General features: G+C 36.5%; 2 protein-coding genes and 1 pseudogene across 9 annotated transcripts in view; 2 read left to right on the top strand and 1 right to left on the bottom strand.

The window, feature by feature from the left end:
• The window catches only part of LOC123279151 (cytochrome P450 2C9-like), a 47,304-nt gene extending 6,257 nt beyond the window's left edge, over positions 1 to 41,047 (top strand). For 2 of the 6 annotated variants that reach the window (XR_011494843.1, XR_011494840.1), the window contains exon 4: positions 40,735 to 41,047. Coding sequence is in view for 1 of the 6 variants with exons in the window: in XM_044753755.2 (XP_044609690.1) it covers positions 11,519 to 11,571 (53 nt within the window). In the remaining 5 variants the exon portion in view is untranslated. Of the gene's footprint in view, positions 1 to 11,518; positions 11,845 to 35,655; positions 36,729 to 40,734 lie in introns of those variants that run through there. The other 4 variants (XR_006517063.2, XM_044753755.2, XR_011494841.1 and 1 more) reach the window with 3 other exon arrangements.
• A 259-nt stretch (positions 41,048 to 41,306) lies between these two features.
• On the top strand, positions 41,307 to 43,301 carry LOC139046381 (SWI/SNF-related matrix-associated actin-dependent regulator of chromatin subfamily B member 1 pseudogene; annotated as a pseudogene).
• Positions 43,302 to 63,935: 20,634 nt separating this feature from the next.
• Positions 63,936 to 141,974, bottom strand: LOC106842117 (cytochrome P450 2C19-like). Of its 3 annotated transcripts, none has more exons than XM_044753719.2 (9): positions 141,819 to 141,974; positions 98,172 to 98,334; positions 97,850 to 97,999; positions 86,327 to 86,487; positions 85,079 to 85,255; positions 72,247 to 72,388; positions 69,434 to 69,621; positions 65,234 to 65,375; positions 63,936 to 64,502 (listed from the first exon to the last, which is right to left on the bottom strand). In XM_044753719.2, the coding sequence occupies exons 1-9, from the start codon at positions 141,930 to 141,932 to the stop codon at positions 64,321 to 64,323; spliced, it is 1,419 nt and encodes a 472-aa protein (XP_044609654.2). In that variant the 5' UTR covers positions 141,933 to 141,974; the 3' UTR covers positions 63,936 to 64,320. The 3 variants fall into 3 exon arrangements, with proteins under 3 accessions (XP_044609654.2, XP_014713929.1, XP_044609656.1); XM_014858443.3 differs by lacking the exon at positions 141,819 to 141,974 and adding an exon at positions 105,483 to 105,681; XM_044753721.2 differs by lacking the exons at positions 63,936 to 64,502; positions 65,234 to 65,375; positions 141,819 to 141,974 and adding exons at positions 65,724 to 67,689; positions 105,483 to 105,684.
• Positions 141,975 to 144,179: the final 2,205 nt, after the last annotated feature.

Below are 144,179 nucleotides of genomic sequence, written 5' to 3'. Positions count from 1 at the left end.
ATTTGAAGGGCAGAGGTCATTATTCTCCCTGCTATGGTGGAGTGTCCTTGATTTGGGTCAGGACAGATGTAGTAAGCAGAACTGTCTTAGGATCTGGAAAGAATTAGCCTTTCTCATTCTCTAAAAGTTACCACTTGGTATACCTTCCATGTGCAGATAAATAGATTTCTGTCAAAAGACATTTCTACTCAAATGCATTTTCCATGTAAAGATTTACTCCAAAATTTTACCATCTTTCTCTATCAAACAGATTCACTCTGTAAATAAAAAATGTTACAGGCATAACTAAGAGATATTGTGAATTCAGTTTCAGACCACTGCAAATAAGCAAATATCGCAATAAAGTGCATCACATGAATTTTTTGGTTTACCAGCGCATATGGAAATTATGTTTACAATATACTGTAGTCTATTAAGTTGAAATAGCCTTATGACTAAAAGAAAATACGTACCTCAATTAAAAAATACTTTATCGCTAAAAAATGCTAACCATCATCTGAGCCTTCAGTAGGTCATAATCTTTTTGCTGGTGGAGGGTCTTGTAAAACATGCAGTATCTGCAAAATACAATATAGTAAGCTACAATAAAAGGAGATATGCCGTATATACAAATAAAGAATTATTTTCAAACATAACCTTTTGGGCAAACAAATTTTTTTTCACAAACCTATTGCTCTTGAAAATGCAATCTTTCCATTTTTGCGTCTCATTTTTATTGAGTCCTCATCTAAGAGGGTATTTCCTTCACTACATCATGTTTTGTGCTTTGGTGAATGAACACACTTTCTACACAATTAAACCTCATAAGACTTATCTCCATGACCTCAGCACCAGATTTTTCTATTTTGTTGAAGGTGCTTCTTCCCTCCCATTATAAATAAGAGATGCTTTCCAAATGGTGCAATTTAGAAGCATAGCTTCAAAATTCCGTTGCTCGCACACACTGTGAAATATGATGGTGCTATGTTTCTTTCCCGTGAGACAAACACTTTCAGCCAAATAACTTCATATAAGAACTATGTTGATTATGATTATAAATAGTATATGACACTTTTCTACAAACTTTTAAATCTTGTATATATTGCAAAAGCCCTTCCTGGGACATATTTCCCCACACTTCCATTTTCATTTTCCATTTGGATTTTTTCTTGTATCACATCCATTTATATTTTCCTTTTCCTTTTTCTCATCTTTATCCCTTACTGTGCCATTCTCCCGAGTATTCTGATTTTGCAAGTAATTCCTAACCACTTTATATTATCACTTTCTTCTAAATAAAACTCTAGCCTCTCAACCTGAGAAGATGAAGTTTAAAACTTCTCTTAAATTCTTAGCCTTTTTAGGTACCAACCACAAAATTTTCACATGGTCCATTACAAAGTCACATTCTTCAGGTGGTAGATAAGTAACATTTGAGCAAAGTAGCAACACAGTCCTGGAGAAAATGGGTTATAGACACTAACAACAGTGGTTTCAGATTCTGATTCTACTAGTAAGTAGATTTATTACCTCAAATGCATGAGTTCCTCTCCTTCCCATTTTGTTGTTGTTGTTGTTAACAAGGAGCTCTCTTTCTCTTTTTTTTAGGTATTGTTTTTGGGGTGGAAGATTGGCCCTGAGCTAACAACTGTTGCCAATCTTCCCATTTTTGTCTTTTTCTCCTCTCAAAGCCACAATACATAGTTGTATATCCTAGTTGTAAGTCATTCTAGGTCTTCTATGTGGGCTGCCACCAAGCCTGGCCTGGTGAGCAGTGTGTTGGTCTGCGCCCAGGATCCAAACCAGCAAACCCTGGGCTACCTGAAGGAAAGCACGCTAACTTAACCAGTCCGCCCCGGGGCCAGCTCAACAGCTACCTCTCTTCATATCTGGCTCCTTCATCTGTTTAAAAGAGATAATGCTTTCTAATATTCATAAAATGTTTCTCTCACAGGAAAAAGTTAGTAAGCATTTATTTTGACTAATGAATAGTCCTACTTAAATTACACATTATTAATATGATATACTTTGCAACTATAGCACCTGAGTGTCCTTAAGAAATATGTTTACTTTTCAGGACCAGTTTCCTCATTTTTAAGATGCACAAAATAATGGTAAACACACGTAACTATTTTGAGAAATATAAAGTAATACATAGTGAAGCATACCTAACATATTTTGTATTCTAAATAAATGTTAACTTACATCTTGTTCCTGTCTGCTGAGTCAACTAAACATCTTATTCAATTGTACTATTTACTATGTATTTACTGCACTGAGTAGTTCTTACCCTCTTGGAATTTACATACTTAAAACAAAAACTGGCATGCACAAAGTGGATAAACTACATGTTCTATAATGAGCCTTCAAGATCTCAGAACCTTGAGTATACCAAAGTGCGCAAAATAGAGAATGAGATTTGAGAAATGAATTTCATGGTACAATTGTGTTTTATGTGTACATATATTTAAGTCTCTAATGAAATTCCAATTTTCCCAGGAACCTGAAATTCTGTTTCTTTTTTCTCCTTATGGAGGTAGCCATGTGTAGTTTTCCCTTCTCCCCATCTCTCACCACAATGTAACCATGATTAAGAAGATGAAATCAAGTCTTTTTCATTTCACATAAATTCTGACTCCTACCTTGCCAGCTAAAGTCCAGAAAGAGATTTACTGTGTGGTTGACAGACACCAGAGCCTCTGAATGCAGGACAGGATCCACATGCCCTATGGAGATGTTGTGGTACATGAGATCCAGAGATACAATGACCTTGTCCCCAACAACTTGCCCCATGCAGGACCTCAGAACATTAAATTTAGAGAATACCTTATTCTCAAGGTGAGAGATATTTCATCTATGCTTTTCCTTAGGAATCTTAAGTTATCAACTCTCACAGTAGTAGAGTTCCAGATTGCCTAAACTTCTACAGGTCTTGCACAATCATAACTCAGGCATCTAACTCTCTGCCCACGTGCTCCTTTCCCTTCTGTTTGTTGATACAATTTTATAATTATAATTATAATATATATTTATATATATAAATAGAATTATAAATATAATAGAACTTAAACTCCAAAAAGATTTCTTTACATTGATAGCTCCACATTCTGCTTTTCCATTAGCCCAATCTGCTGTCCACTTCCCTGCTTTCCGGTCTATGCTTTATTACTCTTACCATTAAGCAGTATCCTGTACTCCCACACCTCTCCAATTATCTGTTTCACTTACTCATCAAAAGTCCAATCCAACAGTCTCCCTTCTCCCTATCTGCCCTTGAGCTACTGATCCCTTCTGGAAAGGACCATACAGCTTAGCAGGTTGGTATTATTATCACCAACCTCAAACGTATCCTCGATTCTCCAAAAATCTTGCTTACAAGCTAGCTCAGCTTGCTCCACCATGCTCAACAATGACTCTTCCAGCCCTGAACTCTCCCCTTCCAATTCTCACCTGTGGTCTTTTTCTCAGGTAACCCCGCCTTCCACTTGACAGAAACTCAGAGCCATTGGAAGACAGCTGCCTCGATTTCCTTCTACTAGATTTAAAGTCCTGTTACATCCACATCCTTCAGTTTCTCTTTCATGTGTGTTGTTGTGGAGAAGGGCTCCCTTTTTATCTAAAGTAAATCTTTCTATCTGCAGCGTGGATCCTTTTCCTCTCACTTTTTCTGGGATCCTCTTCTCATAGTCATTTCTTCATTTTTTAATCTTTATTCTCTCCCTCCCTACTGGCTCCTTTCCATTAGCATTCAAACATATTCATTTCTGTTACATCTTAAACTCCCACCCCCAAATCCTGATGCTTCCCATTCGATCCTGATTTATCTATACTGGCAGATTCAAAATCCTGGAAGAAGTTGGTTATAATCATGTAAACATTTCCTAACCAATCAGTTATTCATCAACCCATTGAAAAATATCTTCCATTTCAGTGATACATTTTCATCAAAGCCATTGATGACCTCCAAAATATTATATCCAAGGAATGCTTTCCACGCCTAATTTTACTTGGCCTCGTGGCAGCATTTAATACTCCTAAGAATGTTCCATATAATCTGCTAGTTTTCCTCCTATCTTTCTGAGTATTTGTTCTCCGTATGCTATGCTCACTCTCCCTCCTTCCATGTAACTTAAATATTGATTTGCCTCAAGCTTCTATTGTTGTCCTCTAGTCTTTGCAGTTTTTATGCTTTCCTCCAGAATGATTTCTCCACTTTCAAGGCTAAAGTTTAGGCTGAGACATTAAGTTATCAGTTTGCTTTCTACACAATCTAGATCATGAAAGTCAGTGTTCTTGAACAACAACGTCTCTAATCGAGGTTTATCTCTGGCTAGACTGGAGAATTACAGGCCATCTCTCTTTCCTTTGGTATTTTATAGTTTTCAATGCACTTTCAAGTACCTATAACCCAGGTTACAATCCTCAGCTTCCAGTGCTTCTGCCTAACTGATACCCACTCAACTCAGTCTTCAGGGCAACTTTTCCCTCAAAAGGATCCCATCACATAAAAGTGTCTATGAGTAATGTGGCTTCACTAAAGAGTTTGGATTTTAGAAGTTTAATTATCACACTTAATGCAAAAACTTAAAAATCATGTACTAGACATTTCAAATGCCTAATAGATTTGTCCTTAGGTCTCTTTGTAGGTAAAATTCTGCCTCATGTTTGGCAAATTTGTTACTGAATGCATGCATTTTGTATTGTAATGTCTCTTTGACTATTTGATCCCTTTATCATTAATAATCTCTGGTAATATGTTTCATTCTGAAGTCTACTTTTCTGCCATTTGTGGAGCCACACTAGATTTTTTATGGTTAAAGCTTGCATGGTAAATCATTTTTCACCCTTTCAATTTCAAGTTGTAACTTTAAGCAACATATAGGTGCTTCTTCTCTTTTTATCAAGTCTTATAATCTTAAATTATGCATTTTTTTTTCTGGTGAGCAAGATTCGCCCTGAGCAAACATCTGTTGCCAATCTTCCTCTTTTTGCTTGAGGAAGATTCACCCTGAGCTAACACCTGTGCCAGTCTTCCTCTATTTTTTTATGCCACCAAAGCTTGGCTTGATGAGCACTGTGGATGTTCGCACCCAGTATCTGAACCCCTGTATACCGGGCCTCTGAAGCAGAGTGCGTAAATTTAACCATGACACCACTGGGCACGCTGCAAACATCTTTTCAAATGGGAAGTTTATTACATTTACTGAAAATTTCTATATATTTGTAACGAGTCTATTGTCTTCGCATTTGACTCTTATTTGTGATTTCTTCTTATATTTATCCTTTCCTGACTGGCTGAATCAAATATTTGGTATCATTTCATTTTGTCTCCTCTAAGGACTGTATATTTGTGTCTCTTGACATTTTAGTTATGCTTCTTTTCTCCTGTTTTTGTTTTTGGGATTTTTTGGTGATTGGTTTAGAGATTACAATATTTATCTTTAACTTGCCACAGTTTATGTTAAAATATTTTATTACTTCACAAAAAATTGAATTTTTCAGCCATATATTTCCAATCATACCCTCCCACTCTTTGTGTTCTTGTCGTCCTATATTTTAGTTCTAGATTCTATTTACTCTGAAAAGCCAGTAGTTTTAAGGAGACTTATATATGTATAAAAGTTAAGATAATTTTTAAAGATTTAAAAATACTATTTTGACCTACTAACGCATTCTGATGTTCTTCATTCCTTCTTGAACTTGTTATCTATTTGATTTCACTGCCCTTTATTTATAGCACTTTTAGGATTTGTTAATTCTAGGTTTGTTCGAGATAAAGGGTGTTAATTTCTGTCTGTCTAAATATGTCTTAATATTTACCTTACTGGCTTATAAATTTTCTTTTTTTGTAATGTCTTTTTCAGTGTTGGAATTATGCTGGCTTTAAAAATGCGTTCAGAAATGTTTTCCTCCTCTATATATTTTTTCTTTAAAAATTTTTCCCATCACCATTGAGATATAGTTGACATTTTATATTTTGTAAATTTAGGGCGTACAGTGTGATGATTTCATACACATATGTTATGAAATGATTAGCACAATAGAGTTAATTAAAACCTCCATCACCTCAATATAATTTTTTGTGTGGTGAAAATATTTAATATTTATTCTCTTAGCGACTTTCAAGTATATAATTACAGTACTGTTAATTATAGGCATCATGCTGTGTATTAGATCCCCAGAACTTATTCATCTTATAACAGGAAGTTTGTACCCCTTAGCCAACATCTCCTTATTTCCCTCCAAACCCAGAGCCTGACAATGACCATTCTACTGTTTACTTCTATGAGTTCAGCTTTTTAAAAATTCCACATATTTTTCTTTCTCTGTATGACTTATTTCACTTATCATACTGCTCTCAAGTTTCATCCATGATGTTGCAAATGGCAGGAGTTCTTTCTTTTTATGGCTGAAGAATATTAAATTGTATATGCATGCACCATATTTCTTTATCTATTCATCTGTCAATGGATGCTTAGGTTGTTTCCATGTCTTTGCTTTTGTGAATAATGCTGCAATAAGCATGCAAGTATGGATACCTGTTTGAAACACTGACTTTGTTCCCTTCGGGTACATGCCCAGAAGTAGAATTGCTGAATCATATAGTACTTCTACTTTTAATTTTTTGAGGAACCTCCATTATGTTTTCTACAGGAGCGTCACTAATTTACATTCTTACCAATGGTGCACAGGGTTCTCTTTTCTCCACATTTTTGCCAATACTTGTTATTTCTTGTCTTTTTGATAATAGCCAATCTAACAGGTGTGAGATGATATCTCAATGTGGTTTTAATTTGCATTTTCCTGATGACTAGTGATATTGAGCACCCTTTCATGTACTTGTTGGCGATCTGTATGTCTTCATTGGAGAAATGTCTTTTCAGATATTCTGCTTATTTTTTAATTGGATTTTTTTTCCTATTGAATTGTATGAGTTCTTTATATATTTTGGATACTAACCCCAAATCAGATATATGATTTGCATATATCTCCCCTACTTGGTAGGTTGCATTTTCAATTCGTTGCTATTTTCCTTTGCTGTGCAGAAGCTTTGTAGTTTGATGTAGTCGGACTTGTTTATTTTTGCTTTTTCATGTCTAATTCAAAAAATCATTACCAAGACCAATGTCAAGGAGCTTATCACCTATGTTTTCATCTAGGACTTTTATCATTTCTGGTCTATGTCCAAGTCTTTAATCCATTTTGAGTTAATATTTGTATGTGGTGTAAGATAGTGATCCAGTTTCATTCTTTTTCATGTGGCTGTACAGTTTTCCCAACATGATTTATTGAAGAAACAGTCTTTTTCCAATTGTATATCCTTGGCTCCTTTGGCATAAATTAATTGACCGCATATATGTGGCTTTATTTCTACGCTCTCTATTCTGTTCCATTGATCTATGTGTCAATTTTTACCCCAATACCATACTACTTTAATGACTATAACTTTGAATTATGGTTTGAATACAGGAAAGGTGACGCTTCTAAGTTTGTTCTTCTTTCTCAAGGTTGCTTTGGCTATTTCGAGGCTTTTATGGTCCCATACATATTTTAGGATTGCTTGTTCTCTTTCTGTGAAAAAATGTCATTTGAATCTTGATAGGGATTGCATTGAGTCGATAGATGGATTTTGGTGGTATGGACATTGTATTGATATTAATTTGTTTTTTTGAGGAAGATTAGCCCTGAGCTAACATCTGTCGCCAATCCTCCTCTTTCTGTTGAGGAAGACTGGCGCTGAGCTCACATCCATGCCCATGTTCCTCTACTTTATATGTGGGACACCTACCACAGCATGGCTTGCCAAGTGGTGCCATGTCCACACCTGGGATCCAAACCGGTGAACCCTGGGCTGCTGAAGACAAACATATGAACTTAACTGCTGTGCCACTGGGCTGGCCCCATAGTAAGTTTTTCTGTCCATGAGTACAGAATATATTTTCACTTATTTATATCTTCTTTCATTTGTTTCATCAATGAATTATAGTTTTCAGTGTACAAACCTTTCACCTCAGTTAAATTTATTCCTAGAAATTTTGTTCTTTTTGATGATATTGTAAATGGAATTGCTTTCTTAGTTTCTGCTTCTGATAGTTTGCTATTAGTGTGTAGATAAGCAGCAGATTTTAGTATATTGATTTTGGATCCTGCAACTTTGCTGAATTTGTTTATTAGTTCTAACTGTTTTGGTGGAATGGAATGTTCAGGATTTTCTACCTATATTATCATGTCTTATGCAAATAGTGACAGCTTTATTTCCTCCTCTCTTAATTGTATTCCTTTCATTTCTTTTTCTTGTCAAATTGCTATGGCTAGGACTTCCAATACTATGTTGAGTAAAAGTGATGAGAGTGGGCATCCTTGTCTTGTTCCTGAACTTAGATGAAAAGCTTTCAGCTTTTCACCCTTGAGTATGATGTTAGCTGTGGGCTTGTCATATATGGCCTTTATTACGTTAAGGTCCATTTCCTCTACACCCACTTTGTTGAGTTTTTATCATGAACGAATGTTGAATTTTGTCAAATTCTTTTTCCACATCTATTGAGATGATCATATCATATGATTTTTATCCTTCATTTTGTTAATGTGGTGTATCACACTGATTGACTTGTGGATATTGAACCATCCTTGCATCCTTGGTGTATGATTCTGTTAATGTATTCCTTGACTCAGTTTGTTAACGTTTTGTTGAAGATTTTGGCATCTGTGCTCATCAAGGATATTGGCCTGTAATTTTCTTTACTTGTGTCCTAGTCTGGTTTTGGTAGAAGGGTAATGCTGGCTTCATACAATGAGTTTGAAAGTGTTCCCTTCTCTTCTATTTTTTGGAAGAGTTTAAGGAGAGTTAGTATTAATTTTCTTTAAGTGTTTGGTAGAATTCACCACTGAAGCTATCTGATCCTGAACTTTTGTTTCTTGAGAGGTTTTTGACTACTGAGTCAGTCGGCTTAGTAATCAGTCTGTTCAGATTTTTGTTTTCTTCATGAGGCTTAGTAGGTTGTATGTTTCTAGGAATATACCCATTACTTCTAGATTGTCCAATTTGTTGTCTTCTGATCCTTTGTGTTTCTCTGATATCAGTTGTAATATCTCCTCTTTCATTTCTAATTTTACTTGAGTCCTCTCTCTTTTTTTCTTGGTGAGTCTAGCTAAAAGTTTGTCAATCTTGTTTTTCTCTTTAAAAAACAAGCTCTCAGTTTCATCAATGTCTTCTATTGTCTTTTAGTCTCTATTTCAGCTATGATTTTTGCTATTTCCTTACCTTCTGCCAGCTTTGGGCTTCTTTTGTTCTACTTTTTCCAGTTCCTTGAAGTATAAAGGTCAGCTCTTTATTTGAGGTCTTTCTTGTTTCTTGATTTACGCATTTGTTGCTTGAACTTCCCACTTAGAACTGCTTTTCTGCATCCCATAAGTTTTGGTATGTTGTGTTTCCATTTTCATACATCTCGAAGTATTTTTGATTTTTCTTTTGATTTCTTCTTTGACTCATTGGTTGCCCCATAGTTTTTTGTTTAATCTCCACATATTTTTGAATTTTTCCAATATTCTTCTTGTAACTGATGTCCAGATTCATACCATTGTGGTCAGAAAAGATGCTTGGTATTATTTCAATCTTTTTAAATTTAGTAATACTTCTTTGGTGCAGTAACGTATGATCTGTCTCAGAGAATGTTCCCTGTGTGCTTGAGAAAAGTTTGTACTCTGTTGCTTTTGGTGGAATGTTCTGTATATGTCTAAGTGCCTTCTTCTCTTTAAAATGGAATGTTTAGTTCATTATATTTTAATATAGTGGGTTAATTTCTACAATTCTACCATTTGTTTCTTATTCATCCACTCAGTTTATATTCTATTCTCCCTCATTTCCTGTCTTCTTCTGGAGTAACTGTATTTTTGAAGAATTATTTTCTGCCTGTCCCTCTGTCTTATATTCCTCTGTTTCTCTGTTCATAATTTCTTCTGGGAAACTAGAGTTTTCAGACTATAAATATCTATTGTCACCTCTCTCTCTATATATATTTTTAATGGCTCCTCTTGAGATTTACAGTATGCATCCTTAAATTTGTATAGTCTTCTTAAAATTAGTACTACAGAACTTTGTATAAAATTCAAAAACATTTGCAGTGTATACAAATATTGAATCATTTTTTGTACACTTGAAAGTAATATAATGTTATATGTCACTTACACCTCGATAAAAAATACAAGAACATTGCAACCATATACGGCTATTTAATCCTCTCCTCTACCTTTATGCTATAGTTATCACATATATAATATTTATGCATATTATAATCCTACCATCCATGTTATAATTTTTGCTTTAAATCAGGGTAGGTAAACCTTTCCATAAAGAGGTAGATAGTAAATGTTTAGACATGGGTGCCATATCGTCTCTGTTGTGCCTACTCACCTCTGCCATTGTAGCATGAAAATGACCATAGATAATACATAAACAAATTGGCATGAATGTGTGCCAATATAACTTTATTTACAAAAACAAGTAGGGATACAGAATACTATGTTGAAGGGTTAAATTTTATTTTTCTATTTAACATATTAAAATTTTAATTTTACTATTTTCTGATTTTCTTTGCTTCTGATAAAGCAGTTATTTAAATTACTATTCCCCTGTAGGTAATGTGCTATTTTTCTCTGACTGCTCTCAAGTTTTCTCTGTATCTTTGATTTATTTTTAACTACAAAATATTTGTGTGGTTTGTTTTTTATTTATTCTGCTTTTCTTCATCTAAATTTGAAGAATTTTTGTCTACTTTTTCCTCAAATATATTTTGCCCACTATCTTTTCTCTTTTTGACACCCCAGTCAACCTATGGTATTGCTACACAGGTTCTTAACATTCTTTATATATATTTAAATCTTCTATTCTTTAGACTGGAAAGTTTCTATTCATCTATCTTCAAATTCACCAAGTCTTTCTTTTGTTGTATTCTAACCACTGTAAAGCCATCTATCAATTAATTTCATCAATTATAAATTTAAGGTTTAGAATTTTCATTTGGTTCTTTTCATATATTCTATTTTGATTATAACATTAACATTTTAATTAATGTTCAGACTATTTTTATTTGCCTCCTTGATTATAGTTATGTTACAGCTTTCAAAATTCTTGTCTGTTTATTGTATTATTAGTGCTATTTTAGTGTTAGTGTTATTCTACAATTTCTCTTAAACATGGGTCACATTTTTCTGGTATGTCTGTGTGTCTAATAATTTTGAAATGTATCCTAGATATTTTGAATGATATATGGTAGGGACTCTTGATTCAGTTATGTTTCTTTCAAGAACATTGAGTTTTGCTTATCTGTTTGTTATCACAAACAGTTAACTGAACTGGACTCAAACTCAAAACTTTGAATTTTCAGTTTAGTTCTTTTCAATTGAAATGAGTTGTTTATACTTTAGTCCACACATGCCTAATTCAAGGGTTATCCAGGGATTTGGGTGATTTTATAGAGATAATTTAGAGTACCCCCTCTCTGGCTCTTTCTTTCCTGAGCTTTACCCCCTTCCTTTTCAGCTTCTGTGCAGGTGATGGAGCTTTATGATGTCACTGGTTTGAAGAATCAATGAGACTGCTGGCTTATAGCCAAGTTTTAGTCACCTAATATTCGCTGCCTGGAGGCTGTCCTCAACACAATATCATGAAAATGGAAAACTCACCCAGTACATTTTGCTTTTTTTTAAGTATCTTCTGCACTTCAGTACCTTCACGATTTTGGTCACCCTTCAGGATGTGTGTGTGGGTGTGTGTATGTATATGTGTATTTCAGAGAAAATAGGGGAAGGTCATTCCAGTCATAAGGAATAACATGAGACTAAACTTGAATTTACTGTTCTGTCTAAGTACATCCTTCCTCTTTTCTCATAGTGGGTAAACACAAACTCCTGCACTCACACAACAAATACATACTTGTACACAGATGCACAGACATATTAAGGCAAAGAAGAGGGGGAGATAATGTGTATGTATGGTTATAGTTGAACACACATATACAGAAATATATATGTGTTTTTATGTGTGTGTGTGTATATAAACATATATACACATATATGAAGATATTTACATGTAATATAAATATATTTTATATACCTACATATTATACATAATATGCTATGATTTAATGGTGACATTTATGCAATAACATATTTAGTTTTATAAGCAGTATAAATACATTTATCTTATAATACTGTGTTGCATGGCTATACAAATGTTCTAAATTATTTCCCTATTCAAGGATATTTCGATTATTTTTGAACTTTTGTTTATATAAAAATTTTACAATGTATATATATCTTGTATTATTTCTGTACTGCCTCCAGGAAACATTTCTCAGTGTTAAAGTCAAACATAAGCTCAGAGTGAAGGGATCGAAGATAATACTCCAAGAAAATGGCAAGCGAAAGAAAGTGGGTGTAGTCATACTTATATCAGATGAAACAGACTTCAAGATAAAAAAGATGAGAGACAAAAATGGCCATTATATAATGATATAGGGACATTCCACCAAAAAGGCACAACATTATTAATACATATGCACCTAACACAGGAGGATCAAAGTATATAAAGCAACTACTAACAGACCTAAAGGGAGAAATTGCCAGCAACATAATAATAGTATCTGACACTAACACCTAGGGACAAATCATCCAGACAGAAAGTCCACAAGGAAATGGTGACCTTAAGTGAAACACTAGACTAGATCAACTTACTAGATATATATAGAACATTCTTTCCCAAAATAGAAGAGCACACATTCTTCTCAAGTGCACATGAAACATTCTCAAAGATAGATCATACGTTGGAAAATAAGGCAAGGTTCTATAAATTTAAGAAGATTGAAATCATATTGAGCATCTTTTCCAACCACATGGTATGAAACTAGAAATCAGCTACAAGAAAAAGGTGCAACAGTCAGAAATACGTAGAGACTAAAATACTTGCCACTGAACAACTATTGGATCAATACAGAGATTTTTTTTTAAACCTAGAAAGAAAGTAAACTGAAACAACTCTTATGGGACACAGCAAAAGCAGTGCTAAGAGGGAAATTTCTAGCAACACAGTCATACTTCAACAAAGAGGAAAAATCTCAAGTAAACAATCTTAGTCTATACCTCAAAGAACTAGAAAAAGAAGAACAAACAAAGCCCAGTTCAGTAGAAGAAAGGAAATAACAAAAATTAGTCCAGAAATAAGTGAAATAGTGACAAAAAAAGAATAAAAAGGATAAATGAAAATAACAGCTGATTCTTTGAGAAGATAAACAAAATTGGCAAACCTTTAGCCAAACTAAGAAATAAGTAAAAGAAGACTCAAATAAAATCATAAAATGAAAGAGGAGATATTACAATGGACACCACATAAATACAAAGGATTAGGGGAATACTATGAAAAGCTATCTGCCAACAAACTGGATAACCTAGAAAAAAGGGATAAATTCTTAGAATCATACAACCCCCCAAAACTGAATCAATAAGAAGTAGAAAATCTGAATAGATCAATCACCAGCAAAGAGCTTGAAACAATAATCAAAAACTTCCCAAAAAACAAAAGCCCAGGACCAAATGGCTTCCCTGGTGAATTCTACTAAACATATGAAGAAGACAATATCTATGCCTCTCAAACTCTTCCAAAAAATTGAACTGGAAGGGAAGCTTCCTAACTCATTCTATGAGGCCACTATTGCCCTGACACCAAAACCAGAGAAAGATAACACACACACACACACACACACACACAAAAATTATAGGGCAATATCACTGATGAACATAGATGCTAAAATCCTAAACAAAATATTAGAAAATCGAATACAACAATAAATTAAAAGGATCATACACCAGGATCAAGTGGGATTCATTCCAGGGATCCAAGGATGGTTCAACAGCTGCAACTAAATCAATGTGATATACCCCATTAACAAAATGAAGAATAAAAATCACACGATCATCTCAACAGATGCAGAGCAAGCATTTTACAAGATCCAACATCCATTTATGATAAAAATTCCCAATAAAATAGGCCTAGAAGGAAAGAACCCCAACATAATAACGTCCATAATGACAAACCCACAGCCAGCATCATACTTAATCATGAAAAGCTGAAGTCTGTTCCTCTGAGAATATAGGAAGAAGACAAGGATGCCCACTCTTAATCAACAGAGTACTGGAAGTTGTAAACAGAGCAAATAGGCATAAAAAAAAATAAAAGTGATCCAAATTGGAAAGGAAGAAGAAACATTGTCACCATTTGCAGATGACATGATTCTATATATAGAAAACCCTAAAGAAGCCACCAACAAACTACTAGATATAATCAAATACGGTAAAGTTGCAGGATACAAAATAAACACACAAAAATCAGCTATGTTTCTATATGCTATTAATAAACGAGTAGAAAGTGAGTGAAGAACACAATTGCACTTACAATCATAACAAAAAGAATAAAATACCTAGGAATAACTTTAACAAAGGAGGTGAAAGACCTATACACTAAAAACTATAAAACATTATGGAAAGAAATGCAAGAAGGCAAAGAAATGGAAAGATATTCCATGCTCACGGATTGGAAGAATAAACATAGTTAACATGTCCGTGTTACCTAAAGCAATCTACAGATTCAATGCAATCCCAATCAGAATCCCAGTGAAAGTCTTCACAGAAATAGGACAAACAATGCTAAAATTTGTATGGAACAACAAGAGCCCCTGCAAAGCCAAAGTGATTCTGAGAAAAATGAACAAAGTTGGAGGTATCACATTCCCTGAATTCAAAATATACGACAAAGCTATAGTAATCAAAACAGCACGGTGCTGACAGAAAAACAGACATGTAGATAAGTGAAACAGAATTGACAGCCCAGAAATTAAACCACACATCTATGGACAGCTAATCTTCAACAAAGGAGCCAAGAACATAAAAATGGAGAAAGAAAAATATTTTCAATAGTGGTGCTCGGAAAACTGGACAGCCACATACAAAAGAATGAAGTAGACCACTGTCTTACACCATACAAAAAAAGTAACTTAAAACAGATTAAAGACTTGAATGTATGACCTGAAACCATAAAACTCTTAGAAGAAAATATAGACAGTACACTCCTTGAGGTCAATCTTAGCAATATCTTTTCAAATATCATGTCTACTAAGACAAGGGAAACAAAAGAAAAAAATACACAAATTGGACTACATCAGATTAAAAAGATTCTGCATGGCAAAGGAAACCATCAACAAAACAAAAAGACAACCCACCAACTGGGAAAAAGCATTTGCAAATCCTATATCTGACAAGTGGTTAATTTCCAACATATATAAAGAACTCATATAACTCAACAACAAAAAAATGAACAACTGGATCAAAATATGGGCAGAGGATATAAACAGACATTTTCCCAAAGAATGTATACAGATGGCCAGTGGGCACATGAAAAGATGTTCAACATCACTAATTATTATGGAAACGCAAAACAAAACTACAATGAGATATCACCTCATATCCATCAGAATGCATATAATTAACAAGAGAAGAAATAAGTGCTGGAGAGGATGTGAAGAAAAGGGAATCATCATACACTGCTTGTGGGAATGCAAACTAGTGCAGCCATTGTGTAATACAGCATAGAGATTTTTCAAAAAATTAAAAATATAAATACCATATGAACCAGCTATCACACTACTGGGTATGTATCCAGAGAAGATGAAAACACAAATGCATGAATATTTATAAATCCCTATGTTCAGCTCAGAATTATTCACAATAGCCAAGACCTGGAAGCCACCCAAGAGCCCATCAGTGGATGAGTGGATAAAGAAGATGTGGTGTATGTCTACAGTGGAATACTACTCAGCTGTAAAAAAGACAAAATTATCCCATTTGTGACTACATGGATGGAACTCGGGGGTATGATGTTAAGCGACATAAGCCAGAGAAAGACAAATACTGCATGATTTCACTCATTTGTGGAAGATAACCAAAACATGGATAAAGAGAACAGATTAGTAGTTACCAGAAGGGAAAGGGGTTGGAGGGTGGGCGAAAGGGATAAAGGAGCACACATGTATGGTGATGGATAAAAATTAGACTACTGGGAGAGAGCACAATGAAGTGTATGTGGAAATTGATAATAATGTCCACTCGGAATCACACAATGTTATAAACCATTATGATCTCAATAAAATTGCTTGAAAAGGGCCGGCTTGGTCATGCAGCAGTTAAGTCCACATGTTTCACTTCAGCGGCCCGGGGTTTGCTGGTTTGGATCCGGGTGTGGACATGGCACTGCTTGGCAAGCCATGATGTGGCAGGTGTCCCACATATAAAGTAGAGGAAGATGGGCATGGATGTTAGCTCAGGGCCAGTTTTCCTCAGCAAAAAAGAGGAGGATTGGCAGTAGATGTTAGCTCAGGGCTAATGTTCCTAAAAAAAATTGTTGAAAAAAAAGAAGCAAAATATCAATAATTCAATAATAAAAACAATTTATAAATAAGAATGTGGATTATAAATTATAAAATATAATTCCATTATATCTCATATGTAACCTCTACTAAAATATACACTTTATTTTCTTTTTGTGTTTGTGTGTGAGGAAGATTGTCCCTGAGCTAAAAAGTTGTCAATCTTCCTCCTTTTGCTTGAGGAAGATTGCTGCTGAGCTAACATCTGTGGCAATCTTCCTCTGTTTTGTATGTGGAACACTGCTGCAGCATGGTTTGATGAGTGGTGCATAGGTCTGTGCCCAGGATCCAAACCTGCTAACCCCAAGCTGCCAAAACAGAGCACATGAACGTAGCCACTATGCCACTGGGCCAGTCCCATCCACATCATTTTCTTTATCCATTTATGTGTCAACAGACAGGTTCTTTCCATATCTTGCCTATCGTACAATTGAATAATGTTAAAATGAATATGAGAGTGCAGCTATTTCTTTGAGACACTGATTTCGTTTTCTTCAGATATACACCCAGAAGTGGGATTGCTGGATGACATGGTAGTTCTATTTTTAATTTTTTGAGGAGCCTCCACACTATACTCCATCGTAACTGTAACAAGTTACACTCCCACTAGCAGTGTACAAGGGTTCCCTTCTCTCTGCTCTTTTGCCAGCATTTATCTTTTGTCTTTTTGATTACAGGCATCATAACATATGTGAGGGGATATCTCATTGTAACACATGCGAGCTGATTACAGCCATTATAACACATGAAAGGTGCATTTAGCTGATGATAGTGATGTTGAACACCTTTTCATGTACCTGTTGGCCATTTGGATGTATTTTTTGGAAAAAATGCCTATTCAGACCCTCTACCAATATTTTAATCAGATTGTTTGTTTTCTATTGAGTTGCATGAGTTCTTCATATATTTGGGGTATTAACCTCTTATGAGATACGTGACTGTAAATATTTTCTCCTATTCTGTAGTTTGTCTTTTCAGTTGTTGATGGTTTCTTTGGTGTACAGAAGCTTTTTAGTTTGATGTAGTCCCACTTGCGTATTTTTGCTTTTGTTGTCTTTTGTTTTAATGTCAAATCCAAAAAACTTATTCCTAAAACCAGTGTTAAGGAACATTGGTCATAGATTATTGACTGTATATGTGTGGATTTCTTGCTTGGCTTTCTATCTGTGTGTTTTTATGACAGTACCACATTATTTTGATTAAATAGCTTTGCAAGATAGCTTGAAATCAGGAGTGTGATGCCTCCAGCTCTGTTCTTCTTTCTCAACATTTCTTTGACTATTTGAAATCTTTTGTGGTTCCATACAAATATTAGTATTGCTTGTTCTATTTCTGTGAAAAATGCCACTGGAATTTTGATAGGGATTGCATTGAATGTACATTTCTTTGGGTAGTATGGACATTTTAACAGTATTAATTCTTCCCGTCTGTGAGCACAGAATATCTTTCCATTTATTTGCGTCTTCCTCAATTTCTTTCAATAATATCTTATGGCCTTCAGAATACAGGTCTTTTACCTCCTTGGTTAAATTTATTCCTAGATATTTTATCTTTTTCAATGTAATTGTAATTACTGATAATTCACTCAGAGTTTACAGAAAAGCAAGTTATTTTGTATACTGAATTTGTAACCTGCAACTTTACTGAATCACTTATTTGTTCTAACAGTTTTTTGGTGGGATTTTTAGGATGTTCTATATGTAATGTCATGTCGTCAGCAAATAGAGAATTTTATTCTTCCTTTCCTGTTTGGATACTGTTTATTTCTTTTTCTTGCCAAATTGTTGTGACTAAGACTTGCAGTGCTGTGTTGAATAAAAGTGCCTAAAATGGGCATTCTTGTCTTATTGACTATGATGTTAGTTGACGGTTTGTCATATATGGCCTTTATTATGTTGAGATACATTTCCTGCATACATACTTTGTCAAGAGTTTTCATCATGAATGAATGTTGAATTTTGTTAAATATTTTTTCTACATCTTTTGAGATCTTTTGATTTTTTTCATTATGTTAATGTGGTGTATCATATCAATTGATTTCCAGATGGTGAAACTTTCTTAGATCCTTAAAGCAAATCAGACTTGATCATGGTGTATGATCCCTCTAACATATTGTTGAATTCAGTTTGATAATATTTTGTTGAGGATTTTTTCATCTATGTTCATCAGGGGTATTACCCCGTAATTTTCTTTCCTTTTTATGTCCTTGTCTGATTTTAGTATCAGGGTAATTCCAGCCTTGTAAAATGAGTTTGGAAGTGTTCCCTCCTTTCCTCCTTTTTGGAAGAGTTTGAGAAGGATTGGTATTAATTCTTCATTAAATATTTGGTCTAATGTAGCAGTGAAGGCTTCTGGCCCAGGATTTCTGTTTGTCAGGAGGTTTTGTTGTTGTTTTTTTCCCTCTGTCTTAGAGACAGTCATCCTGTGAAACTACCTAAATTTAAAAATAAAAGAATTACTACAACTTTGGATAACTTTTTGACAATGGCTATGAATAGTATGTTTTCATTTTATGACTCAGCAATTCCACTCCTAGTTATATACTCAAGAGAATTTTATATGTGTATCTACTAATAGATATGTAGAGGAATGTTTACAGCAGTTTTATCCTCATTGTCCAGATTGAAACAACTCAATTGCCCAGCTATGGTTAGAATGGATACATAAATTGTAGTATATTCATACACTGATTATGTACCAACAAAAACAGCAATTGTTGCTACATGGAAATGTGGATGAAACTCATGGTCATAATGATGAACACAAGAAGCCAACACAAAGATTGCATCTTTTATAAGAAATTACAGGAGACAAAAGTAATATACAGTGATAGAAGTCAAAAACAGTGGTTTTCTATGGGAACTACTATGAATGGACACAATGGATTCTTTAAATACGTTGGGAATGATCTAGGAAGTGATTATACATCATATTGAGTTATACACTTGTGTCCTTCATGTTTTCTATACCTCACTTAAAAAAATAGAAATAGTAGAATGGGCTATCATGTGGAGCTGAGAATTTTTTGTTATTAAAGAAGTCTCTGTTCACATTAAAGAAAAATAAATTAAAAATTTACATATTTGGTTTAAGTTATTAGGAAAAGCATATATAAAAATATTTCAATATTGATTCTTATGTCTGTTATTGTTTTACAGATGTATACGTCTGTTGAGGTTAGCTTTAATCTTTGGGTAAATATGAGAAAACACATTGTAAAAAATGAATTTAAGTTCCATTAGCTGAAACAATACACAGGAAATAATGATCCTAGAGGAGGAGGTAAAAGAAAGAAAAAAATTAAAAACTGATAATTCATTGGATGAATTATTTGACCTTATATTTTCTGAAACTGTATAATCTTGACAGTGAGAACAGGATGTGAACACAAGGATATAGTTAGGATGTTGCACAGAAAAAAGATTTTACTAATTAACTCATTGAGTAATGTTTGCTTCAATTTGGTGGGGTCCTTAGTCTCAAGTGAAGTTCATTGTCTGTTAGTGAATACTCACTGTCTTGGAGATCCCAGGGAAGGTCAAAGACAACTTGCTAAAAAAAGGAGTTTCTGTGGCAAAGCTTTCCAGGTCCAAATGCTGTGCTTTTGTCTCAAGGGATCACCGGAGCAGCAAGTTCTGGTGCTCACGTGATTCTAGACACTTTATTGGACAGCACTACAGCAGATTTTGATCTTAATGTTTTCCCATGGAGATGGGAGGAGGCTGCTTATGTTCAGTTTTCTGAAACCCCTTTAGACTCTAACCTGTGTTAATGCAGAGTCTTCTCAAAGCTTATGTTATCTTGTACCTATTTTTATAAGATTCTTATAAAAGCCCACTACCAACTTTTTATGTGAGCTCCTTAATTTTATTTACTTCTTTACTTTTTATTTTTTTAATTGAAGTCTAATTGACATATAAGGTTATATTGGTTTCAGGTAAACAACATAATGATTCCATATTTGTGTATATTGCAAAACGATCACACAGTAAGTCTAGTTAACAACTGTCATCACACATGGTTACAACTTTTTTTCTTGTGGTGATAACTTTTAAGATCTGCTTTCTTAGCAACTTTCAAATATGCAATATAATATAATTAACTATAGTCACCATGCCGTATAGTGGGAGGTTTGTATACTGATTCAGTCTCCTTACTACTAGTAATCAGCATGTTGAGATTTTGTATTTCTTCATGATTCAGTCTGGTAGGTTGAATGTTTCTAGGAATTTATTCACTCCTTCTAGATTTTTCAATTTGTTAGTGTATAATCATTCCTAGTAGTCTCTTACGATCCTTTTTATTTCTGTGGTATCAGTTGAAACATTTCCTCTTTCATTTCTGTTTTTGTTTACTTGAGTCTTTTTTTTTTCTTGGGAGTCTAGCTAAAGATTTGTCTATTATGTTGATCTTTCCTAAAGAAACAGCTCTTAGTTTCATTAATCTTTTCTGCTGTCTTTTACTCTCTACTTTTTTCATTTTCACTCTGATCTGTGTTATCGCTTCTTCTAGTAAATTTAGACTTAAATTATTCTTCTTTTTCAAGTTCCTTGCTGTGTAAATTTACATTTTTTATTTGCAATGTTCTTGTTTCTTAAATTAGGCATTCATCACTATGAACTTCCCTTTTAGAACTGCTTTTTCTGCATCTCATATGTTTTGCACCACACACTCAGGGATACGTCCAAAACAACGACTGCAGCCTAAATTTCAAATACTAGAGACTGAAATCTTCAGGCTTACCTAAGAGAGCACCTTGATTTTTGAAACTTTATTGTGTTGTTTTTTACAGGGCATTCTCTCTACTAATTTGTTGTGGTTATACAATTCACAAAATAAAACAAAAAAAGGTTTCTTGTACTTCCAATTTCACTTGTCTTAAGATTGTTCTTTTCTAATGTGCTGTGTGATGTATTTCATTTTTATGAAGTTTAGCCATTGGCCAAACTGATGTAGGTTAATAGAAATTAAAACAGCAGCATTATGTGCTGAGGGTGGATGGCTATTAGCTAAAATTTTACAAAGGGGTATTGTCTATGTTAATGGATATGATTCATATATATTGACAGGGTTGTTGGATACTATAGGGAGTATAAAGTTTTTTGTGTGTGTGATATGAATATATAATTACCCATACACCAGACAAAAAACAAAGAACTATATTAAAATGACATTATTGATAAAATAACACAACTATGAATATTACTATAAAGATTTCATCAAACTTCATTTTCTCCAAAGTAACATAGCCATCTTAGGGAAAACAGCACGCTTGTTCTTATAAATGACTTCTTCCTCTTATTATACTCATTCGGTTTATTTCATGTGTCTGAATTAAGCCTGTATACTTTAGAATTAGACTTTTGCTTCTGGTCCTTTTAATGGTGTTATTTTTCTAATTTTATCAATGATTATGGATATACCTTGGGGCCTACAATATTGAGAATAGTCTAAGATAAACGAGTAATGAAAATGAACTTGAGGGGATGGCACAGCGGCTAAGTTCGCACGTTCCACTTCTCGGCGGCTGGGGGTTCACTGGTTCGGATCCCGGGTGCAGACACGGCACCGCTTGGCACACCATGCTGTGGTAGGCATCCCACATATAAAAGTAGAGGAAGACGAGCACAGATGTTAGCTCAGGGCCAGGCTTCCTCAGCAAAAAGAGGAGGACTGGCAGTAGTTAGCTGAGGGCTAATCTTCCTCAAAAAAAGAAAAAAAAAGGAAAATAAAAAGAAAATGAGCTTGATCTGCATTCAAGATTTTTTTTTTATTCTCTTTTAACTTCTTCTCTGGCCCATTGGTTGTTTAGTAGCATATTATTTAAGCTCCACATATTTTTGAATTTTCCAGTTTTGTTCTTATAATTGATTTCTAGTTTTATACCATTTGGCTTGATATAATTTCAATCCTCTTAAATACATGAGATTTGTTTTGTGGCCTAATATATGATCTATCCTGTAGAATGTTCCTTGTATGCCCAGGAAGAATATGTATTCTGCTGCTTTTGGTGGAAGGTTCTGTAAATGTCTGTTAAGTCCTCCTGGTCTAACATGTCTTTTAAGTCCAAAATTCTTTATTGATTTTCTGTCTGGATTATCTATCTGATACCGACCCTGATATCAGTTTCCCCACATTAAACCCAGAATATATGGGGTTAAAACCAAAACACTCATTCCCTGCTTGTTCTCTGGCTTCCTGGCTCCAGAATCCACTATCCTCCATGGAGACAGACACCGTCATAGACAAGCACATGGATTATCTCCTCCCCACGAAGAGATACAGGCTGGTAGGAAAGCTGCTGACAGCAAGGTCATGGGCTCCCTCCTCTCTGCAAGTGTCTCAAGGCCAAAGACAGGCTGGTGGGAAAGCTCCGACCAGCAAGGCCATATACTCCTCCTCCTCTATCTAAAACCCCAAATAAAAACCCGTCCTTTTAGCTTTTTGGGGAGTTTGGGATTTCAGCATTAGCTGCCCTCGCTCCTTGCTCAGCGCTGTGCAAAAATAAAATTCCTACTTTCTTCCACCACACCCAGTGTCAGAGACTGGCTTGCTGTGCAACAGGTGAGCAAACTCACTTCAGGTTCGGTAATACATCCATTGAGGAAAGTGGAATCTTGAAGTCCCTACTAATATTGTACTGCTGACTATTTCTCCCTTTAGATCTGTTAATATTTGCTTTATCTATTTAGGTGCTCCTATGATGGGTGTATCATTTTTTTCCCTTTTTATTCCTCTAACTGTCTAATTTCAAGTATCTCACCTTCAAGTTTGCTGATTTTTTCTTCCTGATCAAGTCTGCCTTGAAACTCCCCATTGCAGTTTTCATTTCAGTCGTTGTATTCTTCAATTCCAGGATTTCTGTTTGGTTCTTTTTGATGATTTCTATTTATTTATTAAATTTCCCGTTTGTTCATGTATTGTTTTCTTCATTTTGTTTAGTTGTCTGTGTGTGTTCTCTTGCATTTCATTGAGATTATTTAAAATGATTATTTTGAATTCTTTCAGACAATTCGTAGATCTCTATTTTGATTGGCTATCAGATCCTCATTAGTTTCCTTTGATGGTGTTATGTTTGCCTGATCCTTCATGATCTGCATACCCTTGTGCTTGTGTCTATGCATTTGGGTAACAAACATGCATTCTGATCTTCACATGTTGGTTTCAACAGGTAAAGATCCTCTTCTATTTGGTCCCTAGGCTGATGGGATTGCCTCTTGATCTCAGGTGAATGGGGTTGGAATTACTTATTGTGGTTACTGCTGGGTCTGCACTGGGGTCTGTGATTTGTTACCAGGTGCTTAGGGGAATGTGCATCCTGCTTGGTCCTTGGGCTTATGTGATTGCCTCCAAGAGCTTGGTTAGAGGGGCTGGTATTGGGACAAAGGTCTGCTTCAGGGTCCAGTGTTGATGGTGTGACTGTTACCACATGCAAGGACAGGTGTGACTCTTTCTAGTTCCCTTTGGTGGCTCTTGCTGACTCACTGGGTGGATCCCTTGACAGCACTATTCCACAGATTGTGACTGAGAGGGACTAGAAACAAGCTACAGGGCTGCTTCAGTATCTGCCACTGGACTAAGGTTTGTGGGCCAACCTCTTGGATCACAGTCAGGTGTGTCTTTTGTCAGATCCCTAGGTTCACAGGACTGCTCCAGGGTCATGACTAAAAGGGGCTGGAGATGCGTCATAGCCTACTTCGAGGTCCACATTTGGGACAAGAATTGGATAGCCTGTTACCTAAAGCATGGGAGTGCGGGGTTCCTCTGGGGTCACTTGGTGAATGCTGCTGGAGGGTAGGGCTGTTGTTGATGGGGTTCTAGCTGAGTCCACAAGGAGATGGAACTGTTTTCAGATCTGTTGTCAGGACCATGGTTGGCAAGCCTGCAACACGGGTGCAGGTCTACCTTCTCAAAATGGCCCTCTTCTGTCTTGGGCTCCAATGAGCTTCTGTAACCCCCTTCCTGAATCCTAAAGCTCCTACAAAGGGAGGTTTGTCCATGAATTGATGCCAAATTATTGTGTCTGTGTTGGGATATCTTCTATTCTACCACCTTGCATATGTCTGGTAATAACTTTTTAGATACAACACAAATGGCACAATTCACGAAAAGAAAGAATTGATAAATTGGACTTCATTAAATTAAAAATTTCTGCTCTGTGAAAGACACTATTGAGAGAATGAAAAGACAAGGCACAGACTGAGAGAAAATATCTGCAAAAGACATATCAGAAAAGAATTTTTATCCAAAATATACAAAAAGCTTAAACCTCAACAATAAGAAAATGAACAACCCAACTAAAAGCGGGGAAAAATTCTGACAGACACCTTACCAAGGAAGATATACAGATGGCAAATATTCACATGAAAAGATATTCAATGTCATACATCAATAAGAATTGCAAATTTAATCAACAATGAAATATAGATACACAACTCTAGAACAGCTAAAATTTAAAACATTGACAGTGACAAATGTTGACAACATGTGGAATAAAACGGAGTCTCATAAATTACTGGTGGGAATGGGTACAGCCAATTTTAAAAACATTTTGGCAGTTTCTTAGAAAAACTAAACATAGATTTACTATACAATCCAGCTTCACACTCCTTGGTTTTAACCAAATTAGTTGAGTGAACCTAAAATTGCTCTAAAGAATAAAGTCTATTAATTTAAAAAAAATAACAGTCTAACCCACAACTCAAGCCCAGCTGAAGTTTGCGTTACTCTGTGACTGTAGAAGGCTTCACACTGATACTCTCCTGTTCATCCATTTGGTCAGCAATGGAAAATCTCTTCAGTGTGAGAAGTTACTGAACTGGGAGTAGGGAAAACTGGATTTTAAGACAAGATCGTGAACGGATGCATTGGTGACACTTCACTTCACTGAGTTACGAATTGCTCGTTCCTAAAAATAAAGATCACACTAGCTGACCTCAGAGATATCTTCTATCTCCAACTTATCTATGACTCTTTTCTTCTAGTAAGTAAGGCCAGGTAGGACCCCCAGCAGAGAGAAGGAGGAGCAGAGCAGGCATATTTGTCTCTCTTGGAATAAAACAATTACTCTAAAGAGTAATTTATCTAAAATAAGCTAGTGAATATCTCTTAGAGTTTAGACCTTTGTGAGTCAAGCAGCAAATTACTGCTTCTCTTTTTCCTAGATAAAACATTCACCAAGACCTGGACTCATTCAGGGTTTAAAGGTTACAATAATAAACTTTTCTGAATGCCATTTTCATCAACAGTTGCTGTAATTATTAACTAAATTATTATTTATTTTTAACATGAGTTTTTAGAGTGAATCACAGAATGCCGAGTCATAGCGCACACTCAGGAAATGTGGGGAACTTGCTTGAACTCAATGTTTTGCTTGGAGATAGCATGCGGGACTCAGGGGATATGGGGCCTGAGCTCTATCACCTGCAGTCTGTGTGTCCTTAACCACTGTGCTGAAACTCCAAGGCCAGCTTCCTCATCATTAAAATGGGAATAATTTTACCTTAAGTAAAGTTAATTTAGAGAACCAAAAGAGTTATGATGGGTGTGAAAATTCTCTACTTGTCAGTCTCTCTGTAAACATGAGAACTAAAACATTTTGTAACTGAGGTCTTGAAAAATCTTATTGTTTCCCTTCCTAAAAGAGTTTAGAATGCCTTTATACAAGCATCGCCATTAGTTATCCACTAATGTATACCATTACAGTAATATTTAGATCCTCATGAACACTAAATGTCATCTCCTGTCAGATCTACATGTTGTGGTGGTTCTGTACTGTGGGTCTGTTTAATGAAGTCCCTGCCTCCCATCCTCCGCTGAATCTACACCTGTTGTTCTGTCTACACTCTCCATCTGCATACTGTACTTCATTTCATTATTTCGGACAAGCACAGGTCAAAAAAGCACAGAGGCAGCTGTGTCTGGAGGTGACTGGGAGGCAGGGGAAGCCACAGTTTCTCAAGCCCTCCCCGACTAAATTCTCTGAGATTGACTCTCCCCTCAGTTATGCTGAGCAAGTTTCACTGCTGCAGTGATAGAATCTATGGTCCTTTTATCCTTGGAGTCAAATAAGGGACATGTATTTAGTGTGAAACCTGTTATTTTGTGAACAGGGTCAATGGGGTATACATTCAGAGTAACTAATATTTTGGAGGTTTTGCTTTGTTTCTATACAACTTTTCTTGAGGCAGCTTTGGTATAAGCCGTAGTGCACCACAATGGACATCAGAAAGTCTCAGTTCTAATCTCAGTCCTACCACCTATGACCTGTGAGATCTCAGAGTCTCCCTTTACCTATTTTAAAAATAAAAGATAATAAACTCTATTTTCCTGTGATTTTTAGGAGGTTTAATGGTAAAAGGTGTGTATATTTACTCAGCTATTTACTTGATATATATATCATATATATATATATATATGGTTATTCAAGATGTGAGTTACGCTAGCTATTTTATGTTTAGGTGACTATAATCTTTGTACAGTACATTAAAATATTTAAAAGGTTTCCATTTTAAAGGAGAAAGTATATTAGTGTTTGATAAAACATTACAAGATACACATCTTTTATATACAAGAAATAGAGGGCACTGATTTCCCCTAATGTAGTAAATTCTCAACTGGTCATCAATCTGAGAATCTAGAGTATTGTACAATATTAAGGACCAATCATTTACTGCAGTGGTTCTTTATCTTGGCTGCACTTGAAACCACCTGAGGATTTTTGTTTGTTTGTTTTTTGATTACCACTTCCTGGTCCTATCCCAGACAAACTAAACCAGAATCTCAAGGATAAGAGATTGGAAAGAAGAAGAGCAAGACCAAAGAACACCTTATTTTTATGTTTATCAGTGGGGCAAACATCCAGTCAGAACGGATATGAGTTGATTTAGCTGATTGATTTGTCACTTTATACATCAAAGAGGCACATATTGAATTAGGAGGAAGTGCTATAAAACTTTATATTTCATGCTCACAGTTGTCTGACTAAGAAGAGACAATGGATGTGGTTATGGTCCTGCTGCTCTGTCTCTCTTGTTTGCTTTTCCCTTCACTCTCAAACTAGAGCTCCGGGACAGAGAAGCTCCCACCTGGCCCCACTCCTCTCCCTATTTTTGGAAATATCCTGAAGTTAGACGTTAAGGACAGCAGCAAATCTTTAACCAATATAAGTAGGTTTTATGATCCTTCTGTGGCTTGCAAAGGTAAGTAAATTAATCTTTTTTTTCTTTTTGGTGAGGAAGAGTGGCCCTGAGCTAACACCTGTTGCCAATCTTCCTCTTTTTGCTTGAGGAAGATTGTCCCTGATCTAACATCTGTGTCAATCTTCCTCCATTTTATTATGTGGGATGCCACCACAGCATGGCTTGATGAGTGGTGTATAGGTCCCTCTTGGGATCCAAACCCACAAATGATAGGCCACCAAAGTGGAGCATGTAAACTTATCAACTATGCAACCAGACTGGCCTCTTAATCTTCACCTTTAAATAAAATATATTCCTGATGGCAAATGATTAAATAGATAATTGCACGGAAAATACTTACTGTGCATTCCATTTTTTCCATTCCTTATTTTTAGTTTGTCATTGTCAGATTGTGGAATGAAGTAATGCATTTTGGAAAAGGAGAAACATTTAAGTCGTCATAAGATAGGATCAAAATAATAAAGTGGAAAATGTCTGGAGTGCTGCTGCCCTTGTTTCATAGTCATTTGCTGTGATTTTTTGCGTGGAGGTAAAAAGGATTAGAGATTTTATTCAAGGAGTTACCTTCTTTATGAGCTGTGGGTTTTGTTCAGATTAGCCATGAAAATTAAGCTTCTCTGAAGAAGAAAGTCATGTCTAATGTCAAGAAATAGCTATGGGCTCAGAATCAGAAAAATTGAGTGAAATAATGAATCATTCAGAATGAATTTGATGGCAACACAGTCCTTTCGGATTTCCACAAAGCTGTTGTCTGTACCCTATCAATGCTGCAGGATAGAAGAAATTGTTCTTCCATGATATGCTATATGTTCATGCATTGCCTCTGTGATGCTTCCTCTCCTTCTGTGTTAGTAATACCAGTGGTTTCAAACTGGGGTAGGTGTTAGATCATCTGGGTTCATTTTCAAAAATATAGATTTCTAGTGTTCATTACAGGCATACTAAATCAGAATTCCCATGAGAAGAGTTCCACAGGTAATCCTCAAGCTAACAACCTTGCATTGTTCCAAAGGTGGGAGGCATTGGGGACTGATAAATTGCTCAGTCATCAGATGTCAACAAGACATAAATTCAAATTTGGAGCTTCTATTTGTTAATTGTGGTACACTGCAAAAGATTTATAATTCTCTGACTTCAGTTTCTTCATTTGTGAAACAGGGAAAATAGTGTTGTGTGAGGATTATATGTAATCTGTGTTCTCACCAGAGAACATGTGTCAAGTGTGAATAATCTTTCACAGCCTTATGTTGCTGAACCAACTGATGTTCTCTCACCTAATTGGACTATATTTGTACGGTCATCTTCACTGACAAGTCTGATGGTTTTTTCCAATGTCCTTGCCTACAGTTCTCACCAGTGACAATGTTATATATGGTTTATAATTTAATATATGATTTTAATTGCTTTGGATTATTTCTGTGCAGTTCTCATTAATTATAATTTTCATGTAAACAAAGCACGATTTAAAAACTACCAGCATGAATTATTTCATGATACCCACTACTTGCTATATTGAGTTACATATATCATGAATAGACATGCTACAGAATAATTCTGCAAAATATCAAGTAGTAAATGATTTATTTAACTGGAGTTTAACTATTATTAATCCCTCTCCCTAACTATAATTGGCTCTGCTTTCAATTTTGCTTATTTTTTCCCCTTCTTTATTAGACTTTGGATTAGAAATAAACGGTAATTATTTACCTCCCACTACCACCTCTTGTAACCTATGAAGTGCTTTTCACAATTACTCTGATTTTATGCTTGGATTCCAAATTGCCCTCTTTTAAAATTTATCTTCCAGTGGAAAAAAAGGACTACAAATCAGATTTTACCTGTGAATCTCTCTCTCTCACACACACAAACACACACACACACACATCCTCTAGGTGTTGCAAATTACTCTCCACGTCCTTAGCAAAAACAAAACTTTTTTTATGAAAGTTTAGAATACTGGACTGTGTGAAGGAACCTGGCATAGAAGCAGATAAATCAGCATATTTCGTATTATTCAATGCCCAATTACTTCTTCACGTCATTTGTGATTCAAGTTACCTTTAAATCTACAGGTATGAATTTGGGAGCATTTTACATATAAAGTTTATTGATCATTTTATTGCAATTTCATTTTACAGTTCCCCACCAGAAAGAAAACCTTTTCTCTACTTTAATTTCTTTATCTATAAAATGATAGAATTGACAAAATGATGGTCAAATTTTAAAATTTATTAATATTCACTGTACTGTTGATGGCTACGCAGAATAATATCCTAGAAGTCCAGAAGAGGGCGGTTTTGCCCACATAAATTTGGGGGCTAATTGGAGATGGTGGACTCTACTTCCTAAAGTAGAAAATTATTTTTGTTTTCTATATATGAAATAAAGAAATAAAAGGACATCATTTATCAATTTAAACTTTTTTATTTGCCTTACCTGAGATTTAGTTTGAAATAAAAATTTTTTATTTTACTTTCATTTTAGACAAACATATCTACCTTATTATTTTTTAATTACTTTATTAAGGTATTACTGAATTATAACATTGTGTAAATTTCAGTTTCTGTATAGACTGCAACATGCTCACCGCAATCATTTAGTTGTTATCCATCATCATTCATATGTGCCCCTTTACCCCTTTTGCCCTCTCCCCAGCCACTTCTCCTCTGACAAGCAACAATCTATTCTCCTAAATATGTGTTTTTGTTTATCTCCCACATATAAGTGAAATCATATGGTATTTCTTTTTCTCTGTCGGACTTTTCTTAGCATGATACACTCAAGGTCCATCCATGTTGTTGCAAATGGTACAATTTTGTCTTTTTTGTGGCTCTGTAGTATTCCAATATTTATATATACCATATCTTCTTTATCCATTCACCCATCGATGGGCACTTGATTTGCTTGTGAATAACGCTACAATGAACACAGGGATGCATAAATCTCTTTGAATTTTATTTCATGTTCGTTGGATAAATATCCAGTACTGGGATGGCTGGACCATATGGTATTTATATTTTTAACTTTTTGAGAAATCTCCATACCGTTTTCCATAGTGGTTGCACCAGTTTGAATTGCCACAAGCAGTGTATCGATGGTTCCCTTTTCTCCACATCCTCTCCAACACACTCTTTCTTGTCTTGTTAATTATAGCCATTCTGATGAGTATGAGGTGATATCTCATTGTAGTTGTGATTTTTATTTCCCTAATAATCAGTGATGTCAAACATCTTTGTATGTGCCTGTTAGACATCTGTTTGAATATATATATATTTAATAATTTTATATGCTTTATTCAGACTTCTTCTGCCATACAAAACATATCTATGTTTTATAAAGTTCTGTTAAGGAAACCAAATGTAATGAAGTAAGAGACTAAATGTTTTTAATATACTCAATAAGAGTATTGGAAATTTCCAATTTATTTCATGTAATATCTGCTCTGGTAATTACTAGTAGTCAAATAATACCATTATATAAAATGTTTACTGTTCAATTATTCCTTAATAACTAAATTGGCTTGTTTTCAGTGTCTTTTTTTATTTTTTTAATTAAGGAAATTTTATTTTAAATCTGGCTTATTTTTCTTTTTTTGAGGAAGATTAGTCCTGAGTTAACATCCACCGCCAGTCCTCCCCTTTTTGCTGAGGAAGATTGGCCTTGAGCTAACATTCATGCCCACCTTCTTCTACTTTATATGTGGGACACCTGCCACAGCATGATTTTGGGATCCTCATTGACAAGACAACTGGGTTAGGAATGACAAAATGATTGGGTTTTATGGTGTATGAACCCTAAACAAACAGAATTTCACCCTATGCTAAGCTGACATGACCTGTGTTCTGTCTAAAAAATAATTGTGTGATCTTAGAGAGGTCATTTAACTGCTCTTGTGCATAGTTATTTTATGCATAAAATGCTCAATTGTATTTAATGGCATTTTAAAGACTCTCTCCATTCTAAAGTACTGATTCTGTCTGTGAGGCTGCTTGATGCAAGTGAGAAATAGCAGAGCCTAGCTTATGCTCTTTATCAAGTTACTCAAACTCCCTTAACCTCCACCCTCACCTACAAAATGTGAATCATAGCAATTCATGCCACCGTGTATTTCCAGGTTATAGGGAAGACTTGATGTAAAAAATGAGAGATTTGATATAAACACCTTTTTTATTTTTGAAAATAATGTATGAGTTTAGGAAATAATTATCATCTTCATCCTCTGGTCATAGTTCTCTTCCTTAAATCTTTGTAAGCAAAGAGAATTACTATATATGTGCAGTGAAAATGCTCCCTTTAAGGTAGACACCACATTTCATTCATTTTTATAGTAAACATTTCTACCCAGGACTCTGCATATGAAATACATTGTCTTTATTAAGTGTTATTTATTTATTTATTTATTTTTCACTTTCAGGTCTACAATACTTTCCCTGCTGTCAGGGATTATTTACCAGGGAGTCATAAGAAACTATTTAAAATTTTGCTTATATAAAAAGATATCTTTTGGAAAAATAGTCTCTAAAAAAGGACCTCTAGACATTAACAATCCTTGGGACTTCATTGATCATTTCCTGATCAAAATGGAACAAATAAAATGTTAACAACAGGGGCTGGCCCAGTGGCACAGCAGTTAAGTTCACACATTCCACTTCTGTGGCCCAGGGTTCGCTGGTTCTGATCCCGGGTGCGGACATGGCACCACTTGGCAAGCCATGTAGGCATCCCACATATAAAGTCTAAAGATGGGCACGGATGTTAGCTCAGGACCAGTCTTCCTCAGCAAAAAGAGGAGAGTTGGCGGCAGATGTTAGCTCAGGGTTAATCTTCCTCAAAAAAAAAAAAAGAAGTATGCTTCACTTAGAAGGCAACATTCCTTGAAATTAATGCAAAAAATTAAACCATCTTTTAAAAAAATGTTAGCAACAGCTCAATTATTTGATTGCTTGTGCCATTTGTGGTCCATTGATTAATGCTGTAGTTACTAGGGATGTTTAAATGGTCAGGCAAGAAATGCTTGACAAGCACTTTAAGCACTTATTGTAAGGATGGATCTGCACCAAGCATCAGGAAAATTTAAAATTGAATTGTTAAATGACTAGAATACATGGACCCTGTTTTTAGGTCCTAATAATATACTTGAAGAAGGACAGGATGTACAACTCAGATGAAATGGATACAATTACAAAAATGTTACAAAACAAAATATTGAGCCATAAAATGAAGACGGAAATGATTATTTGTCCTCAGTATATGGATGAATGAGAAGGAAAGGTTTGACCAAGGTGGGCTTCCTGAATGTTAGGTTTGAGGAGATCTTGAAATGTTTTCAGTGAGAAACAAGGTAGGGAATTTCAGGTGGGCTGAGAGGTGAATGCAGAAGTTCAGAGGTGTGTGTTGGCAAAAAGATTAGGTAGATAAAAGAGGGAAGCCTCAACTGAGTGTAGCAGAAAATGAATTTGGACAGATAAGGTGTCAGAAGTTGGTGTTTCTCAAGTAATCTGTAAGCATGAATGCTGATATGGAAAATTTTGATTTGATCAGGAGAAATATGAGCCAAAACAAGAATGGAATTCAGATAATTATTAGGAAAAATTATCCTGCATGTCCTGCAGAGGTATCTATATGATGAGAATGGAGTTCAAGGACTAGTATGGAGATTTTTCATTTCTTTAAACTTAAGGCTTCGTGGCACCCTGGACCATAGAAGTGGAGAGGAGTCTCAAATAAAATCAACATTGTCTATCTTATCATATTCTCAGAGGTCTAAGAAAAGAAATAAATTTGGCTGTGCCACAGAAGTCAAAGTAGAAGCAGCATTTTAGAAGAAATGAAACAGATAAAATTTGGAAATAAAGAATGCTGTCCTGGGAAAGGCCTTGGATTTGATTAGACTTTGTGTCAGAGGAGTTCTATAGACAGTGGTTTTAGTAGAGAGGGAAGGATTGGAGACAAACTGTGTAGGAAATTTCAGGGATGAGACCAAATGTCTCATATGGGAAGTTCAACCAAGGTGGGAAAGATTTGAATGGTGAATTTAAATAGAGGAAGAGGCAAGTTGAAAAACTGAGTAAAAAAGGTAATAGATACCATGAAGACACTTGTGTTGATACAAGGTTCTCAAGGCTGTGAGGTGAGGTAGACTCCAGAATAACTTGAAAAAAGCTAACTTTAGAGAAGAAAATTGTTCCCCCTGAGCTCACCATTACTTTATTCAACCACCTTGTAGAACTGAGAAGATATGAAAAATCAGTTACCAAGGCAAGATGTGAAGTGAGTCAAAGATGCTGAAGGGGGTGATATTCAAAGAATTATCCATATAATTTGAGCTAGACCTTCAAATTATGTGTTCTAGATGCAATAAAGTGAGAAGATAAAATAATTTGAAGAAACTGGAAGAGGGAAAAAGCAAATTACTTTTACTCTCTGCCTTCTCTTCTGTTAGAGCAGTGACTCGTTCTTTTTGGGGTCCTGTTAACTTGAGAATCTGATTAAATATGTGGACACTTTTCCAGAGGAATGCACCTATGTGAGTTCATCAGTTATGGGGGTTTCCTTGATGCCATGAAGCCTCTTCATTAATCTCAGGTCAGGGTGAGCTCTAAGATCTCTAGTACTTCTATTTCGAGTGGTTATTTCCTGAATACTATATTTAAAAACAATGTTGTTTCTCTGGCCTCAGAATGTGTTTAAGGTCCTGATTAATTTATTTTTGTGACAGACTTATTGATATGTTATTCACATATCAAAGCACTTGCCCACTTAAAGTGCACAATTCAATGTATTATAGTATTTTCAGAGTTCTGAAACTATCATCACAATCAGTTTGGGAACCTTTTCGTCACTCTACAAAGAAACCTCATACTCTTTAGGAGTCATCTCCAATTTTTCCCCAACCATCCCAGTCCTAGGCATCCACTGATCTGTTTTCTGTCTCTGTAGATCTGCCTATTCTGCATATTTTATATCAGACAAATTTACAATATGTGGACTTCCGCGAGTGGCTTTTTTCACTTAGCATAACTGAAAGAATTGCTTTCACTTATAAGTGTTCAAGGTTTATTATCATTGTAGCAGGTATCAGTACTTCATCCTTTTATGGATGAATAATATTCCATTATAAGGGTGGACTACATTTTATTTATTCATTCATCAGTTGATAGACATTTCAGTTTTTCCATTTTTTGGCTCTTATGAATAATGCTTCTATAAACACTACTGTACAGGTTTTATTGTGAACATGTATTTTTATTTCTCTTGGATATATATGTAGGAGTGGAAATGCTGATCATATTGTAACTCTATGTTTAACCTTTAGAGTAAGTTTGGCTGGATCAAAAATCTAAATGGAAGAGCTAAAACTATAAAACTCAAAAGAAAACACAGGCAGAAAAGCAGATGTACCATTTCATATTCCGACTAGTAATGTAGGAGATTTTCAATTCCTCCATATCCACATCAACACTTGTTATTAGCTGTAGTTTTGATTATAGCAATCCTAATGGGTGTGAAATTGTCTTTCATTTTAGTTTTGATTTGCATTTTCTTGATGGTTAATGATGTTGAACGTGTTTTCATTGACCATTTGTATATATCCTTTGGAGTCATTTCTCTTCAGATTATTTGCCCATTTATTCTCAAGTTACTTGGTTCATTTATTCTCAGGTTATTTGTTTTTATTTATTTTTGAGTTGTAAGGGTACTTATGTATTCTAGATAGAAATCCCTTATCAGATATTTTGCCAATATTTTATTTCATTCTGTGGGTTATCTTTTTACTTCTTGATGTTGTCATTTGAGCTTTTTAAAATTTTATGAAGCCCACAGTATCTGGTTTTTTTTTTTTTCCTCCTTGGTTGCTTGTGCTTTTGGTGTCACACTGAAGAAAAATTACCTAATACAAGGTCACAAAGATTTATTCCTATGTTTTGTTCTAACAGTGATATAGTTTTAGCTGTGTCATTTAGGCCTACAATCCACTTTAAATTGAATGTGTATATGGGCAGATGTTGAAGATGGTGATGTAAGAAGGTCCTGGACTCACCTCCTCCTGAAGACACCAAATCTACATCTACATTTGGAATAATTCCCCCTGAAAGGAATCTGAAGACTGGATGAACAGAGCCTCCACAACAAGTGATAAAAGGGCAGCATCAAGACAAGTAAAAAAGGCAGAATCAAGGGCTCACCAAAGAAAAACCACACCACAGCCACAGCAATCCACAATTGGGAGAGATCTCAAATTATGAAACACTTCCCCAAAGAGCAAGGTCACCACAACATTTAGATCGTGCACAAGAGAGACAAGTCCCTCAAACACTGGGCTTTGAAAATTAATGGGGATTATGTCCAGGAAAATTATTAAACTATAAGGAATGGCAACAAAAAAACAAACAACCCGATCAAAAAATGGGCAGAGGACATGAACAGACATTTCTCAAAAGAAGATATGAATATGGCCAATAGACACATGAAAAGATGTTCATCATCGCTAATCATCAGGGAAATGCAAATCAAAACTACACTAAGATATCACCTTACCCCCGTTAGATTGGCAAAAACATCCAAAACCAAGAACGACAAATGTTGGAGAGGTTGTGGAGAAAGAGGAACCCTCATACACTGTTGGTGGGAATGCAAACTGGTACAGCCACTATGGAAAACAGTATGGAGATTTCTCAAAAAGTTAAAAATAGAAATACCCTATGACCCAGCCATCCCATTACTGGGTATCTATCCTAAGAACCTGATATCAGATATCTCAAGAGTCCGTTGCACCCCTATGTTCATCGCAGCATTATTTACAATAGCCAAGACGTGGAACCAGCCTACATGCCCAGAAACTGATGATTGGATAAAGAAGATGTGGTATATATACACAATGGAATACTACTCAGCCATAAAAAAAGACGAAATTGGCCCATTCACAACAATGTGGATGGACCTCGAGGGCATTATGTTAAGCGAAATAAGTCAGTCAGAGAAAGACGAACTCTATATGACTCCACTCATAGGTGGAAATTAGTATATTGAGAAGGAGATCTGATCGGTGGTTACCAGGGAAAAGGGGGGGTGGGGGGAGGGTACGGAGGGGGAAGTGGTGTACCCACAACATGACTAACAAAAATGTACAACTGAAATTTCACAAGCTTGTAATCCATCATAACATTAATAAAAAAAAAAAATGCCATAAATAATTTTGGAGATCGCTTTTATCATTTGATATTACATTCTTAAGATTCATGCAAAAAAAAAAAAAAAAAACTATAAGGAATGGGAAACCTGCTCTTAAAGTGCTTGCGTGCAGATTCACTCAACCTGGAAACCAGCTCAAAAACACAAGTTTGAAAAACGCATAGAACACAGGCAAAGGAGACTCATTTACTGCCTTTAAAACATTGGCTAGAGATGCATGAATCAATTGAGACTCCCCATGGGGGCTGAGACACTAACGGGAGCCATTTTTATCATCTCACTCTACGTTGCTAATACCACACTGGTGGGTGCTATTTTGGAATTCTCCCTCTAATCTTCTTGTGCCAGTGGGTGCACCACAGTGAAAAGCCCACCCACCAAATCACTGCAGCAGTCACAGACATGCCTCTCAGACAGGCAATGGACCAGTCCTGCCCACCAATGTGTAACAGCAGTCGCAGACACACCTAGCAGACAGCCATGGACTTGCCCCATTAACCAACGTGCCAAAGCAGTCATAGATGCACCTAGGAGTAGGCTTGAGGCCAGCCCCACTCACCATGTGCTGCACCAGGTGTGGATGCAACCAGAAGTTGGGCCAGGGGACTGCATCGCCTACCAATGCACCACAGTAGTCCTGACTCCACCCTGCAGCAGGCTGAAAGCCAGCCTCGCCTACCAACATTCCACAGTTACAGCCTGGCTGCAAAAGCGGGGCTCATGCAGGCCACATAGGGGATGCTTCTTGAGTGTTTGGCTCAGGTATCCAGGGATGACTGAACTTCAAGATCCCACAGGAAATCTCCTGTGTAAGACCACTCCTTCAAGACTGGGAGAGGTAGTTGATTTAGCTAATATATAGAAACAAACACAGAGAGTTAGGCAAAATGAGGAGACAGAGGAATATGAACCGAACAAAAGAACAAGACAAACTATGTGAATGACTGAAACCAAGTCAGAGGAACTCATGGGCTCCAGGAATCAGGAGACCTCATGAAGGAGAATGGGAGTGCCAGGAAGGGTGCTGAGCACCAGGCCTAGAAAATGTCCATTTCAAAGTGGACTAGGTGAATAAAGCAGGTCTGAGGGGAGACACCAAGAGCAAGAGAGAAGTGGTTGGTAATGTGAAGTTTAAGCATTTGGAAAATTATTACTAGGAGTTTGACACATCTACCTGAGCATTTAGGAATTATCACAAATCTGCATCTAGAAAATAGGAGTGAAATAGGCTTTCAACTCCAAATATGTAAAAAAAGAAACATAATCAAGTTATCTCACCAATGGACAACATTTATGTAGTCATAGTATTGTAAACATTTATTATTGATATTACCAAATATTGTGATGTAAATATATGGGGGAAAATTGAGTAAGGGGAAGTATGTGTGTGTGTGGGTGCGTGTGTGTATTTCTTGGTTTGAGGGAATGTCTGTGTGTATTTTGGATGGGTGGAGATGGACAAGTAAGTCCTCATATCCCATCAGAAAGTCATTGGATATTGTCTAACTATGGATAAATCAATAAATAGAAATATAATAATTATTTTAAAGCATGAACATAAATTTCAGAAGAATCTGCTAAAATGGGTCAAAGTGGCTCTCTTTGTGAAGTGGGGAGGAAGAGGGTACCATTGCACACTGCACACACTTACACACATACACAAACATACATAGATATACAACTATTGGTAAAATTTAGTTTTTAAAACACTATATATTATTTTAATATAAAAATTTTGATTCCTGTTTTCCTTTCTGCAAGGCAGTGATTTCTTGACTTAATTATATACTGACCATATTTTCAAACATTTCATCATTTCTATAAGTATTACTTATCATATGTGCTAATATATAAGTATGTACAAATATATCTAATGCTTAGCTTGTAGGAGAGTTATATGTATCTTTATTATAGCAATTCTCTAAGTCTAGGTCTACTTCTTGGCATATAAGTTATGCTTATAATGATGTTGGGACACCTTCATAGTGCTTAATGCAACCCTGAATTGCTGTGGTAAGTCGGCCATTTTGTTTCTTTTCCATCAGTCTTACTTGTGTCTTATCAACTAAAGTGCAGGAGGAGATTGACTGTGTGGTTGGCAGACACCAGAGCCCCTGCATGCAGGACAGGAGCTTCACAGCATGCATGGATGCTGTGGTACACAACTTCTAGAGACACATTGACATCATCTCCACAAGCATGCCCCATGACATTAAATTCAAAAACTACCTCATCCTGAATGTGAGGTTTGTTTCTCATACAGTGACCTCAGCACTCTTGAAGTTCCTGATTTCACAGTATAGTGCCAACCTCTACCAACATAAGATGAGAGAAGAGCAAAAATCATACATGTGGCAGGTTGAAGGATATATATAAAGCTTCATATTGAGTTATAGTTTACCACAGATTTTTGTCCCAGAAGGTTTCTAATCCCTCTAATGCATGATCATTATGTTTATTGAGAATTTCTAGTTAGTATGCTGCAAGCTATTCAATTATGTTTAAGCCAGCACATATTATTATAACAAAAAATAAGATAACTCAAAATTCTATTTGGGGGGAAAATGGTTGTGAGTTTGTTATGGTTGCAAGTGCTGCTGCATCTTCTAGGGAAGAGACAATTGAGAACTTACTAATAAGTAATGGTCCTTGCCTCAATTAGAGATACAGTAAAAGGGTTAGGACTCCAAGTCCACTCTTTTTTCAACAGAAAACACAACTAGGCAAACAGTTTTCTTTTTCATGTTTGAGTCTGAGGGGAAGAATTATGACACTTGTTTCTCCCATATAATTAACTAAATGGCAACTAGACTGAGGAATCAGATAGGGATTGCCCATCTCTTCCATCTGCCACATCAGTTTTGTGGACCTGCTTGAAAGGAGCATTGCATCTTCTGAGCTCACACCCGTTCACTCCTCTGCCCAGCAGTAGTGTTTGAGCCTAGAGATGCCAGAGCTTGAGGAATGACCCATTCATTCTCTTCTACATGGGACAAGCCAGTAACCAAATATGCAACACTGGCTGGCTGATTTTACCATTCACCTCAGTTCGGGAAAAAATTTCAAATTTCATTTACTACATCTTAAAGCCACTAATATACATGTATATATTTGGTGCAATTCATTTGGTGGCCAGATCTTCACTTGTACTGAAGAAGTGTTATTTATATTCCTTTATTTATCCCACTTTGTGTGACTAATCATGTACTTTGCAAAAGAAATATCTATGTATTTGATTATGTGGTACCATCCCACAATCCATCTGGAGGATCATAAAATCCATGGTATATACATAAAAACACCTTTTTTAAAAGTTAAAAAACTGGGTTCCAGGGGCTTCAGATAAGGGATTGATTTCTTACACTTTTGTGAAGACAAATATTCATGTTTTATAAGCCAAAGCAGAAAAATAGGAAAAGGGTAAAATTGTTCCCCTACAGACCATTTTGAAATGATTGATAAAAACAACATTGGGGAAGGAAGACTTTCTGTGAGTTGCACAATGGTTATTTGCATTTCAAGTGCCCAGATTATATGCCTTTTCAGATTTTCAGGTTATTTCCCAGCCAGGAAAATGCTTGATCAGAATCACAGTTGCATGCTTAGGGAAGAGGGGTGGAAGGAGTGTCACTTGTGCAGAGAGGAATGTTTCCTCTTTGGCTTTTGTAAGTGAATCAGGTATCACCTTCTGCCAAATGTGTCCTGAAAGTGGAAAACTCCAGTAGGTTTTCAGAAATGTAAGTTACTTGATATAAAAATCCAGAGGATCTCAGAATGAACACTAGCTCTGCTAGTCTACACTATTATTTGGGGTAAATTTATTATCCCTTTGAGCCTAAGTTTTCTTATTTCTAAATTGTTGATAATACCTATCTTATTTATCTCTGTAGGATGTGGCAAGAATTAAACCAGGCAACAAATGCAAAATGCAAGCTAAAACTATGAGATGACATTTTCACCCTTTAGGTTGATGAAGACAAAAAAGGAGAAAACATTGTGTTGTGAGGATACGTGGAAATAAGTACTTTCACATACTGCTGGCAGGATTATAAAATAAATCTATTTTATAGGACAATTTGACAACATTTATAAAAATACAAAATGAAACTTCTTATAATGCAAGAGGTCAAAGTCTTGGTACCTACTCCATGTGCAAATGAAGACATGTCCAATTTTTTTTATCACTCTTAATAAAGAAATGTTGCAAACTACCTAAATGTACATCAGTAATGTATTGACACATTCATATAATGCAACACAAATAAGGCAGATGTATATGTGCTAATATCAGCAATATCCAAAATAGTGCTTGTCATTTAGGTAAAAAAAAAAAAAGAGGAAATATATTTTCCCCCACTTTTGTCCACGACTCTCCTTCCTTAACAGACACCAAATTACCAAGCATGTTTGCTAAGTGATTACTTTCATATTTGAAAAAATTTTATGCTTCATATCAGTATAATTATTTTAGATTTAAAAAAAGAGAAATGACTGTCATTCAGTTTACATATATGACAATTCTCCATTAATACTGAAAGTATATTACACAACAGTTTAAGGGAGGCATTGGATATTTTCAAACAGAAAAATGATAATGCTCTACAACTAGAGTTTAAAGCATATTAACATATTTTAAAATTAAGAAATAGACAAAAGTTTTAGTGCTTTTCACAGCTTAATTTTCAGTTTATTTAAAAAATTGCCTTCCTACCTACATACAATCTAGACTTTGTAAGTCATAGTTCCCACTAAATGGTCATCATATATGTGACCTGTCAGTGGAACCAAGACTTCTGGAAGCTGAGACTTGACAATTTCAGACTTTGTTGCAAATGGCAAAAAAAAAAAAAAAGGATTCTGAATGAATAGTTTTGGTAGGACCATGCAGAGAGAGTATGACATGAGCTGATAGTTGAAAAACCTGATTCAAATGTTTGTATGTGAAACACACGGATATGTCAAGAAAGTGAGGAAACCAAGTCTATACGTTTGAGGTGCACATGACATAAAGAATAAGTGTTGTAGCTGATGGTATGGCAAAGCAGAGAAGGAAGATAATAAGTAACTTGTGCCCAAAGTCACCTTAAATGTCCTTCTGTTTGGAATGCCCTTTCTGGACAAAACTTTGACCTATTAAATCAGGAACCTAAGGTGGGAAAACATAGTCTCTGCCAATTATTCTTGTAAATGCTTTTACATCACTTCTTACCACATATACAACTGTTATGTGTTTCTAAAGTCTGGAAGAAGGAAAAAATGGACATTATCCTTGAACAAAAGACATAAGGAGAGGCCAGATAGAGCTATCAGGCAAAAAAATGAGGTGATCAGTGCCAGCAGTTACCATGAGGCAGAGAGCATTAAACCAAGATCAACAAAACTATAAGCCGTCATAAAGGCAGCATAGCACACAAAAAAATTGTTTTCTCTTTACTTTCTCCAGTGAGATCTAGTAATTTCTCATTCTAGCTTTATTTACCTTGTCAGAACCAAGGACCCTCTGTAATATCTGATGATGCCCACAGCACTGTGTTGAACAAAAATTGGGAGTAGTCATTTCTGACTTCCATATTGATATCAGGGAAAAGGTAAATTTATGTGTTTCTTGTACATAATATATAAATATGGCCATTTTAAATATATTTTTTATTTAACAAAGGCTATTCCAACTATTACTTATCTATCCCTCTCCAAAAAGAAAAAGAAAATCCATCTACACCATTTGTTTCTCTAATTTCAAAAAGTCAGAAAGATCTCAAAGGTATTTTCTGAAATTCTCTGTCCAAAATATATCCCTCATTCTGGAGGCATCTAGCTAATGTGGAAGCAAATAGTTGTGTTGTCACACAATCATGGATGCATGATCCTGGCCACCAGCGTAACTTTGTTAAAAGCCTCAGGGGTGGAAGAGATTCTGGACAGCAAAGATGAGAGTACAAGGTATGTGTCCATCAGCACAGAACTCCCCACCTAACTCAGGTTACAGAAGACCAAGAGGAACAGCCAGTAGGTACCCACCCTGCCCAACAGCACTCACTGTCTGAATGCTGTGCCCTGCTCCAAGACCATCAACAGGAACCACATGGGCTGGGGTAAGAAGAGAACTTTGCCTCTCTGCTTCAATGATAATGTCCTACCTGTGATCCATGAAAATGTGTCCAGGCTGAGGTGATGGTCCCCTTCCAGCAGGATATGGAGATGGATAGGCTGAAGTTGTAAGACACCTTTACCTGAAACATGAATGAGGAGCTTATGACTCCTGAGATGTTTTCAGAAATTCTCTGTGACCACCTTGATTTGAACCCATTCACATTTTTCTCAGCCAGCAGATCCAGTCCAACCCACGGACAGCATCCTGGAGGACCAGTCAAACCAGTTCATCATCATCAAGCTGAAAATCCTGGTGGGAAATATTTCCCTGGTGAACCAGTTGAGTAGGACAATAAATAATATGTGATAAACTTAGAAGATGGAATTTTCCCTACTCTGGATTTTAAAATGTATAAACAAATTGTAACAACATAAATATGGTTACATAAAATAAATATGAAGGGTGTATATATATAATTTTTATATTTATGAATCTATGTGTCTATTACATTTAACATCTAAATATTTAAGTATGTCTTTTCAAAGAACAAAGTATTTCTTCTACATAACAATAATTGCATTTACACTAAAGGAATTATGATCCATTCAATAAAATCAACAGTATACTTGAAAACTGGGTGAAATCTTCAAATGGCAATGTACTTAAAGAAAACAAGTAACAAAAGAAAGGGAACTGTTCCTGATTACAAGATATTAAAGTGAAAAGATAAACAAATTTAATATTTGTTCCTTGGTTGGACACTGAGTTAGAATTAAAAAAACCTTTAAGGAATATTTTATGAGAGTCAGGAAAATTTAAATAAGGCTATGTATTAGATTTTAAAACAACAAACACTGGGGAAGAAGGAAAATATGATTTCCAGAGTGACCACATTATAATATCAAATGTTCAATTTTCAAGAAAAAATCAGAAGGCATACTGAAAAAGAAGAAAGAGCAAAATATGGCCCACTGAGATGAAGAAAGTAAGTTGATAGAAACTTTCCCTGAGGAAGTCCAGACACCAGACATACAAGACAAAGACTTTTTTTCCCTGCTTTTTCTCCCCAAATCCCCCCAATACATAGTTGTATTTTTTAGACATGGGTGCTTCTAGTTGTGGCATGTGAGATGCTGCCTCAGCATGGCCTAATGAGTGGTGCCATGTCTGCACCCAGGATCCAAACCAATGAAACCCTGGGCTGCCAAAGTGGAGCATGGGAACTTAACCACTCGGCCACAGACCTGGCCCCAAGACAAAGACTTTAAAACAACTGACTTATATGTGCTCAAAGAGCTAAAGGCTAACAGGGGCAAAGAACTAAAGTAAATCAGGAAACTATATATGAACAAAAGGAGACTATCAATAAAGAGAAATTATAGAAAGCTACTACACAGAAATTCTGAAGATGAAAAGTGCAATCATTGAAGTGAAAATTTAATAAGGGGTTTAATAACAGATTTTACTAGGAAGAAGAAAGGAAAAATGAATGTAAGATAGAAGAATTAAAATCGTTGAGTCTGAGAAACAGAAAAAAAAGAATGAAGAATAATGAACAGAGTCTAATAGCCCTATGGAATACTATCAAGCATGCCTACATACACGTTATGGGAGTCTCAATCAGTGAAAACAGAGACATAGGCAGAAGAGATAATGAGCAGAATCTTCTGTAATTAGATGAAATACATGAATACAAAACCAAGAAGCTCAACAAAGTCTAAGTGGGATAAACTCAAGGAGATCTGCACTAATCCACATTATAATCAAACTGTTAAAAGACAAAGATGAACAGAAAATCATGTAAACAGCAAGAGAGAAGTGATTGTCATGGACAAGATCAACATGCAATTTCTCTTCAGAAACCACAGAGGCAAGAAAACCATGTGAGCACATATTTAAAATGCTGAAAGAAAAAAAATACTTGTCAATAAAGAATTTTATATTTGACAAACCTGTTCTTCAAAAATTATAGAGAATTTAACACATTCCCAGATAAACAAAAGTTAATAAGCTCATTACTACTGGAATTGCCCTAAGAAAATGCTGAAAGGAATCCTCCAAGTTGAAATAAAAAGACATTAGACATTAACTCAAAGCCATATGAAGAAATTAAGATCTCAAATAATGGAAAATACATGAGTAAATTATTAAAAGCAAAATTATTGTATTTTTAGCATGTAAGTATACTTTTTATTTTATACAAAATGTAAAAGATAAATGTATAAACATAATTATATATCTATTTTCCTGGGCATAAAATGTATAAAGACATAACTTTTGACAATAACAGTATAAGGTGGAGGATGGAGTTGTAAAGGAGAACAGTTATTGAAACTACATTGGTATCAATTCCAACTAGATTGTTATAGATTTGTGATGCTAAATGTAATGTCCATGGTAAACACAAAGTACATAGCAAAATATATATACAAAAGGAAATGAGAAAGGAATTAAAATATTTCCTGCAAAAGAATCACTTAAACACAAAAGAAAGCAGTAATGAAGCAAATGAGGGGGAAAACTAATAAAACATACAGAAACCAAATAGTAAAATGGCAGAAGTAAGACCTTAATTATCTGTAATTACTTTAAATATAAATGGTTAAACTTCCGAGTGAAAAGCAGAGATTGGAGAAATGGATAAATTTTTTAAAACATAATCCTACAAAATCCTGTCTACAAGATGCTCACTTTAGGTCCAAAGACTCAGAAAGATTGAAACGGAAAGGATGAAAAGATATATTCCATGCAAATAGTAACAAAAATAGAGCTGGGATGACCTTACTGATATCCGATAAAATAGTCTAAGTCAAAAACTGTTAGGAGAGATAAAGAAGGACATTATATATTGATGAAGTATTCAATTAATCAAGAAGATAGGCAAATTATAAACACATATGAAACAAACAACCAAGCTCCAGAATACATGTAGCAAACACTGACATAATTGAAGGGAGAAATAGACAGCCCTACAAGAATAGTTGGAGGCTTCAATACACCACTTTCAATAATGAATAGAACATGTAGACAGATAAATAAGGACATAGAGAATATGAACAATGCTGTAAACCAAATAGACCTAATAGACATATACAGAACATTCCACCCAACAAAATATACATTCTTCTCAAGTGCACATGGGACATTTTCCAGGATAGACAATATGTTAGGAAATAAAGCAAGTCTCAATAAATTGAAATGAATGAAATCATACAAAGTATCTTCTTTAACCACAATGTAATGAATAATACAAGAAAAACTAGAAGATACATAATTATGTGGAAATTAAACAACACCCTCTTAACAATAAATGAGTCAAAGAAGAAATCACAGGGAAATTGCGAAATACTAAAAAGATGAATGAAGACAACACCACAAGCCCCTTCTTTATCTTAGAATGTGAAGTAATATATGTAGAAGAAATGATAATGTTAGGAAATTACCATTTTGCCACCGTAAGAGTAATAATCAATTTAGACAATTATCTTTAATAAATCCTAAAATGGAGAGAAAATTTCATGTGGTACAGGATATTTATAGAGTCTCAAATCCTTGAAAGAAATGAAAGTGGGAAAAAAATCATACCATAAACTATGGGATACAGTTAAAACAGTACTAAGAGGAACTTTTAGAGCAATAAATAGCTACATTAAAAAATAGAAAGATATCAAATAAAAAACCTAACTTTACACCTCAATAAATTAAGAAAAATATCAAGTAAAACCTAAAGTTAAGCAGAAGGAAGGAAATAATAAAAATCAGAGCAGAAATAAAAGAAATAGAGACTAAAAAGATAATAGAAAAGATCAATGAAACTGAGAGCTGGATTTTTGAAAAGATAAACAAACTTGACAAACCTTTAGCTAGAGTCACTAAGAAACGAAGAGAGAGGCCTGAAATAAATAAAATCAGAAATTAAATAGGAGACATTACAATGATTACCACAGAAATACAAAGGATTATAAGAGAATACTATGAAAAGCCATATGCCAACAAACTGGATAACCTAGAAGAAATGGATAAACTCTTAGAATCAGACAACCTTCCCAAACTGAATCAAGAAGAAACAGAGAATTGGAATAGATCAATCACTAGTAATGACAGTGAAACGGTAATCAAAACTCTCCCAAAAAAACAAAAGTCCAGGGCCAGACAGCTTCTCTGGTGAATTATATCAATGAGTCAAAGAAGATTTAATATCCATCCTCTTCAAACTCTTCCAAAAAATTGAAGCGGTATAGACACTTTATAATTCATATCACTAGCCCAAAATTACCCTGATACCAAAACCAGACAAAGAGAACAAAATAAAAGAAAATGACATATCAATATCATTCATTAAACACAGATGCAAAAATCCATAACAATCTACTACCAAATTGAGTACAACATACTTTAAAAGGATCATACACCATGATCAAGTGGGATTTATTCCAGAGATGCAAGGATGATTCAACATTCACAAATCTATCAATGTCCTACACTACACTAACAAAATGAAGATAAAAATCACGTGATCATCTCAATAGATGCAGAGAAAGCATTCAACAAGATTTATCATCCATTTATCATAATAACTCAAGATAAAATGGGCACAGAAGGAAAATACCTCGACAGAATAAAGGCCATATATGACAAACCCACAGTTAACATCATACTCAATAGTGAGAAAATGAAAGCTATCCCCTTAAGAACAGGAAGAAGACAGGGATTTTGACTCTCTTCACCCTTATTCCACATCATGCTCAACAGTATGACACTAAAAACTATTCTTCTAAGATCGGGAATAAGACAAGGGTCCACTTATGCCACTTTTATTCAACATAGTACCACAAGTCCTAGTCAGAGCAATTTGGCAAGAAAAAGGGGGAAAAAAGCATTGAAATTGGAAAGGAAGAAATAAAACTGCTGCTATTTGCAGACGGCACAATTTTAGATATAGAAAACCCTAAAAATTCTACCATAAAGCTCTTAGAAATAATAAACAAATAGAGTAAAGTTGCAGTATACAAAATCAACATGCAAAAATCAGTTGTGTTTCTATACACTAACACCAAACTGGAAGAGAGAGATATCAGGAATAAAATCCCACTTACAAACGCAATAAAAAGGATAAAATATCTGGGAATAAACTTAACCAAGGAAGTGAAAGATCTATACACTGAAAACAATAAGACATTATGGAAAGAAATCAAAGAGGACACAAAGAAAAGGAAAGATATTCCATGCTCATAAATGGAAAGAATTAACATAGATAAAATGTCCATATTTCCTAACACAATCTACAGATTGAATGTAATCCGTGTCAAAGTCCCAATTCCATTTTTTATGGAAATAGAACAGAGAATCCTAAAATTTATATGGAACAGCAAAGGACCCTGAAGAGCCAAAGCAATTGTGAAAGAAAAGAACAAAGCTCAAGATATCACACTCCCTGATTTCAAAGAATAATACAAATCTGTAGTAATCAAAACAGCATGGTACTAGAAGAAAAGCAGACACACAGTGGAATAGAATTGAGAGCCCACAAATGAACCCACACATTTATAGATGGTTAATTTTCAACAAACAAGCCAAGAACATACAATGGAGAAAGGAAAATTTCTTCAATAAATGGTGTTTGGAAAACTTGAAAGCCACATGCAAAAGAATGAAACTAGACCACTATCTTACACCATACACAAAAATTAACTCAAATTTTGTTAAGGACTTGAATATGAGACCTGAACCTATAAAGCTCCTAGAAGAAAACATCGGTAGTATGATCTTTGACATCAGTCTTAGCAATATCTTTTTGGAAATGTCTCATCTGGCAAGGGAGACAAAAAATAAATGAACAAATGTGACTACATCAAACTAAAAAGCTCTTCCCAGAAAAGGAAACCATTAACAAAATGAAAAGACAACCTACAGATTAAGAGAAGATATTTGCAAATCATCTATCCAATAAAGGATTAATATACAAAATATACAAATAAATCACACAATTCAACCAAAAAAAGCCCAAACAACCCAACTGGAAAATGGACAGAGGATCTCAACAGACATTTTTCCAAAGAAGCTATACAGACAGCCAACAAGCACAGGAAAAGATGTTCAACATCACTAATTATTAATAGAAATGCAAATCAAAAGTACAATGAGATATCACCTTATGTCTAAATGTTAAATGTATTTAAAAGACAAGAAATAAAAAGTGTTGGAGAGGATGTGGAGAAAAGGGAACACTCATACACTACTAGTGGTAATTTAAATTGGTGCAGCCACTATGGAAAACAGTATGGACATTGCCCCCAAAATTAAAAATAGAACTACTGTATAATCGAGCTTTGCCACTTCTATCCAAAGAACACAAAACCACTAATTTAAAAAGAGATATGTATGCCTATGTTCATCGCAATATTATTTACAATAGCCAAGATTTGGAAACAACACAAGTGCTCATTGACAGATGAATAGATAAAGACAATGTGGTGTATATATACAATGAAATGCTATTCAGCCATAAAAAAGATGAAATCTTGCCATTTGCAACAACATGGATGGACCTTGAGGAATTATGTTAAGCAAGGTAAGTCAGATGGCAAAAGACAAATACTGTGTGATTTTACTCATACATAGAAGATTTTTAAAAACCACACACAGAGCTACAGAGGATACATTGGTTGTTACCAGAGGGGAAGGAAGGCAGGGGAGGGAAAAAAGGGTAAAGGGGGAAGTTTGTACATTGACAGGTGGAAACTAACATTTGGTGGTGAACACAATGTAGTATGTGCAGAAGTCAAAATATGATGATTTACACCTGAAATTTATATAGTGTTGTATACCAATGTTACCTCAATAAAAATTACCGATCAATAAATAAATAGCATAGCCTCTAAAAAGCTCTTTGGTCAAAGAAGAAAACTGATATTACAGAATTATTTGACAGCAGTGACAACCAGAATGGTATACAATAATTTTTTTTAATTTTTCTTCCAAAATATGCATAACCTGAATCTAAAATGTTAAACACAAATTGAAGGACATTATGCAAATGCCAGGTTTGTACGCATCAAATTATAGTTCTATTCTAAGGGGGAAGATGTCATCCCTGAGTGGTACATTCCCAAGAAAATCCAGGTTTCCAAACTCATTATTTGACCTCAGCCTTGGCCTAGGAGCTTCTACCAGGATTGAGGCAGAGGCAAAATATTAGATGATCAGGTGCTATAGAAATGGCCAGACAAAAGGATGCCTGCTAAATCATTGCATCTGTCCATGCACGCTACCTTCCCCATAGAGATGTAATGACCTAATCTATCTGTTGACAAATTGTTTCCTGAGAACTATTCAAAAATACAATAAGACAGAAATCATCTGTGGGAATATCATCCCCCTTTAACTGATTATAGTAAAAATAGAGCTCAAGGCATTCTTTGATATTGTTGGGACATTTGAGGAAATTTGAATAAAGACTGAGTAAGAGGTAACATTAGGAAATAATTAATTTTTATGATGATACAGTACTAGGGAAAGGTCCTCATTCTCAGATGATTCATGCTGAAGTCTCTGTGGGTGAAGTGTCATTTTTTCAAATGTTTAAATTCAAATGATTCAGTAAAATCATTAGATATAAAATTATGTAATATGTAACTATACAATGTACAAATTTACACAGACTTGAATATTTACATTTATCTATATACATATGTGTATTATGAGAGATAATGTATTATGTGAGATAATTAAAGCATATGTGAGAAAATATTAACAAGTGTTGACTCTGATCAACTGAAAATATTAACCGTTTAATCTAGGTGGGGGATATATGATGGTCATGATATTCTTTCAACTCTTCTTTAGGCTTAAATTTTCCAAAGTAAAAAGTTGTAGGTCGCTAGAGTCCTCTCCACAATGTTTAATATTTTTATGCTGTTTCTGAAATAGTAATTTTCAGAAGTACTATCATTTATATCCGTTTTGCCCTGGTTTACTATGACCCCGGGCAGCAGGGCGTCCATGAAAGGAAGACAGCCTCTCTTCTCAAGGAAACTGTTACAGAGAATCAACCTCAAGTGATGTCAAGAAAAGAGAGAGTCCTGTTCATACAATATTAAGTGAAAAAGGAAATTTACACAAAACTAACTGCATTAATCAGTTTTGTTTTCATGATAGTAAAGAAAACAAAGAAGCTATATCAAAAGGTTAACTATTATTATCTGTGTGCGATAATATTATCAGTGGTTTTTAAAAAGTGTTAATCTGTAGTAAATGCATATTCTACTTTCAAGGAAAAGAATTAGGGAAAAAAATATTGAATCAGGCTGGTGGGCTTTATTCATAGCCCAGGCAGCCTCCTAGAACTCTAGTGTACACAACAGCAGTCCTGAGAACTAAGCTCACTTACATCTCCTGTCTACATATTAGCCCTTTCAGTGCTTCAAGGATGACTACAGGGGTATAAACTTGGATCAGAAAATAGCTCAAGAAGTTGAAACCCTACATGCTACCTACTTTCCTCCTCCTACCAGCCCCAATAACTCCTCCAAATAGGGTAAAAATACGTGTGTCTTGAGTTTTTGTCAGTTCAAACCTCACTTGACAAACCCACATAAATTTATCTCATTTTAAAAAATGTGATAATCCCTAAAATGGTTCAAACAATTACGTGAGACAAGCATTGTTAAAGAGATGAGAAAATTTACCAAAAAATTATCTTTTTTTATTTTTAACTCCCCCTCCATTCCCTAGATTTTCTCTTGAACTCAGTCCTCAATACTCCTCTTCCCCATCCTGCAAATCCACAGGGTTATGACAGAAAAGTTTTGGAATTTGCTTCCTTCTCTCTCTACTCCTAAAAATCATTTCAACCAAGGACAAGAATACCAAGTAAAATTCTCCAAAATAAGGAATTACAGAAGGTAGATGCTTGGAAGGGGAAATTTTATTGACACATAAGACAGCAAGCCAATATATCGTCTTCATCAACCTTAGTCTTAATATTTCCATGATTCCTCCCAGTTGAGTCCTGGAATCTCTTTCCTTGCCTACTACCCTTCCATCTCTCTCCCTCTCTCTCTCTCTGTTACACACATACACACACACCCTAAATGACAGAGACATAACCATACAGACAAAAAAATAACCAAGAGATTTGTCTTAGTATTTATATGTCTTTCTCATTCACTGGTTCATTTGAACATCATAGTCTGAGTTATAATACCCATGTGACAGCTGAGGATCTGAGTGTGGAGAGTAGTAGCAGAGTATAGAAAATAGCAGATAAATCTGTTCAGTGAAACTCAGGAAACTCTTTTTAATGGAGGTTGGATACTCACTGGATATTGAAGGAATGGGGAAATGTGATGGGAGAGATCAGAGAAGGCATTCCTGGGAAGGTGATGAAGTAGGAAGTAGACGAATGATGCCTCTAGATGAGAGGGAGTTGCAGATGACTGCAGGGTTTTCCAGATTTACTGTACATTAAATACCCTACCATATTCCCAATATTTCCCTTACCCTATATTTAGTTGACAGAAAGTTCTTCCTCCTTGGTCTAGAGCAAATGTCTTACTCCTGTGGTCCATTACCTCCTTAAAAATGTCCTTTCTGGGACCGGTCCAGGGGCATAGTGGTTAAGTTCATGCACTCCATTTTGGAGGCCCAGGGTTTATGGGTTCAGATCCTGGGAATGGACCTAGCATCACTCATCAAGCCACGCTGTGTCATCATCCCACATAAAACGGAGGAAAATTGGCACAGATGTTAGCTCAGTAACAATCTTCCTCGAGCAAAAAGAGGAAGATCAGCAACAGATGTTAGCTCAAGGCCAATCTTCCTCACACACAAAAAAAGTCCCTCCTTCTCTACTTTCCTTTCTCTCTGCCCTATGTGAGGCAACTCAAATATCATTTATCTTATCAAAATGTTGCTTATTCCAGAGTGACGTCAGCATCATAGTGGAGTGAGCTCTTCCCTTAGTCACTCTCTCCTAAGATACAACAAAAAAGACATTCATAAACCAACAGAGGACATTCACATAGCACAATGGGCATTTGAGAGATCCACACAGCCATTAATCTGAAGGTTGGGGTGCTTGACCCACCTGGGAGGCAGTAGGCAGAGGTAAGGAGATCCTCTCTCACTCCCTGGAAGGCAGTGATCTAGGGCAAGGGGCTTTTCAATGACCAGCACAAGACACTGAGAGTAGAATGGGAAAAAGGCAGCCCTCTGTGGGAACACTTTTGTTCTCTGAATTGCCTCCCAGCCTGTGGGAATGCACCACACCAAGGCAGCTAAGCAATTGCAGGGGTGGCCACACCAAGCTGAGAAGCCAAATCAGGCAGACAGTGAATGTAGAGTGGGGGGAGGTGTGGGATCATGCATGCGAAAGAAAGTGTTACTCCCCCCTCCCACCTGGTACCAGTACAGCCAGTCAGCCAGAACAACGGATCCATGCCAGAGGGCCTGCACATACGTGTGTAAAGCAGCAGCAACCAGTGGGCAAACACAGGGGGGCTTAGTCAGCACAGTTTCCAACAGACAGGCACATCTTCCAGGGGTCACAGAGGGCTCAGAAGACACAGCTGGTGTCCCCCTCCCCCAGTGGTGGCAGGTGGAATCTGTGATCAGATACTACCACTATGTGACAGTGCAAATCCACCCCACCAAATAGTACGAGAAGGTATATTACCACTCCAAACCAGAAGGAAAATGACAAGTACCCAGAAATCAATCCTGAAGTCACATAAATTTACAGTCTAAATGACAGGGAATTCAAAATAGCTATCATAAAGAAACTCAATGCATAACAAGAAAACTCAGAAAGTTTCATGATCTCAGGAATAAAATTAATGAACAGAAGGAATTCTTCACAAAAGAGATTGAAATTATATTAAAAAAATCAGAAGTGTTGGAGATGAAAAACAATGAATGACATAAGGAAAATCTTGATTCCTAAAAAATAGAGCTGATATTATGGAGGACAGAATCAGTAATTTAGAGAACAGAAATATAGAAATGCTTCAGATGGAGGAGGAGAGAGAAGTAAGACTAAAAAGAAATGAAGAAATTCTCTGGGAAATAGCTGGATCAATTAGGAAATGCAACATAAGGTGGGGGGGGGGGGAATGTTGCTTATTCCATTTTATGCCTCACCATGAGATTGGACTAATCAGAAAGGAGGCAGTTTTCACCTCATGTCCCCAGAGAACCCTGTTTTTCCTTCTCTCATAGCACTAGCTGTACCAGATTACAATGGTCTGTTTACTCTTCTTCCTCACTAACAGGGATGTGATCCTCTGGGGGCGCCTATTTTGTACTTCAAGATGCTTGTTTCCCCAGATCTCCTCAGCGAGAAGATCCAGGTTTTGAGTTCACTTTAGATTGCGGATCACTGCAAGAAGGGTGTGGTTTTTGGTGACATTGTGTCTCAGTCTCTCCTACACACTTTGACATGGGTTTTCTCTCATTTGCCTATTGTGTAGGAAGGGCTTAGATAGCTTTCAGGGCTTTTTTCAGAGGATTATTGTTCTGTATGTAGCTGTAGATTTGGCACGTCCATCGGAGCAGGTGAGTTCAGGATCTTCCTACATTGCCATCTTGAACTGGAACTCTTGGGAGATTTTTGATTACTCAATCAATATCTCCTTTATCATTTCAAACCTGTTCTGACTTTCTGTTTCTTCATTGTTCAATATTGGTAGGTTATATGTGCCTAGAAATTAATCCATTTCTTCTAGGTTATCCATGTTGCATGCATATAATTGATCATGATAGTCTCTTACGATCCTTTTGATTTTGTGGCATCAGTTATATAGCTTCGCCTTAATTTGTGATTTTATATATTTGAACCTTCCTTTTTTCTTAGTCTAGCTAAAGATATATCAATTTTATTTTTTTCAAAATATCAACTCTTACTTTCTTAGTTTTTTGAAAATTCTGTTTCTATTCTCTGTGTTGTTTATTTCTCTTCTAGTCTTTATTATTTCCTTCCTTCTGCCAACTTTGGATTTAATTTGATATTTTTTCTAATATATTGACTGTAAAGTTAGATTGTTTATAAAGTAACTATTGCTATAAGATTTCCTCTTAGAAGTACTTTAACTGCATCCCATAATTTATGTTGTGATTTCCATTTTCATTTATTTCTCCTATTTTCGTGTCAAAATTTGAGTGAAGATTTATTTCTGAGGGTGTTTGATTACAAATGCTTTTTCTTGCAGTAAGATTGATTATAACATTGTATAACTTTCAGGTGTAGATCATAATAAATTTCAAATTCTGGGTAAATTGCATCATGTTCACCACCCAAAGACTAATTACAATTCATCACCACACACGTGTGCCTAATCATCCCTTCACCCTCCTCCCTCCTCCTTTGCCTCAGTTAACCACCAATCCAATCTCTGTTGCATTGTGTTTGTTTGTCATTGCTTTTATCTTCTACCTATGAGTAAGATCATATGGTACTTTACTTTTTCCTCTGATTTATTTCACTTAGCATAATACCCTCAAGGTCCATCCATGTTGTAACAAATAGAAGAAATGGATTTCATCATTTCTTATGGCTGAGTAGTATTCCATGGTGTATTCATACCACATTTTCTTTATCCATTTGTCCCTTGATGGGCACCTGGGTTGCTTCCAAGTCTTGGTTATTGTGAATAATGCAGTGATGAACGTAGGGGTACATGTGTCTTAAGGCATTTGTATTTTCAAGTTCTTTGAATAAATACCCAGCAGTGGAACAGCTGGATCATATGGTAGATCTGTTGGTAATTTTCTCAGGAAAATCCATATTGTTTTCCATATTGATTTCAGGAGTTTGCACTCCCACCAGCAGTGCACAAAGGTTCCCTTCTCTTGACATCCTCTCCAACACTTGTTGTTTCTTGTCTTGTTAATTATGACCATTCTGACAGAGTGAGGTGATATAACATTGTAGTTTTGATTTGCATTTCCCTGGTAGTTAATGATATTGAATATTTTTTCATGTGCCTGTTGGCCAGCCGTGTATTTTCTTTGGAGAAAGCTCTGGTCAGATCTTTTGCCCCTTTTTCATTGGGTTGTTGGATTTTTGTTGTTGAGACATATGAGTTCTTTGTATATTTTGGATATTAAGCCCTAATCTGAAATATGGTTTGCAAATATCTTCTCCCAATTGTTAGCTTGCCTTTTCGTTTTGTTGATGGTTTCCTTTGCTGTGCAGAAGCTTTTTTAGTTTGATGTATCCCATTTGTTCATTTTTTCTATTGTTTCCCTTGCCTGGTCAGACATGGCATTTGAAAAAATGCTGCTAAAATCGACGTCAAAGAGCGTACTGTCTATGTTTTCTTCTAGAAGTTTCATGGTGTCAGGCCTTACATTCAAGTTTTTAATCCATTTTGAGTTGATTTTTGTGCATGGTGTAAGGGAATGGTCTACTTTCATTCTTTTGCATGTGGCTGTCCAGTTTCCCCAACACCATTTATTGAAGAGACTCTCCTTTCTCCATTGTATGCTCTTGGCTCCCTGTCGAATATTAGCTCTGCATAGAAGTGTGGATTTGTTCCTGGGTTCTAGATTCTGTTCCACTGATCTGTGCGTCTGTTTCTTTTTTTTTTTCTTTTGCCAGTACCACGCTGTATTTGTTACTATAGGTTTGTAGCATATTTTGAAATCAGGGAGTGTGATACCTCCATCTTTGTTTTTTCCCTCAGGATTGCTTTGGCTATTCGGAATCTTTTATTGTTCTATATAAATTTTAGGATTCTTTGTTCTATTTTGTGAAAAATGTTGTTAGATCTTTTATAGGGATTGTATTGAATCTATAGATTGCTTTAGGAAGTATGGACATTTTAACTATGTTAATTCTCCCAATCCAAGAGCGCGGAATATCTTTCCATTTCTTTGTGTCTTCCTCAATTTCGTTCAACAATGTTTTGCAGTTTTCAGAGAAAAGATCTGTCATCTCTTTGGTTGAGTTTATTCCTAGGAATTTTATCCTTTTTGTTGCAATTGTAAATGGGATTGTATTCTTAATTTCTCTTTCTACTACTCTATTGTTAGTATATAGAAACGCAACTGAATTTTGTATGTTGATTTTGTATCCTGCGACTTGACTGTATTCTTTTCTTATTTCTAGAAGTTTTTTGGTGGATTCTTTAGGGTTTTCTACATATAAAATCATGTCAGCTGCAAATAGTGACAGTTTCACTTCTTTTTTTCCAATTTGGATCCCTTTTATTTCTTTTTCTTGCCTGATTGCTTTGGCTAGGGATCCCCATACTATATTAAATAAGAGAGGTGAAAGTGGGCATCCTTGTCTGGTTCCTGATCTTAGAGGGATAGCTTTCAGTCTTTCGCCATTGAGAATGATAGAAGCTGTGGGTTTTGTCATACGTGGCCTTTATTATGTTGAGGTGCTTCCCTTCTATACCCATTTTTTCAGAGTTTTTGTCATAAGTGGATGTTGTATCTTGTCAAATGATTTCTCTGCCTCTATTGAGATTATCATGTGGTTTTTATTCTTCATTTCATTAATGTGGTGTATCACGTTGATTGATTTGCAGATGTTGAGCCATCGCTGCATCCCTGGAATGAATTCCACTTGATCATGGTGTATGATCTTTTTAACACATTGTTGTATTCTATTTGCTAGCATTTTGTTGAAGATTTTTACATTGATGTTCATCAGTGATATTGGCCTGTAATTTTCTTTTGTTGTTACGTCCTTTTCTAGTTTTGGTATCAGGGTAATATTGGTTTCGTAGAAGGTTTTAGGAACCTTCCCCTCCTCTAAAGCATTAAGTCTTCTTTGAATATTTTGTAGAATTCACCCGAGAAGTCATCTGGTCCTGGACTTTTATATTTTGGGAGGTTTTTCATGATTGTCCCAATCTCCCTACTGGTGATTAGTCTATTCAAATTCTCTCTTTCTTCTTGATTCAGTTTTGGAAGGTTGTATGATTCTAAGAATTTATCCATTTTTTCTAGATAATCCAATTTGTTGGTGTATAACTTTTCATAGTATTCTCTTACAACCTTTTGTATTTCTGAGGTATCAGTTGTAATTTCTCCTCTTTCAATTCTGATTTTATTTCTTTGAGTCTTCTTTCTTTTTTTCTTGATGAGTCCAGCTAAAGTCTTGTCAATTTTCTTCATATTTTCAAAGAATCAGCTCTTGCTTTCAGTAATTTTTTCTATTTTTTGTCATGATTTTATTTTTATTTTTTTGCTCTGATTTTTATTATTTCCTTTCTTCTATTGATTTTTGGCTTTGTTCTTCTTTTTCCAGTTCCTTTAAGTATACTGTTAGATTGTTTATTGGGGATTTTTCTTGTTTGTTGAGATAGCCCTTTATTGTTATAATCTTCCATCTTAGAACTGCCTTTGCTGTATCCCATAGATTTTGGCCTGCCATATTGTCATTTTCATTTGTCTCCAGGTATTTTTTTATTTCTCCTTTGATTTCTTCATTGACTCAATAATTCTTCAGAAGCATTTTGTTTAATCTCCACATTTATGTGGCTTTTCTGATTTCCTTCGTGTAGTTGATCTCTAGCTTCATACCTTAGTGGTCATAAAAAATGCACAGTAATATTTCAATCTTATTAAATTTATTGAGACTTGTTTGTGGCCTAATATCTGATCAATCCTGGAGAATGTTCCAGGTGCATTTGAAAAGAATGTGTATTCTGCAGTCTCTGTACAGAAGGTTCTGCATATATCTCCTAAGTCCATCTGGTCTAATGTGTCATTTATGGCAAATGGTTCATTATTGATCTTCTGTTTGGATGATCTATCCACGGGCATAAGTGGAGTGTTAAAGTCCCCTACTATTTTTGTGTTACTGTCTATTTCTCCTTTTATGTCTGTTAATATTTATTTATTTAGGTGATCCTATGTTAGTGCATGGATATTTATGAATGTTATGTCTTCTTGTTGGATTGTTCCTTTTATCATTATGTAGTCCACTTCTTTGTCTCTTGTTACAGTTTTTGTTTAAATGTCTGTTTTGTATAAGTATTGCTATCTTAGCTTTCTTTTCTTTGCCATTTGCATGAATTATCTTTTTCCATCCCTTCACTTTCAGTTTGTGAGTATCTTTAGGTCTGAGGTATGTCTTTTGTATGCAGCATGTATATGGGTCTTGTTTTTTTAATCCAATTGGTCACCCTATGCCTTTTGATGGGATCATTTAGTCCATTGACATTTAAAGTAGCTATTGGTAAATATGTACTTATCACCATTTTGCTAATTGTGTTCTGGATGTTTTAGTAGTTCTTCTCTGTTCCTTTCTTCTTCTTTTGCTCTCTTGCTATGTGATTTGATGGTTTCTTTAGTATTATGTTCAGGTTCCTTTCTGTTAATTATTTGTGTATTTATTATAGGTTTCTGTTTTGTGATTACCATGAGGTTCATATTTAATAATCTACTTTAGCAATCTATAGTGAGTTGATGGTCTCTTTAGTTTGACTTCTTTCTAAAAGCTCAATTCTGTTACCCTCTCTCTCACATTTTATGTTTTTGATATCTAACTTCTTTTTTGTGTTTGTGTATCCATTACCCTCTTATCATTGAAATAGTTAATTTTAGTACTTTTGTCTCTTGACCTCCATATTATCTTCATAGGTGGTTGATTTGCTACCTTTACTGTATTTTTGCATTTACCAGTGATTTTATTGACCTTTTTTTGATAATTTTCTTATTCCTATTTGTAGTCTTCTCTTTCCACTTAAATCCCTTTAGTATTTCTTGTAAAACCGGTTTCTTGGTGATAAACTCCTTTAATTTTTGCTTGCCTGAGAAATTCTTTCTCTCTCCCTCCATTCTGAATGATAACCTTGCCAGGTAGAGTATTCTTGGCTGTAGGTTTTTTCCTTTCAGCAGTTTAAATATACCATGCTAATCCCTTCCAGCCTGTAAGGTTTCAGCTGAGAAGTTGGCTGATAGCCTTATGCTGTTTCCTCTGTATGTAACTTGTTGCCTTTCTCTTGTGGTTTTTAGGATTCTGTCTTTAGTTTTTGACATTTTAATTACAATGTGTCTTGGTGTGGGCCTCTTTGGGTTTATCTTGTTTGATGCTCTCTTTGCTTCCTGTACTTGGGTGTCTTTCCTTCCTTAGGTTTGAAAGTTTTCAGCCATTATTTCTTCAAATAGATTCTCTAGCCCTTTGTCTTTCTCTTCTTCTGGGACACCTATAATACGAATGTTAATGTACTTGATGTTGTGCCCGAGTTCCCTTAGACTTTTCTCATTTTTTAAAATCTTTTTTCTTCTATCTGTTCAGCTTGGGTGATTTTCTCTAGTCTTTCATACCACTTGCTGCTATGTTCTTCTGTATCGCCTACTCTGCTATTGACTCCCTCTAGTGAATTTTTCATTTCTAGTATTGTAGTCTTCATTTCTGATTGGTTCCTTTTTATATTTTCCAATTCTTTGTTGACATTCTCACTGTGTTCATCCATTCTTCTCCCAAAACCAGTGAGCATCCTTAGGACTTTTGGCTTGAACACTATTTCAGGTAGATAGTTTATTTCTGTTTCATTTAGTTCTTTTTCTGGGGTTTTGTCTTGTTCCCTTGCTTGGATGTATTCCTTTGCCTCTTCACTTTGCCTCTTTCTCTGTACTTATATCTATGTATTATGTGGGTCAGCTATGTCTCTTGATCTGGGAGAACTGGCCTTATGTAGGAGACACTCTTTGAACCCCAGCAGTGTATCTCCCTCTCATGACCAGTTCCAAATGTTCCAGGAGTCACTCCTGTGTGGGCTATGATGTGTGTCTTTCTGTTGTGGCAGGGTTGTTCTTGCTGCAGGTGCCCAGGGAATCTAGGCTGTCCCCCTGATCAGCTGGTTGTAGTGCTCAGCTGTGTGTGGCTGCTATAGACCCTTCAGCCACTTTATTGGGTTTGGGGAGCCCCAGCACAGTTGGATGCAAGGTCTAATAGCACATTCTTGTTGCACTTTTTCTGTTAAGTGAGTAAGCTCCTAGCGTGGCTGGTTGTAAGGCTCAGGGGCTTACAGTTGCTCTAAGCCTCAGGTCTACAAGGCAGTTGTCAGCTCTCTCAAGATTGCAGCTGAGTGAGGCTGCCCCTAGGCACAGGAGTACCCAATTGTTTCAGGCTTTGGAAGGTGGTGCCATCCCCTATGTAGTCATTTGAGGAGCACAAGTCTTCTGCCACTGATAAGCCCCACAGCCCACAGGTCCACATGGACCATCAACACAGCCCTGGCCCATGCACATGTCCAGTCCCCTGGAGCATACCCAGTTGTCCCACTGCAGTGGCCCCACAATTTCCATTGATTCCTCACACTCTCCACCCACTCCTCACACAAACCCTGCCACACAGAGGCAGGCCCACTCACCTCCCTGCACAGGACCCAGGTACCCAGTCTATGCAGAACAGAAGTTGCCCCAGTGCTTGCTATTCGGTGAGGTCAGTCCCTGGGGCTGGCTGTATGCCCTGGTTGAGCTGGATTAAATTGTTGCTCTAGTGGGGAGGGCAGACCCCAAGCAAAACTAAGAGACCAGGGAAGTACTCCAATGGTGTCTGCCAGTGTCTGTGTCAGCACACCTGCACTAGGGCTGTGTTCTTGGAGAGGTCTCACCTCTCACCAAGATGCACCCAGAACCTACCAGGTGAGTCTCTTTTTACCAAAGGGCTGTGTACCTTCTTTATGGTGATTTTATGTTGCTTTCTGAAATGTGTGAATTTGTGCATGGCTCCTTTAAGAGCTGGCTTTTTCCCACTTATGTCCAATAACTTTTCTAGGGGTATTCCTTGTTGTAGTTAATAGCCAGTAAAGCCAGATATTATGACACTCATCTCAGTTGTGCTGAGCCTGAAGGATGCTTATAGCAGCAACACTCTCCTGCGCAGGTCCCCTACTCCTCCAAGGAAGGCTGCATATCTTAGATTGACCCCAGCTGGCCAGCCATGAAACTCTATGGCTTGTGAAGTTGTCATTTTTCTCTCCATAGAGAAACTTATGCTTCTTCTGCCTCAGTCAGGACTATTCCTTTTTGTGGGGATTCCTTTTCATGCAGTTTTCAGCTCTCTCTTAGGGTAATTGTTCCAAAAATAGTTTTAACCTGGTTGTGTTCATGAGAAGAGGCGAGTTCAGAGTCCGCCTATGCCACCATCTTGACACCCTCTCTCTCCTTCATTTTTGAAGGATAGTTTTGCTGTGTATAGATTCTTGGTGTTTTGTGTTTTTTTCTTTCATAACATTGAGTACATCATCCCATTTTCTTCTTTCCTGCAAGATTTCTGCTTAAAAATTTGCTGACAGTCTTGTGGGAGTTCTCTTGTATGTGATAAGTTGCTTTCTCGTGCTGCTTTCTCTCACTGTCATTGACTTTTGATAATTTGATTACAGTGTGTCTCAGTGTGGATTTCTTTGATTTTTTAACTATCTGAGGCTCTTTATACTTTCTGGGTCTGTGTGTCTACCTCCTCCCTGCTTTGGGAAGTTTTCTGCCATTGTTACTTTGAATAAGCTTTCTCTTTCTTGCTTCCCCTTCTAAGACTTCTATAAGGCATATATCGGTCCACTTGATGGTGTTCTGTAAGTTCCCTAAGCTTTCTATTCTTTTTCCTTCTTTTTCTTTTTGCTCCTCTAATTGAATAATATACAGTGACCTGAATTTTGGTTGAATGACCCTCTCTTCTGCTTGATATAGTCTGCTATTGAACACTCCAATGACTTTTTCAGTTCAGTTATTGTATTCTTCAGCTCTATGATTTCCGTTAGCTATTTTTGCATTGTCTTTTTGTTGAAATTCCTACTTTGTTTACTTATTGTTTTCCTGAACTCAGTGATCTTTATGACTGTTATTTTGAATTATCTTTCAGGTAAATCATATATCTCCTGTATCTTCATTTTTCTTTATTCTCCATGTTGCTGTCTGCACATTAGACAAAATAGCCATCTCTCTTAGTCTTCACTGACTTATCTTGTCCAGCAGGAAATCTTCACCAATCAGCCCAGCCAAAGATTCTGTAGTTCTCTCAAACCTGCATGTTAGTCCAGCCTCCTTTTTCTGTTTTAGCAGCCGCCAGCTAACTAGAGTATGTTGAGTCCTGTCAGTGTTCCAAGCAAGCAAGACAGAAGCCAGTTCCTCATGCATCCCAAAACAGTTTTGAAAGTTTTGAATGCCAGATGTGCATTACAACTCCTTTGCTCCTCAGGGAGAGGCTGGGAGCTACAGGGTTCCTGACCAATTATACAGGATTTTGCTAGGGTTGGTATTTATGGTAGGAGTAAGTATCTGCATTTATTTGTGGCTTTCATGTGGCTGGATTCACATTCACTCAGGGTACAGCAATTTTTCAACTAGTTTCTGGACTTTCTACAAAGGGAATTGATTCATGCGTGTTGTGAATCAGTGTATCCACCGGGGGAAGGAGAGTCTAGAGCTTTATACTATGCTATGTTGCTTATGTTACCCCTTCTTGTGTAAGTTTTTACAGATTGAGTACTTAAAGAATTGGCCCATTTCATCTAAGTTATCAAATTTGTGGACAAAGACTTGTTTATAATATTCTTTTTTATGCTTTTAATATACATAGTATGAAAGTGATGAACCCTCTTTTAATTCTGACATTAGTAATTTGTGTCTTCTCTCTTTTGGGAGGGGTAGCCTAAGTATGGTTTTATCAATTCCTTTGAACTTTTCACAAAAAACTGCTTTGGCTTCATTGATTTTTTCTATTGATTTCCTGTTTACAAGTTCATTGATTTCAGCTCTGATTTTTATATGTAATTTTCTGTTGTTTACTTTGGATTTAGTTCCTCTCTATTGCTGATCTCAATATTTCCCTAATGGATGATGGTGCTCCTGAACACAATTTCTCTCATTTTAAAATCCAAATTCAAGCAACTCTAGGTGATGTGCAGCCAGTAGACCATTTCTGCTCTCACTTTGTCCTTCTCTGTGCTTATCATCATCAGGACCACCATGACCTCTTAAGATTATTTTCTTTCATTTCTTACTGTATTTGCACATAGGAAGGAAAGTCTTAAAACTGGATCATCAAATTATATATTTTATTTAGAAAATGCAGAGGAGAAATGGCTTTGCATTGGTATACACTAATCATCTTGCTTTATTTCATATTGATGACATAGCACTACTCAATATTAGATAGGTATTAGCATATATGATGACCAAAACAAACGTTGCAGAGTATAGAGAATAGCAGATAGAGTATGGAGTATATGCAGTGAAACTCGGGAAATTCTCCTTTAATGGAGATTGGATATTCCTGGATCTTGAGAGAATAGGATGATGAGGAGAGAAGAGGTCAGCGAAGGTATTCCCAGGAAGAAGGTGACGAAGAAAGGAGGTGGACCATGTCCCAAATGAGAGGGAGTTGCAGACATCATCATAGGAAAAGTCAGGTGTTCAGACAGTCTCACACAGGAATGAAGTAAAGCTGATAAGAAGGTGGCACAGAAGCAAATCCATTTGCAACAGGGGTGGTGTCAATGTCCTTTGGATCAACCACAGATTTCAAGTTAAATTTTTGTAAAATGGTGGTCAGGAATAAAAACAGCTCCATGCGGGCCAGGCCCTCTCCTGCACACACCCGTTTTCCTGAAAATAAACATAGAGTAGATACTCCTTGAACACTGTGTTCTGGCTATCATAAAGAGCATATGCAGTAACTATTTGATAAATGGTTGAGTGGATGTATGGAAGGCAGGATGGCTGGATAAACAGATGGACAAATAATGGGCACACATGCTATACAACTAATATTTTATTTTAACAGATATCCTTTTTTCAACAAGTATTTATTGAGCATCAGTACTATTCCAACCATTTCATTAAGTATTCTTACATTATAACTGCTCTTTTGATATTTCAAGTTGCCATCAAGCTTTCCCAGAAACACACACACATTGGTTGCACTTTCTGTTCCTAGTCATACGTTCCATGATCTTTCTTTCCATTCTTCACATCCTCTGTTCCCTGCTTTAACTATACCTACTCTTCATTAATCTCCAACACACAGTGAAGTTTCAATTTTTATGTCACACTCCTAATTTTGGCTAAGCTACACTTCTCATATTTTTTCAGTACCTAGCTCAAATTTCTTTTCTGAATTTGGAAGAACTGGGTCAACTCTTCAAAGCTCCCATGATGTGGCCCAATAATGAGGATATATCATGAAGAGGGAAAGTGCATAGGCATTGAGATTAGTACTCCTGACTGTGAACAAAGTGCAATTCCACCAACCCCAGGGTGGGTACTATGTAAGTTACAACTGATCACATAAAGCTATCCTGTCTTTTGAAGTACCAAAGGAAATAAAGTTTCATTACCTGCTGAGAAAGCCATGAAGTAGTCGCTCTTCTTAAAGTTGCCACTCTCATCCAGGAAGTGACCAGGGTCAAATACTTCTGGATTGGGGAATTCTCTGTCATCGTGCAGCACAGAAGTCAGTGATATTAATATGGTTGTGCCCTGGAAAGAACAGATAAAGATAAACAGAGTTATCAAAAAGTCATGGAGCTGGAATAAATGTTGTAAATAATTTAGTGCAATCTTATGATCTATAGAAGAGGAATCCTAAGTCTAAAGAAACATAGTGGCATTTTGAGCCAGACAGAACAAGGAATAAACAAGGATAAGTTTAAGTTTAATGGCAGTGATGTTGCTAAAGTGAACTCCAATAGCATTTGAAATACTGAGTATATGGATCCTATGGTACCAGACCTTCTGAATCCATTCTGTTTATCACCACGTGTGGACACTAGTGTATGTCCCATCAGCTCTTTATTTTATCTTTTCATTTTTCACTACTCTCATATGTGGATTATGGTTTAAAGTGGAAGTGTCTGTTGGAGCTTGAAACACCTGGAGTTATCTGTTCATAGGGCTTTTGTAAACAGACATCTGATCTAATTAAAATTAATCTCTTCTGAGGTAATAACAATAAGTACAGTAACAACTATTAGTGCCTATCATTGCCAAGCAGCTTGTTTGTCTTAATTTAAAAATATGAAGTAGACTCCATTACAGATTGATCCTAGCTTAGAAACACAGAAACGATGATAAAATTAGAACAATCATTTTGTAATAGTTCAGCTTAGGATCATCAATTGAGGCAAGTTTTATCAATTAATGTTAAAACTGTTGGGTGAATGAATGGAAAGCATGATATTCAATAATCCTAAATTAGTATGCCATAGATTTTGATTAATTAAATGCAAAAACAGAACTTCTGCCTTGGAGAGATCTGCCAGATACCACTTTATTGTGTGAGAAACATAGCACAACCAATAATGGGATAAGTGACATTATGTGACCCCCGCCTCACCAATGACCTTCAGTGGGACATACAAAGCACACTTGTGTAGTTCTCCTGCCAAAATCAAAATGTAAAAAAAAATCACACAAAACCAGCCTGAGGAATATTTTACATGACTCATGGCCTTGGCTCTTCACAAAGTTAAATATACTGAAAGAAAACATAGCAAGGGGAACTGATAATAGGAGACAAAAAGAAAAGAAAACCAAATTATGTGCTTGTTCCTTGGCTGGATACTGAATTGCAAAGAAAGAGAAAGCTATAAAGGATATTCTAGGAAAGTTGATAAAATTTAAATAAAAGCTGTACATTAGATAATATTATTGTATCAATGATAACTCTTGAGTGTGAATGCTATTATTAATCTGTATACAAAAATTATTCCTATTGAAATATACTGACTGAAGTATTAAGGTGTTGACAGATAAATAGATACATGGATATAAAAGTAGACATGTAAACAAATTTATATACTACATATATATGCACATGTTTTAATGTTTTTAGATTAAAAAAATTTTAATGACATGTTGGGGTGAAATTACACCCATTAAATTTATCATATAGAAGGTCTAAAACTTTATTTTTAAAATTATTTGGTTGTATATTTTTTAACAATATAGGAATTTCTTTCCTTAAGATATAAAAGCAAAAAAAGAAAGATACAAAAGCCAATATATTTTTATTAAATGACTTGAACAATTGGATATTCACAAAGAAATAAAAGGAGGCATGACCATTACTCTGCACCATAAGTAAAATTTACCTGAATGGATCAATGATCTAAATATAAGTGCTAAAACTGTAAAGCTTTAGAAAAAAATAAGAGTAAATCTTTGGGATCCTGTGCAGGCAAATATTCTTTAGATAAGGCAAAAAAAAAGTGCGAATAAACCTGACATCATTGCAAAGTGTTCTATTAGACTGATTGTTTTATAACAGACATCAACAAAAAATAACCCCTGTGGAAATCCAGCCTACTACCTGTTTTTATACAGTGCAAGAGCTAAACATTTTAAATTGAAAAGACCAAGGAAGAATAAAATTTTGTGACACTAAAATTACGTGAAATTTAAATTTCAGTTTCAATAAATATTGAGATATAGCCTTTCTCATTTGTTTACATATGCTCTATGACTGCTTCCATGCTACAATGGCAGATTTTAATGCTGCATCAGACACTTCAAGGCCCATGAGGTCTAAAATATTTACACTCTGGCTCTTTATATAAAAGGTTTATCAAAACTTGTTTTAGACCATTATTTCCACCTAGCTCAATGGTCCCAGCCTACGATAGAAGAAATCACTTATCTGATTCATAAGAAGGTAGAATCAGCCACGCAATGTTGCATATTTTTCTACTGGGATACCCTATACAGGATGGAATGCTCATTTCCAAATCTGATGTAATGGATGGAAAAGATAGGCAATCTCATTCTCATATCTACTCCATTATTTCCCTTTTACCTAGAAATACAAGGAAAAATAAGTTTGATTAAGTATTTCCCTTAGACCCCAATATTAAAAAAGAAAAGTCTTCTCCTCATTGTGTTCTTTGTTGAAAAAAATGAGTGGGCTTGAAATCCTAACCCTTATACCAAATCTATAATCATTGAGGTAAGTTTCAACACCTCTTGGTAAAGTCATCAATTCTGTCTTCTCCAAAGATTGGCATTAGTATTTGCAGCCTTAGCAAAGCCATTGCTTTCTTTCTTCAACAAAAACAAATTTTGTAATATTATTTTTTAAACATAATAGTAATATGTCCTGGTTTCAAGTGAACTGGAGTAGCTTGTAGTATATCAACTAAAAAGTCTGAATATATACAGAAATTGTAAATCTGCTAAGACAAAAATTTGTCTCAAGATTCCATAGTTGGGAGAATCTCAGAGAGGTAAGCTGATACCTACAGTTAATTTTAAGTCTGTGTCAATGTACAAATTTTAATCAAAACAAGAGTGTTCCATCATTCTGACTGCCTAGTAGGAGAAGGATAAACCCTTTCTGGAAGAAGATAAAAACATCATCTGAAACTGCATTTTTTCATACATAATAATTAGCATCTAACTAAAAGTTATTAAGCATTTTAAGAACACAACTAAGTGGCCAGCAGAAGAGGATGAGACAATAAAAATAAATCCATGTTAAAGAACATTTCTCACCTACTTTATAAGGCCAGCATTACCTTGACACCAGAAATGTGACAAGAAAATTTTGATGAAGGAAAACTGCAGGCCAAAAATCTCTTATGAATATAAATGCAGAAGTTCCGAACAAAATATAGCAAATTAAATCCAGCTGTGTGTGTATACTGATAATATGACTATTTAGTGGGAAAAATGAGGCCATACAATCATACTAATAGATGCAGAGAGTCAACATGAAAAAATTATATACACATTCATGACCAAAAAATCATAAAAGATACGAGGGTAAACTTCCTAATCTGAATAAGAATATCTACCAAAGTGTACATAAAACATCGTTATCAATAGCAAGACGTTAAACCTCCGATCTCCTACAGATCAGAAGTGAAACAAGGATGAAACAGGAATATTAACTCAGGTAACAGAATGATGTATATAAAAATTGCAAATTAGTCTAGAGACAACTTATTAGCAATGATTTTAAATTTAGCAAGTTTGCTACATACAAGGTCAACAAAATAATAAAATGGATTATATTTCCATATATCAAAGAATTGGAAAAGCCACTTTAAAAATTTACAACAATAATATTAAGTATCTAGGAAAAACCAAAGATTTGAAAACAAATGCATTGAAAAAATTATTGAGAAAATTAAAGAAAGACCTCCAAAATTGGGAGCATATAACATGTCCATTAATTAAAAGATTCAATGTGTCATGATGTTAAGTTTTTCCAAATTGACCAAATGTCACCTTGATAAAAATTTCAGCAGAGTGTTTTGGTAAATTAACAAACTCTTACTAACATTCATTTGGAAACGTAGACAGCTAAGATTAGCCAAACAAAGTTAAAGAAGAACACATTTGGAAGACTTAACACTGCCAGCTCTCAAAACCCACTATATAGCATATAGTCTAGACGTGAAGCAAATCAAAATCCATAATGCTGCCACACAGTTGACTTTTGTACTTCTCTCATCTCGTATTCATAGAGGACTGGACCCATACTGTGAAAATTGGAACTTCAAGACCACTAGGGTCAGTATAAGAGAAACAAATGTTACCTTAGGGATAAAGTAGTTTCTGAATTTAACGTCACGAGTCACTGCATGGGGCACATTGGTAGGGAGGAGGTCAATGTATCTCTGGATCTCATGCACCACAGCATCTGTATAGGGCATGTGGCTCCTGTCCTGCATGCACGGGCTCCGGTGTCTGCCAATCACACGATCAATCTCTTCCTGGACTTTAGCTGATAAAACACAAAGAAGACTGATGGAAAAAGAGAAAAATGCATACCACATTTTCATGTCAATTCAAGGATACATGAAGCATTAGGAAAGTGTCCCAAAATCATTATAAACATCAGTTATACACCCAGGAATACACCTAGACATAGAGAGATAATTGCTATAATATAGATAGATAGAACTCTCCCACAAGCTAGGTTTAAGATCCATCTATAAATACCTATATATCAGCATACATGATAATACAAACAGAAAAGATGAAATGTTTCAAAATATAAATGAAACATAATTGTCAAGAAATTACAGCCCTTGCATAAAGAAAAACAAAAGCAAAATATTAATTTATACCAAAATAATATATGCATTGAAAAGTTAAATTATAATCTATGTAGCTTTGTGTACGTGTGTGTGTATAACTTGCAGTGGTGCTCTCTTCCTCCAAGTTGCCAAATGCTACCACTTTGAACATCCTAGCACTTTCTTAAATTTATGTTCTATTTCTAAATAATGACTCTCTGTTTCTATTTCTTACTTACCTCTTTTTAGACAATATTTGACTTCCTGGTATGAGAGGTGAGAATTTACATCTCCATCCCTGCCTCATACAAAATACACCCACACACACACACACAAGTCCCCTTGTTCTACTTCCCCTATATATTTAGACCTCAATTTTTGACTGTTAGAATATTTATTTTGGTATCATTCTGACTATATAAACAATGTTCCCTGGTAAAACAACTATGATTATGTTTCATTTTGGGTACTTTCTTGGACTTAACCATGTTTCTAGTTCAATTGTTAATTGTCTATATCTCAATTTAGAATTATTCCCAAATACTGAGGTAGGTGTTTCCAACTATTAATAATGATTTCTCTATTGTTAGGACATTTCAGATAATTCACTGCTTCTCTTTTGTTCTTGGTGTCTCCCCTCACACCTACTTTATCCACCAAATCCATTTTGAAATGGGTATTTTCTAGGCCTGGTGTCTACCAACCTCCCTGACAATTTGATTCTCCTTGATGAGTTCTCCTGATTCCTTGAGCCCATGACATCTTCTGACTTGACTTCAGACATTTGGATGAGAAAGGGGAAAGAGGGTGTAAAAATTTTGTCAAACATACAGGTCTGAAAATACCCTCTGTTTATTAATACACAATTTGATAGTTGCTCTCAAGAATTCTGATACTCTTCTGAATCCTCTCCTTACTTATCACCTGAAAAATCTCTCTGAAAGTTTTGGTGATTTTATTAGTGGTGTTCTGAAATTTTATGACCCTGTGTCTTGGGTGGATGTTTTCATTTCCTTCACTCTGCTATTGTCAAGAGAATTTTCTACCTGAGTCGCAAAACATGGAGGGTTTTTTCTCCAGAACTGTTCACAATTAATCTGGCTTCTAAATTTCAGAAAGCAGGATGGAAAAAGGAGCTAAGACTCTCAGAGCTCAAGAAATAGATTCTTACTTAACCTTTCTCTTCAGCCCTACAACTCACCCTTTCCCTGTCACTGCCCAGTGTCCCTGAGTGTAGGGCCTCTTAGGTTCATTTTCTCTGGAGAGTAATCCTTCCTCATCCTGTTGGGGAAAAACAGTTACCTGATAAAAGGGCATGTTGAAGGGTCCCAGGCAGGGGACCCTTCTCCTTCTATCTTCTTTGACACTTGGTACTTCCAAATACCAAACCTTATAGGGATGTAAGGACACAAATGACTTGTCCTCACTATATAGCTTCCTCTTCTGACATTCATGTTACAATTTCATCCTCTCTACTGAGTTCATTTTCACCCCTCAATATGCTCTCTCTGTTTCAGAAATTTGTTGAGGATTTATCGGCTGTTTCTTGACCTCTTTCTGTGCAACTTTAAAAGGCTAAATCTCATTTGTAACAGGTTATAGTCTTTTCATTGGGACCCTGACACAGGACAAGATGATGTATGTTTCTAAATTGCTGTTCATAACCGTAACTCTTGAAAGATAAATTTCTAACACAAAATTTTTGGTAAAAGATAAAATCATTGACCCTGTAAAATTCTTAGCTTGGCAAACACCACTTTTCTGGGAGCAGTCTTCCGGAATAACAAAATTCCTTTATGCACATCTTAAGACTGAATAGCAACACATTTCTTGTGAATCTAAGTTTGTAGAACACTTCCTAGAGTATGGAAATTATCTCAGGAAGTCTCACGAAATCTCTAGGATTTCCACTTATGCGTCAATAGGCACTTTCCATTTCTCTATCCTGGCTTTAGAAACTGCATTTTCCGAATGAGGAGCTCTCTGCAAGAAAGTACCTACTGTTCAAAGAGGCCTTTTATAATAAAACCAATATGCAGTCCCAGGCCAATACATGCTATCTGTGCCTGCCACAAATAACCTCCCATGAAATCCAGACACTGCTTTATTGATTTTGCTACTGCCCACATTGTTCTTACTCCTCTCAGTCATTCTCCTGTATTATATGAAGATGTCCCATTATTTTATGTTCTCTAAAGTTGTAAAAATTAAGCTGGTTGAATAGATATTTAAATAATGAAGGCTTGCTAGGGAGAACAAGATAGAATATACTTGCAGAGCCTTTCCAACATCTTTTCTGAAATTCACCCTGCTCATTGTGTTGGTCATACCTATGACCTCTGGGTGCTTCAGCAGGAGGAGAAGTCCATATCTCAGGGTGGTGCTCGTTGTCTCTGTCCCAGCTCCAAACAAATCAGATACAGTGATTTTTAAGTTTTCAAAAGTAAACTCCGACTGTTGATTTTGCTTTTCCTATGAATGATTTGATAAAATTATTGGGCAAATTAATTTGCCAGAATTACAGTTAATCCAAATAACTCACATTGTTATAAAATTAAGCCAACATATAAGCTGCAGCGTGCAACATTAGAATAAACTATTGTATGGTATGGCAAGAGACTGTAGATCAGATGACTTAAGCATCATTTTATACTGGTTTATCCCTCACTTGCTTAAAGTGAGCCTCTTTTATAGATTGGTTAGCTATGCAGCATAGTTTTTGCCAGTGAGATGTAAGGAGAAGGCTGTGGTGCCACTTCCTCTATTTTTCCTTCTTATTCAAAACAAAAATGTGAAGGAGGTAGAAGAGACATCATCTTGGGACAAGAGGGTTGAATCATGAAGTTAGCTTGTATACTCTGTATAGGTGAAGAAAAATGGAAGGTCTGATGTTTCAGGGCTCCTGGTGTTTCAAAGTTACTGTACTGCACTACACTGACATATCACAAGATTCTTAGTATGTGAAGTAAATAAACCCACTATTTGTTAAAGCCATTGTTAATAGTTTTTCTCTTATTTGTAGACAAACACAATCTTAATGAGTCAAAACAGGTAGATTAGGGTTATATCATGAAAGATGTTATAAGGCTGAATCAAGATTTTATAATGCTCTTCTTTGTTAAAAATTTATATGAAATCAACATTGTCTGTAGACTATGAAGGTGAAATTGTGCAAAAGCTAATATTGCAGCTTAACCTGAAACAAATCATAGTCAAAGAGAATGGATTCACAAAGACAATATAGAGTCATCACTATAGTATTCCATATGCAACGAAATAGGAGCTTAGTCTAGCAAACAAATACAGGAATGAAAAGGAATATACAAATTGAAGAGACACTACAAACATGAATACAGAGAGTTTCCATAGGGGAAAACAGAGATAGTAGGGATAATGCAAATTTCAAGGCTGACACACGAGTTGAATACAGCTCACATAAATTGGAAGTTGGGAGAGAGACAGCAACTGATAAAGTAACACTGGTTTACAATTGAGGAGACGACGTGACACAGAATAGAAAACAACAAGTGGGCAGTTTTAAATACTGAATAGAAGGATCATTAACATACAAAAAGTACGTTTTTTGCAAACATGTCCCTAGGCTGCATTAATTTCTATGATGCATTTATAATCTCCAGGGGTCGAGGGGCATGTCTAATATTATGTAATAAACACAATTAAGGCAGACTAAACTCTCTGAATGTTTGCACTTGTTAGACAAAGACTCATCCCCTTTGGTAAATTGGCTTCACATAGTGTTTTAAGATTGTCAATTAAAAAGTATTCCAAGTACTAAATTCAGTAAGAAGAGCAGTGTACTCATAAAATAATATTAGTATTTCCATTTCTTGAAGTGTATTTGGAGACACAGTGGTTACATGCACATAGCCTATCATTATTAAGCTGTACAAAGCAACATTGAAACAAATTATATAAAACAATATTGAAAGAAATTAAAGAAAACCCAAATAAACAAAAAGACTTTCCTTGTCATAGATCCAAATACTCAGTATTGTTATGATGGCTTTCTGGGAGTACTGGCACAAAGATGACATAGAGGATGTTCCAGGAACCAGTCCCTCCACTGAAACAACTATTGGCCATGCAAAAACTTTCTTAGCAACTATTTTGGCACCCTAGAGACTAGTTATCCACTTGAAGCATCCAGTGGAGTACTTAAGTAAAAGTGTCTGGTAAATATGACATCTCACATAGTGGCTAACATTCCTCATAACCTAGTTCTAAGTCAGACAGTTCTGGAGAGTATGGACCATGTTCCTCATGCAACTTGCATGTTCCAGAGTGAGCAATAGGGACCACATTCTTCAACAATCAGTCTTGCATGTTTTGATCACAGAGAGGCTGGCACAGAGAATAGCCAGTGTTCCAGTCTCCTCACATTCAAGCAACGTCCACAACAGCTTTCACTCAGGAGATAAAGAAACAGAACAACTTCTTTTTCTTTTCCTTTCCTTTCCGATTAAGGTATTTAAGAGAATATCTGTAAGGTCACTACCTGACTATGGAGATAATAGAACAGAGAGTCAAGTGATCACACAGGAAAAGAAAAATAGTCTTGGCAAAAATAATTTGGAAAAGCTGCCAAACAAATGGATGAATGCAGTCTTCATCAAGTAACAGCAACTGCTGGGAGACAGAAAAATCTTATTTCCAGAGTTACCACATTACAACATATTAAATGCTCTGTACTCAACAGCAACAAAAAAAATTAAAAGGGATACAAAGAAACAGGTAAGTATAGCCCATGAACAGCTAAAAAAAAAGTTGATATAGATGATTCCTGGAGAAACTCAGACATCAGACTTACTAGATAAAAACTTAAAGATAAATGTCTTAAATACGCTCAAAGAGCCGAAGGAAATCATGTACAAAGAACTAAAGAAAATCAGAAAAGTTTATGAGCAAGTAGGGGATATCAATAATGAGAAAGACATTATAAAAAGGAATCAAATAGAAATTCTGGGGCTAAAACATACAATACCTGAAATTTTTTAAAAATCCCCAGAGGTTTTCAACAGTGGAATTGAGAAAGCCCAAAAAAGAAATAGAAAACCTGGAGACAAGAAAACAGAAATTACCCAGTTGAAATATCAGAAATAAAAGGGAAGGAAGAAAAATGAACAGAGCCTAAGGGACCTATGGAACTCCATCAAGTGTATCAACATCTACTTTATGGAAGTCTCAAAGAACAGAGGGAAAAGGAGCAAAAAAAGTATATTTGGAGAAAGAATGGTTGAAAACATCCAAAATTTAATGAAAGCCATGAATCTATATATGCAAGAAGCTGAATAAATTCCAAAGGATAAACACAAAAACACCCATGCAAAGGCTTATTTTAATCAAATTGTCAAAAGACAAAGACAAAGAGAGAATGTTTAAAATTTCAAGAAAGAGGTGACTCATTATGTACAAAAGGATCCTCAGTAGAAGAAATTGATGATTTTTTAAGAAACTGTAGAGGACAGAAATCAGTGTATGTGTATATGTAAAGTCTTGAAAGAAAATAAGCCAACCAGCAATTTTATATCTGAAACTATTATCCCTCCATAATAAAGGGGAAATTAAGACGATATCCAAATAAACAAAAGATGAGGGGTTCCTAATTAACAGATCTGACTCACAGGAAATGCTAAAGAAAGTCAGCTTTCAGGTTGAAACCAACTGGACGATAACTCAAAGCCATATTAACAAATAAAGATCCTTGTCAAGGATAACTATGTAAGTAAACATAAAAGCTAATATTATTGTATTCTAGTTTGAAACCGTCTTTTTATTTTCCATGTTATTTAAAAGAAGAATGCATAAAATAATCATTATAAATATATTTTACTAGGCACACAACATATAAAGATGTAATTTTGGACAGCAACAAAATAAAGGGAGGGTGAATTTGGATGGGAGCAGAGTTAACTTATGTAATTTGAAGCTCCTTTGGAATTAAACTAGACTGTTATAGATTTAGGATGCTAACAGTAATCTCCATTGTAAGTACTAGAAAATTAACTAAAACATATACAGAAAAAGAATTGAAGAGGGAACAAAAAAACATACACTTGAAAATATTGATCAAATAAAAAATAAGGCTATATTGGAGTAATTGAGAAACAAAAATGACAAAAGGCATCAGAACAAAAAATAACAATGGAATGAAATCCTTCAATATGACTAACCACCTTAACTGTTAATTGATTTAAATTCACTATTTAAAAAATAGATATTTAAAAAATAAAATTTTTAAAAGCTGTATATATAAAAATAATAGAACATTATTTACCCTTGAAAAAGAGACACATCCTGTCATTTGCAACAACATGGACTGAACATGAGGGCAATAGGCTAAGTGAAATAAATCAGATAAAAACAAATACCACATGGTCTTACTTATTTGTGGAATCTAAAACATACCAAAAAATAAATAACTGAACTCACAAATACCGAGAACACATTGGTTGCCAGAGATGCGAGCTGGGGGAATGGACAAAATGGGTGAAAGTGGTCAAAAGGTACAAACTTATAGTCATAAAACAAGTAAGTCCTGGGGATGTAATGTACAAGATGATGACTATAGTTAGTAATACTGTATGTATATTTGAAAGTTGCTAAGAGATTAAACCTTAAATGTTCTTATCACAAGAAAAGAAATTTGTAATTATGGGTGATTATGGACATTAACAAAACTTACTGTGATCGTTTCACAATATGTACATATACATATATTGAATCAGTTGTACACCTGAAATGAATATAATGTTACATGTCAATTATATAGCAATAAAAAAAAACTGTTATGTTGTCTGCAAGAGACTCACTTTAGACCCAAAGACACAAATATGTTGAACAAGAAAGAGGGAAATTTATCTTTTAAGCAATGAATAGCCAAAGGGAGTTGGAATGCCTATACCAATAGAAGAAAGAATAGATTTTATTTAAAAACATTTTTTTTAAAAAACCATTGAGAACATTTTATACTGGATAAAAAAGTGAATTAATCAAGAATCTATAACATTATACACATTTATGTACCAAGCAAAAGAGGCCAAGATATATGAAGCAAACATTGAAAACACTGAAGGAATAAATAGAGAGCTCCACAATAACAGTGAGAGACTTCAGTACCTAACTTTCAATGATGGATCGCACTTCTAGGCAAAAGATCAATGAGCAAATATAAGACTTGAAAAACACTAGAATCAGCAATACTAATGAGCATATAAAGAAAATGCCAATGAATAACAGAATATATATTCTTCTCCAGTGCACATAACAACTTTCTCCAGGATAGACCACATGTCTCACTAAACTGAAAAAGATGAAAAATGATACAAAGTATCTCCTCTGACCACAGTGGAATAAGGCTGGAAATCAATAATAGAATAAAAACGAGAAAATTCAAAGATATTTAAACATAAAACATACATCTGACAGTTCTGCATGTGTGGAGTTTGGAAGTTGCAACTCCAGCCTAATAGCAAGTATAAAGCTGAGTAGAATGCAGAATCAACAACTCTTCTAACATCTATAAGAAAGGTGGGGACAAGGGAAAATCACAGCCCCAAAATTAGAGAAGTGGACCAGGGAACACAGGGAGCCACAACTTAGAGAAGACACTCATGAGTGGAAACCACCATGAAAACCGGTGTCAGGGTAGGAAAACCTGAATTGTAAAGGAGAAATTACTGAAGGCTCAATATGGACAATTCTCAAAGAAAATCTATGAGGTGACCCAGTCATAGAGGGGTCCCCACAATTTTATGAAATTTACACCAAGAGCTTAAGCAAGTTCTCACAGTAAATATTTGAGAAAAATCCCACCATACTTCCACCAGGAGGAGGGCAAAATGTACCATTTTTAAATATACCAGAACATTCTATTCTTCTTAAGAAGACCTGGATTCAGGACAATCTAGTCGACTAGAGCATAACATGCTAGAATATTATCAGAGTCAAACTGACTTAGGGAAAGAGGAACACTAAATCCAGTCAACTCTAGCCTTCCATGTGGGAGAAGGGAAATAGCCACTCTAGCTATCCTCTCCCACCTAGGGAGGGTAAGAAACACTTGTGAAGTTCACAGTCCAGAGGCATAGGCTCAGTGAAAGTCTGAAATCAAATCATAAGACTATAAAGTGCTTTCCTTCCCCCCACATCTCACCACCATATTACTAAATGCCTATTTACAAGAGTTCCTTTTACTCGGTACACCATATCCAGATAGCAAGAAAAAATCCAGCATTCCCAAAGGTAAAAACACAATTTGACAGAGCAAGCATCAAACCAGGCATAGCAGAGATGTTGGAATTTTCAGATCACAATTTAAAACAACTATGATTAATATGCTCAGAGATTTAATGGATAAAGTAGAAAACACTCAAGAACCAGATGGGAAATGTAAGCAGAGAGATGGAAATCCTATGAAGGAACCAAAAAGAAACGTGAGAGATCAAAAATACTGTGACAGAAATGAAGAATGTTTTGATGGGCTTATTCATACACCAGACACAGCTGAGGAATGAACTTCCAAACTTGGGGATATCTCAATAGAAAATTCTAAAACTGAAAAACAGAATAAAGAGTTAAAAGAAAAACATATCTAAAGACTATGGGATTGGGGCTGGCCCCGTGGCCGAGTGGTTAAGTTCACGCGCTCCGCTGCAGGCGGCCCAGTGTTTCGTTAGTTCGAATCCTGGGCGCGGACATGGCACTGCTCATCAGACCACGCTGAGGCAGCGTCCCACATGCCACAACTAGAAGAACCCACAACGAAGAATACACAACTATGTACCGGGCGGCTTTGGGGAGAAAAAGGAAAAAATAAAATCTTTAAAAAAAAAAAAAAAAAAAGACTATGGGATAACTACAATACATATAACATAGATGTAACGGGAATAAAAATAGAAGAAAGAGAAAAAGAAACAGAGGAAATATTTGAAACAATAATGATGAAGAATTTCCCCAAAATTAATATCAGACACCAAACCATAGATCTATGAAGCTCAGAGTACACTAAACAGGATAAACACCCAAGAAAACCCAAAACCCTACACCTAGGTATATATTTTCAAACTACAAAAAAATCAAAGATAGAAAAAGTTTTGAAAGAAGCTAGAGGAAAAAAGCACCTTACCTATAGAGGAACAAAGATAAGAATTACATCTGACTTCTCCTCACAAACATACAAGGAAGAAGAGAGTGGAGTGAAATGTTTAAAGTGTTAGAGAAAAACACACCAACCTAGACTCCAAACCCTGCAAAATTATCTTTTGAAAGTGAAGGAGAAATGAAAACTTTCTCAGACAAACAAACTTGAAGGAATTTGTTGACAGTAGAACTGCCTTACAAGAAATGTAAAAAGAAGTTATTTAGAGAGAAGAAAAACAACATAGGTCACAGCTCATATCTACATAAAGAAAGAGCTACAAAGAAGGAATAAAGATAAAATAAAAAGTTTTATTTTCCTTAATTGATATAACAGATAAAATTTTGTTCAACATAATAATAATGATGTATTAGATTATGTAATGCTTATAAATATATCATATATAAATATAAATGCTTATAGAAGTGAAATAAGTGACAACAATGATACAAAGGATGGTAGGGAAGAATTAGGATTGTTTTGTTATTATAAGATACATTAATCATGAAGTAGAATAGTGTTGTTTGAAAGTGTATCAGAACATCAAAATACATAAGACAAAAACTGACAGAACTGCAAGGAATAGCATCAAAAAGAGTAAAATACTTAAACTTAACCAAGGAGGTGAAAGCTCTGTATGCTAGAAACTATAAAACATTGATGGAAGAAATTGAAGAGGACACAATTAAAAGGAAAGATATCTCATGCTCATGGATCAAAAGAATTAATATTGTTAAAAATGTCCAAACTATGCCAGAAATCTACAGATTCAATGAAGTCTGTATCAAAATGTCAATGGTGGAGCCAGCCCCCTGGCCAAGTTTTTAAGTTCGGGCACCCTGCTGTGGTGGCCCATGGTGTTGCCGGTTTGGATCCTGGACACTGACATGGCACTGCTCATCAGGTCATGCTGAGGTGGCACCCCACATAGCAGAACCAGAAGGACCTACAACTAGAATACACAACTATGTACTGTGGGGCTTTGGGGAGAAGAACAAAAGGAAAAAAAGATTGGCAACAGATATTAGCTCAGGTGCCAAGCTTTAAAAGAAAAATTCAAATGGTATTTTTCACAGAAATAGAAAAAAATCCTAGAACAACGACAAGACCCTGGATATCCAAAGCAAATTGTAGTCCATTTAGTGTCACGGGCATGCTTTAGGGAAGTTACCAAAGTACTTTATGAACACTGGGCTTTGAAGTTTAGTGGAAAAAACACTGGACAAGGTCAATGGGATTGAATCCCAGTTCTGTATTCTGGACATGTAAAGACATTGAGTCAGTGATCAAAAACCTGACAAAAAAGAAAGGCCCAGGACCAGATGTCTTCACTAGTGAATTCTACCAGATATTTTTAAAACAATGAAAACCTTTCCTCCTTAACCACCTCCAAATACAGAGGACAAAAGAATACTTCCTAACACATTGCATGAGGCCAGCATTACCAAGATACCAAAGCCAGACAAAGACATCACAAGAAAAGACCAATCTCCTTTGTGAATATAGATGCAAAAATTCTCAATAAATTACTAACAAATCAAATCCAACAGCACATTAAAAGGATTACACACACATAAAAATCTGATTTTAAAATAGTCGAAAGAATTAAATAAACATTTCTCCTAAGAAGAAATGACAAATTAGCCCATGAAAAAGTGCTCAGAAACAATAATCAATAGGGAAACGCAACCCAATTATAACACCTCACACCCATTACATAGCTAGTATCAAAAAAAAAAATACAGAAAATAAGTATTGGCATGGATATGGAGAAATTGGAATACTTGTGCTCTGTTGGTGGGATATATAATGATGTAGTCACTGAAAAAGAGTATGGCTGTTCCCCCCAAAATTAAAAATAGAATTACTATAAAGCCCAGCAATTCCATTTCTAGATGTACACCGAAAATAGTTAAAAGCAGAATATCAAAGAGATATTTGCACAACCATAAGAATTATTCACAATAAACAAAAGGTGGATGCAGTCCAGGTGTCCACTGACAGTTGATTGGATAAGTGAAATATAGTATATAAATGAAATGGAATATTATCCAGCTATCAAAATGAAGAAAATTCTAACAAGTGCTACAACATGAATGAATCTTCAGGACATTATGTTAACCGAAATAAGCCAGTTACAAAAGGACAAATACTGTATGATTCTACTTAAATGAGGTATATAGAGTAGTCTAATTCATAGAGACAGAGAGCAGAATCATGATTTCCCAGGGCTAGGGAGAAAGGAAATAGGACTTGTTATTTAATGGGTACAGAGTTTCAGTTTTGCAAGATGGAAAGAATTCTGGAGATAGTTGTGATGGTTGCACAACAATGTGGATGTACTAAATACCACTAAACTACATACTTAAAAATGGTTAAAATAGTGAGTTTCATGTTCTGTGTATTTTACACCATAATTTTTTTAATTTGAAAATTATACACCATGACCAAGTGGGATTTATTCCAGAAATGCAAAGGGGATTCAATATAACAAAATCAATCAGTGTAATACAACACATTGTTCGGATGAAAAGAAAACATTTTCACTTCAATAGATACAGAAAAAGCATTTGACAGAAATTAACATGATGGTAAAAAAAACACTCAGAAAACTACAAATAGAAGAGAACTTCCTTATCCTGATAAAGTGAACTTATGAAAAGTCCAAAGCTAAATGATACTCAGTTGTGAAAGACTAAAAGGATATCCCCAAAATCAGAGGGAAAACAATGATGTCCACTTTCACCATTCCTGTTCAATAGCCCTGGAAAGGCAGAGATGTCAGCAAAATGGCAGAGTAGGAAAACCTACCTCTCACTCCTCCACAGAAACACTGATAAAACAATGATTTTGCTACCAAAATACCTTGAAGAGAAATTCGGAATCCAGTAAAGAAGTAGAAACACCCTAGAGGAGCACATACTGAGAGTATTCACATTTATACCAGTAAGAGCAAGTTTGCTTTACCCATCTCAGTTCCTCTCCCAGAAAAGCTTAGCTCAGCACTGAGAAGATCCTCAGTCTATGATTTTTCTACAGGAGGAGAAGTGAGTGGAGTGTGTGCCTGGCTGCCTGGCCTCCTGGCCTACAAGGCACCCTCCATGGGGCAGTTTTTATCTTATCTCATACTAGGCACTGAATCATCTGCAGAGCCCCGTGCCCAGGGACAGCTGGAAAAAAACAAAGGAGAAGGATAGCCCTTTACAGCCAGCAATACTCCAAGAGATTGCGAAAGGGGCAAAGATCTGAGGGTTTTCCTTCACAAGGAAAGGAAGAAAGTGAAGAGGAGCTTAAAGTCAGCAATTCAGTGCACTCAGAAGGAGGAAGTTTCTGTGTGGCCTCAAACTGAGCACTGAATAACCTGTAGAAACTGGTCCCTAGGAACAACTAGGTGAAAAGTAAAGGGAAGGGTGAGTCATTACAGGCAGCACTGCTCTGAGAGATTGGGAATAAATAGGTGCAGAACTGAGGTTTTTCCTTCACAAAGAGGGAAGTAGAGGGAGCCTTATCCCAGCATTTCAGAGTGCCTTCCATGAAGCCAGTTTCTATCTTGCCTCATACCAAGCACTGAGCAAACTGTAGACTCAGTTTCATAAGACAGCTAGCAACAAAGAAAAGGGGCAGAGATCCTCCTGAAGGTGGCACTACTTGTGTATTTTGAAAAAACCACAAAGCTGAGGTTTTTCCTCTAGGCGTGAGAAAAGGAGGTGAAGAGCTCTTTTCCCCAAGCCTTACAGTATTTTCTCATGGGGGCAGTCTCTATCTTGCCTCATATCAAGTACTGCTCACTAGTGAAAGTCTTTCCCAGTCAAAATCATTCCATAAAGAATAGCAAAGACTGCTGCTTCATCAAATGTGCAGATAACAAAGCAAACCTACAAGAAACATGAAGAATCAATAAACACAACACAATCAAAGGAAGAAAATAAATCTCCAGTAGCCAACCTGAATGAAACCTTCAGGTATCTGTGAACTGCCTGACAAAAAAATAAAAAATAACCATCTTCAAGAAGTTCATTGAGTTACAAGAGAACACAGACACTTAAATAAAATCAGGAAAATCATAAAGAAAAGAGAAGCTCAAAAAGAGTGACACAAGGCTGGCCCAGTGGCGTAGTGGTTAAGTCCACATCCTCTGCTTCAGCGACCTGTGGTTCATGGGTTTGGATCCTGGGTGTGGACCTACACACCACTCATCAAGCCATGCTGTGGCAGCGTCCCACATGCAAAATGGAGGAAGATTGGCACAGATGTTAGCTCAGTGACAATCTTCCTCAAGCAAAAAGAGGAGAATTGGCAACAGATGTTAGCTCAGGGCCAATCTTCCTCACCAAAAAAAAAAAGGTGATATAAACAGTAAAAAAATACAAACAGAAATACTAGAACTGAAGAATACTGAACTGAAAAATTCACTAGAGACATTCAAAAGCAAATATGATCAAGCAGAAGAAAAAAATCAGTGAACCTGAATACAGGTTACTTGAAATTATCCAGCTAGAGAAGAAAAAAGAAAGAATGAATGAAAAAGAGTGAAGAAATCCTTACTTAAGATTTCCCATTGAGCAAACCAATATACACATTATGAGAGTCACAGGAAGAGAAGAGAGAGAGAAAAAGAGAGAAAGACTATCTCAAGAAATAATAACTAAAAACTGTCCAAATCTGGGGAGGGAAATCCAAATTCATGAAGTACAAAAGAATCCAAACAGATTGAATTCAAAGAGCTACACACCAAGACACATTATAATCAAATTGCCACAAGTCAAAGACAAAGAGAGAATATGGAAAGCAGCAAGAAAAAAGTGACATATTACATACAGTGGAGTCCCCAAAACACTGTCAGCAAATTTCTCAGCAGAAACTGTGCAGGCCAGGAGAGAGTGAGATGATACTTTGAAAGTGCTGAAAGACAAAAACTGCCAAACAAGAACACTCTGAAGAATGTTCTGCTAATGTATTTGCGCTCTGATGTTGGATGCATATATATTTACAATTGTTATATCCTCTGGATGAATTGATCCTTTTACCACTATATAATGACCTTTTTTTTGTCTCGTGTAACAGTTTTTGACTTAAACTCTATTTTGTATAGGCTGTAATTGAAGGAATGGAAAGAGATATTCCATGCAAATGTCAATCAAAAGAGAGCAGGGGAGGATTTTCTTACATCATACACTCTATGGCCTGCCTATGCCGGGAAGCAAGTCAGCAGCCCTACCCAACTGCTGAGCCCAGCCTCTAGCATATGTATATCAAAAAAATATGTTGTATACTTTAAATGACACAGTTTTTATGTGTCAATTATACCTCAATAAAGTTTGGAAAACACTATTTTTTTAAAATTGTACTGGAAGATCTAGTCAGACACGAGGCAAAAAAAAAAAAAGATAGAGAAGGCATCCAATTTGGATAGGAAGAAGTACAACTATGTCTATTTGCAGATAACATGATTCTGTATATAAAATCCTGCAGAATCCACAAAAAATTACTAGAGATAATAAATTAATTCAACACAACTGCACAAGACCTATGGAAAAATCAGTTATGTCTCTATTCAACAGCAATTAAACACAAGTATCAGTGTGTCTCTACACCAGTAATGAACATCTCAAAATGAAACTAAGGAAATAATTTCATTTACAGCAGCATCAAAAAGCATGAATAACTAATAATCTATTTAACAAAGGAGGTGAAAGGCTTATACACTGAAAAATAAAAACCATAGCCAAATGAAATAAAGAATATCTAAATAAACGGAAGACTATCCCATATGCAAGTATTGGAATATCTAATATTATTATGGCAATACTTCCTAAAATAATCTAACAGTTTAATTTTATATCTTCCATAATGCTTAGAGTAGATTCATGCATACAATGGGTACTTAAAATGCTTGTCAGCATTACTTGCCTGACCATCGAAAGATCCCTGGTAAATACAGAACTATTTAATGAACCACAAAATACACAAATATTCAAATAACTTAGCTGCAGTTAACATTTTACCTGCTCCATTTTAATCAGGAAACAATCAATAAAGTCCCGAGGATTGTTAATGTCCAGAGATGCCTGGTGTTCCTTTACTTTCTCCAAAATATAACTTCTTATATAAGCAACATTTTTAAATAATTTGTCAGTACTCCCTGGGAAATACTCAAGGAGAGCAGGAAAAGCATTGCAGATCTAGAAGAGAAAACAATAGCTTATTAAATAAAAGGTATTTAATGGAGACATCTACCATCTGCCAAGCCCTGGTTAGAAACTGCACTATAAATATTAATAAAATATGTGCCTGTCTTGAAGAGAAATTTTTATTTGACACATACATTATTTTCTATGCTGATAAATGCATTTGAGGCAGAAAATTCTGACCAGAGGATCAAAGATAAATATTTCCTATACTCATACATCATCTTACAGTATAAAAACATCTTCATTTCAATTCACTCTTTTTACATCAGTTCTTCCCTACAATTTTAAAATATGAAATGGCATGAAATGTTATGATTCACATTATGCAGATGCCACACACAACTCAACATTTTCTGTATAAAGTAAGTGTGCAACAGAGCAGTTAAGTGACTTCTCTAAGATCACACCATTTTCTTTTAGGCATAATGCACAACATGTCAGCTCAGCCTAAGTAAAATTGTGATGTTTGGTTATGATTCATCTACCATAAAACCAATCATTTTGTCATTCCCCCAAAAATTACCTGGTCAGTTAGAATGCGAACTGAAGCATCAAACACTTCTACCCTAGATAGTGTTGCCTGGCAACATTTGTGGTCCCAGACATTCTCCCTATTTGAAGGAGATATTCTCTTCCTTCCTAAATGCAGAAATTTCTGCCAACAAATGTGATGAAGTCATCGCTAAATGTTGATTGAATGATGATACTTGTGTGTAATGGAATACTTTCAAGAAGGGCCTGGAAGTCCATTTAGTGTCATGGGTATGCTTTAGGGAAGTTACAAAAGTACTTTATGAACACTGGGCTTTGGAGTTTAGTGGAAAAAACACTGGACAAGGTCAATGGGATTGAATTCCAGTTCTGTATTCTGGACATGTATTTTCCTGTCTGTCATTAAAGGGCTCAGCCATCTTTTTGACATATTCACTCCATGACACTAAGTTCGGGGCAGCACTGTAGCATTTACACATTCACTTCACAGCTTGGTGCATATATAGATTTGGACTTTTTGGAGAAACAGAGCATAAATGATTCCTCAGGAAGGAAGAATCTTGGCCTCACCTGCATCCATGGAGAGCTCAGAATCTTGAAATTTTCATCAAAGACTCTCATTATGTTTAGAAAATTCTGATCTTTATAATCAAAACGATTCTGGAATATGATGGAGCAGATCACATTGCAGGGAGCACAGCCCAGGATAAAAGTGGGGTCACAGGGTGAAGCTAAAGAATCAGAAGCAATTTTAAAACACCATCAAAATATATGTATGAAACCACTTGTCTTTGAGATAACAGGTAAAGATAATTTTAGACACTCTAAATCAAAATCTTACCAACAAATTCCTTAACAGCAAAATATTCAACATGCATAAAATCAACACATCACTTTTACCGTAACTTGTGTAGACCATTTCAACATAGCTAATTAAATAATGTGATTTTTTTTAACATTTATTCACATCCATTGCCTTTATTTGTACCCTTTTCAGCCAAAGTGCCTGTTAATTGGGAGGGAAAAAGAAACAAACATTTAAAGAGGCCATTTTATATCATTTGATATCCTTTAAAAACTAAAGTTATCAGTGCTGAAAGAATTATTATAAGATGGATTTTTTGTCTAAATTAAAAAGAAAATGAGAAATTTTTATATCAAGCATAAATCCCATGCAAACAAAAATGGTAAATGGATAAAAGGGGTTCTTTTATTTTTTCATTTCAATGTTAAAAAACAATCCCTCCTTAGGAAGTAAATTTCCAGTATTTCCAATCACCATCAAAAAATAATTTATTTGGGCAGCTGCCCTATGGAGATTTCTGGGATATTTTTCTGTATAGCCAGCCACAGAACAGGATATTTTAATAAATTTTAAATTTTTTCCATCATGTAAATCAAGTTTATCATGTTTCTGGTAAAGAAATTACACTAAAGAAAAAGTTTTCTTTTTTGATAGGGAATCCATAAAATAAAATTGTTGCAATCAAATTATCAATAAAATATCATTATATGTAAAAAGATTCAAAATTCACATCTATAGCTGTAATTAAAGATGACTTGAATCAAAAGTATTGTGGTTGAGTGCCAACAGGAAGATGGTAGACTAGGAAGTCTTAGCCTTTGTTCCCCATAGAAACACTGATTAAGTAGTGATAAACAGACTAAAACTACTTTATGAGATTTTCAGAATCCAATTAAGAAGTTGCAGTACCATAAGTGAGCACAAAGCTGACAAGAGCCACATTAAAACTGGTAAGAAGAACAATTTCACTCTACCTGCATTACCACCTCCCCCAAGGTGGCACAACTAAATGCTGGTAGAGAATGCCCCAGGTTGTGATCAGTCCATCACAGGAAAGAGAAGGATGGAGCATGCACCCCATGTACCAGCCTGAGGGACTAGTATCTGTCTTATTTCACGTGGAATGCTGACAGAACTGGCAGAGCCTGGATGCCTGGGACCACTGAGTGTAAAGGAAAGCAGAGGGTAGTGGTTTGCAGTGGCCAGCATGGCTTGGCAGGATCTACAGATGGTGCAGAACATTAGGCCTTTCCTTCAAGGGGAAAGGAAGAGAAGTGGAGCATGCATAAGGTGTTCTGGCCTTTTGGAGGGCTACCAAAGAGACTGATATCTGTCTCATCTAAATCAGGGCACTAAAGGGAAGCTTAACACCTTTGGATGCCACTGAGAAAAAGGTGAGTGGGCAGCTTGTTTCTCTTGAACCAGGGAACTTGCAGTACTGCAGACACATACAACAAAGGGAACAAGAGATTATCAGCGCCTGAGAAAGAACTTGGCAAGCCTCTTTAATTACGAAACTGTACGCACAGGCCCAGAGAAGTTGCATCTACCAAAAGAAGAAGGCTTCAGAGGCCCCCAAAATCTCTAGCCTGGATAACTGGTGAGGGTTTTGCCCTACACAAAGCCAATCTATAAAGACTGGAAGAGGTGGCTATTTTTTCAAATTCATGAATCCCAACACAAAGTTATGAAATGCACAAAGAAGCAGGAAACATGGCTCAAACAAAAGTACAAAATAAGTCTCCAGAAAATGAACAAAATGAAATGGAGTAACATCACTTACCTCAACAAAGAATTTTTTAAACAGTGATAAAGATGCTTTATGAGCTCAAGAAAATGATGCATGAACAAAATGAGCATATCAACAAAGTTATACAGCACAAAGAAAAAGAACTATACAGCTGAAATCTGGGGGCTGAAGCACACAATAACTTACCTAAAGACTTTACTAGAGACTTTCAACAGCATACTTGATCAAGTAGAAAAAAGAATCAGCAAATTTAAGGACAGGTCATTTGATATTATTCAATCAGAGGAACAAAAAGAAAAAAGAATGAAGAAGAATAAGGAAAAACTAAGGGACTTATGGGACAATACGAGGATCTATATAAGCATTATGGCAGAACAGAGAAAGAAAGGAGCAGACAGATTATTTGAAGAAATAATGGTAGAAAACTTTCCGTATCTGGGGGAAAAAATTAAGAGCCAGATTCAAGAAAGCCAACCGACTCTAAGTAGGATGAACAAAAGAAAACACAGTGAGACTATTATAATCAAATTTTCAAAAGTCAAAGACAAAAAGAGAATTTTGGTAGCAGCAAGATAAAATTGATTTGTCACAAATAAGAGGACCACCACAAGACTATTAGACTTCTCAGTGGAAAACTTGCAGGCCAGAGAGAAGTGGAATGATATATTCAGAGTGTAGAAAGAAAAATGTTGCCAACCAAGACTTATCTGGCAAACCAATTCTTCAAAACTTAAGGACAAATAAAGATTTCCCCAGATAAAGAAAAGCTGAGGGAGTTCATCACCACTAGACATGTCTTAAAAAAAATACTAGAGTCCTAAAAGTTGAAATAATAGGACACTGAACAGCACCACAAAAGCATATGAAAGTACAGAGTCTGTTGATATAGGCAAAAATTTGGACAAAAACAGAATATTGTAATAATGTAGACGTGGTGTATAAACCACTATTGATTCTGATATAGAAGGTAAAAGACAAAAGTATAAAAATAGCCCTAACTATTAAATATGTTAATGGACACAATATAAAAAGGTATTTTTTATCAAAATGGTGAAATAGTAGTTTTCTATCACCTTCCCCTCAAAGAACACCAATTTTGACAATCAAGTATTAATGATAGTGCCTTTGTGGAAGCCTGGAAGTCCAGCAGAGAACTTCCAATACCATTGTAGTAAAAGCAAAAAATCCACTGAAGAGGGTAAAAGGAACACTTTCACTTTACCTGCATCACCCCTACCACAAGTGGCACAGATCAGTGCCCAGAGCGACCTTCTGCGTCCATGATTTCTTCCGTGGGAGAAAATGAAAATTTGTGGTTGAGGGAAAAGCTTCCCTGGGTGTGCAGGATGCTGCCAAAGAGATTCACTTCCTTCTCACCCTGTCAAGAAAACTAAGGCATACTACACGACAGGAGGGCAAGAAGTGGATGGGAGAACTTCAGCCAGGGCTTTCAAAGGGCAACAGAGGGAAGCAGATCCTATTAACAGCTTCAAGGACTCCATTAGGAAGCTTGTCAATGAGCCATGGGGGACACCTCACCTGTGGATTATCCCAGTGGACCCATGGGCACTTCCAACACTCTGTGCACCTCACCTACACACACATGCAAAACTACGGCTGGCTCTCTGTGCATGCCTCCAAGGCAACAAGAGTGAGCCTTTGCAGACAGCTTGTGAGCATGCACAGAAAACCAGCACAACTCTGTGGGATTTGGAGAATCCACACAAACTTGAGCATTTAGCACCACCCCAGGGAAAGCAAGCAACTGGGAAGCAGTCAGCACTTTGCTTGGCTTGTCAGGATCAAGAGGCATATAGTCTTAAGAATTATCCCCCAAGAGGGAACAAGAAGTGTGCAACAGGTGTCGCCACAGAAAATGTCTGAGAAAGCCTCATAATGCCTAAGAGGGCTGACAGAAGCTATTTCTCTCCCAAATCCCATCATTAAAGACAGAGGAGGTAACTACTTCTTCAAATGTGAAGACAGCAATGCAAGACTTCAAGGAAAATGAAAAATTAAAGAAACCTGACACCACTAAAGGAACACAATAATTTTCCAGAGCTGACCCAAAAGATTGGAGATTTGCATTTTGCCCAAAAGAGAATTCGAAATAATTGTTTTCAGGAAGTTCACTGAGCTACAAGAAAACACAGAAAGACAATTCAACAAAATTAGGAAAATAATATGTGAACAAAATGATAAGTTTAACAGAGAGATAGAAATCAAAAAAGGTTTCAGAGCTGAATAATACTATCAATGAAATGAAAAATGTAATAGAGAGGATAAAAAGAGAATGGATCAAGCAGAAGAAAGAACCTGTGAAGTAGTAGGCAGATCATTTGAAATTATCCAGTCAGGGAAGAGCAAAGAAAAGAGAACAAAAAGAGTGAAGAAAGCCTATGTGAGCTATGAGATATGACTTAGAGAAACAATCTACACAATAATAGAGTCCCAGAAGGAGAACAGAGGGAGAGACGGGGCAGAAAACTTCTTTAGAGTAATTGTGCCTGAGAACTTCCCAAATATGGGCAGAGGTTCAACCTCCAACTTCATGAAGCTCAGAGATCCCACCAAAATTTTACCCCAAAATGATCATCACCAAGACACATTATAATAGAACTGTCTAAAAACTAAGACAGAATTTCAAAAGCAGCAGGAACCTCCATAAAGCTATCAGCAGATTTCTCAGTAAAAACCTTGCAGGTCAGGAAGAGGGGGACGATATATTAAAACTATTAAAAGAAAAAAACCTACCAACCAAGAATACTTTACCTGGAAAAGTTTTCCTCCAGATATTGAGAGATAAAGACTTTCCCCCCAAAAAAAGTAGATGGGGGAGTTCATCACCACTAAACTTGCCTTATAAAGTTAAACACACATCTGCCACATTACCCAACAATCCCACTCCTAAGTATTTATCTTACAGAAATGAAAATTTATGTTCATATAATGAATGCTTATAGCAGCTCCATTTATTTATAATTACTCAAAACTGGAAATGTCCAAGTGTCTTTCAATAGATGAATACATAACAAGTTATAGTACTTCCAGACAATGGAATAGTCCTTTAGTAGATAAATGCATAAACAAACTGTAGTACTTCCAGACAATGGAATACTACTGAACATTAAAAAGGAATAAACTATTGATATTTGCAACAACATGGCATTATGCTGAGTAAAAGAAGCCTGTATCAGAAGGCTACATACTGTATGACAACATTTATAGTCATGCACCACATAACGTCATTTTAGTCAACAACGAATCACATGTATGAAGGTGTTCTCATAAGAGTAGTACCATATAGCCTAGGTGTGTAGTAGGTTATACCATCTAGGTTTGTGTGAGTACACTCTATGACGTTTGCACAGCAATGAAATTGCCTAATGGTGCATTTCTTGAAACATATCCCAATCATTAAGCAATGAACAACTGTATATGACATTCTGGAAAAGGCAGGTCCACAACAATGAAGAGCAGATGAGTTGTTGCCAGCGATTAGGAGTGGAAGAGATTTGACTACAACGGAGCAGCTCAAACAAGATTTTTGGGGTGATGGAATTGTTCTATATTCTGATTGTGGTGGTAGTAGCATGAACCTATAAATGCAATAAAACTGATAAAGCTGAACACACACAGAAAATGTCAATTATACTGCACATTAATGTTTTAAATTATAATAAAAATGTATTTTCCATAATTACCATTAAAATATGCAAATGTATGGCAAGGATATTCACTGCAGCCTATAGCCACAAATTGGAAACAATACAAAGTTCATGAATAAGTGCATGGCTAAATGATGGTTCATATATATAATGAAATATTCTAAGTATGCATGGAATTATGTTCTTGATAAAATAGGTGAGGAAAAGAAGACGCAGAACAGTATTTATGATTTCATTTTTTCCAAAATATAAAGGTAAACCTAGAAGTCATACAGTAAACGGATAACAGTGATACCTCTGGCTAATGAAATTGCCAGGCTTAGAGATCAGGGCTGGGTTGAGGAAGAAGGCAGATGTTAATTTACTGCTTTACATACTTAGTATTGTATTTCTTTTGTAATTTTAAAATAAATATTTTTTATTTACACAAAAAATGAATAAAGAAAGATATCAAATAAACAGTGTAACTTTACATCTCAAGGAACTAGAAAAAGAAGAACAAACTAAGCCTAAAGTTAGAAGGAAGGAAATAAAGATCAGAACAGAAATAAATGAAAGAGACACCAGAAAAACAATAGGAAAAAAAATCAATGAAATTACGGCTGGTTTTTGGAAAATGTAAACAAAATTGACAAACATTTAACTAGGCTAAGAAAAAAGAGAGAAGACTCAAATAATTAAAATCAGAAATGGAAGAGGATATATTACAACCGACACCACAGAAATGGAAAACAAATTGGAAAAGATTATGATGGACAATTATACACCAACAAATCGGATAATTTAGAAGAAATGGATAAATTCCTAGAAACATACAACCTACCAGCACTGAATCATGAAGAAACAGAAAATCTGAACAGACGAATAATGAGTAATGTACTTGAATCAGTAATCAAACCTTCCAACGAATAAAAGGCCAGAACCACATGGTTTCACTGGTGAATTCTATCAAAAATTTAAAGATCGGCAAACATTGCCAATCCTTCTCAAACTCTGTAAAAATACTGAAGAGGGGCCAGCCTGGTGGTATGGTGGTTGAGTTCATGCACCCTGCTTCAGTGGCCCAGGGCTCATAGTTTCAAATGCCAGGCACTACCTACACATCACTCATCAAGCCATGATATGGCAGTGTCCCACATACAAAATAGAGGAATATTGGCACAGATGTTAGCTCAGGGACAATCTTGCTCAAGGAAAAAGAGGAAGATTGGCAATAGATTTTAGCTCAGGGCCAATCTTCCTCACACACACAAAAAAATACTGAGTAGGAAGGAACATTCCCAAACTCATTTCATGAAGCCAGCATTTTCCTGATACCAAAGCATATAAGGACACTTCAAGAACAGAAAATTGCAGGCAAAAATTTCTGATGAATAAAGATGCAAAATTCTCAACAAAATACAAGCCAACCAAATTTAACAGCAGATTAAAGGATCATATACTTTGATCAAGTTGGATTTATCCCTGGGATGCAAAGATGGTTCAACATAAGCAAATCTATACATGTGTTACACCACATTAATAGAATGAAAAATAAAAATCAGATGATCATCTCAATAGATGCAGAAAAAGTATTTGAAAAAATTCAACATCCTTTCATGATAAAGGCACTTCTATACTCCTTTACTTAACATAGAAAAGATCATATATGACAAACCCACAGCTAACATCATACTCAAAGGTGAAAGGATGGAAGCTTTTCCTCTAAGATCAGGAACAATATCAGGGTGCCTATTCTCACCACTCCTATTCAACATAGTGCTGGAAATCCTAGCCAGAGAAATCAGGCAAGAAAAAGAAATAAAATGTATTCAAAGAAAAAGAAGAAGCAAAATTGTCTTGTTTGCAGATGCTATGATCTTATAGCATAGAAAACCCTAAAGACTCCACCAAAAACTGTTATAACTAATGAATAAAGATAGTAAAGTTGCAGAATACAAAATCAACATACAAAATCAGTTGTTTAGAGGCAGGCCTGGTGGTATAGTGGTTAAGTTCGATGTGCTTTACTTCAGCAGGGGCCGAAGTTCACAGGTTCGGATCCTAGGTGTGAACATACACCACATCAAGCCATGCTGTGGTGGCAACTCACATACAAAATAGAGGAAGATGGGCACAGGTGTTAGCTCAGGGTGAATCGTCCTCACCAAAAAAAGAAATCACTTCTGTTTCTATACACTAACAACAAACTCTCTGAAAATAAATAAAGAAAACAACTTAATTTTAAAGAGAAACAAAAACAATAGAATACTTAGGAATAAATTTAACCACGGAATTGAAAGATCTGTAAACCAATATCTCATAAGACATTGGTGAAAATAATGAAGACACAAACATGGATCAGAAAAATTAATATTTTTAAATGTACATACTTCCCAAAGCCTTCTATACATTTAATGCAATCCCTATCAAAATTCTAATGTATTTTTTAAGGAAATTTTAAAAATGATCCTAAAATTCATATGGAACCACAAGAGATGCAGAATACCCAAAGCAATCTTGAGAAAGAAGAGAAAAGTTGAAGGCATTAAACTACACGTTTTCAAATTATACTATAAAGCTATAGTAATCAAAACAGTACAGTACTGGAATAAAAATGATGCATCGACCAGTGGAACATAATTGAGGTCCAGAAACAGACCCACACATGTCCCATCAACTAATATTTGACAAGGGAGCCAGGAATACTTAATGGTGAATGGATAGTCTCTTCAATAAACGGTGCAGGGAAAACTGGATATTCACAAGCAAAAGAATGAAACAGAACCCCTATCATACACCACTCACAAAACTTAACTCAAAATGGACTAAAGACTTAAATGTAAAATCTGAAACCATAAAAATCCTAAAAGGAAACAGCTCCTTGACATGGTCTTGACAATGATTTTTTGGATATGCACCAAACGCACAAGCAATAAAAGCAAAATGAAACAAAGGAGACTACATCAAACTATAAAAGTTTCTGCACAGGAAAATAAATGATCAACAAAATAAAAAAGCAACCTAGGAAATGGGAAAAAAATTTGCAAGACATATATCTGATATGGGGTTAACATCAAAAATATGTAAAAAACTCATACAACTCAACAGAAAAAGAAGATCTGATTAAAAATGAACATAGGAACTGAAGAGACATTTTTCCAAAGAAGATATACAAATGGGCAACAGGTACATGAAAAGTTGCTCAACATCACTAATTGTCAGGGAAATTCAAATCAAAACCACAATAAGATATCACCTCAAACCTGTTAGAATGGCTATCATCAAAAAGTCAAAAGATAAGTGTTGGCAAGGATGTGGAGAAAAGGGAACCCTTATGTACTGTTGATGGAAATGGAAATTGGAACAACTAAGGAAAACAGCAAGGAGGTTCCTCAAAAAATTGAAAATAGGATTATCACATGACCCAGTAATCATACTTCTGGGTATGTATCCAAAGAAAATGAAAGCAGGATGTTGAAGAGATTTCTGCACTCCCGTGTTTATTGCAACATTATTCACAATAGCCAAGATATGAAAACACCCTAAGTGTCCATCAGTGAATAATGAATGAAGAACATGTGATTATATATTTACACACACACAGAGCAATACTATTCAGCCATGAAAAAGAAAGAAATCCTCTCATTTGCTTCAACATGGATTCAACATTGGGGGCATTATGCTAAGTGAAATAAATCAGATAGAGAAAGACAAATATTGTATGATATCTGATATCACTTATAGATGGAATCTAAAAATGCTAAATTATAGACACAGAGAGTAGAAGAGTGGTTTCCACAGCCTTGGGGTTGGTGGAAATGGGGAGATGTTGGTCAAAGAGTGCACACTTCCATTTAGGAGAATGGATAGATCTGGGGATCTCATGCACAACATTGTGATTACAGTTATCACCACTGTATTGTATACTTGAAAGCTGCTAAGAAAGTAGATCTGAAATGTTCTCCCAGGAAATGGTAATTGTGTGACCTAATGGAAGTGTTAGTCAATACCGTGGTGGTAGTCCTATTGCAATACATGAGTGTATCAAATCAACACATGTACACCTTAAACTTACACAATGTAATATATCAACTATATCTCAATAAAGCTGGGGGGGGGAAATATTGAGTGTAGACCACATCCTTTCAAAAAGGTTGATTTTTTTTTATCCTGTATATGTAGGTATAGTTACAGACACAGTGTAGGGAAAATGTGTGCTTCATAGGAAAGCTATGCATCATCTATAACTCCCCCTTTTGCTTTAGCTGACTGATGCTATGGGAGCTATCTTTTCAACTTTGTAAATTATCAACAACTGATAGCAGTGCAAAATAATTCCTGTCTATAGATATACAAATTCTGTTCTGTCCAGTAGAGGTTCAACTGACTTTTCAAGATAGTTTTGTCTTCATTTGCACATTCACATCAATATTCCTTCACCTTAAATAAGATTGCACTTTTTGACTCTTCTCTTTTGAACTGGTTGTAACACCTGACTGATTTCCTCATTAATGAGTTAAATAATGTATTTAACTTGTGTTCATTTAAAAAATAGAAGACATACAAATGGTCAACAGGTATATGAAAAGATGCTCAACATCACTAATTATTAGGAAATGCAAATCAAAGCAATGAGATATCACCTCACAGCTGTTAAGATGGCTATTATCAAAAAAAAAAAAGAAAAGAAAAGAGTTGGAGAGAGTGTGGAGAAATTGAACCCTTGGACACAGTTGGTAGAATGTAAAGTGGTTCAGTTTATGGAAAACAGTATGGAGTTTCCTCAAAAAATTAAAAGTCAAATTACCATATGACCCAGCAATCCCTCTTCTGGGTATTTATCCAAAATAACTGAAATCAGGATCCCAAAGAGATATTTGCACTTCCATGTTCCAATATTGTAACATAATTCACAATAGCCAAGAAGTAGAAACAACCTAAATGTCCATCAGTGATGAATGGATAAAGCAAATTTAGTAAATACACACTCTGGAATATCATTCAGCCATAAAAATCAAAGAAGTCTTGACATATGCTATAACATGGATGAACCTTGAGGACATTTTGCTAAGTGAAATAAGTCAATCACAGAAGGACAAATACTGCATAATTTCACTTATATGAAAGGTCTAAAGTAGTCAGCCTCGTAGAAACAGAAAGTAGAATGCTGACTGCCAGAGCCTGAGGGAAGAGTAAACGGAGAGTCACAGTTCAATGAGTAGAGTATCAGTCACGCAAGATGAAAAGTTCTAGAGACCTGTTGTCCACAGGGTGATTATAGTTAACGATAATGAGCACTTAATAATTTGTTAAGAGGGTAGATTTCATGCAATGAGGTTTTTTACTACAAATTTTTTTAAAGCTTTGGGGAGAAATGGTAGGACATGGAATACAAGGAAATATGTTTAGTTAGTGGCTTCTATGCCAGACTCCTTTAAATGTTCCAGGACTCTAACTGTTAAAACAACTTTTATTTTAGCTAGATTGGTAAAGAGTAATTTTGGAAGTCTTGGGGATTTCTTAGTGTGTATGTGATTCACAGGTAGAATCTGAGTCTCAGGCTTTCCTTTCATTTCATATGGAAGAAAGAATTAAAAACAGTAATTTGCACAAGCCAAAAATCAGAGTCATTGTGACAAGCACTCTACAGGTAATTACACCTGGCAGTGGTAGGTAAATAATTACTGTACCATGAATTTGTTACTAAAATCCAATAAAGAACACTATATGCAACAACAGATACACAAAAACTCTTCTTCTTGCACATGAGGGCTGGTAGCCACTATGCATAACGAAAGATTTGGTCACCCAGGAAATGTTTCCAAGGACATGATTAGAAAGGAGAACAGCTTCTTAAGGTCAGAGTTACAGAGCACAGAATCACCTACCATTGGTTTTTCTCAACTCCTCCACAAGGCAACGGGCTTCCTCTTGAACTCGGTCCTCAATACTCCTCTTCCCCATGCCGAAATTTCGCAGAGTCATGAGGGAGAAGCGCCGGATCTCTTTCCACCTCTTTCCATTGCTGGAAATGATTCCTACCAGGAGGAGAAACAGAAAGTCAGAAGGAGATCCTAGGCAAATGGGAGGAAGCTGACACTTGACAGCCTTACAGCTAGTCCAAGATTTGCTAAGGAGCTCTAAAAATTCCTGTTTTCCATCCTCCCCACCCCCATTATCAATGCTGAACATGCGCACGTGCACACCTACCATGTCCTTTATTAACTCTTTCAGTCACTGGGAAACGGCCTCTCCCGGAAAACTCCTCTCCCAGATCAATCAGGGCTTCCTTCACTGCTTCATATCCATGCAGCACCACAGTGGGCTTCATGCCAAAATACAGAGTAAACACAGGGCCATAGACTTTTGAAAGCTGGGAAAGGAGACACAAATAATATCAAAAGAAGTCACTGCTTGATACTAAATTGTGCCTGATTCAGAATGATATTATCATTCTATTTTTATGGGTTTTTTTTCTGCCCCACACAGCCTAAACCATTTCTGAATTTAATACATGGATTTGAGGTAATTTTTATAGCTGCCATTTATGAATGGCCTGTGGTGTGCCGGGCAATGGCCTAATTGGTACACAGATTACAATTAATCCTCATATCAGCACCTTCAGCAGGTTTATTTGCTCCACTTACAAATAACAAAACTGAGGTCAGAGATTTTCAATTCATTTACAACGTCCCACAGTTACTATAGAGAAGATCCAAAATTGAACCTTTTTTTATTTGACCTCTGATCCAATCCTCAATGCCCACCTTTGGACCAATAACCAGCTGACTATTTCAGGATCACCAGTAGAGCTCTTCCCATGGGAATTCTGATTCAGTAGTCCAATGATGAATACTAGAAATCTGTATTTTGAAAAATTATTCATATTATTTTAATACCCAGCCCTGTTTGTAATCCACTGGTATTACTAACACAGAAAGAGAGTGAGCATCTCATAGGCAGTGCAAGGACAGGCACTATCTCATGGAGGAACTACTTCTTCCACCCTGAAGTATTCACAGGGTACAGACAGCAGCTTTGTGCAGAATGCAAATCAATGCTGTTATCACCAATTAGGCCTTGACTAATTACTTCTTTCTTTCATTCACCCATGCTGGTGCTGAACCCATAGCCATTTCCTTGACATCAAGTGCAATTTGCTTCTTCAGAGAAGTTTAATTATCATGGCTATCTGAGCAAGGCACACAGCTTATGTAGTAGATGATTTGAGAAATGAAATATCTTAACTACAAAACACTTCCCTTACCACTTACCTTCAGCTGGAAACAGAAAATGGCTACAAAGGAAAGAAGAGAAACAACACTCCTGGCTTTTGCCACTTTATTATTTTGATTCTACCATACAAAAACCTAAATGTTTCTCTATTCACAAAACACATTATTTCACTCCACTATTTATGATAGTAATAGACCATAAAAGGCAAAAGAAATAAAATTTATAGGAAGTAATTTGCTTTACAGTGACCTAGTTTAATTGCATGCCCCCAAGAATGTATTTTCTTTTTAAAATTGGCTTTAATTGGCAAAAATGGTGGGGTGAGCTGACCCGGGATTCTCTCCCCTCCAAAATACAACAAAAGATTGGAAGAACTGAATTTCAGAGAATAAACATAATGCCAGCTCGTTAGAGACCTACAATACCAAGAAGGCGGAGATCATAATCCTTGCAGACGGCCTCGGAGGTGCTGGAACGGTAGGAGAGAACATCGCTCCCTCCCCTGGAGTCTGCGATCGCTGCGGCGCAGGTCGGGAAGGAGCGGGGGAGGGGCCGCGCGACCGGGGGATCATCCAGGACTCCTGCCGCTGATTCAGTGGAGACCCGCTGACGGGGGGAAAGCTTCCGTCCGTGGGGACCCTATAAATCAAGGGCCTTGGGAGACCAGAGAACAGAACTGATCTGAACCCAGACTGGCGCGTGTGAGTAACAGCCCCTCCCCCCCAACAAAGCCAGTGGGCACAGCCATCTTGCCCCAAAGGCGGAGAGCTAACACGCCGCTCTCGACCCCCATCTAGTGGCGACAGGCTGTAACTGCAACTGAATTCTACCACCATGAGAAAAACCGCTCCTCTACCATCCAGCAATTTATAAGAGCCCCAGACCAGAAGGAAAACAATAAAAACACAGAATTAAGTCCTGAGGACTTGGAATTAGGTAAACTAAGTGATAATGAATTCAGAGCAGCTATAATAAAAAAACTCAATGAGGTAGAGAGAAAGATAGAGAAACAAGCCGAGTTCTGGAGTTACTTCACAAAAGAGATTGAAATCATAAAGAAGAATCAAACAGAATTACTTGAGATGAAAAACACAATGGACCAGATAAAACAGAATATGGATTCCCTGAATGCCCATGTAGACAACCTAGAGGAGCAAATCAGCATAATCGAGGACAGACAGGCTGAATGGCGCCAGACAGAGGAAGAAAGAGAACTAAGAATTTAAAAAAATGAGGAAAATCTCCGAGAGATAATGGATTCAATGAGGAGTAAGAACATAAGGATCACAGGAATTCCTGAGAATATGGAAAAGGAAAATGGAGCAGAAAGTGTGCTTAATGAAATTATTGAAGAGAATTTCCCAAATCTAGGGATCAATGGAGAAATGTGTGTAGAGGAGGGTTTTAGATCTCCTAGATTTGTCAGTGTAAAAAGACCCACCGCACGGCACATAATAGTAAAGTTGGCAAATAGGAATGATAAGGAAAGAATACTCAGGGAAGTAAGAAAAAAAAAGAGAATAACCTATAAAGGAGCCCCTATCAGACTGTGAACGGATTTCTCTACAGAAACCCTACAAGCTAGGAGAGAATGGAGTGATATATTCAAAGCTTTAAAGGATAAAAACCTTCAGCCAAGAATACTCTATCCAGCAAGAATTTCCTTCAGATATGAGGGAGAAATTAAATCTTTTCCACACAAACAAAAGTTAAGGGAATTTGTAACTAAAAGCCCTCCATTACAAGAAATCCTCAAGAAGGCTCTCATACTTGAAAAAAGAAAAAAGGGAGAAAGGGGACACAAGCCACAGACTAGGGAGACTGATGGATAGAACCAGAACAGGATAGCAAATAGTCAACTATAGCTTTAGGGTAAAAATAAGGAAACTACCAAAACAAGGACGATCTTAGCACTCTAACTACAAATTAATAAGACGAGTTGGAATAAAAAATGAAAATAATTATTTAGGAGGGGAAGACCAAAGGGTCTAAATCAGTATTGGTCGAGTAAGTAAGAGACCACCAGAGAATACACTATATTATACATGAGATTCTAAATGCAAACTTCAAGGTAGACACTAAAATAAAGTACAGAACAGAGTCACAAATCATAGATAAGGAAAAATCTAAGAAACCCAGCATAAGAAATTGCAGTATTAAATGGGTAGTCTAAAGCACACAGGAAAAGAAACACAGGAAAACAAGATAATGAGCGACAGATTGACAGCATTAAGTCCACATGCATCAATAATCACTCTCAATGTGAACGGATTGAACTCTCCAATAAAAAGACACAGAGTGGCAAAATGGATTAAAGAACAAGATCCAACAATTTGTTGCCTCCAGGAAACACACCTCAGCCCCAAGGACAAACACAGACTCAGGGTGAAGGGGTGGAGGACAATACTTCAAGCAAATAGCAAGTAAAAAAAGGCAGGTGTTGCAATTCTCATATCAGACCAAGTGGATTTCAAAATAAGACAGGTAAAGAGAGACACAGAGGGACAATATATAATGATCAAAGGGACACTTCATCAAGAAGAAATAACGCTTATAAATATCTATGCACCCAACATAGGAGCACCAAGATTCATAAAGCAACTATTAACAGACCTAAAGGAAGATGTTAAAAACAACACAATAATAGTAGGGGACCTCAACACCCCACTCACATCAATGGACAGATCATCCAGACAGAAAATCAACAAGGAAATAGTGGAGCTGAATGAAAAACTAAAACAATTGGACTTAATAGACATATATAGATCACTCCACCCTGAAGGAGCTGAATACACATTCTTCTCAAGTGCACATGGAACATTCTCTAGGATAGACCATATGTTGGGAAACAAGGCAAGCCTCTACAAATTTAAAAAAATTGAAATAATAACAAGCATCTTCTCAGATCATAGTGCTATAAGGCTAGAAATTAATTACAAGAAAAAAGCTGAGAAAGGCACAAAGATGTGGAGACTAAACAACACACTACTGAACAAGCAATGGATCATTGAAGAAATTAAAGAAGAAATAAAAAAATACCTGGAAACAAATGAAAATGATAGCATGCCATACCAACTCATATGGGATACAGCAAAAGCTGTATTAAGAGGAAAATTCATCGCAATGCAGGCACATCTTAACAAACAAGAAAAATCCCAAATAAGCAACCTTAAAGCACACCTAACTGAACTAGAGAAAAAAGAACAAATGAAGCCCAAAGTCAGCAGAAGGAGAGAAATAATAAAAATCAGAGCAGAAATAAATACTATTGAAACGAAAAAGGCAGTAGAAAGGATCAATGAGACAAAGAGCTGGTTTTTTGAGAAGATAAATAAAATTGACAAACCACTAGCCAGACTTACAAAGAAAAAAAGGGAGAAAGCTCAAATAAACAAAATCAGAAATGAACGAGGGGAAATAACAACAGACTCTGCAGAAATGCAACAGATTATAAGAGAATACTACAAAAAACTATATGCCAACAGAATGGATAACCTAGAGGAAATGGATAAATTCCTGGACTCCTACAATCTCCCAAAGCTCACTCAAGAAGAGGCAGACAATTTGAACAGACCAATCACAAGGAAAGAGATTGAAACAGCAATCAAAAGCATCCCAAAGAATAAAACCCCAGGACCAGATGGCTTTCCTGGGGAATTCTACCAAACTTTCAGAGAGGATTTAATACCTATCCTTTTCAAGCTATTCCAAAAAATTAGGGAAGATGGAACACTTCCTAACACATTCTATGAGGCCAACATCATGCTGATACCAAAACCTGACAAGGACACCACGAAAAAAGAGAACTACAGGCCAATATCACTGATGAACATAGATGCAAAAATTCTCAACAAAATTTTGGCAACCAGAATTCAGCAATTCATCAAAAGAATCATACATCAGGATCAGGTGGGATTCATACCAGGGACACAGGGATGGTTCAACATCTGCAAATCAATCAACGTGATACACCACATCAACAAACTGAGGAATAAAAACCACATGATCATCTCAATAGATGCAGAGAAGGCATTTGACAAGATCCAACAGCCATTTATGATAAAAACTCTGAACAAAATGGGCATAGAAGGAAACTACCTCAACATAATAAAGGCCATATACGACAAACCCATAGCCAACATCATACTCAATGGGCAAAAACTGAACCCCATCCCCCTGAAAACAGGAACAAGACAAGGATGCCCTCTATCACCACTCTTATTTAAAATAGTACTGGAGGTCCTGGCCAGAGCAATCAGGCAAGAAAAAGGAATAAAAGGAATCCAAATAGGGAAGGAAGAAGTGAAACTCTCACTGTTTGCAGACGACATGATCTTATATATAGAAAACCCCAAAGAATCCATTGGAAAACTGTTAGAAGTAATCAACAACTACAGCAAAGTTGCAGGGTATAAAATCAATTTGCATAAATCAGTAGCATTTCTATACTCCAGTAATGAACCAACAGAAAAAGAACTCAAGAATACAATACCATTCACAATCGCAACAAAAAGAATAAAATACCTTGGGGTAAATTTAACTAAGGAAGTGAAGGACTTATATAATGAAAATTACAAGGCCTTTCTGAGAGAATTGGATGACGACTTAAGGAGATGGAAAGACATTCCATGTACATGGATTGGAAGAATAAACATAGTTAAAATGTCTATTCTACCTAAAGCAATCTACAGATTCAATGCCATCCCAATCAGAATCCCAATGACATTCTTTACAGAATTAGAACAAAGAATCCTAAAATTCATATGGGGCAACAAAAGACCCTGAATTGCTAAAGCAATCCTGAGAAAAAAGAACAGAGCTGGAGGCATCACAATCCCTGACTTCAAAACATACTACAAAGCTACAGTAATCAAAACAGCATGGTACTGGTACAAAAACAGGTGCACAGATCAATGGAACAGAATTGAAAGCCCAGAAATAAAACCACACATCTATGGACAGCTTATCTTTGACAAAGGAGCTGAGGGCATACAATGGAGAAAAGAAAGTCTTTTCAACAAATGGTGCTGGGAAAACTGGAAAGCCACATGTAAAAGAATGAAAATTGACCATTCTTTTTCACCATTCACCAAAATAAACTCAAAATGGATCAAAGACCTAAAGGTGAGACCTGAAACCATAAGGCTTCTGGAAGAAAACGTAGGCAGTACACTCTTTGACATCAGTATTAAAAGGATCTTTTCGGACACCATGCCTTCTCAGAGAAGGGAAACAATAGAAAGAATAAACAAATGGGACTTCATCAGATTAAAGAGCTTCTTCAAGGCAAGTGAAAACAGGATTGAAACAAAAAAACAACCCACTAACTGGGAAAAAAATATTTGCAAGTCATATATCTGACAAAGGCTTAATATCCTTAATATATAAAGAACTCTCACAACTCAACCACAAAACATCAAACAACCCAATCAAAAAATGGGCTGGAGACATGAACAGACATTTCTCCAAAGAAGATATACTGATGGCCAATAGGCACATGAAAAGATGCTCATCATCGCTGATCATCAGGGAAATGCAAATCAAAAATCAAAACTACACTAAGATATCACCTTACACCCGTTAGAATGACAAAAATATCTAAAACTAATAGCAACAAATGTTGGAGAGGTTGCGGAGAAAAAGGAACCCTCATACACTGCTGGTGGGAATGCAAACTGGTGCAGCCACTATGGAAAACAGTATGGAGATTCCTCAAAAAACTAAAAATAGAACTACCATACGATCCAGCCATCCCACTACTGGGTATTTATCCAAAGAGCCTGAAGTCAGCAATCCCAAAAGTCCTGTGCACCCCAATGTTTATTGCAGCACTGTTTACAATAGCCAAGACGTGGAAGCAACCTAAGTGCCCATCAACAGACGAATGGATAAAGAAGATGTGGTACATATATACAATGGAATACCACTCAGCTGCAAAACAGAACAAAATCATTCCATTTGCAATAACATGGATGGACCTTGAGAGAATTATGTTAAGTGAAATAAGCCAGCGAGAGAAGGATAATCTGTGTATGACTCCACTCATATAAGGAATTTAAAACTATGGACCAAGAACAGTTTATTGGATACCAGGGGAAAGGTGGGGTGGGGGGTGGGCACAAAGGGTGAAGTGGTGCACCTACAACATGACTGACAAACATTAATGTACAATTGAAATTTCACAAGATTGTAACCTATCAATAACTCAATAAAAAAATGAAAAAAAAATTGGCTTTAATTTACTTACCCTTTGCAAGCCACTTGAGGAACATAAAACATACTTACATTACTTAAGGATTTGCTGATGTTCTTAACATCTAACTGTAGGATATTTCCAATAATAGGGAGAGGAGTGGGGCCAGGTGGGAGCTTCCCTTTCCTGGAGCTCTCTTTCCAGAGTAAAAGGAGAAGCAAACAGGAGAGACAGAGCCCCAGAACCACAACCAGATCCATTCTCTCTTCCTACTCAGACAATTGTGATCCTGAAATCCAAAGTTTTTATAATACCCCATGTTAATTTGACTTGTGACTCTTTTGCCTACAAATCGATGTCAGCTAGATCAGCTCCAATCTCTTCTCAGTGGACTTTGGCCTATTGATAAAGGTAAAAACAGAATAATCTTTGACCATGTCCTCCTTTTTTTCCAATGCTCCACCATGGAGATTCTGGCTTAATTGGTTATGAATGGGGCCCAGGTATTGGTAATTATGTTAAGAATACACCAGAGATGATTTCAATATGCAGCCAGGATTAAGAAATACTGAACTAAATTATTTGATCCAAAAATTGCTCAACATTCTAGATTCTCAGATTGATGACCTGTTGGGAATTTATGACTTTGTATTGTATTGCAGTATATTCTGTGGCTTTTATAAAAAAAAGGGGGGGGATAATCTTTAATGCTTCGTCAAAAACTACTATACTAAAATGCATAAAGACATTTGGACCAATGAAGAAATGGATATGATGGTAGTCCCATATATTAGTACATATAGCCTAGATGTGTAGGAGGCCTGCACATATAGCCTAGATATGTAGGTTTGTGTAAGTACTGTAGATGAGGGAGACATTTTCCTCTGTGCTTCCAGGTTCTCTTGCCTGGTCTAAGACTTAAACTGACATGAGACAGATTAAAATGAGAAAAACAAAGAAAAGTTTAATAACATGCATAGATGGAAGAAACCAAGTACTTGCCAAAATGGCCAAAGCCCTCAACTTAAATACCACTCTCAGCTAAACATGAAAAAAGATGTTGGAGCTGGGGAGAGTTAGGGATTTCAAAGGGAAGGAAGGCAATTCACAGATAGGTGAAAAGGAGCAAACATTTGGAAAACAAGTCTTTGTTTAGCAACACAGAAACAGAATAACAGAGGGTAGCACAACAAACAGGCTTTTCTAAGTTCCTCCCTATCTGCCACTTAGTTCATGTTATGCTAAGGTGATAGCTTGCTTCCTGAGACAGGTTTTTTTAATCTGAATTTTTTTAGGCAATTGAGGGGGAGGTAACAAGAAAAACTTTCTGAGTCTTTTATTTCTTAAAAATAATCAGCCTAGGGGCCAGCTCCATGGCCTAGTGGTCTAAGTTCATGTGCTCTGCTTCAGGGGCCCAGGGTTTCGCCAGTTCAGATCCTGGGCACGAACACGGCACCACTTGTCAGGCCATGCTAAGGCAGTGTCCCACATAGCACAATCAGAAGGACCTACAACTAGAATATAATAGAATATAGTTGTATATTCTAGTTCTGGGGGGCTTTGGGGAGAAGAAGAAGAAAAAAAACAAGATTGGCAATAGATTTTAGCTCAGGTGCCAATCTTTAAAAAAAATCAGCCTAAAATAATCTTCATGTTAATGAGAGACATTTTGGGGTGGCAAATTTTGTTCCCCTTCAGTACACTCCATGATATTTGCACAATAACGAAATCACCTCACAAAACATTTCTCAGAACATATTCCAGTCAGTAAGTGACATGTGACTGTACTATAATTCAATAGTTCAGGATTTACCATAATCAGTAACTTCAAAGTAAATATTGAGTTAATAATTGCAGCACCTGTTTATTAATACGATAGTTAAGGTTGTTTGGTTTTGTAACCTTTGGACTTGAGTGAACCCAGGTATCAGTGAATCTGTTATCCAGGACAGAGAAGTAGTAATTTGGTGAGTGGCTCAAGGCCTTGAACTCTGAAAGAAATGCACTAACTTATGGGATGAAATAAGCTCCATGGCTCTCTTTAGAGCAATAATTTTATTACTGAAGAGATTGTGTCTCTGTCCTTCCCTTTCTTCAGGAAAGGCTCTTGCCTGGCCCTTTCTCTTTCCATAGATGAAAGAGCTGTAGATATTTTTGAGGTATAAGTCATTTCAGAGATCCACTAGATTAATCCCTACTTTATTTTTACAAATGAGGAATTGGTGACTCACTGAGGTCAAATGTCTCCAACACATTAGTAAAAGATCTTGAGTTAGAATCCTGGTTTCCATTTCCAAGGTCAGTAACCTTTCACATTGAAGATATTTCTGATCACTGCCCAGATGGATGGCAGGAGGGTATCAGCATGAAGCCCTCCCTAGTCACAGAGTAATATATTTCAAGTAAAATGAATATTTTTATTTAGTATCTAGCTTTTTTCAGCTATTATGTCTCTGATATCATATTATGATATTATTGTTTGTTTTGTTAAAAAAGATAAATTTGTCCTAAAGCACTATGAGGGAAGAAAGAAAATATGGGATAAATTCTGAATGTGAAAAAGAAAGTTTTCTTGAACTTTTAGTCTACTCTCGAGAAGGAGATTATAAAAGATTTTTCTTTATTTTTGGGTAAGTCTACCTAAAAGACAAAAATTCTGTTTTGTACAAATAATCTCCTATGTTCCAAAAGGCTGAAATCTCTCTATTAAGAGAACTTAAGGGTTTTTTTTTTTAACTATTTGACTTTGTGTGTTTGCCTTTAACATCTTCTATTGTAACTTTCGTTAAATGGAAAACTAAGAATTGTTTCCTATCTGATCAAGTGTTTTAAAACCTTTTGATATTTTTGACAAACTTCCCCAAAATTCAAACTTTGAGAATTGCCAATGGTGCCCTTGTACCTCTTGAATAATTCATTCTCTCTTTAAAGGGGGAGATAGTGAGCTAATTAGGCTTATTTGGTATGTTAAATTACATGGAAGTCATTATCAAATAATTGATGACAAACCTTCTTAGGTTATATTGTATGGGTGAATGTCATTAATATGTGTTTTAAAAAGTTATATAACATTCCTAAAATTCTGATCTGTTCTGGTTGTCAGCCATAATTCTAGCTGTTATTTTTAAGTGTTGTATATCACAGAAATAGCTAAGTTTCTTTGTCAATTGCCATTTTTGAGTCTTTTGTCACTTGCAGACTGTTGTTGTTTTACTCTGAAGATTTTGCAGATGTTTTCAACTTCAGAGAGATTCATGAAAAGGACTCTGACACTTGCTCTACAATGCAGGTTTCTGATAAACTTTCATATTATAACACAGAGCTGGGTAATAAATTACACAACTGTAGCAGAGAAACTGATGGCCTCATAACTGCTAACAGAAGATTAAGATCAAGAATTGATTACATGGGGCTGAAAGAACTGATAAGGATGATTATAGTTTTTATGGCTGCTCATTTGAAATATTGATGATTTTTAATGTTTTGTTTTTCCATATATAAGGAAATTGTTTTCTCTTTTCTCTTAAGCTAACCATGATGTACAACCATCAGGTAAAATTATACCTTTGTAAGCAGAATTGAAACATTTATTTTTTTCTCCTTACCTGATTCCTCCACAATTTGGAAACTCTTGATGAGTGAGTATTCTTACTTTCATGGCAATATAGTTATTTGCATAAGTTCAAAAAGAATCTGGTCTCCTTACAGTAGGACACAATTGGAAACATTGGTTGTAATATCAAGACTTTGACTGCAATGTCTGATTTGAGAGAAACTTGCATAGACTCAGATATAACCAGAGAGCTTTGAGGAATAAAGATTGACAGAATGGAATAAAGCCACTTGGAAATATTGGCCTGGTACCTTGCTTACAGGTTTCCCAGCAACCTTACCAGGTGAGTAAAGAAGGTCACTTCCCTGGCAGGTACAAAAACCTCAGGATATTTTGTGGAAACTCAAGAGAAGAGAGAAATTCACCCAAATCTACAGATATTGTGATGGAATCTGAAGGCAAGTCCTTCCCCTGGCCTGGTGTTTTGAGAGGCCTTTAAAGTTGAACCTGAGATTCCTTATGAAAAGATCCAGCAAGGCAGGTTTAAAAGAGCCGATGTGATCAATTGCTATTTACTTATGTAAATATGTAAATTCTGTAAATAACTGGGCCAAGTTTATTGAACCTAGACTTATTTTGCAAACCAGTGAGTTTTAATTTGGCTATCTTTGGTAAAAATGAGGGTGATTTTAGAGAGAAAAATTATGGTTCAGTAAAAGCTATAGTAAATATTCATGGATATTAGATTCTAGTTCCGTTAATTGTCTTCAAGGTTTTTGTTTTCTATCTGTAAAATGGACTGGATCTGGAATTATTCTAGTCTCCTGAAATATCTGGCTAAAAATGTCTAAATTAACATTTTCAATTTTTCCCATGATTTTCATTTGGAATCACTGTGAACTGAAACCACCCTTTTTCCTGAAGCCCTCTAAACTGAAGCTGGTCAACTTGATATAAACTTATGAAAGATTCATATCTGTTGCTGTGTAAGCCACTCAAAAAGATGCCTGAATACTCAATTACATCATCAGAGACATTTCAAACTGCAGGAGATTCTTCAACTCTGACTTCTGAAAATCTTCACTGGCTGTCCCCTGGGCTCAGAAACTGGTTTATAATTTGCTCCAACCATTAATCTTATTTTTCTTTTTGTTTCTCTTGAAATTCATCTTATTAAATACCTGGTTACTTCTTATACAATATAGGCCTAACTTTGGGATCCCTGTTGCATCACCATCTTACTAAAAGAGTGGTTCAATGAGATGGAACAACCTACACCTCTTATCAGCAGGAAGAAGCTAGGGCAGTAATCACCCCATTTCCCTCAAGGTTGAGGAATGAACAACAAAAAATGGAGAATTTGTAACTGTGGGCTCTCTAGGACCAGTTCAACTGACCCCATCTTATCAACAGAGTAATTGAGTGGTTTTTCACTAACTGAAACCCCTTGTCTGGTTTAGGCCAGTTGAGACCACAAACGCATCAATCTGGCCTACATAAATTCCTGGTAAGTGACCTTTTTGGTGTCATAGGGCTGAAAAATTTGAACTCAGATCATGCTAACACCACTACTTTTTGAACAAGCCTCCTGTGAAGAGCCATGAAGTTTGACTATACTTCCGCAGATCATCAATTCTTCACTTCTTCTTACCTCTAATCATCTATCTCAACACTTCAGACAGCTCAGCTCTTCATCCCATAGGTTTTGCCTCTAGCACTGCACCAAGGAAACAGATCTGAGAGCATATGCCTCCTGTCTCCTTGTAGATTGATCTCACAGATAAAGCTACTTTTCTTTTCCCAAAGTTAGATGCTGTAACAATTGGCTCTTTATTCACAGTGGGTAGTAAGCTCTTGCTCCATAACATTAGCATGTATTTCCTAAATGCAAGATGATTCTTCTACATAACTATAATACAACTATCAAAATCAGGAAATTAATACTAATGCATGACAACCATCTAACCTTGACTTTGGTTTTGTATTTCACCAATAAATCCCAATGGCATGTTTGTGTCCAGTTCAGACACCAATGCAGGTCACATGTTACAACACATTTTCATATCCATTTTGTTGACTTTAGTCTGGAACAATTTCTCATTCTTTCCTTGAATTCCCTGACCTTGCCTCTTTTGAATGATGTAGACCAGATGTTTGAATAAAGTTCCTGAAATTCAATTTGTCTATATTCCCTCATGATTAGATTCAGGTTATGTATCTTTGGCAGAAATACCACAGAATGATAATTCATCTTCTGTCTGCTTCCTATTAGGTGACAAACAATTTCAGTCTGTCATATTATAGATGATGCTCACTTTGATTACTTAATTAAGACAATGACTGGTAGTCTGTTCCACTGTACATATATTCTTCTCACCTTTGTAACTGGGAAGCATTTTCTGTGTATATCCTTTGAAATATGTAAATATCCATGGATCATACAGTTTTTTTATTTATTCATTATTTATTTGTTTATTTATATCAAGTTGGAACTATGTATTCAATTGTAGTAGATGAGTTATAATCCATTTCTATTATTATCTGTTTTGATGCTCCAATTATCTACCCATGATTGGGTTTTTTGTCCTCTTGACATGTGTCCATCAATCTTTGAGCAATTCCTTGATTTCTAGCACAATGAGAAGCCACACTATGCAGCATGCCCTGAAGAAATCCAGAGTATTATCTTGGCCTAACTGGTATCTACACAACCTCTGTAGGACCCATCACGGGATGGACCAGCTGAAGTGAGGGACCATATGGAAGTGAGAGGTCAACAAAGTTCCACCAGGCTTCATCCCTGGCCCAGCCACTCCCCAGGTTTGCTCCACTTCTCCAGCACTCCTTTCCCTCATTTTGAAAAGAGTCACATACTCTTATCAGCTGTTGCTCCTAAAATGACCTGCAGAGGGTGACTGCTGGGTTCTTAATAGAGCATTCAAGCCATGAAAGGACATGAAGGAATAAATGCATATTGCCAAGTGAAAGAAGCCAATCTTTAAAGTCTACATACTGTATAATTCCAACTATATGATATTCAGGATAAGTCAAAACTATGGAGAAAGTAAAGAGACGAATGGCTTTCAGGGGTTGGAGAGGAAGGGACAGAGGGGTAAATAGGTGGAGCACAGAGGATTTTTAGGACAATGAAACTATTCTGTATAATGTCATATTGGTGGATACATGACACTATGCGTTTGGAAAAATCTATAAGCCATATAACAAAGAGTGAAACCTAATGTAAACTATAGGCTTTAGTTAATAATAAGTTATCAATATTGGCACATCAATTTTAACAAATGGATCACATCAAAGCAAGATATTAATAAAAGAGGAAGCTGTGGACAGACAGAGAAGGAGTATTTGGAAACTCCCTAGACTTTTGGATTGGTTCTTATTTAAACCTGAAACTGCTCTAAGAAATGCAGTCTAGAAAATTTAAAAAAAAAAAAAAAAAGAACTTCTGCAAATTAAATCTGACACCAGACTTGGACAAAAGAACACTCAGCATGAGGATAGAATATAACTTTGACAAATTATATGAACATATGAAGTAAAGTAAAATAGAAAAGGTAAGAAATGTAGAAGACCATCCAAAAGTTCCAATATGTGAATGATAAAAATTCCAGATACTGAGATAAAAAGAAACAGAAAAGAAGAAATCATTCTCACAAAAAAAGTTCAAGGAAATATCATTTAATTAAAGGACATGAGTTTCCAGATTGCAGGGGCTCAGAAAGAGGAATTAGGCATGTCATAGTGAAATTTTTTAAGACTAAGTTGAGAGAGAAGATATTTTAGGATTTCAAAAGAAAAAATTGGCTCCATAGAAATGATCAAGATTCAGGAGGGGATGCAACTTTTCATAAGCAACACAGCAAACCATAATTCATTAAAGGCCTTAAACATTCAAAGAGAAATTATTTACAATCTAGAAACCTATTTCCAGCCAACTTTCAACTAAAGGATGAGCAAACTATCTGGAAGTTGACTTCCCATGCACATTTTTTTCAGGAAAAAAACCTGTGCTCTGCTAAACAAAAGAGTAAAACCAGAAAAAGGAAGACCTTATGTTGATGTAGAAGATCGAACAAGAGTCAAAAGGAAAACCTCAGATGATGTTGAAGGCAGATCTTAAGAGGTGAGCTCTTCTCAAAGTCTCAAGACCAACTAGAACATTTTGGAGTAAAGAGAAGGCTGGGACAGTTTTCTTCAAGAAGATAAAATTGATAGAATGTGTCATGTATTCGATTGTATTGGTAGTTGATTTTCACAGTTCAGGCAGGGTTTAGAGTTGAGCCAATGATAAGTATCTAGATTCATCTAGAGAATTAAGCAAATAGGAATAAGTGGACATTTAATACTTCCAAAGAATACAAAATTTTGTAAACAAAGGAATAGTAATCATCATATACACCACTCAGCTCTTCAGAGAATGATGTTTACATACTCATGACAGTATAAGCACTGAATACTGACCTAACCAAAATTGTGTTCCAGCTCTATTGGGAGTATTTGGGAGGGTAGCAGGGCATTCTCACTGTGCTGATGTGGTAAGATGAAGTAAGAGAGTACTCTTGGAAATTTGTGCCTGGTTTCCTCTGACCTGTATATACTTGACTTCAATCGGTGTCACCATCTTCACATGGCATAATATTTAACATTTCATCCTGGGCATGGGCTGATTACTTAGGCACCCCTTAGGGCACCAACACATGCCCAGCGATGGTCAGGCAGGGCTCACCCAGCCTCAGCACCTGGCATAACCAGGACCTGTGGGACATTGCCTCAGAACTAAGTGAAGATGCAACTGGGTTCCGGAAGATCCTGAGGCCTCTCCCTGGGACAGTCTCTTCACAGTGACTTCAGCAGCAGCTCCTTCTAGAGGTTGCCTCTGGGTTTTATGATAACCTTCAGCTCCTCCCTTCTGAGGATCTATGAAGGGAGTTCCTGAAACTGAAATCCTTTTCTCCCTGGGAACCTGTGACCAACTGATTCTTCTCTGTGTCCTTCAGAGACTTCTCCCCACTCATGTATCTCTGAGAAGTGGCCTTCGTAGTAATGGCCACTTAACTACTTAATGACCACTTATCTCTCTATGCCCAACGGTCAAGTTCCCTCTTTTGTTATTGTTGCACGTTGATTATGAACTCCCCACCCCCCGGCAGTGGCTTCTCTCCCAATATATGCTGACCCAGAATCCCTACTGACCTTCTCTAAAGAGGCCCAGCTGAGTGAAGACCACGGGAAGAAAAAACAGACCATACTTTTTAATGGAGGAGCTACTTTCTGAGATAGGAGTTGAAATGAACTTAACCTCTTTTTAAACACATACATACACTCCCATACTTATGCACACAATCCCTCATACTTAGACACTCATGCACATGCACACTCACACACACATATAAACAAAAATACACTTTCCATTTCATGTTGTGCAGAATCGTGGTCTTTATGAAATCTCTTGAGTCTCTCTCCATGTTGACACATTCTGGTGTTTAGCATTGCATGGTTGTAGAGGAATCTTCCTTATAAACCTCCTGTCAGGTTGGAGGAGAATATCTATACCCTAAAGCAATAGAGAATGGCAGGGTTTGGGCATGTCCAGTAGAGAAGAATTCCATCTTTGATTGTCTGACAATTAGAAAAGTCAGAGGTCTGAACTGCTTTCTTGGGTGGTAAGATTCATGTTTGTAGAGAGCAAGCTACAGATGGATGTATTCTTCATGAGGATGTATCGAGCTGCCGTATTTCTAGTCTGTACTTTTTAACAATGGAAACAATACATTAAACAGTATATTATATGGATCCACAAAAAATTTAAAAATCACTGAAAATGGTGTTTCATGTGTAAATGATTAATCCTAAATTCAAATTTACAGATTTATAGACAACTAGGGAGGACACTTGGGCTGATCCAATGAACAAAAAGTTTTGATATAGACTTTACAGATGATGTCTGCTACCTTATATCAGCCACCGTATCCAATTTAGTTCTGACTGCTTTTATTTGCTCAATATCAGGAGAACATCATTGCTATGGATGAAATTGTAAGCGGCAAGTGTCCCTTCAAAGCTTTCCTGTTATCCCATACCATTCTCTGGGACCTCCTACCCATGAGTCCCACCATCCTAATCCTGTGACTCACTCCCTATTCTACCCCTTCTCCCCTACACACCTGTAGACTTCAGTGACATAGGCTGGGAGAACTAGAGATTGGATGGGGAGCCTGGCTTCAGAACAATTGAACCCCTGTAAGTGGACTCCTTAAAAAAAAAGTGGAGCTGTGGTCTCTACACAGCTCACAATCAACCAGGAACCAAATGTAGCTGAGGTTGCAAAGGTCCTGGAGATGGAACAGCTCCAGGAAAAAGAGAGATGGAGACACAACCTTCTAAGTGCTGCTCTGCCTATTTGCTCTCCAGACACTGGTGTCGAATCCTGCTCATGTTGTTTTCTACTGGTGGGCATGGAAGGTTAGTGACGCTGTGACTATTGATATGTCATCAGCCAGGCTGCTGTGTCCTGGGAATGAGAGGGCTCCCTTCCAGATATGCTTCCATCTGTGCCTGTCTACAGATGTCTAATGCTTCATTCTGGGGAAGCCGAACTCGGCTTGAGAGGCTGAGTGATCCCCAGACTGTGGTAGGTTCTCTAATTGCATACATGGAGTTTCTCATTCTGATCTCTCTACAAGGGCCTGAGTGACCTCTGGTGGGTGGGCTTTCACTAACTGTGGGTAAAATGAAATGAAGGATAGGTAGATGAGGAGAAGAGAGAAGAATGAAAAAGACAGAAAATAAAAGACTGGGTGGGCTCCAAAGGAGGGCAATGGAGAAACGGAAGGCCAAAGATGGCAGTGTCAGAGACTGAGTCTCTGAGTGGAGGTAGTAATGTGGGCAGAGTGGCACCAGAGACTCCTCTGTACTCAGTCCCAGGCTTCAGGGACCTAGGCCACAGTCAGTCAGTATTGAGTCCTTCAGAGGATTCTCAGGAAAGCCTACAGGGTCGTGTGACTTCAAGTGGAAGCCAAAGCCAGTGGACATTTGGTCCGCTGCAGCACCACCAGGACCCAGGAGAAGCTCACTTTCCTCATCTACAACTTACATCAGTTTTCTGTTTAGAACAAGAGAGGCTGGAGCTCACCCTAGACAGGTGAATTCAGGGCACATGCACCATTGTCACCCCCATCTTGGCCCCACCTTGAATGCCACTCACTCTCAAGTCTCAGAGGCCTTCTGAGTACCACGGGTCAGTCCCCATCCACTGACCTTTGTCTATGTGTGTGGGTTACCCAGAAGCAGATACTGGGCCCAGGAAGAGAATTTTGGCCCAGGAAATGACCAGTGATAGGGGAGTGGGTAGTGAGCCCAGAGAGGGAATGGAAGCACTGCAGAGTGGTGGTGTGGACAACTGAGGACCTGTGTCCAGTCTCCTGCTCTCCACAAACTCCGACCAGTCCCCATGACCAGCCAGTCTATAAATCAGTTGTCATTTGTGAAGGCCCATAAATACCTTCTTTTTCCGTTTACCATGATGGGACAGAAAATATAAGAGGAAAGCATGTTTTGATATTTTAGATTAGTCTGGTGGCTGAAGTGTTCTAACTTAGGGAAGAGTGGACAAGCTCGACTAATTTTTTTTTTCTTAGATTGGCCCTGAGTTAACATCTATTACCAATCTTTTTCTTTCTTTCTTTCTTCTTCTTCTCCCCAAAGCACCCCCCAGGTCATAGCTGTATATTCTAGTTGTAGGTCCCTCTAGCTCTGCTACATGGGATGCTGCCTCAGCATAGCTTGATGAGCAGTGCTAGGTCTGTGCCCAGGATTGGAACAGGTGAAACGCTGGGCTGCTGAAGCAGAGCTCACAAACTTAATCACTAGGCCACGGGGCCAGCCCTAGGCTTATCTAATTAAAATTTACCACTTATATTATCCAGACGGTAGAATAGAATGAGAATAACTTATATGATGTTTATTTAATAAAGCTATGCTGAAATATTAAAATACTAACAAGATGCAAAGTGAGCAAGAGGAAAGCAACTCACCTAAAAATTTTTAATTGAAAGAAAATAAATAGCTTACAATAATATTTTTGAACAAGGAGATACCTAGTGATAGGATGCTTTCTTAGTTTAGGATTTTGATGACTAGGTGCAAGTCTGGTTGAGTGAACTTAGGAGGTACCTCACTGCCATTTTCTGGAAGGGGATATCCACGGAAAAACCAAGGACAAAAAGGAGGACAAGGACCCATAGGTGAGGACTCAGGCTCAGACAGCTGCACCCAAGCTTCTTGGGGAACTGAGGGATTGATAACATCCTCTTGCCAGGAACTCTCCTTTTAGATCACTGAGAAAGGTGGATGGGGAATGGAGGAGCAGAAGGATCTTGGCAGCCAAGGGGAAGTTCTGAGGAGAGAGGCAATGGATCCTCCTGTCCCAGAGGAAGCAGTACTCTCTGCAGAGACATAAGGAAACAATGCTCACTGAAAAATACTCCCCCATAAACATCAAATGTCTGATGATCCAGTTCTGGAAGCTCAAGATTAATTGCTATTTAGGTAATTCTTTATCTTGGGTCTGCAACCTTCTGTTTGGAGATCATGAGGTTTCAACCTTCAACCACCTGACCTCTCAAGCGATGATCATGAGATTTTATTTCCAGGGACAAAATTTGTCTCAGAAAAGATTAAATTGTTCTTTCCACCTGTCCTTCAAGATCTTTGAATCACTTTCTGTATGTCTCCAGCTCATTTTCACAGCTCAAAATGAGCTCATAGCTCATTTTCATAGCTCATATTGAATATACATTCAGTATATATATATATCACATCTTCTTTATCCAATCATCCATTGCTGGACACTTAGGTTGTTTCTATATCCTGGCTATTGTGAATAATGCTGTAATAAACATCACAGTGCAGATATATCTACAATATACTGTTTTTACTTCTTTTGGTTACGTACACAGAAGTTGGAGTGATGCATAATATGGTTGCTCTATTTTTAATTTCTTTGAGGGAGCTCCACAGTGGTTTTGATAGAGGACATACCAATTTACATTCCGACCAATAGTGCACAAGCATTCCCTCTTCCCCACATCCTCACCAACGCTTATCTCTTGCCTTTTTGATGATAGCTACTCTAACATGTGCCAGGTGGTATCTTGTTGTGGTTTTCATTTGCATTTCCCTAATGATTAATAATGTTGAGCATCTTTTCATGTACCGATTGGTCATTTGAATGCCTTCTTTGGAAAAATGTCTATTCAGTTCCTCTGCCCATGTTTAATAAGATTGTTTTGTTGTTGTTTTGATGACTTGTATGTGCTCTTTCTGTATTATGGATATTAACCCCTTATTAAATATATTTTTTGCAAATATTTTCTCCCATTCTATGTGCTGTCTTTTCATTCTGTTGATTGCTTCCTTTTCATGTGAAGGAGCTTTTTAGTTTGATGAAGTCCCACTTATATATTTTTGCCTCTGTTGCTTGTGCTTTTGGTGTTATATCTAAAAAATAGTTGCCAAGACCAACGTCAAGGAGCATTTTCTCTATGTTTTCTTCTGGGAGTTTTACCATTTCAGCTCTTAGATTTAAGTCTTTAATTCATTTTGAGTGAATTTTTGTGAGTGATATAAGATGGAGGTCCAAATTCATTTTTATGCAGGTGAATATTCACTTTTCTCAGCACTATTTACTAAAGAGACCATCCTTTCCCCCACTGAGTATTTCTGGACCCCTTGTCAAATACTAGTTGACCATATATACACAGATTTATTTCTGGCTCTTGATTCTGTTGCATTGCTCTATGAGTCTGTTTTATGTCAGTACCATACTGTTTTGATTACCATATGCTTATAACATTGTTTGAAACCAGCAAGTGTGGTACCTCAACCTTTGTTCTTCCTTCTCAAGATTTCTTTGGCTATTTCGGGTCTTTTGTGGTTCCATACAAATTTTAGGATATTTTTCTATTTCTGTGAAAAATGTCATTGGAATTGTGATAAGGATTGCATTGAATCTATAGGTAGGTTTGGATAGTAGGGACATTTTGACAACATTCATTCATCTGATCCTTGAACATGGGCTATCTTTCCATTTGTTTGTGTCTTCCTCAATTACTTTCATCAATGTCTTATAGATTTGGGGGCACAGATATTTCCCTACCTTGCTTAAATTTATTCCTAAGTATTACATTGTTTTTGATGCTATTTGTGAATGAGACTGTTTTCTTTATTTCTTTTTCAGATGTTTTATTGTCATTGTCAGTATCTAGATATTCAACTGATTCCTGCATGTGGATTTTATCTATTGCAACTTTACTGAATTTGTTGATTATATTTAAAATCTTCTTAACGAGTCTTTAGGATTTTCTGTTTGTAAGATTATATCATCTGCAGATTTTAAAAAGTTTACTTCCTTCTTTCAAATTTACATGTCTTTTATTTCTCTGCTTTGCCTGATTGTTCTAGCTAGGATTTGTAGTAATATGTTAAGAGTGGTGAGAGTGGGGACCCTTGTCTCATTCTTGATTTAGAGGAAAATCTTTCAACCTTTCACCATTGAGTATGAGGTTAGCTGTGTGGAATTGCCACATACTGCCTTTATTGTGTTGAGGTATGTTCCATTTATAACCAATTTGTTAAGAGTTTTTGTCATGAAAGGATGTTGAACTTTGTCAACTGCTTTTTCTTCATCTATTGAGATGGTCATATAATTTTTATCTTTCATTCTATTAGTGTGGTTTATGATATTTAGTGATTTACATATATTGAACCATCTTTGCATCCTAAGGATAAATCCTACTTGATCATGGTGCATGATCCTTTTAAATGCTGTTGAATTTGGTTTGCTATTTTGTTGAGAATTTTTCTGTCTATATTCATCAGCTTTATTGGTATGTGGTTTTCTTTTTGTAGTGTTCCTATATGGTTTTTGTATCAGGGTAATGATCTCAAACATAAAATGAGTCTAAGAGTGTTCCCTCCTCTTCAAATATTTGTAAGAATTTGAGAAGAATTGGCATTAATTCTTCTTTAAATGTTTAGTATAATTCACCAGTGAAATCATCTGTCCATGGGTTTTTCTTTGTTGGGAGGTTTTTGAATACTTATTTTTATGTTGATCCCAGCCTATTGATAAGGATGCTACCAGCTGGGAATGCCTGAATTACTCACCTGGACTTGTATTACTTGTACTGAGCCCCCCAGACATTTCCACCACCAGGGCTAATTTTGCAGCTAGACTGACCCTTGTGGTTCTTCTTACGGTCACAGGATAAACTTCTCAAGAAACATCAGGAAATTTTGAGGAACAAGACTTATTACTCACAGATCTTGGATGTTACATGGCATGCCTGGGAGCCACACAGCTAAGCTGCATGTAAACAGAAATAGTTAGGACCTAGGGTCCTGCCTTTCTTAGAGTCCAAGTGTCTGGTGTATGTGGTTTTTCACAGTCACTCAGTCACTGGGAAACAGGGTGAGGGAGACTGGAGGCAGGGTCACCCAAATGGTCAGTTATCTAAGTTTCCCAGAGTTTTCTGAAAAGGGAACTCTATGGATGTGGGGTGTCTAGTTGATATCTGTTTGTTTTGCAAGTGGCTGCATCATACAGCTGGCAATATGTTTGTTCTAGATAGATGGCTCTTGAAATGGATGGCTCAGCAGTCAATAGCTTGTTAGGTACTCACACTATATTGATTCAGTATCCTTACCCGTTATTGGTCTGTCCATATTTTCTATTTCTTCCTGAGTCAGTCTTGGTATATTGTATGTTTCTAGGAATTTACCCATTTCTTCTAGGTTAACAAATTTGTTGGTATATAATTGTTCATAGTAGTCTCTTACAATCCTACATATTTATGTCATATCAGTTGTAATATCTTGTCTTTCACTTCTGATTTTATTTATTTGAGTCTTCTCTCTTTTTTCTTAGTCTAGCTAAAGGTTTGTCAATTTTGCTTATCTTTTTTAAAAAATCAAGTTTTAGTTTCATTGATCTTTTCTATTGTTTTTCTCTTCTCTGTTTCATTTTTTTCTATTCTGATCTTTGCTTTCTCCTTCCTTCTGCTAACTTTGGTCTCAGTTGGTTTATCTTTTTCTAGTTTTGGAGGTGTGAAGTTAGGTTTTTTGAGATCTTTCTTTTTTCTTCGTATCAGAATTTATGTCTAGAAACTTTCCTCTTAGAACTGCTTTTGCTGTATCCCATAGCTTTTTGTGTGTTGTGTTTCCATTTTCAATTGTTTTGGAAATATTTTTATCTTCCTTGTGATTTCCCTTTGAGCCATTGGTTATTCAGAAGTACGTTGTTTAGTTTCCAACTACTTGTGGATTTTCCAGGATTCCTCTTGTTGTTCATTTCTAGTTTCATACCATTATGATCAAAAAAGATACTTTGTATGATTTCAATCTTCTAAAATTGGTTAAGACTCATTTTTGTGGCCTATCATATGATCTATCCTGCAAAATATTCTGTGCATGCTTGAGGAAAATGTGTATTCTGCTGCTGTTGGATGGGATGTCTTATATTTCTCTTAGGTCCATTTAGTCTAAAGTATGGCTCAAGTTCAACGTTCCCTCGTGATTTTAGATGTAGATGACCCATTCATTGCTGAAAGTGGAGTATTGAAGTCCCTTTCTATTACTGTACTGCTGTTTATTTCTCTCTTCAGATCTGTTAGTATTTGTTTAAAATATATTGCTGCTCCAATGTTGGGTGAGTATATATTTATGATTTTTATATCCTCTTTTTTTAAAAAAATTTTTTTAAAGATTTTATTTTTTTTCCTTTTTCTCCCCAAAGCCCCCCAGTACATAGTTGTATATTCTTCGTTGTAGGGCCTTCTAGTTGTGGCATGTGGGACGCCGCCTCAGCATGGCTTGATGAGCAGTGCCATGTCTGTGCCCAGGATTCGAACCAACGAAACACTGGGCAGCCTGCAGCTGAGCGTGCGAACCCAACCACTCAGCCACGGGGCCAGCCCCTATATCTTCTTTTTTGATTGAGATATAATTGATATATAATATTATATTAGTTTCATATGTACAACATAATGATCTAGCAGTTGAATATATTGCAAAATGTCACCCTACTAAGTCTAGTTAACATGCATCACCACCCATAGTTACAATATTTTTTCTTGTGATGTTGTTATATCTTGTTGATGAATTTACTCCCTTGTCATTATATAATGATCTTCTTTGTCTCTTGTTACCATTTTTGGCTTACTGTCTATCCTGTCTGATAGAAGTATAACAACCCTTGCTCTCTTTTGGTTTCCACTTGTATGGAATATCTTTTTCCATTTCTTCACTTTGAGTCTATATGTGTACTTAAAGCTGACATGAGTCTCCCATAGGTAGCATACACTTGGGTCTTTTTTTTTTTAATCCATTCAGCCATTGTCACCTTTTGATTGGCGAAATCAATCCATTTATGTATAAAGTAATTTTAAATATGGAAGCACTTACTGATTTCAATGTACTAATTGCTTCCCGACTATTTTGTAATTCCCTTGTATTTTTTTGACTCTCTTGCTGCATTCTTTTATGAGGTAGTGACTTTCCATGGTGATATGCTCTGATTCCTTTTTTTTTTTCGCTTTTGTGAATCTACTATACGTTTTTGCTTTGTAGTTAGCATGAAACTTACATAACGCCACATAGATATAACAGCCTTTTTATGCTGTTTACTTTGATTGCATACAAAAACTCTACACTTTTACTCCTATCTTTTATATTCTTAATGTCACTATTTACCTCTTTTTATATTGTGTATTCACTAACAAATTGTAGTAGCTATAGTTATTTTTGATACTCTTGTCTTGTAATCTTTATATTATAGTTAAGTGGTTAACATACCACCATATTACAGTATTAGAGTTTTCTGAATTTGACTACATATTTGCCTTTACCAGTGTTTTTATGTTTTCATATGTTTTTATGTTACTAGTTAGCACCTTTTCATTTCAGCTTGAAGAACTCCTTCCAGCATTTCTTGTAAGGCAGATCCAGTGGTGATGAAGTCTCTCAGATTTTGTTTATCTGGGAAAGTCTTTATTTCTCCTTTATTTCTGAAAGATAATTTTGCTGGATAGAATATTCTTGGTGGCAACTTTTCCTTTTAGCACTTTGAAAATATAATCACTTTCTCTCCTGGCCTGAAAAGTTTCTGCTGAGAAATTCACTGATAGCCTAATAGGAGTTCTTTTTAGGTTACAATCTTCTCTTCTCTTACTGCCTTTAGGATTTTTTCTTTGTTTTGATTTGTGACAGTTTTATTATATTGTGTCTTGGAGAAGATTGTTTTGGATTGAAAAATTAGAGTGATCTATTAGCTGCCTGACCTTGGATGTCCAAATCTCTCCCCAGGTTTGGGAAGTTTTCAGCCGTTATTTCTTTAAATAAGCTTCCTGCCTCACTCCCTCTCTTTTCTTCTAGAACTCTAATGATAAAGATATTATTTCTTTTATGGTGTCCCATAGATCTTGTAGGGTTTCTTCACTCTTTTTCATTCTTTTTTCCCCCTGATAGGATTATTTCAATCTTCCTATCCTCTACTGTAATATTTTTTTGTTTGTCTATTCTGCTAGTGATGCTCTCTATTGAATTTTTCACTTTATTCATTGACTTATTCAGTTCCAATATTTCTGTTTGTTGTTTTTAATGATTTCTATCTGTTTAATTTATAATTTTGATCCCGTATAATTTTCCTGATTTTGTTGAATTGTCTTTCTGTATCTTATTGTAGCTCACTGAGTTTCCTTAAAATAGCTGTTTTGAATCTTTATTGAGTAAATCATAGATAGCCATGTCTTCCGATTTGGTCACTCTAAAACTATTGTTATTGTTGGTGATATCATGTTTCCTTGATTTTTCGTGTTTCTTGGAGTTTTGCATTATTGCACTTGCATTTGAAGTACCATGTACCTCCCCTAAATTTTATTAACTGCCCCCAAGGTAGAAATACCTCGTCAGTCCTGATAAGATTCTGAGGCTTTTTTAGACCTTGCATGGATACACCTGCTCCAGGCTTGTTCCTCCTTTTTGAGGCATTATTCTTAAGCTTATATGTCTTCTCTCAATCCTACAATGCACCAGGTTGGCTGTTGATAGCAGCTCTTTTGCTTTCCTGAAATGGTTAATATGGCTCAAGTTTGTAGCTTCTCCTTTGCCCACAGACACTGGCTTGGCTTCTGCATATGCTCTTGAGACTTCTACAAAATCTAGCTCTCACTATCCCCCTGGGGAGCATGAACAGGGAGCCATCTGCAGAGTGGGGTGATGTGGGTTTGGCATGAAGTACACTAGAGGCACCCATGGGCCGTTTTGGATGATCTGTCAGTGGGGTTTTCCACAGCTCATGGACAAACTTCCTGTTGGTGTAAAGTATACAATTTACAGGAACTATATCCCTTTAATGCCTTATCTGCTACCTACTGCTGAGTCATGGAGCTCCCAATTTAATACTCTCGATGCTGCAAGAGAAAAAAGAAGTCTCTTTGGCAGCATCTTGCACATCTGAGGAAACTAGGCATTCCCTCACTCTCTCTCCCTTTCCCCGTGGGAGAAATCATGGGCCATCATATTTAGCCCTCAGCTATGCCACCTTGGGGAAAGAGTCATGCCGGCAAAGTCAAGCTATTTCTCTTCCCCACTTCCAAACTGTTTCTTCCTCCAGCAAAGGGTTGAAATTCTGTTTTCCTGCATGCTTTGGGTAGGTCATCAACAATCTCTCCATTTCTCAATTCCATGTTTTCACCTGTGTTCTCCTTCCTACTCCAGGAAAGCTGCCAGGAATTTGGCCTTGAGCCAGTGACCTGAAGAGACTTGATTTCACTCCTGCTCAGGCTCCAGAGCTCATTGTGAAGACCCTGAGCCTTTTTTCAGTCACCCATAATAGTTTTAATTGCATTTTAGCTTCTATTTGTGTTTTAATGGAATTGCTTTCATTTTCACACCCTGGATCTTTCTCGCAAGTGTGAGCATCAACTGCTCTTGCTCTTAATACTGAGAAGTTTTTCAGTGATGTTTGCTATGGTACATATCATGTTCACTAGCACGACAGTGGGAATGTTCAGGTCATCAGCCACTCCAGCTTTTGTATCTTCCTACACTCCAGGATGAAACTTGTCAAGGGTGTCATACTTTGCTATAGCTGATGCTGAATTGCTACTGGTAAGTTACATTTCTCCCTGTAGAGATTGAGTGCTTGAAAAATTCTGCCTGAAAGCAAGAGCTAAGAACACTTGAACTATCAAAACACCCTCCACCATCTCCCACTGATACCTAGGGACAGTGAGACTTTGTATCTCATTAGTGGATTCTGCCATGAAACTTTTCAGCATTTCCAAAAGTTTTCCACAAGTACAGATTCCTGGCAGGATGAAATTTTTCCATAGTGGCTTTTGCAGACACGTGGTCTGTTTGCCTACCCAGACCACAGAGATCACTGAGCTAATTTCCACCAGTAACTAATCCTATGCCAGACAACTGGGAAAGACCATGGAATGTGTATTGTGGTGGAGGAAAATAAATACAACAAGGTTAATAGTAAAATGGTTAGCAACCTCTACTTTCCACCCAGATTGCCCTGGTTCATCTCCTGGGTCTGCTACTTAAATCTTTGTGACCTTTAACAAGAAACAAGATGCATAACATAGCATCACCTATACATCCTAATCCTTGGAACTTCCAAATATGCTACTCTATATAATAAAATAAACAGTGTAGATGTGATTACATTAAGGATCGTGGCATGGGTATATTGTCCTGGATTATCCAAGTGGGCCCGAAGTGATCACAATAGTCCTTATAGCAGAGAGATAAGAGGATAAGAATTAATAGTTAGAGATGTTATAACTGAAACAAGAGGCCTGAGTGATGCAAAGAAGGAGCCATCAACCAAGGAATGCTGAAAGCATCTAGAAGCTGAAAAGGCAGAGAAACAGATTCTCTCCTAGGACCTCCAGAAGGAACTAGTCCTCTGACTCCTTGATTTTAGCCCAGTGAAACTGATATTGACTTTTGAACTCCATAACTGTAAGATTATAAATTTGTATTTTTAAGCCAAGTTTGTGGTAATTTGTTATAGCAGTAATGGGCATTAATACCAACACTATATACCCCATGAATTTATGAGAAAGTTTAAGTAACATAAAACATGCAAACTACCAAAACCAATGTAAGGGGAATCAGAAGATGAACAATGGGGAACGTGGTAATGGAAGAGAGATTATAAATTTCAATAAGATCCTCACCTTCACTTCACTAAGAAGGCGCTACATATCAATGTACGGGACTCTATGTTTGCCCAGACCTTTGCCAACATAACATATTTTCATTTCCAATCAAGATGGCTTAAGGTGTATGTAATGTAGTTTTAATTTGTATTTTTTATTTTTAATCTGTTTTCATATGCTTAACATCCATTCCCATTTTGTCTTCTGTAAGCTGTTCTTTGAATCATTTGCCAAAGTTTCCAATATCTTAGAGGTTTTCCCGGCATATTGTGTAGAAGAAAAACAGCAAGTTGTAGAATAATGTGTTATATGAGCCCAACTTTACAAAGAACCACTTTTAATCCCTTATGTATGTGTATGTTTACATAATGTATATATTTATAAATATATACTTGTGCACAGATATATGTATAGATACATATGAACATCTGTACACATATACATTATCTTAAATATGTATGTCAAAATGTAATTGGCTTCCTCTTGGATATGACCTGGAGAAATTTAATGGGTGATGTTATTTCTCATTTCACACACCTCAAGAAAAACGGAAAAAAGAAACGACTATAGTTTGACATGTATGCAATATTCAGTTGTCCATTCTTTGAAGATGACACTAGACTAATCATTTCAGGACCATAGAATATAATTATCTTTGCTCTTATGTTAATTACAAAGCAATGTAGTATAAACTTGAGAAGGAATAAAATCTGGTAATATCTTGCAGGAATTTTGTCCTTGTTAGAGGAAAACAATAATACTCAGAATGTATGATTAGCACTGAGAAAAATGCATATTATACATAAAGCCAAATTGGAAATATGAAATAATAGGGAAATGAGGACATTTAGGTCGAAGAGTACAAAGTTGCAGTTATACAGAATGAATAACTTCTAGAGACCTAATGTACAGTAGAATGACTATAGTTAATAATAGTTTATTATATACTGGTGATTTGCTAGAATAGTAGATTTCAGGCGTTCTCACCACACACACAAAAAAATGATAAGAATGTGAGGAAATGAGTATGTTAATTAGCTTGACTTTAGTAATCATTGAACTATATATTTATATCAAAACATCATATTGTATATATACAAACTTAATTTTTTTAAATATAAAACGTGAAAGAATAAGTAATAATATTTCAAATTTTTATTTAGTGTTTTCTATCAGAGCCGTGATTGCTAACACTTAATGTTTATTCCTCACCATCACTGATGTCATTTACCTACAGACTGGAGCTACTCCTGGAAGCAATTCTGTCACTTTCACATACAAACCATAAGTAACTCTGTGTGACACTCAACCAAGAACTCAACCAAGAGACTCATCCCTTTTATCTTTTCTGTTGATTATCATTATGAGGCCCAGAATGACCTCTTTGGACTCTACATTCTTTAATTTTTTAACTGCATTATGTACAAAAGAGGGAAAGTCTGAGAGCTAACCCAGAAAATAATAACATTATTTAGAACATGCAGAGAGAAATGACTGTCAATTGGCATATATTAATAAAATTTGGGGAAGTGATATCTATAAGATGATGGACTAAGAAGTGCCCTGTTCATATCCCTCCTCAGCAACAATAATTTGGTAGCCATTCAGAAAAAAAGTGTTTTGGTTTGAAGTTTTGGGTCCAGCTAGGAGATTTGGAAACGCTGGTAGAATCCACAATTGAGGAAAGCCATTTTGAAAAGGTGGTTCCACACCCAGGAGGCTGACTGCCTGACCATGGTCACAGTTACAGACCCAGAAACAGCTCCATACCTCAAGGACTTGGATACAGCCTCATTTGGCCTTGATCTTGTCACAGTCACCATATTCCAAAGGAGCTGGAAACAGTCATGCTCACCCATACCTTAAATGATAGGCACATAGAGGTTGGTCCTGGCTATGAACACTGCAGTGGCCCAAGAACCAGCTCTAGTGCCTCTCTATTACAAACAAGAACACCCTGGAGGTAAGCCCATCAAACTCAGTCTGACTATAGATTATAAAAGGGCACTATAAATTGGCTACAACTCCTCCCATCCCAGCCCTGCCATCACAGGGATCCAGCAGAATAAACTCCTGCCTCTGCTTACAGAAATCCTGAAAGGGCACTATTCTCAGCTCCAGTCCCTCCAGTTATAGTAAGAGAGCAGTTCAGCCTACCCAGGGACCAGCAGGAGACAATCCCATTTTTGCCCCCCAGAGATCCTGAAAGGACCCTATAATAGGCTTAAACTGCTACAGCCATGGTCAAGGAGCAGACCAGCCTGCCTAGGGACCCAGAGAAGGACATGCCCATCCATTCCTCCAGTACCAAATCTGCATATCTCAATCTTGTCTATAGACCCAAAGCAGCACTGGGACACAGTTCCAGCCTCTCTCAGCCACTGTCCAAGGCCAGATCTGCCCATCCAGGGAGCAACTCAGTGACCCAGCATGAGCCCTCCCAGGGATCTCCCAGGATGCACACCCACCCATGCACCTGATAAGAAGCCTGCTGTCAGTGGAACCAAATTTGGACCCTGAAGCAGACCATTGTCCCAACAGCACCCTACTGATTAGAGGTGGTCCCATCCACCTGGGAATCCATGCCTTTCTGAGCTCCTGATAACAAGCCCACCAACAACAGAACCCACAGCAGACCCAGCAACAGCCTCATAACCCAACTTCCCCTCATACCACTCTGATTCTGGAGATAATTCCATAAGCCTGGGGAATGAACAGGAGAAGGTATTTATCTGCTGAAACTAGACTGTAAAGACTGGAATTGAAAAATTCAACACAGAGTTTCCACAGCAGACTCAAACATGCAGAAGAAAAAATTAATGAACATGAAGACAAGGTTTTGAAACTAGCCAGTTAGAGGAGCAAAAAGAAAATAGAATTTAAAAGGGTGAAGAAATCCTGTGTGAAGTATAGGACTGCATCAGAGGAAAGGATAAAAATTATATAGCCTCTCAATAGACACAGAAAAAGCATTTGACAAAATTAAACACCCTTTCATGGTAAAAACTCTCTACAAATGGGATATAGAGGAATCATATTTCAACATAATAAAGACCATAGGTGACAAACAGATCGCTAGAATACTCAATTGTGAAAGATCAGGAACAAGACAAGAGTGCTAACTTTGTAGTGGAAGTTCTAGCCAGAGCAATTCAGCAAGAAAAACAAATAGAAGGCATCCAAATCCTAAATGAAGAAGTAAAATTTCCTGTTTGTAGAAGACATGATCTTATACGTAGAAAACACTAAAGACTCTGCCAGAAAATTGTTAGAACTAATCAATAAATTCACTGAAGTTGCAGAATACAAAAATGAACATAAAGAAATCAATTATATTTCTAATTACTAGCAATAAAATATCTGAAAAAAAATGAAGAAAACATCCCATGCACAATAGCATCAAAAACAATAAAATACTTAGGGGTAAATTTAAGCAAGGGGGTGAAAGATTTGTATATTTAAAACTATAAGACTGTAATAAAATAAATTAAAGAAGATACAAATAAATGGAAAGATATCCCATGTTCATGGATTGGAAAAATTAATATTGTCAAAATGTCCATGCTATCCAAAGTAATCCATAGATTTGATGCAATCCCTATCAAAATTCAAGTGGCATTTTTACAGAAATAGGAAAAAAACCCAAAATTTGTATGGAACTTCAAAAGACTCCAAATATCAAAGATATTCTGAGAATGAAGAACAAAACGGGAGGCATCAGACTTCCTGATTTCAAACTGTATTACAAAGCTCTAGTAATAAAAACATTATGGTACTGGCATAAAAACAGTTACATAGACTCATGGAATAGAACTGAGAGCCCAGCAATAAACCCATTCATATACTGTCAATTAACATTTGATAAGAGAACCAAGAACACTCAACATAGAAAGGATAGATCTTCAACAAATGATGTTTGGAAAATGGGTATTCACATGGAAAAAAAGGAAATTGGATCTCTATTTTACACCACTCACAAAAATTAATTTCAAAAGGATTAGAGACTTAAACGCAAGACCTCAAACCATAGAACTCTTAGAAGAAAACATAAGAGAAAACCTCCTTGACATTGGTCTTGGCAATGACTTTTTGAATATGACACCAAACACACAAGCAATAAAAGCAGTAATAAACAAGTGAACCTCGTGTGCATGAAACTGGCCTGGGAGCTTCCCAGGTATAATCTGAAACTGGTCTTTGTATGTGGAGGGCAAGGAGAGACTGAAGAAAAAGGCAGACCATTCCAGGTGATTGGTAGGTTGCAGGTTTAATAAGCAAGGGAACTTACTTATAAGCTTTTCTTGGGTGGCCACAAGATCAGTAATTATCCATACCTGCCCAACAAATCTTAAAAGTTTATAGAGAAGCCTTAACTGGATTAAATCACAAACACAGTAGTCCTTAACTGGGTTCAGTCATTTACCCAGTCCAGATGGTCTCAACACCACATCACTATCTCTAAGTTGTATCCATGGGGAGCTGCTAGCACGGTAAAGGCAAGCAGAGCACACATTCCAAGGACAGGGGAAGGGAGAAGAGCCTCCACTTGCCTGGGTCCAGCTCTCAAGTCAAAAGGTCAGTCACATCTACTTGGCTACCTTCCCCAACAGTACTAAATCACGCTAAAAAGATTCTGCACAACAAAGGAAGTGAGTCACAAAATGAAAAGGCAACCTATTAAGTGGGAGAAAATATTTGAAAACCATATATCCAATAAGGAGTTAATAGCCAAAATATATAATGAAGTCATACAACTCAATAGAAATAAAATAAATACAGTAGTCCCCCTTTATCCACTGACAGAGGCATAAACTGGGCACATAAAATACAAATGACCATTCTATAACTCAGAGGAAGTCATCCTTTCCCAAAAACATTTTATCAGCCATCACAAGATTATCTCTAGGCAGAAAATTTTATCCTGTTCCTACTTTTCTGCTTCAGCTGATTAAAATTGAACATTTGGTTTCTTCAAGGCATATATATACAATCCCTTATGCGAAACCTATGGATTCTAATGTATTTCCACTTTCAGAATTGTTTGATATTTTAAAAAGGAGTATTATGTATACACTATAGAATTTATAATACTGCCAAAATATTGTAGAGTGATGCCATATAATCAAGCACATGGATATTTTTGAGCAAAATAAAAATATTCAAAGTGGAATAAGTAAGAATATAAACGATTCACTTCAATTCAAGTCAGGTTTTGACCGTCCAATGAAACTGCACCAACCTTAGATTTTATTTATATTTCCAGGAGTTTTAGTATTGCAAAGCTGTGGATGAGGGATTTCTAACCCCATATTAGGAAAATAAAATTAGAAATGCTATCCAATGCCGTAGCTATAGGCCACAGATTTTTCTTTATATTTAAATTGAGTTAATTAAAAGTAAATAAAAATTTAGCTCTTCTGGTGCATTAATCACATTACAGACACTCAATAAGCCTATGTGTCTAGTAGCCACTTTACTGGACAGCACAAATATAGAACATTTCCATCACTGCAGAAAGTTGTCTTAGACCAGTTGTCAGCAAACCATGGGCCATGCAAATCCAGTCTGCCACTTGTTTTTGTACAGCCCATAAGCCAAGAATTTTAAAACTGAAAAAAAACCCAAAAGAAGAGTAGTATTTTGTGATGTAAAAATTATAAGAAATTTAAATATCATGGTCCTGAGAGGGGTGTCAAGATGGTGGTTTAGGCAAACTTTGAGCTCACCTCCTCCTGTGGACACAACCAATTTACAACTACTCTGGGAACAATTATCCCTGAGAGAGAACTGAAAACTGGATGAAAAGAATCCCTGCAACAGGGGACAGTGCTGAATGAGGTGGAAGAGGCAGAAATTCCTTTTTGGAGAGGAAAAAAACTGCCTTCACTAACCATGGTGTCTCATGGATGGCCAGAAGCAATCCTACGGTATTCAGCCTTTCCTGGAGGAGTGGGGGACCTGAGTGGGGGAGCATTATTGCTATAAGCATCCTTTGGACTCAGCACAACTGAGAAGAGTCTCATAATATCTGGCTTTGCTGGCTACTAACAACAATGGGGAATACCCCCAAAAGAGCTATCAGACATAAGAGGAAAAAAGCTTGGTCTTAAAGGGCCCATGTACAAATTCACCCACTTTGGAAAGCAAACTAAAATCCTCAGAAAGAAAGGTGGACAGTCGTTTGGAGAAAAGAAACTCACCTGATAGGCTCTGTGTGCTACTTGGAGAGAGGTGAGACCTCTCCAGGGACTGAGATATTGGTGGTAGACATTATTGTGACCTACTACAAGAATGCTGACACAGACTCTGGCAGGTGCCCTTGGAGTTCTCCCCTTGGCCTGTCAGCCCAGGGTCTGCCCCACCCACTAGAGCATCAATTTAATCCAGCTCAGCCAGGGCAGGCAGCCTGTCCTAGGGAGTGGCCCCATCCAACAGCAGGCCCTCAGGCAACTTATAGGCCTGCATAGGCTGGGTTCCTGGATCTTCTGAAACAAGGCAAGTGGGTCTGCTTCTGTGGGGCAGACCATGTGTGATGAGTAGGTGGAGTGTGTGGGGCCTTTGCTGTGAGGCAACTGTTTCTACTTCAGGGGATCAGGATGTGCACACAGGGAAGGACTGTGTTGACAGTGTGTGTGTGACCCTATGGGTGGTGGGAGATGTCAGCTGCAGAAGACTTGTGCTTCTCAAACAGCCACATAGGGGATCAGTCCCACCTTCCAGAGCCTGAAAAAATTGAGCACTCCAATGCCTGGTGCTAGCCCCACTCAGCTGCAATCTTGAGAGAACTGACAACAGCCTTGTAGGCTGGAGGCCTACAGCAATTGTAAGCACCTGAGCCTCACAACCAGCCACATTGGGGGCCTACTCACTTAACAGAAAAACTGCAACAAGAATGTGCTATTAGACTTTGCAGCCAACTGTGCTGGGGGTCTGCCTGCCTGAAAAAAAAAGAGAAGGGTGCAGAGAAGCCACACACTGCTGAAAATTACAACCAGCTGGCCAGGGGGATAGCCTAGTCTCCCTGGGCATTTGCAGCAAGAGTAACCCTGCCACAACAGATGGACAAACATAGCCCACACAAGAGTCACTCCTGGAACATTTGGAACTGGTGACAAGAGGGAAGCACACTGCTGGGCCTCATAAGGTGTCTCTTACATAAGGCCACCTCTCAAAGATCAGGAGACATAGCTGACTCATCTAATACACAGACATAAGCACAGAGAAGAAGCAAAATCAGGAGGCAAGGAATATGCTCTGAGTAAGGAAACAGGACAAAACTCCAGTAAAAGAACTAAATGAAAGAGAAATAAACAATCTACCTGACAAAGATTTCAAACAAAAAGTCCTAAGGATGCTCACTGATCTTGGGAGAAGAATGGATGAGCACAGTCAGAACATCAACAAAGAATTGGAAAATATAAAAAAGAACTAATCAGAAAAGAAGAATATAATACTGGAAATGAAAAACTCACTAGAGGAACTCAATAGCAGAGTAGATGATACGGAAGAATGGGTCAGTGAGCTGGACTAAAGACCAGAGGAATTCACCCAAGCTGAACAGATAAAAGAAAAAAGAATTAAAAAGAATGAGAACAGTCTAAGTTACCTCTGGAACAACATCAACCACACTAACATTCATACTATACGTGACCCAGAAGGAGAAGAGAGAGACAAAGGGGCTGAAATCTATTTGAAGAAATAATACCTGAAAACATTCATAACCTAAGGAAGGAAAGAGTCATCCAGGTACAGGAAGCACAGGAAGCATCAAACAAGATAAACCCAAAGAGGTCCACAGCAAGACACATTATAATTAAAATGTCAAAAATTAAAAATGAAGAGAGAAACCTAAAATATGCAAGATAAAGGAAACAAGTTACATACATAGGAAACCCCATAAGGCTATCAGTGGACTTCTCAGCAGAAACCTTAAAGGCTATAAGGGAGTGGCATGATAAATTTAAAGTGCTGAAAGGAAAAAAGCTACAGCCAAAAATACTCTACCTGGGAAGGTTATCATTCAGGATGGAAAAGGGATAAAGAGTTTCCCAGACAAGCAAAAATTAAAGGAGTTTAGCCCCAAGACACCAGTTTTACAAGAAATGCTAAAGTGATTTATTTAAGTGGGAAAGAGAAGACCACAAAAAGGAATAAGAAAATTATCAAAAAAAAAAAAAAAGGAAAAAGCAATAAAATCACTGGAAGATATTCAGATGGCCAATGGCCACATGAAAAGATGTTCAACATCATAGCTATCAGAGAAATGCAACCAAAACTACAATGAGCTATCACCTCACTGCCATCAAAATGGCTAAAATTAACAAGACAGGAAACAATAAGTGTTGGAGAAGATGTGGAGAGAGGGGGACTCTCATACACTGCTGATGGGAGTGTAAATTGGTGTAGCCACTATGGAAAACAGTATGCAGAGTCTTCAAAAAATTAAGAATAGATCTACCACATGATCCAGCTATTTCACTTCTGGGTATTTATCCAAAGAACATGAAAACACAAATGCATAAAGATACATACACCCCTATGTTCATCACAGCATTATTCACAATAGCCAAGACTTGGAAGCAACCTAGGTACCCATCAAGGGATGAATGGATAAAGAAGATGTTGTATAAATACACAATGGAGTACTACTCAGCCATAAGAAATGATGAAATCCAGCCATTTGTGACAACATGGATGGACCATGAGTATATTATCCTCAGTGAAAAAGTCAAAGGGTGAAAATCAAATACCATATGATCTCCCTCATAAGTAGAAGATAAATGAAGGAGACCCGGCATGAATTGTGGTTGTTCTTGCACGCGAGGCATCCACAAGACTGGCTGGACTTTTCTGCAAACAGAATGTTCTGCCTGGTGAACTCACAAGGCCCCAGGGAAAACATTGCTTGCAAACAAGAATGTTTTATCAGCTTCTCAAAAGGAGCAAGCCTGGGACCTTGGGAGTTTGAAACATTATGAAGGAACCTGTTATGAACAGATGTGTAGGGGAAAGGTCATTATTGTGGGACGCTTGCGCAGGTTTAGGTCGCTGACTCACTGCTTTGGCAAAAGGCCGGCTTTGTTTAGAGGCTATAATAATAAAGAGCTCAGGGAGCTCGAGGGGGAGAAGACTACTGCACAGCAACCGGTGTTCGTGTTTTCATTTCGTCGGCAGCAATAAAAACAACAACAAACACATAGAAACAAAGATTGGATTTGTGATTACCAGAGGGGAAGGAGGGAGGGGGAAGGGTGAAAGGGGTGATTAGGCACATGTGTGTGATAATGGATCGTAATTAGTCTTTGAGTGGGGAACATGGTGTAATCTACACAGAAATTGAAATATATAACGATGTACACTTGAAATGTATACAATGTTCTAAACCAATGTTACCACAATAAAAAAAATTTTTATATAAAAATGAGAATAGGAGGCAGCCCCATGGCTAAGTGGTTAAGTTTGTGTGCTCTGCTTCGGTGGCCCAGGGTTTCACTAGTTTGGATCCTCAGTGAGGACATGACACCACTCATCAGGCCATGCTGAGGTGGCATCCCACAAGGCATGACCAGAGGCACTTACAACTGGAATATACAACTATGTACTGGGGGGCCTTGGGGAGAAGAAGAAGGAAAGGAAAAAAGAAGATTGGCAACAGATGTTAGCTCAGGTGACAATCTTCAAGAAAAAAATTAAAAATAAATAAAATTTAAGCATCGTGTTTCCCGACACGTGGTCCATCTTTGAGAATGTTCCATGTGCACTTGAGAAGAATGCTTATTCTGCCATTTTGGGACAAAATATTCTAAATATATCTATTAAGTCCAGCTGGTCTAGTATTTCATTTAGGGCCACTGTTTCCTTGTTAACATTCTGTTTTCATAATCTACCTATTGATGCAAGTGGGGTGTTAAGGCACCCTACTATTATTGTTTTGGTGTCAATTTCTCACTTTAGTTCTGTTACTAGTTGCTTTATATACTTTGGTGCTCCTGTGTTAGGCGCATATATATTAACAGGTGTTATGTCTTCTTGGTGTAAGTCCCTTTTATCATTATACCCTGCCCCTCTTTGTCTCTCATTGACTTTTTTATCTCGAAGTCTGCTCTGTCTGGTATAAGTATGGCCACACCCACTTTCTTTTGCTTGCCATTTGCTCGGATATTCATCTTCCATCCCTTCACTCTGAGCCTATGTTTGTCTTTAGGGCTGAGATGTGTTTCCTGGAGGAAGTATATTGTTCGGTATTGTTTTTAATCCATCCAGCATTCGGTGTCTTTTGATTGGCGAATTCGATCCAGTCACATTTAGAGTGATTATTGATATGTGAGGGCTTCATATTGCCATTTTATCTCTTGTTTTCCAGTTCTTTATTTTTATTGTTTCTTTTTCCTTGTATTTCTGCCTGCCATTTCTGCTTGGTGGTTCTCTGTGATAGTTTTCACTGTATTTATGATTTGTGACTATGCTCTGATTTTTTGCTTTGTGGCTACCATGAGGTTTGTATAAATAATCTCATAGATGAGATATTCCTTTTTCTGATAGCCTCTTATCTCCATTACACTATACAGGTTCCATCCCTTTCCACTTCCCCATCTATGTTTATGTTGTCACAAATTATTTTTATTTGTGTTGTGAGTTTGTGACCAAATTAAAGTGGTTACACTTATTTTTTTTTTAAGATTTTATTTTTTTCCTTTTTCTCCCCAAAGCCCTCCAGTATATTGTATAGTTGTGTATTCTTCATTGTGGGTCCTTTTGGTTGTGGCATGTGGGACGCTGCCTCAGCGTGGTTTGATGAGCAGTGCCATGTCCGTGCCCAGGATTCGAACCAACGAAACACTGGGCCGCCTGCAGCAGAGCACACGAACTTAACCACTCTGCCACGGGGCCAGCCCCAGGTTACACTTATTTTTGATGTTTTCTTTCCCTTTATCCTTTAGATTATAATTAACTGTTTGCTAACCTATTTTGATATATAACTGAAATTTTCTAGTTTTTCTGTCTGTCTATCTGATGGATCAAGGCTTTGTAAACATTTGTAAACCATTTCCTTTTTGTTTCAGGTAGGAGGGCATGCCTAGTGAAACAGAGCATACCAACTCGTATGGTATGCAGCAAAAGCAGTACAAAGAGAGAAATTTATAGCAACCCTGGCCTACCTCAACAAACAAGAAAAATCTCAAATAAGTAATCTTAAACCACAACTAAGAAAACTAGAAAAAGGTGGGGAAAACCCCCACAAAGTCAGTAGAAGGAGGTAAACACTAAAAATCAGAGGAGAAATAAATTAAATAGAGATGTAAAAAACAAAACAAAGGATCAATGTAGCTAAGAGATAGTTCTTTGAGAAGATAAACAAAATTGACAAACCCTTTGCCAGATTCATTAAGAAAAAAAGACTCAAATAAAATCAGAAATGAAAGAAAAGAAATTACAATGGATACCACAGAAATAGAAATGATTTTAAGAGATACTATGAAAATTTACATGTCAAAAAATTGGATAACCTAGAGAAATTTATAAAGTCTTTGAATCATACAATCTCCGAAAAATGAATCAAGAAGAAATAGAGAATCTGCATAGACCAATCACAAGTAAGGAGATTGAAACAGTAATCAAAAACCTCCCAAGAAACAAAAGTCCAGGACTAGATGGCTTCTCTGCTGAATTCTACAAAACGTTCAAAGAAAATTTAATACCTATCCTTGTCAAACTATTCCAAAATATTTAAGAGGATGGGACATTTCCTAACTCATTCTACAAGGCCAACATTATCTTGATTCTAAAACCAGACAAGAACGACCAAAACTAAAAAATTATAGGCTAATAGTGATGATGAACGTAGGTGCAAAAATCTTCAGCAAAATATTAGCAAATTGATACAATTCATTAAAAGGGTCATATACCATGATCAAGAGTGATTTGTTCCAGGGATTCAAGCATGTTTCAACATCTGTGAATTAATGAACGTGAGACACCACATAAGCAAAATAAAAAATAAAAAAATCACATGATCATCTCAACAGATGCAGAGAAAGCATTTGACAAGATCCAAATGATATCCTAACTCCCAAAACTTGAAATAAAATGCGTGTAGAAGGAAAGAACCTCAACATAATAAAGGCAATATATGACAAACACACAGCCAACATCGTACTCAAGAGTGAAAACCTGAAAGCCATGCCTCTGGGAACAAGAACAAGACAAGGGTGCCCACTCTCACCACCCTTATTCAACATAGTACTCGAAGTGTTAGAGCAATTAGGCAAGAAAAAGAAGTAAAAGGGATCAAGATTGGAAAAGAAGAAGTAAAACTCTCACTGCTTGCAGATGACATCAATCTATACACAGAAAAGTGTGTGGAATCCACCAGAAAACTATTAGAAATAACCAACCACTACAACAAAATTGCCAGGTACAAAAATCAACATACAAAAATCAGTTGCATTTCCGTACACTAATAATGGACTAGCAGAAAGAGAAGTAAAGAATACAATCCCATTTACAGTTGCAACCAAAAGAATAAAATAACAAGGATAAATTTAACCCAGGAGGTGAAAGACTTTTACACTGAAAACTATAAGACATTATTGAAATAAATTGAAGATGACATAAGCAAATGGAAAGATATTCCATGTTCATTCTTTGGAATAATAAACTGAGTCAAAATGTCCGCATTACCCACAGCAATATACAGATCCAATGGCATCCCAATGAGATTCCTGACAGAAATAGAACAAAGAATCTTAAAATTTACATGAAACTACAAAAGACTGAATAACCAAAGAAATCCTCAGAAAAGAGAACAGAGCTGGAGGGATCACAATCCCAGACTTCAAAATATACTACAAAGCTATAGTAATAAAAACAGCATGGTACTGGCACAAAAACAGACACACAGATCAATGTAACAGAATTGGAAGCCTGGAAATAAAACCGTGCTTCTATGGATAGCTATTCTTCAGCAAATGAGCCAAGAACATACAATGGAAAAAGGAGAGTCTCTTCCATAAATGGTGTTTGGAAAACTGCACAGCTCCATGCAAAAGAATGAAAGTAGACCATTATCTTACACCGTACACAAAAAAATTAACTCAAAATGAATTAAAGACTTGAATATAAGACCTGAAGCCATAAAACTCGCAGAAGAAAATATAGGCAGCACACTCCTTGACATTGGTCTTGGCAGTATCTTTTCGAATACCATGTCTACTCAGGCAAAGGAAACAAAAGAAAAAATTTAAAAATGGGGCTGCATCAGACTAAAAAGCTTCTGCAAGGAGAAGGAAACCATGAACAGAACAAAAAGATAACCCACCAACTAGGAGAAAATATTTGCAAATCCTGTGTCCAGCAAGGATTTATTTCCAAAATATATAAAGATCTCATACAACTCAACAACAAAAAACAAACAACCTGATCAAAAAATGCACAGAGCATATGAATATAAGTTTTTCCAAAAAAGATGTACAGATGGCCAACAAGAACTTGAAAAGATGTTAAACATCACTAATTATCAGGGAAATGCAAATCAAAACTACAATGAGATATCATCTCAAACCCGTCACAGTGGCTATAATTAGCAATACAAGAAATGACAAATGTTAGAGAGGATGTGGAGAAAAGGGAACCCTCATACAGTGCCGGTGGGATGCAGATTTCTCAAAAACTTGAAAATAGAAATACCATGTGATCCAACTATCCTACTACTGGGTATTTATCAAAAGAAACAGGAAATCAACAATTCAAAGAGATTTATGCATCCTAGTCATTAGTCACAATATTGTGAACATTATTCACAATAGCCAAGATGGGGAAGCAACCCAAGTGCCCATCAACAGATAAATGGATAAAGAACATATAGTGTACATGTATACAATGGAATACTACTGGCCATGAAAAAAGACAAAACTGTGCCATTTACAACAACATGGATGGACCTTGAGGGTAGTATGCTAAGCAAAATAAGCCAGACAGAGAAAGGTAAACACTGTATGATTTCACTCAAATGTGGAAGATAAACAAACTCATGGATAAGGAGAACAGATTAGGGGTACCAGAAGGGAAGAGGCTGGAGGAAGGGCGAAAGGGATAAAGGCGGATATATGTACAGTAACAGATAAAAACTGGACTATTGGTTGTGAACAGGATGCAAACTATATGGAAACAGATAATAATGTACATGTGAAATTTACACAATGTTATAAGCCAATAACACCTCAATAAAATAAGTTCAAAAATTTAAACATCATTTTGGTTAATTCTGTTATTTTATAGGTAAATTAAAGCAGAGGAAAGGTTTTCTTTTCATGGGGATCTGAAAAATGAAATTGTAATCAAATGGTCAATAAACTTTATACATAAAAAGACCCCAAATTCACTTCTATAAATTTATTTAAAGGTGACTTGAATAACAAATAATGTGAGGAAACAATAAGGTATTGAATAACGGGAAATCTGTAGAGTTATCTGCTTCTATGGCAGGCTCCTTTACATATTCCAGGGTCTAAGCTTTCAAAAACAGTTTTATTTTAGCTAAAGAGGTGTAGACTTATTTGCAACATCGAGGGGATGTGTGCAAGAGAGAGAGAGAGATTCACAGGTAAAATGTGACTTGCAGTCTTTCCTTTCACTTCATTTGGGAGATAAATGGAGATAAACAGGGCAATTTGGAATCCAAGCAGAAAATGAGAGTCACTGTAACAAGCACTTCATAGGTTAGCAGAGCTCACAGTGGGAGGTACATAATTACCATAAAATTTTAACACAAAATCCAATAAAGAAGGGGAAAAAGTTAAGCAAAACTGGAAACATAACCAATTACAGTCAGTGATAGGGATTAATAATAGTTGAAGTCTACTTAAATAAATCATCATACAACTTGGTATTTGTGTATTTTGCAGAATTATGCTGTAGAATATATATTCACAAAATGTGTAACTCAGTATAGTGAGAAATGGGTAATATGAAATAATTCATGCTGACAGTTTTTAAATCATACTTTGTTCATGCAAACATTATAATTGATGAGTACTGCACAAAGATATGCCAAAGCAATTAAAACCATATATTAAATTACAAACCATAGGTAGCACCATTACTGGTAACGTGTAGGCAGGGACATTGAAAGAAACCCTCAGACTTGTCAGTGAGCCTGACAGTACAATTATAGTCTAATTATGTGAAAGCACATGTCAGCTGGTTCATCAATATAAGGATGTGCAAGGTTATTCTCACTTGACAAGTATTCACTGATGAGAAGTTCTGATATGGGTAACCCACAGTTATGCTATGGAAGAAACAATGCTGTTTAACTCTTTTGAAAACTGAGGCTCAAAACTTTCAACTCTTATAATGCCATGACTTGAAAATAAACAACAGAATAAGATTAAACAACCTTGTATACCCACACTGGATGCACAGTCATGATTGTACACACACAACAAGCAGACATACACACAAAAGCTCTCTTGGCTCCCTGCTACATACGCTCCCTCCTCTACCTGAGGGCTGGTAGCCACTACCCATAATGAAAGATTTGGCTACCCATGAAATATTTTCAAGGATGTTGTTATACAAGAGAGCAGACTGTTAAGATCAGAGTCACAGAGTATGGAATCACTCACCTTAGTTTTTCTCAATTCTTCCACAAGGCAGCAGGCTTCCTGTTGAACGCGATCCTCAATGTTCCTATTTCCCACCTCAAAATTCCTCAGGATCATGAGGGAAAAGTGATGCATCTCATTCCATCTCTTCCTATTGCTGAATACTATTCCTATCCGAGGGGAAAGAGAAACTGAAAGGGAGATTCTTGTCAAGGAAGGGGAAGCTGGGAGCTGGCCCCGTGGCCAAGTGGTTAAGTTTGCACATTCCTCTCAGTGGCCCAGGATTTTATCTTTTGGAATCCTGGGCGGGAACATGGCACCACTCATCAGGCCATGCTGAGGCAGCATCCCACATGCCACGACTAGAAGGACCCACAACTAAAATACGCAACTATGTACTCGGGGGATTAGGGGAAAAAAAGCAGAAAAAAAAGAAGATGGGCAACAGTTGTTAGATCAGATGCCAATCTTTAAAAAAAAAAAAAAGAGGAAGCTGATACTTGGCAGCCTTGGGGCTGGGCAAAGCTCTCCTGAGAAAATCTTTAAATTCATGTTTCCCCACCCCCATTACCAATACTGAATATGCACACATACACTTATCATTTCCTTTATTAGCTCTTTCACCTGCTGAGAAATGACCTCTTCCTGAAAACTCTCTCAGATCAATCAGAGCTTCCTTCACTGCTTCATATCCATGCAGCACCACGGCAGGCCCCAAGCCCAAATTCAGAGTAAACACAGGGCCATACAGTTTTGAGAGCTGGGAAATGGAAAGAAAATGCAAATCTTAGTAAAAGAAGTCAATTCGTCTATATTTTGGCATGATTCAGATTGATATTATCATCATATATTTTATATTTCTATTCAGTCATCACGGCTTTAAATACTTCTGAATTTTATTCATGAGTATGATGATGATTATAGCTGCCACATACGGATGGCCTATGAAATGCCATGCAATGACCCAGGCCATTGGTACACAGATTATATATAATCCTCACATCTACACATTCGCAAGTTTATTTGTTCAGTTTTACAATAAAGAAACTAAACTCAGAGAATTACAAATTCTTTTGCAGTGTACCATGGCAAATAAATAAAAGACACAAATTTGAACTTCTATTTTGTCAACATCTGATGCTTGAACAATTTGTCAGTCCCACTGCCTCCCATCTTTGGAACAATGTGAGGCTGATTGCTTCAGGATCACCTGTAGAACTCTTCCCATGAGTATTCAGATTTAGTAGTCTTGTAATGAACACTAGGAATCTATATTTTTTAAATGAGCCCAAATGATTCTAACACCCACTCCAGTTTGAAACCACTGCTATTACAAATACAGAAGGAGAACAAGCATCACAAAGGCAGTGCCAGAACATGCAGCATCTCATGGAAGAACAATTTCTTTTATCCTGCAGCATTCACAGGGTACAGACAGCAGCTTTATGAAAATCCAAAAGGACTCTGTTACCACCCAATGTATCCACAATGATTATTTCTTTCACTCATTTATGTGGATCCTGAGCCCCTAGCTATTTCTTGACATTAGACATAATTTGCTTCTAGAGAAGTTTAATTTTCATGACTCATCAGAACAAAATCTTTAGCTCATAAAGCAGATAAACATTTTTTTCTTTCTGTGAGGTAGATTGACCCTGAGCTAACATCTGTAGCCAATCTTCCTCTTTTTTTTTCTGCCCAATGCCCCAGTACATAGCTGCATACCCTAGTTGTAGGTCATTCTAGTTCTTCTATGTGGGATGCCGCCACAGCATGGCCTGATGTGTGGTGTACAGTTCCGCAACCAGGACCCAAAACAGCGAACCCCGGGCCGCCAAAGTAGAGTGTGCAAACTTAACCACTAGGCCACAGGGCTATCCTCAGATAACTCCTTGAATGAAATCTCTGATCAGAAAACATTTCCATTACCATTTGGTTTCAGGGAAAAAAATCACAGCAAATGACTATGAAACAAGAGCAGGAACACTCAAGACTTTGCCACTTTATTATTTTGATCCTGTCTACAACAATTTGATATTTCTCTTCTCCCAAAATGCTTTACTTCATTCCACTATCTGACAAGGAAAAACTGAGAAACAATGGAATCGTTGGAATACATAAAGAGTCTTTTCTGTTTGATGGTCGATTTTAATAATTTTGCCACTAGGAATATACTTTGCTTAAAAGGAACTGTCAACTTACCTACACTTGCAAGTCACAAAGGGAGCATAAAACATATTTACACTGATTAAAGATTTCCTGATGTCCTTAACATCTAACTGTAGGATATTTCCAATAGTAGGGAGAGGAGGGGGGCCAGGCAGGAGCTTCCCTTTCCTGGAGCTCTGGTTCCAGAGTGAAAGAAGCAGGAGAGACAGAGAC

This window comes from Equus asinus, chromosome 2, assembly GCF_041296235.1.
Source record: "Equus asinus isolate D_3611 breed Donkey chromosome 2, EquAss-T2T_v2, whole genome shotgun sequence".
Classification (NCBI taxonomy): domain Eukaryota; kingdom Metazoa; phylum Chordata; class Mammalia; order Perissodactyla; family Equidae; genus Equus; species Equus asinus.
Note: the sequence above shows the minus strand (reverse complement) of the source record. Positions and strands in the feature narration are given on the sequence as shown.

Excerpts from the sequence above, each read along its gene's own strand:
- LOC106842117 (XM_014858443.3), bottom strand. The coding sequence starts at position 105,650 with ATGGATCTGGTTGTGGTTCTGGGGCTCTGTCTCTCCTGTTTGCTTCTC. Across the intron at positions 98,335-105,482 it reads TCAGCAAATCCTTAAGTAAT|CTTTCAAAAGTCTATGGCCC; the intron begins GTAAGTATGTTT and ends CTCCTTTCCCAG. Across the intron at positions 72,389-85,078 it reads TCCTGATTAAAATGGAGCAG|GAAAAGCAAAATCAACAGTC; the intron begins GTAAAATGTTAA and ends AATCATTCATAG.